The sequence below is a fragment of the Erigeron canadensis genome, chromosome 8 (genome assembly GCF_010389155.1).
Source record: "Erigeron canadensis isolate Cc75 chromosome 8, C_canadensis_v1, whole genome shotgun sequence".
Lineage (NCBI taxonomy): Eukaryota > Viridiplantae > Streptophyta > Magnoliopsida > Asterales > Asteraceae > Erigeron > Erigeron canadensis.
Window position 1 is genome coordinate 3,792,714 of NC_057768.1, and position 144,179 is coordinate 3,936,892.

At 33.5% G+C, this 144,179-nt stretch overlaps 11 protein-coding genes and 1 pseudogene across 14 annotated transcripts; 6 read left to right on the plus strand and 6 right to left on the minus strand.

Annotated features, from left to right (window-relative positions):
* Nucleotides 1–40,218: 40,218 nt before the first annotated feature.
* On the plus strand, nt 40,219–42,319 carry LOC122610114 (zingipain-2-like). Its single transcript, XM_043783109.1, has 4 exons — nt 40,219–40,708; nt 41,150–41,388; nt 41,480–41,620; nt 41,922–42,319. Exons 1-4 carry the CDS (start codon nt 40,219–40,221, stop codon nt 42,192–42,194), a joined length of 1,143 nt encoding a protein of 380 aa, XP_043639044.1. The 3' UTR covers nt 42,195–42,319.
* Nucleotides 42,320–44,483: 2,164 nt separating this feature from the next.
* LOC122578351 (phosphatidylinositol 3,4,5-trisphosphate 3-phosphatase and protein-tyrosine-phosphatase PTEN2A-like) lies at nt 44,484–51,985 on the plus strand. The gene is made up of 13 exons (XM_043750296.1): nt 44,484–44,673; nt 45,523–45,940; nt 46,769–46,870; nt 46,961–47,017; nt 47,424–47,489; nt 47,762–47,938; nt 48,020–48,106; nt 48,194–48,258; nt 48,721–48,797; nt 48,945–48,991; nt 49,086–49,216; nt 49,535–49,604; nt 51,278–51,985. Exons 2-13 carry the CDS (start codon nt 45,524–45,526, stop codon nt 51,776–51,778), a joined length of 1,797 nt encoding a protein of 598 aa, XP_043606231.1. The 5' UTR covers nt 44,484–44,673; nt 45,523; the 3' UTR covers nt 51,779–51,985.
* A 452-nt stretch (nt 51,986–52,437) lies between these two features.
* On the minus strand, nt 52,438–57,822 carry LOC122578621 (small RNA degrading nuclease 1). The gene is made up of 12 exons (XM_043750617.1): nt 57,714–57,822; nt 57,109–57,288; nt 56,938–57,015; nt 56,253–56,321; nt 55,890–56,030; nt 55,683–55,799; nt 55,522–55,591; nt 54,984–55,084; nt 54,689–54,823; nt 54,499–54,606; nt 54,156–54,260; nt 52,438–53,170 (listed from the first exon to the last, which is right to left on the minus strand). Exons 1-12 carry the CDS (start codon nt 57,741–57,743, stop codon nt 52,787–52,789), a joined length of 1,518 nt encoding a protein of 505 aa, XP_043606552.1. The 5' UTR covers nt 57,744–57,822; the 3' UTR covers nt 52,438–52,786.
* Nucleotides 57,823–70,619: 12,797 nt separating this feature from the next.
* On the plus strand, nt 70,620–71,552 carry LOC122610115. The gene has a single exon (XM_043783110.1). The coding sequence runs from the start codon at nt 70,620–70,622 to the stop codon at nt 71,550–71,552; it is 933 nt and encodes a 310-aa protein (XP_043639045.1).
* A 177-nt stretch (nt 71,553–71,729) lies between these two features.
* On the plus strand, nt 71,730–75,288 carry LOC122579123 (cyclin-D3-2-like). The gene is made up of 4 exons (XM_043751230.1): nt 71,730–72,415; nt 72,733–72,937; nt 73,545–73,675; nt 74,662–75,288. Exons 1-4 carry the CDS (start codon nt 71,942–71,944, stop codon nt 74,947–74,949), a joined length of 1,098 nt encoding a protein of 365 aa, XP_043607165.1. The 5' UTR covers nt 71,730–71,941; the 3' UTR covers nt 74,950–75,288.
* Nucleotides 75,289–76,911: 1,623 nt separating this feature from the next.
* LOC122579124 (ADP-ribosylation factor 1-like) lies at nt 76,912–79,052 on the minus strand. The gene is made up of 6 exons (XM_043751231.1): nt 78,757–79,052; nt 78,602–78,672; nt 78,347–78,466; nt 78,156–78,274; nt 77,863–77,944; nt 76,912–77,107 (listed from the first exon to the last, which is right to left on the minus strand). Exons 1-6 carry the CDS (start codon nt 78,902–78,904, stop codon nt 77,102–77,104), a joined length of 546 nt encoding a protein of 181 aa, XP_043607166.1. The 5' UTR covers nt 78,905–79,052; the 3' UTR covers nt 76,912–77,101.
* A 972-nt stretch (nt 79,053–80,024) lies between these two features.
* LOC122579126 lies at nt 80,025–80,636 on the minus strand. The gene is made up of 2 exons (XM_043751232.1): nt 80,476–80,636; nt 80,025–80,397 (listed from the first exon to the last, which is right to left on the minus strand). The coding sequence occupies exons 1-2, from the start codon at nt 80,497–80,499 to the stop codon at nt 80,176–80,178; spliced, it is 246 nt and encodes an 81-aa protein (XP_043607167.1). The 5' UTR covers nt 80,500–80,636; the 3' UTR covers nt 80,025–80,175.
* Nucleotides 80,637–81,767: 1,131 nt separating this feature from the next.
* On the plus strand, nt 81,768–84,228 carry LOC122579125 (annotated as a pseudogene).
* Nucleotides 84,229–85,699: 1,471 nt separating this feature from the next.
* LOC122580468 (microtubule-associated protein RP/EB family member 1C-like) lies at nt 85,700–89,506 on the minus strand. The gene is made up of 6 exons (XM_043752739.1): nt 89,399–89,506; nt 88,354–88,509; nt 87,827–87,933; nt 86,254–86,473; nt 86,057–86,170; nt 85,700–85,978 (listed from the first exon to the last, which is right to left on the minus strand). Exons 1-6 carry the CDS (start codon nt 89,504–89,506, stop codon nt 85,700–85,702), a joined length of 984 nt encoding a protein of 327 aa, XP_043608674.1.
* A 2,392-nt stretch (nt 89,507–91,898) lies between these two features.
* Nucleotides 91,899–100,693, plus strand: LOC122579262. Of its 4 annotated transcripts, none has more exons than XM_043751390.1 (12): nt 91,899–92,141; nt 92,277–92,402; nt 94,885–95,016; nt 95,229–96,092; nt 96,524–96,617; nt 96,783–96,856; nt 97,461–99,214; nt 99,381–99,632; nt 99,725–99,787; nt 99,861–100,083; nt 100,211–100,289; nt 100,399–100,693. In XM_043751390.1, exons 1-7 carry the CDS (start codon nt 92,100–92,102, stop codon nt 99,171–99,173), a joined length of 3,045 nt encoding a protein of 1,014 aa, XP_043607325.1. In that variant the 5' UTR covers nt 91,899–92,099; the 3' UTR covers nt 99,174–99,214; nt 99,381–99,632; nt 99,725–99,787; nt 99,861–100,083; nt 100,211–100,289; nt 100,399–100,693. The 4 variants fall into 4 exon arrangements, with proteins under 4 accessions (XP_043607325.1, XP_043607324.1, XP_043607327.1 ...); XM_043751389.1 differs by having other exon boundaries at nt 99,388–99,632; XM_043751392.1 differs by having other exon boundaries at nt 99,388–99,632; nt 99,886–100,083.
* An 8,629-nt stretch (nt 100,694–109,322) lies between these two features.
* On the minus strand, nt 109,323–113,467 carry LOC122579635 (probable LRR receptor-like serine/threonine-protein kinase At4g37250). The gene is made up of 2 exons (XM_043751841.1): nt 111,733–113,467; nt 109,323–110,217 (listed from the first exon to the last, which is right to left on the minus strand). The coding sequence occupies exons 1-2, from the start codon at nt 113,369–113,371 to the stop codon at nt 109,535–109,537; spliced, it is 2,322 nt and encodes a 773-aa protein (XP_043607776.1). The 5' UTR covers nt 113,372–113,467; the 3' UTR covers nt 109,323–109,534.
* A 10,182-nt stretch (nt 113,468–123,649) lies between these two features.
* LOC122578904 (putative oxidoreductase C1F5.03c) lies at nt 123,650–125,898 on the minus strand. The gene is made up of 2 exons (XM_043750953.1): nt 125,026–125,898; nt 123,650–124,139 (listed from the first exon to the last, which is right to left on the minus strand). The coding sequence occupies exons 1-2, from the start codon at nt 125,864–125,866 to the stop codon at nt 123,757–123,759; spliced, it is 1,224 nt and encodes a 407-aa protein (XP_043606888.1). The 5' UTR covers nt 125,867–125,898; the 3' UTR covers nt 123,650–123,756.
* Between the last annotated feature and the right edge of the window lie 18,281 nt (nt 125,899–144,179).

Sequence of the window (144,179 nt, forward strand, 5' to 3'; positions counted from 1 at the left end):
ATGGGAGGTTGCAAAGGCTTTTTGTAGTTTTCCAGGTATAGCACGGCTCTTGTTTGGAGCACGGCTCTTGTGCCATGAAGCACGGCCTCTGTTTGGAGCCGTCCGAGTCAAACGGTAATAAAGCACTTTTTGACTATAAATTGAAGACTTGGGCATATTTGGTCTTCACCTCTTGCATCTACATCTCCTGGAAAATACATATTCATATCTCATATCAAACATCAATCTAGCAAGAGTGATACAATTGTAGTGAGGAAATATATGTGTTATATTGATTAGCCTACAAATTGTGTTGTATTCGCACTAGTGAGTGTGATAGAGGGTTGAAGTTCTAGTGGTTAGGATTTCATCTTCATTGATATCTCTAGTGGTTAGAGATTGTGTGTTCATCTCTTGAATTGTCAAGAGTTTGGTGTATTCTAGTGGTTAGAATACTTGGTGTAATGTCGGATTCTCCACCGGGTTTGGAGAGATTAGTGCTACAAACTCTCGATTAGTGAATCGGGGAGTGGATTACGGCGAATTCGTTAACATTCGCCCGAACCACTATATATCGTGGTGTCTCTTGATTTGGTGATATCTTCTTACTCTATCTTTTCATATCAATCTTATTTGTTATATAATTATTGTTGTGATTGTTTCTTGCACAAACTAAGATTTGAATATTTGTTTTATAACTTGATTTTCAAAAAGAAGTTAAATAATTGGTATAATCTATTCACCCCCCCTCTAGATTACACTTACAATTGGTATCATAGCACGTTGCTCTAATTTTTGCAAAAATCACAATTTTTCAAAAATTTCGAGTTTGAATCCATGGACAACAAAAGTGATAATTATAATGAGGGTTGCTCAATGCAAAGACCTCCACTCCTAGAGGCGGAAGGTTTTTGTTATTGGAAACAAAGATTTGAAACTTATGTTTGTGCTAAAGATATTGATCTATGGGATATAATTGTTTCCGGGGATTATGAACCGAAGGAATGGTCTACGACCGATAAGGTTTGGGTTAAGGTTGAAAAAAAAGATTGGAAACCCGAACATAAAAAAGGAATTGCAAAAAATTATGAGGCCAAATTAATGTTATACAATGCTTTGCCACGTAAAGAATACGAAAGAGTTTTTATGTGTAAAAGTGCTAAAGAAGCTTGGAAAACCCTTGTTGTAACCCATCAAGGAAATGCACAAGTCATTGAAAACAAAATTGAATTACTTGTTGCTCAATATGAACAATTTACCATTGGGGAGGATGAAAAAATAGATGTAGGATATTCAAGATTTAACACTATTTGCACAAGTTTGAAAGCTCTAGGTACTTCTTATACAAGCAAGCAATATGTCCGAAAATTCCTAAGGGCACTACCGTCCAAATGGAGACCTAAGGTGACCGCCATTGATGAAGCCAAAGACTTTGAAAAATTGACCTTGGATGAACTTGTGGGAAATCTCAAGGTTCATGAAGTGATATTAGAAAAAGATGAAGAAATTAGTAGATTGAAGAAAGAAAAGTTCAAGTCCATTGCTCTCAAAGCAAAACATATTGACTCATCAAGTGACAACGGAAATGATGACGAAGAAATGGATGAAGATGAAGAATTAGCTTGTATGGTGAGAAACTTCAAAAGAATCTTTCGAAGAAATGGGAAGTTTGTAAGACCACCTCAAAATGATTCAAGAAAACCCACACTAGACTTGAAGAAAAGAAATCCTAGAAAGTGTTTCAATTGTGGTGACCCAAATCACTTAGTGAACGAATGCACCAAAAAGAGGAATGAAAGGGCATATGTAGGAGGTGCATGGGAAGATGAAGAAGGAGATGAAGAAGAAGAATCACAAGAAAAGTGTCTAATGGCTCTTGGAAGCTCGAAAAGTTGTAGTGATGATCTCCCGGAAACTACTAATGGAGCATGGATTGATAGTGAAAATGAAGACTCAACCATGTGCTTCGTTGGACAAGACGAAGATGAGGAATGCAATAAAGGAGTGATCGAAAAAGATGATTGGATCACCGATAGTGGATGCTCAAAACACATGACTGGTGACCGGGAAGTTTTCACTACATATGCCAAATGCAACGGGGGTGATGTTGTGTTTGGAAGTGATGTCAAAGGAAAAATCATTGGTAAAGGTAACATCGCACACGAAAAATTTGTATTTGAAAAAGTTGCTCATGTGAAAAATCTTGCATTTAACTTGCTAAGTGTTGGTAAATTATGTGATAAAGGCCTAAAAGTTCTATTTGATGAATCACATGCGGAAATCATTAGAAATGGTGAAGTAATTATTAGATGTGAACGTAAACAAGGTGTATATACATGCAAACTAAATGACTATAAGAAACTTAATTTGTGTTTGGCTACCATACATGATATGTCTACTTTGTGGCATAGGAGATTAGGACATGCTAACATGCGACAACTTCAAAAATTGTCTTCTATAGATTGTGTGAGGGATCTCCCTAAATTAAAATTTGATTGTCATTTTTGTGATGCATGTAAAATAGGTAAACAAGTTAAGACAAGTCACAAACCTAAAAATGCTATATCTACTAAAAGATGTCTAGAACTCTTACACATGGACTTGTTTGGTCCGTCATCAATTCAAAGTTATGGAGGAAATTCTTACACTTTAGTAATTGTCGATGATTACTCTAGATTTACTTGGACTTTCTTTCTAAGACATAAGAATGAAGCATTTGAACAATTTAAAATATTTGGAAGAAAAATTCAAAATAAACTAGGTTGTACAATTGTGTCTATAAGAACCGATCATGGTAGGGAATTTGATAATGAAGCCCAATTTGGGGCATTTTGTGATAAACATGGTGTAACTCACAACTTTTCGGCTCCTCGCACACCTCAATCTAATGGGGTTGTTGAGAGAAAAAATCGAACACTTCAAGAAATGAGTAGAACAATGTTAAATGAACAATCTATTCCCCAAAAGTTTTGGTGTGATGCCGTTGCCACCGCTTGTTATATTCTCAATAGAGTGCTTTTTAGACCACTAATGAATAAAACCCCTTATGAAGTACTAAAAGGAAAGAAACCTTCTTTAAAACATGTTAGAGTGTTTGGGTGCAAATGTTTCGTTTTAAATAAGAAAGATCACTTGACTAAATTTGATCCTAAGGCCTATGAATGTGTATTTCTAGGGTACTCTCCCATAAGTAAAGCATATAGGGTCCTAAATAAAGAAACTAACATTGTAGAAGAGTCACTAGATGTCACATTTGATGAATCGGAACCTAAACCTAAAACCTTACCTCTAAAAGACGATGATGTAATTGAGGAAGAAGTTAGAGCAAATCCACCTCAAATAGAAACAACAAATGAGAATGTAACACCTCTAGTGCAAACCTTAGTTAATATAAGAGAAGTTAGAGACCATCCCATAGAGCAAGTCATTGGTGACTTAAATCAAAGAGTAACTAGGTCACATGCTATGTATGTAAACTCACATTATGCTTTTGTATCCAAAGTAGAACCTAAAGATATAAAAGAAGCTATTGTTGATGAAAATTGGGTAATGGCCATGCAAGATGAACTTAATAAATTTAAAAGAAATGATGTTTGGGAATTAGTTCCCGTGCCTAGTGGATATACAATTTTTGGGTTAAAATGGATTTATCGTAACAAACTAGATGAAGATGGGAAAGTCACTCGAAACAAAGCTAGGTTAGTGGCTCTAGGATATTGCCAACAAGAAGGAATCGATTATGATGAAACATTTGCTCCGGTAGCTAGGCTAGAATCCATCCGAATCTTGCTTGCTTATGCATGTGCTTGTAATTTTAAATTATATCAAATGGACGTAAAAAGTGCGTTCTTAAATGGTGACATCAAAGAAGATGTATATGTATCTCAACCGCCGGGATTTAAAAACTTTGATAAACCTAATCATGTTTACAAACTAAAAAAGGCTTTATATGGATTAAAACAAGCTCCTAGGGCTTGGTATGATAGATTGAAGATATTTTTGATTGAACATAATTATGTGATGGGAAAAGTGGATAGTACATTATTTGTTAAAAAGAAAGAACATCATTTGTTAATTGTGCAAATATATGTGGATGATATTGTATTTGGATCCACGGATCAATCTTTGTGTGATGAATTTTCTAATATTATGCATGATGAATTTGAAATGAGTATGATGGGTGAACTTAATTTTTTTCTTGGTTTGCAAATTAAACAACTAGAAGATGGCATATTCATTAATCAATCTAAATATATTAAAGAAATGCTTAAAAAATTTGAAATGGAATCATCTAAACCCTTAGATACACCTATGGCTACTACGACTCGACTTAGCATTGATGAAGAAGGTGAACCCATGGATAGTACCAAATATCGTGGTATGATTGGTAGTTTATTGTATCTTACCGCTAGTAGACCGGATATAATGTATAGTGTGTGTTTATGTGCTAGATTTCAAGAAAATCCTAAACTATCACATTATGAAGCGGTTAAAAGAATATTTAGATACTTAAAAGGTACAATGAATTTGGGTTTATGGTATCCTAAATTTTCCGGTGTTGATATTATGTGTTATGCGGATTCCGACTTAGGTGGTTCACTTGTTGATAGAAAAAGTACTAGTGGTGTATGTGCTTTTGTGGGCTTATGTCTAACTTCATGGTTTTCTAAGAAACAAAATTCCGTTGCGCTTTCTACCACCGAAGCCGAATATGTAGCCGCCGGTCGTGCTTGTGCTCAAGCACTTTGGATGAAACAAATGTTTTTAGACTACAATGAACACCAAAATGAAATTCCAATTATGTGTGATAATAAAAGTGCTATAGACTTAAGTAAAAATCCCGTCCTACATTCTAGAACTAAACATATTGAGATTAGACATCATTTTCTTAGAGATAATGTGCAAAAAGGAAATATCGTAATCGAGAAAATTGATACAACCGAAAATGTGGCGGATATATTTACTAAGGCACTGAAAAAGGATACATTTAATACACTTAGATTGGGCTTAGGCATGATGGAACTCATCATTTAGGTAAAATACAATTTTTATGCTTTTCTGAAGAGTACGGCCTTTGTATGAAGCCGTCCCTCCCAACTGCAGCCGTGCGTTGCTCCTGGACGGCCTTTTCTGGAACTGAAGCCGTGCTCTGTCATAGGACGGCTGCTTATTGAGGCCGTGTGTTTCTATCCTTCTTAACTTAATAAAATCTGATTTTTTTTTTTTCACCTTATCTCCACTGTAACTTCATTTATCTCCTTGAACCCCTCTTTCACCACCACCCATCCATTCTCTCAAGTCTCTCAAAAATTTACCAATAATTCTTCTAAATCAAAAATCTAGGGTTTCTAATTGTGTCCTTGAATCTTTCTTTCCATCCTTCCATTCTAAAGGTAACAAATCTTTTCCTCAATTCAATTTTATTATTCATGTCATAAACTAGGGTTTTTATTTGGGAATTTCTTTAAATTCGAATTTAGTGATTATTTTGTAAAAATTGATGATCACTCTTGTATGATTAGTGTATGGAACACCTAAATCTGAAGTTGCTTAGAAAATATTGTCATTAACATTCAAGTATTGTAAATTTGTTATTTAAATCCTAAAATTAAATTTTTTTTAATATTCCCAAATAGGTAGGATGTCATCACTTAGGACTGCACTAATTGTTTTCATTCTTGTCATCATACGTATTGCATATCATTCATGTAAAATTGGAAATAATTAGGTGTGCCAAACATTAGAAACTTGCATTGAGTGCATTTTAGGTGCATTACTAGTTCATAATTTTTAAACACACTCACGCACACACAAGAGATGTGAATGATTGAGATACTACAAATTCATTGTGCGTATTTGTAATTCATAACTCAATATTGAAAGTTGAAAGTTGTCTCATATAAGTGGCACATAATTAAGTAGTTAGGTCGAGACAATGACTACACGACATTTTAGTTCATATAGGCACACACTCTCAACACTTTATATATATGCATAATGTAATCGTTATGTAATGAATTTTTTTTCTAGATCATGGCAAGAATTGATAACTATCCAATAATTTCAGCCGCTCAAAAGAAAACACTAAAAGAATGTAAAACATTGTTGGCTAGAAGGGATATTAGTGATGGGCGTAGGGTTGAGTTAGACTCGGTTGGGGAAGATGTTATTGTTGCTTTTAGGAATATGGGTTGGTTACCTCTTTTAACCTTGGAAGGCTCCGTGTGCTCTCAACATGTAAGGGAATTTTATTCCATGTTCACCTACAATGCGACAAATGGGAGAGTTGTGTTTGTTCTAAAAAATCGTTCCATTGAATGGTCGTTAGAACAATTTGGAAATGTGTTAGGTCTTCCTCATACGGGTGAAGAGGTATCCCTTGAAGGTTCTGCTTCCGATCTTAACAAAGTTCCCGCCTTTGTAGACATTAGGGATGCTAAACGCCGTTTATGCAAAAAACCGCATCTTGTCAAAAAAGTATGTCATGTTAGTGACCTCAATCATCCCCATGATGTGAGAGCCAAGATTCTTGGTTGGAATATTCTTTGTAAGAAAGGGAATCATAACATTGTTCCAGCGTCTATCTTTGCTCTTGTGTATTGTCTTGATATGGGTATTCAAGCTAATATAACCTCACTTGTTGCTCAACGAATGGATGGTCTTCTTACCAATGGGAAACGGTTTCTCCCATATGGCATGTTGTTGAATCGTGTGTTTATTCATCTTGATCTTCCTCTAACTAAGGTGAGGGTTGCGGGTCATAGACCTATTGGTCGTGAAACCTATGCTCGTATGGGAAAGGATATTCCTGAACCTAGTTCCAAGAGGTCTAGAGATGAAGGACCTAGTGAGATTCATGAGGTTCCGGAGGCTGGAAATGATGATGTTGAAGCGGATGAGAGTGAAGGAAACCAAAATGAAAGTAGCGTTGAACCCGATCCAAGCGTTACTAGTGCCGAATTTGACGAAAAGAACCAAGATGATAGAATCAAGCATGTATATCGAGAGGTACGAGGTGTGAAAAAGGAACTAAAAGGACTTAGGAAAATGATGAAGGAAGTGGCTGACTTCATCAAATGCAAAGGGCCAAATACTCGTGATTGAACCTAATGTGCATTTAAGTGACTATTAGTAATCGTTGGTGATGTGTCTTACTTGTTTAACTAATCTTATGACTTATGTGTTACCTTATGTGTCTTGGTTGTTTGGAACTTAATTGCTTGATCAAACTATGTGTGTCTTTGAATTATATGCTTCCTTAGTTTTTTTTGCTTCCTTAAATAGGTCATATATATGTTTGTATGCTTGCTTTGGCTTGTCTTTGTCATTGAGATATAAGGTACAATGAGGGGAGCTTAGTTCAAGGGGGAGCTTTTGTTGTCTACCCACATGTCACACGGATCGAACCTCGGCTCTAATACCTCATACCTTCTTTTTGATACGACAAAGGGGGAGAAGTAATAGGTATGCATGTTGCTTTAATCATTATTTTTCATCAAAAATAGGTATGTTATGTTGTTAACGACTTTAGCTTTTATTGCATTTTCATACCTATTAGATGTATTGTTGTCATTATCAAAAAGGGGGAGATTGTTGGTGCATTTTAGGCATTACGGTTAATTCAAACGTCTCCGTTGTTTTGATAATGAGTGACAATACATTTAATGTTTGCAAAATGATATAAAAGCTAACTTAGGCATACATACGCTATTTCCGAACCTAAAACAATGAAAACGTCAAGTTTGAGTTTGGTGTAGCACTTCGTCGAAAATCCTGGAGCACGGCTCCACTTTGGTAGCACGGCTCTTAGGCACGGCCTTTGTGCCCTGCAACGGCCGTCCTTCTCTGTCAAATTTACACTTTGTTTCTTCGGCTTTCGTTACTCACTTCCGTGACTCAAAACTTGTACCATAACCTTATTTTGATATTCTAAGATGTTTGTATTTGACAAATCTTAAAAATAACAACTTTCGTTTTTCATCAAATTTGAGGTCGAAATATTTTCTAAGTTTCATGGGGCACGGCTCCTCTTCAGAGCACGGCTCCAGAGGACGGCTCTTGCAGGATTAGAGGCCGTCCTCTCTCTGTCTAAATCAAAGAATCTTACCAAGCGCTCGTTACTTATGTTATTGACCCGAAACTTGTTCCGTAAGGCTTATAGTATCATTCTAAGGTGTCTGAAAATGTCAAATTACAAATCTAATCAACTTGATTTTTCACCAAAATTTGGAGGCTAAATTTATTCTAAGTGTTGAAAGTCAACAAAAGTCAAAATTGGTTAAGTGGTCAAAATTGGTCAACAAATGAATAAATTCAGATTTATATTTGAAAAGATAGTGGGATTTTGATTCATTTCCATAACTCATCTTGTGACTATTTCATTCCCCAAATCTCCCTCTCTTGGTAAGCATCTTCTCAACTTTCTTTCTTTATCCTTTGATGTCAATATTGGTTTAGGAATGTTGTTGTTGTGAGTGGGATTTCATGGGAGGTTGCAAAGGCTTTTTGTAGTTTTCCAGGTATAGCACGGCTCTTGTTTGGAGCACGGCTCTTGTGCCATGAAGCACGGCCTCTGTTTGGAGCCGTCCGAGTCAAACGGTAATAAAGCACTTTTTGACTATAAATTGAAGACTTGGGCATATTTGGTCTTCACCTCTTGCATCTACATCTCCTGGAAAATACATATTCATATCTCATATCAAACATCAATCTAGCAAGAGTGATACAATTGTAGTGAGGAAATATATGTGTTATATTGATTAGCCTACAAATTGTGTTGTATTCGCACTAGTGAGTGTGATAGAGGGTTGAAGTTCTAGTGGTTAGGATTTCATCTTCATTGATATCTCTAGTGGTTAGAGATTGTGTGTTCATCTCTTGAATTGTCAAGAGTTTGGTGTATTCTAGTGGTTAGAATACTTGGTGTAATGTCGGATTCTCCACCGGGTTTGGAGAGATTAGTGCTACAAACTCTCGATTAGTGAATCGGGGAGTGGATTACGGCGAATTCGTTAACATTCGCCCGAACCACTATATATCGTGGTGTCTCTTGATTTGGTGATATCTTCTTACTCTATCTTTTCATATCAATCTTATTTGTTATATAATTATTGTTGTGATTGTTTCTTGCACAAACTAAGATTTGAATATTTGTTTTATAACTTGATTTTCAAAAAGAAGTTAAATAATTGGTATAATCTATTCACCCCCCCTCTAGATTACACTTACAGTATGTATATATTTACTTATGCATATGTATAATAGTTCTTGTATATTCAGTCCACATTGCCATAATTTCATATAGGTGTTGTATTTTAAGTAGTTTTTGGGGTGATAAGTTCTCATAACGTCTTTGTTGTTTGGATATATGCATTTGTTGGTATATTTTTGAATTTAGTAAAAAAATTTATTTCTATCATTTGGTTTAGGCTGCATTATATTTGTTTGACTTTTTAAAGTCAGTGGCATTAGTTTGTTATTGGTGTGTATGCAACCATGTATCATTAATGAATTTTTTGACAATCCATTCAAGTAGTCAACATGTTCAGAATACGATTTCAAAAAATTAATGAGTTGTCTCTTATTCGTGTTACTACTATAAGTGAAATTCATGTTTGTTTTGCCCGTACGTTTAGTTATTTAGTTAATATTCTAAGAAGCTACTTGTATGGAACTAAATAACTTGATCGTCGGTTTAATTTTAGAAGTATGCTCTAAAATCTGTTTTATTTGCTTTTATTTTTTGCGATTAAATGTCAATCCCATGGGGATTATTTTCTTTTATATAACTTTTAGCTAGGTGTGACAATGTAGTTGCATTAGTTAACTGTGTTCAAAATGTTTTTGTCTGAAAAATGTTTATTTGTTCATGTAATCTAGAACAACCCGTTAAGAAGGACCCAAATGCTGGTAAGAAGATTATTGATGACCATCCAGAAATGTTAAGTATCCATCTGAGGACAACCCCGCAAAATTTCTCAAGGGTTGTTGTTTCGTTAAGTACAGCTCAAAAAGAGGTTGTCAGATCGTATGGTTTTGGGTCACTTATTGATTTCCAGATATTTGATCTTCCTAGCAAACTTGCTCATTTCGTTGTTTCAAGCTACAATCCAAAGACAAATCAAATAGAACTAAAGGAAGGTATTCCAAAGAGAGCTCAAATAGAAGTTGATGCAAAAAGTGTTGAGCATGTTTTTGGCATTCCAAGTATATTTCATTTACTACCTTACAATCGGATCCTGAATTTGTCAAGTTTTCTGAATTATGGAAGAAACAGTTTCCACAAACCAAAAAAAAGAAAGGAAATATGCAGATTGTAAGTGCCAAAATGATTGCAGATGTGTTGGTCGAATCAAGAGAGGTTGACCAGTTTTTCAAAATGAACTTTTTAATGTTGGAAACAAGACAGATTTAACAACATTAAATTGGAGTGAAAAATTTTTGTCATATTTGAAAAAGAGCAAGGCAACATGGAAACCAGAAAAGTATGAGTTAGGTCCTGCTACCTTTCTAATGGTGAGTTCATCTGGGTCATTAATATTTGATTTTCATTTTTTTATTTTTAATCTTTAATCTTTAATACTCAATGACTAGCTTATCCATATTTTGTAGTTGTTATATTTGGATAGAACCAAGTTTGATCAGATCCTTCTTCCAAGAGAACGCCCAGTTTTCAAAAACTGGAGCCTTTATTTGAAACGTCGTGAGGCTATTGAAATTGAGTCTGGACGATTCGGTGTCATGGAGACCAGGGGTCCAATGAGTAAAGAATCCTTGGCAATTGAGGTAATTAAACTTTCAAATGTACTGATTGTAACCATGACTTAGAGATTAGATTAACATCATATCATATATCTAAATTACGTCATTCTGACTTTAGTATATTACTCACTATTATCCTTACTTTAACATATTGATTTGCTATTTTATACTTGCATACTATAAGTGTTTCATTTTCTTTTCTTTTTAGGATTATGAAACTGCTTTAATCCAGTTGGCTAAGGTTTCAAAAAAGAAAAAGATACTGTTTGATTTTTTGAATGATAAATCGGTTAAAGAGCCAGAGAACAAGAAATTGGAGTCTTTCCAGTCCAAGATTTCTCAAGTGTTCAGTATGAGTTCTGACTTCTATGAAGAAGAGCAAAATCTTTCTAAAAATATGAACGAAGCAGAACATACTGCAACAAATGATGAACAAAGCATTGTTGTTTATAACACTAATCTTCTGCAAATTGAATATGATGTCGAAAAGCAGAGAGAAGATAATTTGAAAGATGCTACTGTCACTAGCAACAAACCACTTTCTTTAGAGAATCAGGACAAAGTCATTTCTGATTCTAATGTTGGCTCTGGTGAAAAAAAAAAGATGAAGTTAAAGATTAAGGAAAAAAAGCTCCATCAATTGTTGACAAAGCTATTTCTGATGTTGTGAAGGAAGGTGTTCAGTGTTTTAATGTTGACAAGTGTTCAGAATTTGTTGGTGTTGACAAGGAAGCTAATGTTGCAGACCCTAAAAATGATAATGCTGTTAACCCTAATCAAGAAGAAAGTGAAGATCATGTCGAAAAGAAGAAAGATGAGAATGTGGAAAACCCTACTCTGTCTAGCAATCAACCAGATTCTTCAAAGAAACAGGACAAATCTTCTACGAGTAATGTTGAAATGGATTTTTCAAAACTTCCAAAAAAGGTTTACAGTAAGCGAGCAAGAGATGATCCTGAGGGGAGAATCAGCATTGAACATGACAAAGGTTTTCAAGAAAAAGGTCAACAAGGTGAGAAAGGGATGACGGGTGGTTTTTCCGAAATGCCTGAGAATATTGTTGTAAGGATTTCTCCAACCAAAGATAAGATTCACAGATTTAACACGTCATTTGATAAAAAACATGTTCAAAAAACTGTTCAGGAAAACGTGCAAGCAAAGAAGAAACGGAGAGTTGGTTCTGCCAAAATGCCTGAGGATGCTGAGGAAACGGTTCAGGAAGAGGTGGAGCCAAAGAAGAAACGTGGACGTCCTCGCAAACCTACTCCTGAAGTGGTTGAAGAGGAAACAAATTCTGATGATGCTCCTATTGCATCTCTGATTCTTCCAAAAAATGTTGCAATTCCAGTTCAAAAAGTTGCATCAAAAAAGACTAGTACTTCATTGACTGGGAGGTAAGTCACATTTTTTTGGTTAATGTTTTTCTATTTGTGAAATTCAGATTATGTCACTTTTGTAACTGTTTTTGTCTACTTTTTCTTTTTTTCAGTTCATCTGGTCAAAAAGAGAAAAGGAAAAAATCTAAGAGGTTGATAAAGAATAATCTTGCAAAAAAGGAAGTAACCATGGATGGAAAAGGGTTGGAGAAGGAAAATCTAGTGGAGTTGAAGTAATTATTCATGTCGTATCACTGTGACACTTTATTATGTACTCTAAATATATTAGTGTTACTCGTCTAGACAATATTAGAATATGCAGAAAGATATGGTAGGTGATTATGTTTTACCTGGTTGTTTGTTGGTTTATGTTTCCTGGAATGCAGTGATTACAAACTACGTTATCTAAATAACTAGTTGACTATTGGTTTATTTGCCTTTATTCTTCAAATATATTTTAACAAATTCTGGATATACAATTCACTTGCATTTACATAATCCACATGATTAACATACAAAATCAAAAACTTAATAGGAAAATAAACGTTTACATAAAGGATTAGTTAAGTAAATTACCTGTAACCTGTTCGATTTCGTCAATTTCTTCATCGGAAATTTCAACTTCTACATCCATTGATTTGACGATCGATACAACACTTTAAGAGTATTTGATTACTCTTCAACTTAATTAACGGAGAGCCGCTGGTATAGATTGTTTCAATTTCCGACTAAATTGATTTTCCGATTAGGTTTTCAATTTTTAGGGTTTGAATTTTCGTTGCCTATTTGTTGTTTTGTGTAATGTTACTGTCAATATGTTCATGCGGTCGTTGATTGCGGTCGATTTGGAGTACAAAAACTGTTTGCCGATGGTTGCGCGACGGTAATCCTTTTTTCGGTGAGAATTCCGGCGTTGTGTGTGTGTTTCGGTGTGTGTTTGTGTGTGTTTTACTATGTGTTTCGTAAGAATAGGAGATTGTGCAGTATATATATGTGTGTGTTAAATTACGTAAATACCCTTCCAGTGTTATTTTTCTTTTGATCTTGGCCCTTGATCCTTGCTAATCGGACGATTGAGATCTCTTCCCTCATGTGCACATAACTTCCCTTTTGCACCTGAATACAACTCATATATATATATATATGAGTTAAATTAGGGATTCCTTATTTTAGGGACTGTTAGGGACTCCTTCTACCTCCTTCTCCGGTCACCACCACCATCATCTCTGACCACCACCACCACCACCATGATCCTCCGACAACGGCGACCATCTCCGGCGAGACTTACACATGTGTAAGTAACTTACACATCTTTTAAGTACAAATTTTTTTAGGTAGATCACCCATCATATATATATATATATAGATAGATTGTACGTTTTTTCATTATATACTTTTTTTTAGAGTACCTAAAAGTGTGAAGCTAAGTCAGTTTGGGTTTTTCATGTTAGTTTTGTCTTTTTTTTTTAAGTCTAAATATTCTACATTTGTGTAGATTATATGTGAAGCTGAGTTAGATTTTTTCCTGTTAGTGTGAAGCTGAGTCAGTTTGGTTTTCCATTAGGTTGATACACTTAGCTTGGCTTTTTTTGGTCACACTACATGCGTGTAAATTATATGTCAAGCTGAGTCAGATTTTATAAATATGAACTGTGTTTTTATGTAAATTATGTGTTTTTTAGGTGTTAATAAGCTAGTATTTCAGAGTTTTACTAGTAGATTTTTTGTTGATAGTGTGAAGTTGAGTCAGTTCTGGTTTTTTATGTTAGTTTTGTCTTTTTTTTATTAAAGTCTAAATATTCTACATTTGTGTAGATTATATGTCAAGCCGAGTCAGTTTGGGTTTTTCATATTAGTTTTGTCCTTTTTTTTATTCAAGTCTAATATTCTATATATGTGTAGTTTATATGTCAAGCTGAGTCAGTTTTATAAAAATGTATTTATGTTATATATGAACTTTGTTTATTAGGTGTTAATAAGTAATTATTTCAGATTTTTACTAGTATATTTTTTGCCTGATACTGTGAAACTGAGTCAGTTTGTGTTTTTCATGTTAGTTTTGTCTTTTTTATTAAAGTCTAAATATTCTACATTTGTGTATATTATATGTCAAGCTGAGTCAGTTTGGGTTTTTCATGTTAGTTTTGTCTTTTTATTAAAGTCTAAATATTCTACATTTGTGTAGATTATATGTCAACGTGAGTCAGTTTTAAAATTTTGGACTATGTTTTATTTTTTAATTATGTGTTTTTTTAGATGATAATAAGTAACTATTTGTAGAGTTTTACTACTAGATTTTTGGCTGTTACGGTGCAGCTGAGTCAGTTTTGGTTTTCCATTAGGTTGTTACACTTAGTATGTCCTTTTTTGGTCACACTATATATGTGTAGTTTTTTTTTTAGATACTATGAATCTGAGTTGGTTTGGTTTTTTATTAAGTGTTACAGTTAGTTTTGATCTTTTTTTGTTCACACTACAATTTTTTTAAAGTGTAGATTATTTGTGAAGCTGAGTCAGTTTTTATAAATTTTTTACTGTGTGTTTATATAAATTATGTGTTTTTTAAAGTATAAATAAACTACATTTGTGTAGATTTATTTGTGAAGCTAAGTCAGTTTTATAAATAATCTACATGTAAACGACATGTAATTCTTGAAGATCCACCATATGCGCGGGCGAAATATATGTAGAAAATAAAAATTTTTGATTTTTGAAAAAGACAGATCTGATAAATTCTTTGTAGATCTAAAATTTTATGTATCGATATAAATTTAAGTTGCTTTTAACGAAGATAACGAAAGTTAACGAAATGTTAATTAGTAACGGAGCTCATTATTTATTAAATTGCCACCACGTCGCATATAACAAAAGTTCGCTTTATTTACAAAAATGTCACCGCGAGTTTTATTTTAATTTGACACATGTCGGGTTCTTATTGGACAATAACACCTTCTTTCTCTTCTCTCCTTAAGACACCTTCTTCCAGGATCCTCACCATATATATATATATATATATATAGGGGGAGGGTACGGCTGATCTATATAAGACCAGTAAGAGGACTCGAAGCTCTTTTGAGTTAGAAGATCTCGAAGGATCTTAACCCAGACGGAACTTCTACACTAAGGCTCACGTGGAGCACTAAGGAGCTCGGAAGGAGCTCACTAGCTCGGATGGAGCTATGAAACACTAAGACTCGGAAGGAGTTCTTAGTAGCTCGGAAGGAGCTATGCAAGGCTAAGGCTCAAAGGAGCTCTTAGGAACCAAGAGAGAATTATAGAACTAGAGAGAAAAGTATAGAAAGAAGTTTTTATTTCTTTTCTTGGATGTTTTACAAATGATGGGGAGGCTTTCTTTTATAGGCAAAGGAAAGGATTCCATGACAACATAATAATAATATAAAAATATATATATATTTATCTAGATGGAATATTCCTAGGATATGCTTTAATCACTTTAAGAGTGATTAAGACCTTATTTAATTATTAAACACACTTAATACGCACTTAACACTTAAGACACACTTAAGACATTATTTAGACAATATTAACGAAACGACACACAATACTAAATTTCTTTCTGCGGATTAATTATCTTGACGTCCTCGTTGATCAAGGTGATCCTTTTGCCTCACGCATTTCTTCATCATGCCTTTTCCATTTTGTCTGATGATTGTTGATGTATTCTTTATGGGCTTTTTTCCATGCTTTAGAATATGGGTTATCATTATTCCAGACACCTTGGTTTTTTAGCACATTTCTGGGAATTTCCTTGGGATCAACTTTATTTGCAATGGCCATCATTTCTCGTGCATGCGCCCATTCGTTCATGCGTGGGACTCTATACGTGGGTTTGATATTTGACCAGCTATGTATGAAACAATATGGTGAATGGTAGATTCCGCTTTGATCACTTGAAAAAGCTGATGGGGGAATATAGGAAGCTGGTCTTCTGAACACCACCAAACAATACTTCTTTGCTGGGGAAATCATATGAGACGTCCACTGATGGGCTGGAAGGAACCATTGTAGTAGAGTAACAGCATGCTTGTTCTCTTTTTCTAGATCTCCAAAGTGACATTCAAACAGGTACTAGACCACTTTGTCAGCGTTGAAGCTCATGGAAATGGAGAATGCTTCAAAAAGGTACCAGAAAAAACACAAGGCTTCTTTTGGGAAGTTATAGAGATCACTGATGTGGAAAACGTCCAGATAAGGATAATCTGGATGAAATGAAAGGCCTTGCAATTACTTCTATAGTTTAGCAAAATGGTAAGGAAAGTTTTATAGTTTAGCAAGGATCTTTCTTTGCAATTACTTCTATTATCTCATCTGGGATGTGTTTGTGTTGGAACCACTGTTGTATCGGTAGTGTTTTTTGTGAAGTGGTTGGACGTGTAGCACTCATGGTGAAGATGGCAGGTAAAACTTTGGGATGCAACTTAGCTTCAGTTTGCTTGGCATTATAGGCCTTTGGTCTAGACATGAAATCAGCAAGAACATTGTTTGTTCCTTTCACGTGTTTCACATCAAACGTCCATTGTGTAAACCAATTTGCCCATCGCAATAATTGTGACTCTAGAAGCATCTTTCTTTTGAACCGTAGCATTTTTGGGAAATGCGCCATGTCCATTTCCATCAAAAACCAGTAGCCGATTAGATGAAATTGGAATTTTTCAATTCCTCTTTTGACCGCCAAGATTTCTTTGTAGGTGGAGTGATAATGCTTTTCAGAGTCTCTGAACGTGCCACTTTTGTATCCACATATTGTTCTAACTCCTTTGTCGTCTTCTGCTAATAGAACAGCTGCCCAGTACTCATCACTAGCATCTGTCTGTAAGATTCTTTTATCACATGGTGCGGGAATCTTTAAAGGAGGCATCACATCAGCCAGCTACTTGATTGCTTTTACTGCTACAGTATGTTTTTCAGCCCACGTTGGTGGATTCTTTTTCAACATTGGGAAAAGATGCATAATGTGTTGAGAAAGCTTTGGCAAAAAGTCTACCATGTAATTAACAACACCTAGAAACTGTTGCACCTCCTTTTGTGACGTCAGCATATCCGGAAACTGGTGGAGTTCTTGGCTTATATGCGATTGTGGCTGGTATTTACCATCTGCAATTTTCATCCCAAGAAAATCAATAATACTTACTCCAATTACCATTTTCTTTTCCGAAAGCATAATTCCATATTTCAATACTATTGAATGGAATTTTTGTAGTAGTTCTATATGAGATTTTTCATCATTCGAGAACAACAGAATATCATCTATGTAGACTAAGGCGTTATCCAATATTGGTTCAAAAATATGGACCATAGTTTTTTGAAAAACTGATGGTGCATTTTTTAATCTAAATGGCATTACCTTCCATTGGTAATGGTGATTAGGGATGCAGAATGCTGTCTTTGGTCTGTCACTAGGCATAATGCCTAACTGCTAGATACCAGCTTTAACCAGAGATTGAAACAACGACTTCTTTTGTGGGAGTGGAAACTTGTCATCTGCCAGAAAATGATTCAATGGCTGGTAATTAATTACCAACCTTAGCTTCCCACGAATTTGTTTACTTCTCTTATTAACGTAAAATGCTTCACATGCCCACTGGGATGTTGTTGGCTCTATAAGGTTTTGGCTTATTAGCTCTTGGCATTCTTGAATTGCGAGTTGGGTGTGGTCTGGGTTCATTCCCGGGTGGCTTGCTTTTGTCGGGTTAATATCTTCATTTTGCTTAAATGGCAAGGAGACAAAGAAACTTGGGTTCAACCATAGTGGGGAACTATGTTTTTCCAGAAACTTAGTGTGACTCTGGGCACATGATGTCTCTATGATCTTCTTTTTTAAAATATCCATGGAGAGCTGAGAGGCCATGAATAGTTTTGGTACATTGCTCCAAGGATTTACAAACTTTTTGTATCTAAGACCTCCCGTGCCATACCTTAGATCTCTCAAACGATACAGAATATCAAAACCAATCAGCAAATCTTTCCCATGAGAGTTGGATCCTAAGAATTGATGCTTGATCGTGCATTTTGGGAATATTCTTAGGCGTAATGGGATGGTTATCTTGTCGATAGTGAATTTTTCTACATTTGCTGCCAGAAAATGTTTCCGGTAAGGCCTCCAGTATTCTTCTGAAAGAATATATGGATTTAACATTGAAGATGTTGATCCAGTGTCAAAAAAGGCGATGACGGGTATGGGCTTAGCATATTTTACAGTTAGCAGATGGACTTTTGCGATCGGAGTAGGAGGATCTTATCGCTTCTTCTTTTTTGGAAGAGCCATTGCAATTGGGTTTGGAGTTGCCTCTTCATATGAAGATGAGGCTTTGGTGTTTTGGCCAGAAAAGTACTGAAGAAGTATGGGTGTATCAATAATTTCACCATTACCTTTTACTATGTAGTCTGATACATCATCTTCATCAGGATCATAATCTAACTCTTTCCAGGGAAGCGGGCCATGGTAACGTTTCCTTTTCTTAACGAACTCAGATCCTTTAAATAGAGCAAAAACCTAGTAGGGGTTACTACCATGTTTTTATCTGTTTCTTCAGCATATTGAAGTGTGTGCCTTATTTCAGCATCAGTGTTGGTTTGTTCGGGTAATTGGGTTTGTCGTTTGTCAATAATGGTGTTGATGGGGAGCCTTGGTTAGTTGATTGAGTTTGATCATTCAGCAGAAATGATGCTGAAGGAGACTCTTGTTCAGGCGGTTTGGTTTGGTGGTCTGACCAAAAAGATATTGACGAAGAACTTTGTTCGGATGGCCACCATGATATTGGCTGTGGGTTTAGAACTTTGTCTTCAAAAGAAGTAGGTGTTAATTCCCATGACTCATTTTCCATTTGTTGTATAAGTTGTTTCTCTAAATCTGCAAGTTGAGCTTTGAGAAACTTTATCTTGTGTTGCTCTTGGATAAGGCATTTTGATCTATGAATAACTGGGATGTTGTTGATCATATCAAAAATTCCATGATGGGTGTCAAGGATTTCTTCTCAAAGTTCAGAAATGGTTTTTTCTAAGCTATGTATCCTTGTTTCTTTTTGCATGGAATTAATAAAGTTGGGTTTTTTGTCAAGAGTTTTGTTTTTAGGATCTTTTGGGTGGTTTTCGGAATGTGGTGATGATTGTATATAGGTTGGGGTGATATTAAAACATATTGTTGGTTGTATAGATGAAAATTCAGGTCGTGGGGTTTGATATGTTAAAGGTTTTTTGGAATTTTCTAATGAGCTTTTATGATTCCATATTGATGTTATATTGGAAGAACTAGTATATGCTGATTTTTGATGGGCATATGTTGGGGTTGAGTTTTTGCAATTATTAGGATTATATGAGCGACTATATGGATAGTTTTCTTGTATGGGGTAAGAAGAGGAACATGGTGGATGATTTTCTGGGTTCATAACTGGGTTTAGATACTTGCTGCAACACTTACTGAGATTTCCAAGCTCGTACCAAATCGCGACTTACCACGGCCACCTGCCTCACTGCGCACACAACAAGCTTTCTACCGACTCAATAAGAATCCGTCGTATCGGACTAGTATGATATAACCCTTGTAAGATTGTTTTTCTGATGCGAGAGATCAGCAACTAAGGTTGCAGACGCAAAGCATACTATACCAATCTTAGAAAGGGATACCAGGAGCGACGTTAGGACTCTGCTGATACCAGATAGGGGGGAGGGTACGGCATATCCTAGGAATATATATAACGATATATGAGAATGATTCACTTTAACAAAGAAGATACTTACAACAACTAGCCTTTGTACAATGATTTATCTTCTATCCTGTTTTCAAGGAAGCTCAAAACATCCTGCAACCACAGGACACAATTTTCATGTCACATTACTAAACAATATCTTACTTTTCTCTTCTTCTATTTAATGTGTTAAGAAATATTAGGTAGTGTATGAAATAAGAGACTTGCCTGCCCCATCCGATCCCAATATCCTCGACATATTGCAATGAAAACATGAGTCTCAAAGATGGTATGGAGGTGATTAACAGTGTGTGTAAGCTGCTCGGTAAGTGGTTGCATTCTGCTTCTGATCTCTGATTCTGCTAAGCTTTCTTTTGAATCCTTTTCTGTTTCATATGAAAATACTTCCTCGATTTAAATAGATTCACAAAATATAACTTGAGAGCTTGTAAGAACGAAAGAATTTGGACGTAATAAAATAACAACGATATGGATTAGAAACTTACATTCTCAACAAGTTTCTTTACTACTGATTGAAGGTAATTTCTGAACTTTGATCTTACCATGACAGTTACTTCACTTATAGATGCTCTCCGGCTGCTGTATTTCCCTCATTTGGAACACAACATGAACCCCATGACTTCAGTTGAAGCTCAATCTTGGGACGCCAAACATCCAGCATTCGCTTCATTGAGTTTAGGAGAATTCCAAGCTGAATCAAGAAACAATCCAAAAAGTCGACAAGCTGAATCAGGAAAAAAACCCAAAGGTCACATGAGGATTTTTAGATACCTTCTGTTTCTTATGGTTTGATAAAAACAACAAACGCCGCTTGTCTTAAAAAAGAGAAATCAAGACTTTTGAAGTACCAAATACATGAATGGACCCTTGAAGTCTTAGAAGATAATTGATAAATCACAAGAAAATCTCTGAATTGCCTTTCATGGGAGGTTTTAAAACAAAATTGACTAATTGGCTTATTATAATCATTACGAATATAAGGTACATGAGAATTATCTTGAAACAACCGAACACCCACACAAAAATGAAACTCGACATACCTCCGGAGGCACGACATAAGGGTTTGGGGTTCTTTTTGTAAGCTTCTGGACATACTTGAAGCCAAACTTCTTCGGTGCCAGGTTCTCTTTCAAAGGTGCTACGACATCAGCAAATTGTTTGTCCAAAGCTTCAATTACCGCCCTTTCAACGTCCGTGATAGCCTAAAATCCAATTACCAGATTATATAGTTGGATTAGACACATCCTAACATAGATATTTATGAAAATAGAGTTGATGAAAAAAAAAACTTTTAATGGAATAAACATGAATAATATTTACAATATGATAGATGTTGTGGGAAGAATAAAGATCTTATTGTGGATCTTATCATTTGGATGGGAAGACAATGGGAAGAATTCAGTACTAGGTTTTTTGGTGCTATCATCAATAACTCATAAACATGCCAAACATATTTGCAAGAGTGAGCAATTTTAGAGTACAAGATTGCCAAGTAATACAAGCTTGATATTTTTATATTTTAGTCCATGACAGCTCATTTCTGCAAAACTGTTGTTTCTCTCATGAAAACAAAAGGTTAATATACTACAAAAAAAAAAATATTCAGTTATTAAAAAAAGCCTCACTTAGTCATTCTAATATAATTATGAACAGTTACACAACTGTTTATAACATGGTTAATTATCAAGTACTAGCACTACATGTGAAGCTGAGAAATAATGAGGCCTTACATTCTCCAAAGCGAAGATATACTCCGGCCATCGGCATGATATGACCTCATAATCATTCAAAGATTCCTTAAGTTGGTCATATATTTCATCCACAAATGGGGTTGTTGAATTTTGCGTCCTAACTCCAGACCATTTAACCTTCAGAAAGACATGTTGGAAAATTTTGCATAAGAAGGTGACATATGCCAAATGTAGTTTCATTTGGTTATCAGATAGAGATCATAACACTTTAAATTACAAGATATTGTCAGGAAAAAGAAGTGGATTACAAATGAGAAATCAACTCATTAAATAAAATACAAGTATTCTATAGGATACTTGGCACATACCTTGTCTAATCTACATGTCTCGAGTAATGAAAGGCGCTTATCTTGAATCCAGATAATGATATAAAGATGAAACAGTTCTTTCGCATCAACCCCACCTTTCACAGGACTGAAAGAACCTGAATTAAGTTGTGCAGAGAAAACCAACAATCGATAAAACAAAGAAAGAAAAAGGATTTATAACTTACGTGATATTCCAGCTTGCAAGATCCTTTTGGAAGTCCGCAGCTGCAATTAAAAGCTCTGTAACAGGACAGGAAGGACCTGCTGGAGGGAAGGCAACAAGGAAGGATCGTAATCTGTTGCAAAGTTCAGCACCGTAAATCGTTGATGAAAGATTTGGGAGGTCGATAACACTGCAAAACAGAAATTTTGTAAATAGAAGAATAGCTAGCATACTACATCGGTAGTAACTCATATAAATTTTATCAGTTGACTTCTAAAAGAGTAACAGTACTGTTTTCCAACTCTACAACTTTAACTTTAGCTGCATAAACCTTATAACCACATCAAAACGTGGCACAATAAACTTTAGAATAAGAAAGGATGTCCGCAAATTTGTTCCTGATTTTGACCTGTTAAGTTACTAGGCTTGATATCCAGAAATAGAAAATACTTATGTGATAACAGATGGTAAATATTTCAGGAAATGGGTGTAATTATCCAGAAGAAAATAAGCCATCATACTATCCCGATTATGAGCTTTGATCTATTCGATCCACTCATATATGAACGAGTCTATATGTGCTATGAATTATGTCTAACGGGTAACATAAAAAACGAAAGAAAAAGGAAACAGCTAAATGGGTCAAATAGGTTCATTGAAAGTGTAGTTTTAACGTATACAACCTTCTAAATTGTTTTAAGCAACTATTTAGACTATTGCTGCAAAATCTAACTTTTGTAATCATATTTGCGCACTGCCACACTTAATATATTTGAAGAGAAAGATATAAAAAAAAAAAAAAAATTGGAGGGAAAGGGAAGTGCTTTAAAACTCCGGTCAACTCAAACTAACCCAACTGTTAGAACCTGTTTTGACCCACTAATCAAACTGCCTGACCAATTCAGTTCTGTCACCTCTAAATTAGAAGATTTTGGTAATTAATTAAAGGTTGCCAAAGAAAGCTAATATAATAATGAAAGACAGAGAAAATTACCTTGGAAGAATTTTGCAATTATGAATCTGAATATCTGTAAAAATCTCATTCCTGATGTTTAGACAGAGGGATTTCATTTTTTGGTAAGCCGTGGAGACGGTAACAGAATCCATCATATTTCCCTCCCCAGTGCCACTAAGATATTCATCTGTTTCAGTCAAGTGCCTCCTTGATCTTTTCTTAGCAGCAGCCTAGTAATAAATGCAGAAGTTAGTTCAACCACAGACACATATATTTTAGAAATGCATAACCATAACGTCAGATAGAAAATGCCTATATTTATCAGATAGTTCTATATAGAGTCTAATTATTTGTACAATGAGTTACTTGGAGGTGGCATTTTCAAATTTCAACCCATTTACCAATGAATGAGTCAACTCAGAGTATATGATTTTCCAACAATTCAGCTGGGCAAACACTTCAGCTAAAAAGAATATAGGTAAAATGGATAGAAAACCGCACACAAGTGTATTAATAATGCATACATCCTAGTATATTGATATTTTACAATCTAAATTGATTATTCTTCTAATCATAGACAAAAGTTAAATAGATTGGAGCATAAGTGTTTCAGCTAGACCCACCCCGACTGTTATCAAACTCAAACCATCTATTGCCACAATGCCACCCCTATAGTTACTTAAACACTCGTAATTTTGTCAAGTATCAACTATCGTAGGTAGATTCATTAACCTGGAAGTAGCTGTATAGTTTATTCTGTGCCTCAGGAGATAATATATCATGAAGAAGTTTATACAGTTTCACAGCAGGTTCCAAAACAGGTGTTGCAATCCCAGTAGCTGGCTTAAAAACATCCATAATGCCAGATGAAATCAACTCGTCCAACGATTTGTAATTTTCAAATACAACAGCAAAGATCTGTTCAATCTTCTCTTCACTTTCACCCAATATTTTATTCTGCCAATACCAAAAAAGCACAGTGCCTTAGTGTAGGGTACAGCTTAAATTAGAGACCAAATGACTAAAATTCAAAGATTCAAAAGGCATGTGTGTGTGCATACCTCTTGGTGGCTAAGAGTGCTCTTTGTATGTCCCTTCATTATCAAGGGCAACAATAAGTCATACACTAATGAGAGACAGTCATTTGTTGGAGTGGCCACATCCATGATGTAGGAGAGGTATCTGAAAATAATAAATGATACATGTAAAAACATTTAAATCAAGATTACAGGTTCCACAGGTATAGCACAAGTTGGGTCAAAGAATGTTTTGGTACCTTAGCTTTGTGTAAACATCCGAAACCCCATAATATAAATTCAGTGAGTAACCACTTCCATGGGTCATGCAACAGTAAATTTCTTTGGTGAAAGTTCTGCTCTTTCATGGCAACTTCCATAGCAAAATCATATGCCATTGTTTCAGCAACGGAACCGCTGTCAAACAAGACGATTGAGGAATGTAAGTCAGCAAAGATATCTAAAGAAACTTGAGCAATGAAACAACTAACTCTCTGTCAAAATAAAAATCGATGATATTTCAAAGATCCCCCATTAGTGTGAAGATATATAGAGAATTTAATATAATATTAACAATGGGACAACTAACCTTGAGGTTATTCTCATCTAAGGTAGTCGTGTAATTTATATAAAGTTGAATTTTCATTTGTTCCAACAATTTCATGCTCTGGTTCTCGATATATAGACCACCATCTTCGTTTGTCATTCTGCAACAAAAAAGTATAAGCTTTCTATATAGAAAATAAGATATGAACAAAACTTTAATTTTTTTTTTTTTAATTTAACAGGTGAACTTTATTAATACTCAAAAAAAATATGTACAATAAAGACATACAACTTGGCCATAACCAAGCCTCATACTAAGAGAATCTACAACCATTTGAGCAATCAGCAAAACAGATGTAACAGACCCTACAAAATAACAAGACATTCGGAAAATAAAAAAAAACTCAAAGTATGCTAGAAAAGAACCAAGTAGCGTCATCTTTCACCGCTCACTATTTCAATTCACAAGCATACTCCAAGTGAAATAAGCACCTAACCAACAGCATATCTCAAACCATCCAAAAACATGTACAGTCCCACAGCAGGACACTTGTAGTATGCTTGCGAATTGAAATAGTGAGCGGTGAAAGATGACGCTACTTGGTTCTTTTCTAGCATACTTTAATGTTTTGTAAATATTTCACTATTTCACCGCTCACTTTAATGTTTTGTAAATATTTCACCTGATCTTCAGAAATAGTGGCCACTTGTACCAGGACACAACCGTAATCTTTCCCTTTGGAGTCTTGCACCTCTACAATCAAGTCGTCCGCGAGGCTATCTGGCAAACTCTGATTTCATGAGTCAGTAATGTTGACAAAAGCAAATTAGAGGTACCAATATTGACCATCTAAGTATAAATGGGTCAAATCAGGTAATGTTAATGTTAAACGGGTCAATAAATGAATAAAAAAAGCATAAGAAAGCGGGGTGAAAACGCCAGCGCTAAAGTCGCCCAAAGATCATATACGTAAAACCTTTGAATCATTTTATTTCAAATCATATAGTATTGTAATCATATTTTGACCCAGCCTGTTTTAGCCCGCACAACATTACTCATTTTGACCGGTTCCCCAACCCAATAGACTCACCAATTTTCCCTCTACACATATAAGATACAACAAGATTCAGGATCCAAAGGATACATACAATATATGGGTTTCACCAGAACCAGGTTGCATGCGAATGACATCGCCTTCAGTTGAACTTTTAAGTCTTAGGAGACATGAGTATGATTCTGTTTAATATGACAATCATTATCGTTAGCAACCAAATTTTGCTTTAAGGAATTCAAAATATCGATGTGTTAGATATTAGAATACCTTGCACCTTCATCTTCCCAATTATTTTTTTCGGTATTGGAGCAGCCCCTTCACAACCAACTTCAGATGAACGGGTAACAAACAATTCTTCTTCTGACTGTAGTAACACTTGTTGCAAACTGTTACGAAACAATCGATGTTAGAGTACACAGAACCACAAACATACAGAACAACATTGATAGTGTTTGCAGTGTTTAAGATGGATATTGAAAATCCAGCTCCATTTCATGGATATCGAGTCACAAAGCCATTATCTCTTAATGCTCATATTACCGGTATTTGTTATAGATGGAAAAACAGCCGCTTCGAGTAGGTTTGGTTATAGGTCAAAGCAGGTGTGTGTAGATCCACAAATATCTTCTTTTATAGACAATTAAAGGCTTAAAGCATTATATATGATGATAAAACCTATGGCATCACAAAGTTGTAGTTTATCTTTGTTCTTAAAATAAAACAACATTGGAGGCTGTAAGCATAGAGATACACTTTGTAAAGCATGAAGAATTTACTTTAAGAAACTTCAACCCAGTTCTCATAGCCACCTATTTGGAAATTTTCTGAAAAATTATTGAGTATTGTATGTTTACATATACTCGTGCATCTTCTGTTGTCCTAAAATAGCGCAAAGTTCGACACTGCAAGTCGTTATCAAGAGCCTCAAGACTTTTAATCAGATAGCTATTAGCCTAATATATGCCCCTACGAAAGCAAAAATCTAGAAAACACTTGGTCAAAATCAGTTTGACCAATATCTTGCAATGCTTATTTGAGCTTTATAATGCTAGGAAAAGTTTTATCTTTGTAACAACCCAGAATGTCAAGTCAAACACATATATCATATTCAAAAATTGAACTCACCCAAAGGTACTACGCAGCAAAGCGCATTCATTCTCAAGAAAAACAGGGGCTTCCATGCAACCTTTTGCCCAAGCATGTAGGCAAATCCGAACACAGGCCTCATATGCTATCACACCATGCCAAGGTCCAAGTGCACTAAACAACATATAGGATGAATTAGAACTTTATAAAGCAACTAATGTCGCATAAATTCAAGGTGTTTGTGTTGTGTACCTTGCATGAAATGTTGGAAGATGGGTAGGAAAAGAGCTTAAACGAGTTTTTACCCAGCGCTCCTATCTTTTTTCAGATCACCTGATCCTTGCATGTCAAGTAAACAAAACAAAGATATGCTAAAATTTCAGATTCTTGAATCCAAGAAACACATTTAACAAATACCCATATACATAATGAGAATAAATTCAAATTTTTGAATCCAAGAAACATATTTAACAAATACCCATATACATAATGAGAATAAATTAGCATATTTTATATTCTTTTTTGATAAATATACATCAGTTCCTATCACTTTGAACCAACCGATAAACTTTTGATTGGTGGGCTACCCTAATACCACTTCTAGTGATTAAAACAACAATTATTATTATTAACTTTATTTACTAATTATTTTTAATCTATATATAAGTTCAAAACACACTTCATCAAATCATCAATAATTAATGAAAGAAAAGTAATTTAAAAAAAATTCTTCTAGTAAAACCCTAGATTCCAATTCTTAGATACCCAATTCGTTAAATTATTGAATTGACCCTAACCCATATAGAATTTAAAGGAAAAATCAAGAAAAAAACTAACTTTAAAACAATTCAAATGATTAAAGTAAGGAACCAAGAAAACCTAAAAGGCTTAAGATTTGAAATGCATATATATATATATATATACATACATATGTATCAGAAAGAAACCTGTTGAACCCACTTCAGAACATTGGTATCCAGACCATCAGTAAACATCATATTATTATTATGTGGTTTTTCTTGGTGGGAAATACGAAAGATTGATAAGAATCTTGAAAGAAAGCCAAATAAGGTAAGAAGTTTAACGTGGAAAGTTAAACTATGAGTTTAATGTTACATATGTTCTATATAAAAAGGTAGGAACTCTAATGTTTGAAACTGAATTTTTGTGGGTATTTGAAGGTGTGGCAGAGGAATGTCGAGAGAGAAGATGAGAAACATAGCCGTTGAGAAACAAAAATTTCAAAGAGAGAACGAAAGTGTAATTAATATGTTTAGGCTATACATTACATTCACATATTTTTCAATAATTCTCTCCCATCATCTCAATTTTGATCTTGTTAGGATGACCACACTCATTTACCACTCACTTTCAATCAATTATATTATGTCATCTTAAATTTACCACTCACTTACCACTCACCCAATTTTGTTGGCATTGCAACCACTCACTACAATTTTATTTTTATTTTTAAAACTAAAATTTCATTAATAAAACCATTACATAATACTTAATAAAACATAAACATAATACTAAATAAAACATAATAAAACATTACACAAAACTAAAAAAAACATAATGAAACATAACATGATACTAAATAAAACATTACATAATAAAATACTTAAACCAAACACTCGGAATAGTCTGCGTCCACAGTATTGTCACCGTCGTTGCGGTGAATGTAGCGGTATGAGTCGGGAGACCCTACTCTGTCGCCGGGTTGAGGAGATTCGTACTCGTCCCCCCGGTCAGAGTAGTAAGGTACATCCTCACCATCACCGACACTGCCTTGCCAGAAACCTCGTGGTCTAGCGTGGATGTCAAAGTCGTAGAGGCGGTGGTAAGCTGAATGATAACTTGATTCAGCCGATCCATCTTCTCACGAAGATACACGACATAGTCATTTTCGTTGCGGTTAAGAACCCGATTGGGAGCCGTTAATCGGTCGATCTGGGCTTGGTAAGCTGCCTTGTTTTCAGACACGCTCTGAATGACGTTGTTGACTAGAGATCGGTGTCTGTCGTCATGATTTAGGTGGGTTTACATCGACATTTTTACATCCCGCAGAGTCATATTTTCATTGTTGTTTGCCATTTTAGAAGTGAAATGTGTGGATGAATGAATGGGTAAATGTGTGTAAATATGAATGTGTGAATATAAATGTGTGTGTATGAATGAATGGGTAAAAGAGTAGTGTTTAAATAGATAAAGGGATTAAAAAAAATTGAAAACGGTCAAAAAGTTGTCAACGGTCACATTCGACCCACCTTCCACACGAGTGGAGCTTCCACCCAAAACACACCACTCGTGGGTGGAAAATCGTTGGCGACAGTGTTTCACGAGTGGTCGGGGCTTCCACTCGTCTTCCACGCGGGTGATGCCAACACCCTTACATGGTTTGATCTCTTTTTTAAACATATATAAATTAAGCACATTAATCATTTTTCTTATTATTAGTTAGTCTGAGATATATATATATATTGAAAAATAGAAAAGAATGAAGAATTTTGAATTAAAGAAGAATTTAAATTAAATTATTTTATCTATTTATATTCCCTTATAAAAAAAGTAAATTGCACAAAAAGGTATTCAAATTTATTGATTTTTAAATTTAAAGTATTCAACTTTTTTTTATTAATAAAAGTTATTCAACTTTTCAAAACATAAAAAATAAAAATAAAAAAATTGGCATTTTCTAACTGTGGTTTCGTTTAATTTTCATACACGGAGGAATCACTAGGATGTTCAAAACTATACCTATCCGAACCTGTAATCCGATCCGGTTTTATCTGAAAACTTGAATATCGATCCGAAGTCTTAGATATCCGAACTTCAGATATTCCACTTTTTGGATTTAGATTCGGATATTGAAATCCATAATCTTAAAGTTTAGACATCCTACTTTAAAAATCCTCAATAACTACTGCTTTTTTTAACCACCGACAAAACATGAATAATAAATAAATCGTCACCGGAAAATAAAATAGGATATCTAAAACTTAAAATTAATAAAGTCGAATTTTTGAAATTGCCGATAATGGATTTTTCAATATCCGAATATTTTTTTCCAAAAGTCGAAAATTCGAGGTTTGTGTAAGTGCAACCTAGATGGAGAGGTGAATAGGTTGTACCCGATTTTTAATTTGGTTTACAAAGTTTTTCAATTAATATTCAATCTTAGCTTACTAGTTACAAAACTTCCATGATTTTAACAACAAAAGAGTTAGCACTTGTAGCTATAACAACTAATTGAATCCTTGATAAGCAAATATGACAACAAGATAACGAACAATAATAAAAAGATAAGATAAGAAGATTTATCACCACATGAACACCACGATATATAGTGGTTGGGGTCGGATGTTAAATAATCCGCCTTAATCCACTCCTCAATTAACAATCGAGATTTTGTAACACTATCTTTCTCCGAAACCAGTGGAGAGTCTGCAATACAATCTTGACACTTCAAGATGATCCAACAATTCCTAACCACTGGGAATTTACCAAGTCTTGACATTTCAAGACACACCAATGATTCCTAACCACTAGGAGATCTTCAATTCTTGACACTTCAAGAATTTTCCCAACTCTAACCGCTAGAGTTTAATTTACACCTAAATGATCTTGAAATGATCTTGACACTTCAAGATAGAAAGTTTCTTAACCACTGGAAAAACACAAGCTCTTGACACTTCAAAAGAATACACAACATAATCACACTCACTAGTATAATTGAATACACAATTTGTAGGCTCTCAATATTACACAAATGTTATCCTCACTTCAAATTTGACACTATTGCTAATAATCAATTATACAAGATTAGATAGATAAATATGTGTTTTTCCAAGAGTTGTAGATGCAAGAGGTGAGGTGCAAAAGTCACCAAGTCTTCAATTTATAGCTAAAAAGTGTTTTGTGATCGTTTGACCCGGACGACTCTTAACTGAGGTCGTCCTCCAGAGCACAAGAGCCGTGCCTTAAACAAGAGTTGTGCCTTACCTGGAACTTCACAAAAGCCATGTATTCTTCCAATGATGTCTCCATTACAACCAAGCATCTTCCCATTGCAAGATTAACATAAAAGAGAAAAGGAGAAAAGATGAAGATGCTTACCAAGAATGGGTGATTGGGAAATGGGTAAGTCACAAGATAACTTATGGAAATGAAACCATCACCCACTAACTTTCAAATATATATCCAAATATTCAGATTTTGACCACAACCCATATGCCCAATTTTGACTTAGACTAAATCTTGACCAATTTTGACTTTGATACTTCGTAAAATTTTGGCCTCCAATTTTGGTGAAAAATCAAAGTTTTTAGATTTAGAACTTGACAATTGCAAACATCTTAGAATGATAATATAAGACTTAGAAACAAGTTTCGGGTCATGAACTTATGTAACGAGCGCTCGGTAAATCACATCAAAATGGACAGAGGAGGGGGGGCGGGGGACGACCTTTGTTCCAACAAGATCCGTTCTATGAGGTTGTCCCCTGAACTGGAGTCATGCTCTTTTATACTTAGAAAATGTTCGACCCTCAAATTTGACGAAAAACAAAAGTTGTTATTTTTGAAATTTGTCGATTCTAAACATCTTAGAACATCAATATAAGGTTATGGAACAAGTTTGAGACCACGGAAATGTGTAACGAAGGCCGGTGAAAAACCACCATCCGGGACAGAAGCGGACAGCCGTTGCAGGACACAAGAGTCGTCTCCAGCGGTCGTCCTCCAAAACAAGAGTTGTGTCAGGGTTTTTCGACAACTTGCTATATTTAACTCAAACTCAATACTTTCATCGTTTTTAGTTCGGAAATAGCGTATGTATACCCAAAACATTATTAATACCATTTTACATATTCCATATATTGTAATGGCACGCCACACATTGATCAACGCTATAGATAGTGCTACTTTGCGTCTTTATTAAACGTTTTTTAAAAGGATAATCAAGCATGTAAGAATATACGTATGATCAATTATATTTAACACTTACCTTCATGTGGTATGTTCTTAATCATCATCAAAACTAAGGAGTGCATTATAAATGTTATAAATATATTAAACCATGTATGCACCAATAGTTTGGATATCCGAGATTTTGTATAACTAATTTTTGGATAAAATTGGGTCGGATTATATATGGATAGTTTTAAACACCCAATTGGTTTCTCCGTATACGAAATCTTAACAAAAACCGCGGTTAAAAATATCAACAAAAAAAAGGTTTTTTCGAATAATTCAAAAGTTGGAAACCTTTTATTGATCTAAATAAAGTTGGATACCTTAACTTTTTAAATCAACAAACTTGTATACCTTTTTTGTGCAATTTACCCTTATAAAAAATATTCACCCCTATAAATAGAAAGTGTTACTCAAATGTTACATATGAAAGGATTAAATTGTCTTTAATAAACACCCACTTTAGAAAAAGTTTTTATTAATTACTACCAAATTTGCCCTTAATGAATTAATTTACACCCTAAAACCTTATTTTAATAATTAACATTTTAAGCCTTATCTTTTTAAATATTTCACTATCACATTTACATCAACCTACACCACTTGACACCGTCACTATCACCAATAATACCGTCACCAACACCACTAAACGCCGTCCCCGTCATCACATTACGCGGGTGCCATGCTCGTTATAAGGAAAAAAGAATGATTGAGATTCCCTAAAGTTGTTACAACTTTAGGAGTAAAGTTGTTAATTTCAATCCAAAGGTCGAGATCCTTTCAATTTTATCCCTAAAGTATCCAAAAAAGAAAAGGCATGTGTTGACTCTTTGAAATAACAATATATATATATATATATAGGGGTGAGTTATTTTGAGAACTCTTAAAAAAAAAAGAACTCAGGAACCAATCTGGATCACACATTCTTTCCCTCTTTCTCTCTCTTCATTTAAATAATAAAATTCACCCAAATCATTCAAAATATTCTAACTCACAAACCGTAAATCGTTAGACGAAACAAAAAGCATGGGTAGTCTTAAAATTTCGTCCTCTTTCATTAGAGATCCAATTCGGTATACTTTTGACGACTTTTTAATTTTCGTTTTTTTTTTGTAGTTACACATAACTTACACATGGGTAGGTTGAACTTACACATGTGTAGGTTGAACAAAAATTATGATTCGGAACGGGCTTCGCCCTTAAGGATATTCATAAACCAAAGCTAGTAGGGGTGATAGGTCATAGAGGGTGATAGGTCATAGGGTGATAGGTCATAGAGGGTGACCAGTGAAGGGTGATCTACCTAACGGGCTCCGCCCTTAGCCGCTATGGCTCCGCCATGGACTGACGGGCTCCGTCCTTGGCCACCATGGCTCTGCCATAGATTGATGGGCTCCGCCCTTGACCTTCATTGTTGTGTACATATGTTCATTTACTAATTTACATGTGAAAACAATGATCCTACACATGTGTAGGATGAACCTACACATGTGTAGGATGAACGTGATGGGGAAAAAAATGAAAATTAAAAAGTCGTCAAAATTATATAGAATTGGATCTCTAATGAAAGAGGATGAAATTATAAGACTACCCATGTTTTTTGTTTCGTCTAACGATTTACGGTTTGTGAGATAAAGCATTTTAAATGATTTGGGTGAATTTTCTTATTTAATGGAGGAGAAAGAAAATATAAAAAAAATGAGTGGTTCAGATTGGTTCCTGAGTTCTTTTTTTTTAAGAGTTCTCAAAATAACTTTCCTCTATATACATATATATATATATATATAACTAAACAATTATACATTGAGCAATTCCAACTCACAGTCCCAAATTTGTAACATTAAATTTAATACACCAAGTAAAAGATATATGGTATTGTAAATACACAATACTTGCAAAGGAATAATTAACAGGCAAAGGAGTTATTTTATTATAATTTGATGCTTGGTATGTGTTTGATCTTGACTCACCGGATCAGTGACGACTAAGATTAAAGGCCACAACCACCACAACTCCTGAGAATTCAGTGTGAATCTAACAAGTTTTTTGGCGAACCTAAGGTGGCGGTGATTGTGAATCGATTGAATATGATTGATTGACTGAATTAAATGTGGATTGAATGTGTTCATAGACAAGCATTGAATTGAGCTTTTATAGAAAATATATTTTGAAGGGTGACAAACATTTTTGAGGATTCTAATATTGTCAATTTTCTTTCTGTCGTAAAGATTGTAGCTTGATACGTATTTTATCATCCATATAAATATTTATGTTTATATGTCATATACATACTTTTTGTACAAGCTAGTTGTATCACATTATAATATGATTGTCTCACATACATATCCTTATGTTTAGCTCATGCCTAGATGTATATTGGTGACATATTGTATACAAACATACTTATCCACATAAATAATGTTTATGGACTTGAATATGTATTCGAGCAGCACCTGATCAATACTTCGGCCATATAACTCGAGTAAGACATGTAATTTAAACTACATAACTCAGCCCACTAAAGGGAGCTGCTAGGTCCAGCCCATGTCATGTTACTCCATGTTACTAAAAGGCTAAAAAGTTTTAAAAAGAAAAAGAAAAAAAGAGCTAAAAACCAAATTGGTTCCAACCGGATAGTGGGATAGACTCATAGACAGACTAGATTATATACCATCCTTTACCCTCCGTATTAAGCATACTAATGACTACTGGAGCCTTCATTAAGGCGAAGATCGGAGCTTAAATTACATTAAGCTAAGCCAACAGGTTACGCCCTTTGGCTACAAAGGTTACGGCCAGCCCACAGACAAGCTAGTACAATTTGAAATGTACACAAGCTATAATGGCTACTTAAGGACGTTACCGTTATCGTTAACCCTCCAGCTTCTGGATCCTTCATAAGGGGTTTATAAATACCTCTCAAAGGGTTCAATTAAAACCCTAATGAAAAAGACACACAAACACCCAAGTATACAACACTTGGTGGCGTGAAGCTAATAAGTACTTCGCACCATTAGAGAACCGCCAACAAGTATAAATCATCTATTATTGTATTCCATGACAAGATTAACCCATATCAATTTAAGTGTAAAGATACCCTTAAACAAGTGGCGCCACCCGTGGGATTCAGACCCATTAGTAGATACCAGGCCCATTAGTAGATTCAGACCAAGCTTTGTGGGTCTCCTTGATCCAATTCTACTATGCCAAGAACTCGCACCACCACGGCACCACGCACCACATCACTTTTCTTTACAACATGATTTTTATAGTTCTCAATTATTATTTTACTTAATTCTAGCATGCTTTCCGTAAGAATGATGATAAATAGGCATAAAAAAATATGTCTTCAAAATATATGTAATTTTGTTGACACATAGATTACACTTGTCATATTTTAACCATTCGCATTAATCACATTTTTAGAGTTACAATATAGACGCTATAAACATTTTTCTTTCCATAATTTACGTAGTGGTGGTTGGGTAGTTATTATTTTACTTTTTGACAAGAAGACCATATCATTTGGGGCCAAGGGTATCTTCTAAATCTATTATATGGGCTCCGGGGAAGATTTTTTCCCAAGGCCTCGGGTTCGAGTCTTGGGTTTCTCATCTCAAGGTATTTTCCATGAGGAGGGGGTTGGAGGTCCAGCGATTTGTTGGTTAAAATTGCCTCCAACATGTCTGAATCGAAACTAACTTTACAAAAAAAAAAGTAAAGTTACAATTTCTTTTTCCTTTGGAATGAACCTTAATTTTCTTTTGGCTAAATAAGAAGGTGTTCTTTGGATTATTTGGCCCTTTTTTTTTCTATTTATTAAATGTTGAATGTATTAGGTGGCAGAATGTATAAATAATGTTCGTATGTATAAAGTAAAAAATAGGTAACTGATGTTTATTTTTATTTATTAATTCATAAAAAAAAACATAAAATTTGACTGAATGTATTAAGTTTTTAATTATCTAATCTATTAAATATAAAAAGAACGGTGCCTTAAATATGTTTTGGGTGATGCATTATGTATCCTATTATCTATATGGAATAGCCATAGTGTATGTTTGGTAAGGGGCTAAAATATTGAGCTTTTAAAATAAAACTTTTACAATAAATATTAACCTTGTTTGGAAGTGAGGGCTTGGAGTTTTTTTTTTCAAAAAAAAAAACCCAAAGGGCTTATAAAAAAAAAAAGTTTGTATGTTTAGCAGAACTAACCGGAAATATAGGCTGGGACTGAAACTTGAGTTAAAAGCTGTTTGGCAAACAAACTGGAAGATGTAGCTAGAAATGTATAATTAATTAATGGACATAGAATTTATTTTAATAGGAAAAACATTAAAAAAAAATTAAATAAAACTGGTTACATAGACAATTTTATAGGTAATATGAAAATAATGAAACAATACATTTATTATATTTTAAATAGCACAATGTGCTTTATATACAGATTTTGCAATATCGATGATTCAATGAATAACAATCAAACATTAAGAATGGAATTTAATCTATACTAATGGAACATAAAGTGATGAGGATACTGGGTACTATGAATATTCAATGGATTTTGTATTTTGGTTTATGAACATATATATGGAACGAAATAACGAACCATATTAAGTACCATACTTATGTATTATAGTTATGCCAAACATACCCATAAGATCGAACCGAATGGTAAAATTATGTATTATATGTAGGTGTTTCAAAATTTGATATCTTAAGCCTCTTTATATCACAACCACCCGCAGATTTATGGTGTTATGGACAAGTCTTGTCCAATAATATTTTCGATCTGTTGGAACTTGAACATCTTTTTTGGAGATGTCAAAACCATATTAAGTACCATACTTCTAAATGTTAAATTCCATCGATTATTCAAACATGTACGCACTACGCAACCAACTCAAAAACTTAAGTAAAGAGTACTAAATTATTTCACTAGTTAATCATTAATTAGGTTGATAATCATTATGAACGATATTCATTATCGATAAAACAAAAACAAGGAGTTGTATGAGTTATGGGTTTATGATTCGTGGAATTTTTTGTACGGATAGGACACTTTTGAAACAAGTTGGTGCTTTTGGTGTTTTGGTGAAAAAGATTTATAAAAGTAGGGAACTCCGGTGTTCCCAACACCGAACATAGCCCCATGTGTGAAGAGTGGTGTTCGAAAGACCGGACTTAGTACACGTGGGCACAAGGCCGGTATTTAAAACGCAAGGCTTCCTCCTTTTATAAATCTCTTTTACCAAAACACTAAAACCACCAACTCATCCCAAAAATTTCCTATCGGTACAAAAAATTTAGATTTGTGTTTCTGATAGGCTTTGTTTATTACGAATACTCACTTAGTTGTTATAGCAGTCTAATAAGATTATATATATAAAAAAATAACATTTAGAAAAAGAAAACAACTTATAAGACTATAGTTGCATTTAAAAGATAAAAGAAAAAAAAAATTGTAAGAAAACAAATCAACAATGACTAGTCGTTAGACCCAAACAAATATATGGAATGTATCTCGTATTTATATAATTCAAGTACTCATTTTGTTGACGTCTACATTTACTGATATTCGTAATTTCGTGATAAATTTGAGAGAGATTTTGTTTACTTATTATCCGAATACGTCAGCTCGTGTCGTGAGATGTTTGGTCAAGTCCTATAACTGAGCAAACCCTCGTTTTGTGTTGTTGAGACATGCGCCTAAGGAGAAAGTCTTTGCAGCCACCTATAATATAACGTAAACATGGCTAAAAAAAATGTTTGGAAAATTGTTATGAGATAGCCTGATTCAACTTCATATATCATATAGCCTTGAAGAAACAGAACACATACTGTAGCATTATCATTTATCCGATTTTTACCCCTTTTTATCCGAATATAAATAAAATAGTGTAAAAGAAAAAGTTAATCGCATTAAATATGATGGGCAGGCTTTCGTGACTCTATTATATTGATATTATTGAACGGATTGGTTGAGCATGGCGGCGAGATCTTTCACAGAAACCCATTACCTAAACTTAGCCTTGAAGATAAGGTGCAAAAAACAAGGTGTCCTCGTAAATGAACACATACATACACTATATATTTATATAATATATATATTTTTCAAATTAAAAAATTTCCATGAATCATGGCTCTTCTGCTCCTCCATAATAGGACCCCTTCAATTTCCAACCAATCTATATTTGACTGACACGCTGTCACCTTCACCTTCTGCCACCTTTCAACCATCCATTCGGGAATCAAAAGCTTCAGCCCACAGAAAACTTGTTTTCTATCCTCGTGAGCTGCTGCCTGTTTTACTATAGAATCTTTTTATGTACATGACATTTTGAATAGAATGTCAAAGTTTGACATAACTAAAAACCGAAAATAACTGAAGTAGATAATAATAATTTTGTTTCCTGAACCAATATCGCAACCAGGTTCATTCTGTTTAGTTTCACATACTTAAGGTACAAGTATCGTTTTCTTAAGTTAGCCAACTTGTTTGGTTTGGGGTTTTAAGGGGTATTTTATAGATTGGTTGACTTAATTGGTTACGAACAAGGACACAATCGGCTAAATTTATCGGTTCCTCACATCGGTTATAATTGACACTTTTTGGTTTGTTGGTTCCATTGTGCCTTTTTTTGGCAGATTATCTTGACAAGTACAAGTGGCACTATGCAGCTGATAAAAGTGAACGTTGGTAAGTGTGTGATTACCTAGTATTTGGCATTTTTGGCACTTTGACACATTTTGATAAGAATTGATACTACATCCTTAAATTTGACAAAATTTAGTATATTTTGGCAAAAAATCAAGAGGCCATATGGAAAATTTCTATTGGCTTAAAATTATGTCAAAACTTGTAAATTTGTCAAATATTGTTACTATTGTCATTACACCCTTGCATCTTAGATAATTTATTTTCGGATACTGTTTTCTAAATTTAACATATAAAATTAAACATGTATAACTGATTGTAAACATGGGTTAAGACGAAATGGTAAAATATAAAGCAACGAAACCTCGTATGCAAATGTCAAACAATTATAATCCACTAAACAAAATAACAAATACCAACAATCCTACCAACAATCCTACTAGAATACAGATTTTAACATCAAACAATACTAAAAATAGTACACAAATTATATATTAAATTCAAATATATTATATATGTGTGTGCGCATATAAATGTAAATAACTAAGTACACCAAAAGTTAGTATAAAATCATAATGGAGAAACCTGTTAAATGCGGGTGCAATCACGTGGATAGTCCAACTCAATGGAAATCCGAGGAGTCTTTGCAAATGGACCGATTCGAAAAAATCAGCTGTCGTTGAACCAATCACCAAACCGGTTCCAAGTTAACCCACTTCAATGGGTTTAATTATAAACTCCAAACCCAAAACCCAAATCCTAAATTCTTATCCAATTTACCAGGTTGGATTTTAGATATTTAACTCGAATCTAAACAATCAAGAATCTTTTATACCAACTTCATAATTGATTAGTTGTTAAGCAAGATCATTTAACTTATCTATCTCAAAAAAGTGTATTAAATTTTATAATTAACTACTAGTCTTAATGCCCGTATGATATACGGATTATATAATATTTGATGATATAACTATATTTCTATATATGATAAAGAATATGTGGCTGATGAATACTTAAATTTGGATACATATCCTTTTACATATTATATGAAACCCTATGAATTGTATAATTTATATGTTTAGTTAGATGTTTAAAACTTACCATATATACTATCTTTTATAATAGTTGTATTTGGTATTGATGTTAGCATTATTACATTTTTTTTATAAATCATATAGGAGTATATGGAAACTTAATATATAATTAGACAATATATATTAAATCTAAATATTAGTATTTGATTACAATTAGGTAATTATGAATTAAAATCTTTTTTCTAGTTACATGTCGTCTAAGGAATGCGCCAAGTGTGATTCAAAAATCTTTTTTATATTAAATCTAAAGAAAGATTAGTATTTGATTACAATTAGGTAATTATAAATTAGGAATCTTGTCATAATTATACCAAAAGTGACACATGTCGTGCATGGAATGCGTCAAGTGTCGATCTAAAAAATACACAATCCTGTTTTAGTATATTGGTAAATTATATAAGTGACATGATTGTTTTTTTTTTTTTTTAATAAATGTATGCTATTTTGTTTTTGCTAGTTTTATCCATAATAAATTAAATTTGATATAAAATAAAAGTCTGTTAAGAAAAAAATATATAAAAATTAAGTAAATAAATTGGGTATTCGTATCAATTAACGGAGATATATTTTTTTTACCCATACAGAAGTTGGAACCCAAAATCTCAAATCCTAATTCTAACCCAACACCAAAAAATAAATTAAAAAAATCACATATTAATTTTACCGTGTGGTGAATAACATGTTGTTACCACATTGGTTGTAAGTCTATATAAACCCCAAGGATCTCTCAACTTCTTCAAACCTCTTCTTTTCCCCATCTATACATACCAATGGCAACATCTACAACTACATCTGCCATCATCCTTTTCTTCTGTCTCATTATGATCTCTCAGCAGACATATGCAACATCAAATCATATCTCTGTTGAGCGGACAGAAGACGAGGTTAACAAGTTGTTCGAGTTGTGGTTGGTTACCCATAAAAAAACGTACAATAATAATAATAACAATAATAATGCATTGGGTGAAAAGGAGAAGAGGTTTCAAATCTTTAAAGATAATTTAAAGTTTATTGATGAACATAATTCCAATGGTAACAGGACTTATACGGTTGGGTTAAACCAGTTTGCTGATATCACCAATGAGGAATTTCGTTCCATGTTTTTAGGAAACAAAGCTGACGTTAATCGCCGCATTGCTAAGCAGCAACGCGGCGATTTTAGTCAGCGGTATGCGTCTAGGGAGAACGATATGTTGCCTTTGAATGTTGACTGGAGACAAAGAGGTGCTGTTACCCCTGTCAAAAATCAAGGAAGCTGTGGTATGTTACAATACGGTTTCATAAATATTTATAATATAATGTTTCAATTAAGTTTATTTTAGAATCAAATATTGACATAATAATATTCTAAAAAGTTCATAGTATTGATTGTATTATTGTTAGACACTCAAGAACTCTTAAAAAGTGTTTTTGGTATTTGTGATTGCATTTTTAACCGATTACGTTAATGAAAAAATGTGTTTCACAAAATATGTGATAATATGCGTTTCATAGTGACAAAACCTATATTCCTGGCTATAGGCTACGCACTTTAAGTTTTTCCATGTATTGATTTTACAACATAAAGTAGTCGTTTCATGATAGGTACCAAGGAAGAAAATATTCTTCGTAGAAAGATGCATTCAATTTTTTTGGCCTTTTGGCTTATTTGTTGGATTTTAATTAGCACTAATATGTTTTGCGATGATGATCCTATTATAGGAAGTTGTTGGGCTTTTTCGACCGTGGCCGCGGTGGAAGGAATCAACAAAATTGTAACGGGCGAATTGATCAGTCTTTCGGAACAAGAACTAGTTGATTGTGACAACAAATACAACAACGGTTGCAATGGTGGGGAGATGGATTACGCCTTCCAATACATCATGTCTACTGGTGGGATCGATACAGAATCCGACTACCCTTACAAGGGTGTCGGAGACGTCTGCGATCCCATTCGATCAGTAAGTACTAAAATGCATAAAAAAATTTATATAACAAAAAACTTCCATTAAAAACAACTAACAAATATGAAATAATATATGGTATGTGCAGACTAATGCAAAAGTTGTTAGCATAGATGGATATGAAGATGTGCCACAAATGAATGAGAAAGCACTAATGAAGGCAGTAGCACACCAGCCAGTCAGTGTTGGAATTGAAGCTTCTGGAAAGGCTTTTCAGTTATATGAATCCGTAAGTTTTGTCTATTTGCCTGTTTAATTAAACAGTTATACACACGACTTTTTATTTTGGATTTTGATATTCGTAACACTAACACACAATAAAATGTTGTATTTGAAGGCTATGAATAGCAAACTTTTACTTTATAATGAAATAAAATGTCCCTTAAATAAATTTTCTATGTACAATACTTTTTTCTCTATGAATAGCAAACTTTTACTATATTATATTTTAATAACATCAAAAGCCCAATTTTACGTTTTTATAACAATATTAATGAATAATATATTTTAACCAAGAATTTTGTGTTCAGGGTGTATACACTGCTCCATGTGGAACTGAATTAGACCATGGTGTGGTTGTGGTGGGATACGGTTCAGAAAACGGCAAGGACTATTGGATCGTTAGGAATTCATGGGGACCCCAATGGGGCGAGGAAGGGTATGTTAGGATGGAGCGTAATTTGGTTGATTCACAAGCCGGCAAGTGTGGAATCACAATGATGGCTTCTTACCCAGTCAAGTATGCCAACAAGGAACCGCGTATCTCAAACAATGTTAATATTGACCCGATAAGCAGTGTCTAATTCGTTACATTATTGATCCAACCGGAATACCACAAACGGAGCAAATGAGCTATGCAGAGGGTGATCTTATATTCTCTCTTGGTGGCCTATATTTACCCTTTATTGTATTTTGATGGTTTGATTGTTCTTTTATGTCTTTTAGAAGATGATTGTGTACTTTTTTCTTGGAAAAGTCATTTATAAATATCATATATGCTTTGATTGTTGATATATGGTTAACATTGCGGTACTAAACAAACTTATAAACGGAGCATATTGAGATATTATACAGCATGGTTTAGAAGTATGTTAAGTTTAGTATAAACAACACTACATACAATCTTTTAGAACTACCGGATAAGGAAATCTGGAAATGTTTTGTCCTGCGACATGTTGAACTAATTAGTTGTTAGCTTAAGGTTTACTAAACATTCCATTGAATAAGATAGTAAGTTTTTGCCCCTTCCATGAAAAATTTAACTTTCTTAATTACTATTGTTTCCTCATCCTATACCACTATATAAAATAAAAATACATTAAACAGATTGACAACTACATCATTTGAGGTAAGAATGAATTATCAACTGACTATAAAATTTTAATCAATGATTTTGCATGCAAAAAAAAAAAAAAAAACCATTAAACAGATTGGCAACTACATCATTTGAGGTAAGAATGAATTATCAACTGACTATAAAATTTTAATCAATGATTTTGCATGCAACAAAAAATAAAAAAGTAAACTTGATAGAAAATATCGCCGACTTTGTTAATTAAGTCCTGTTATAAGCTTTCAATTTATACTTCCAAAAATGACTTAGCTGCCTTTGCTGGGAACTTTCTAGCTAAAAAATCGATTTTTAAGACATTGATCGGAAAAAGAAGTTTATCTAATCACGACACATGTATTCAAATCGACTAACTGCTATAAGATGCCATGATTAATATTTGGCCTATATATAAAAGTAACTCTCAATATTATCTTTTACGATGTATAGAGTAGGTTGAAATGTAGATATTTTACTTCTATTAAAGGTAAAGAGACTGTTTCAATATCTATCAGGGGTAGAAAAAGATATACAACCTTCAAGGCATGAGGATCGAACTCTTGACTTCTGTCTCTGAAATCAAGGCCGGGCTCCAACGCTGATGCAATATAGTTGGTTTTAATACTTGCCTAGATCTATATTTATACTATATTATATACTTATATTATAAAGCAAATAATCTTGTATAACAATTTAAGTTTCCATATTTCATTAAAAACGAAATTACACCAATAATTTACACTACTCGCTATCGTCGCCATCGCTATCACCACCAATCACCGTAGCCACCATCGTCGCCACCACTCCTCGCTACCACCACCAACGTCGTTGCCATTACATCACCACCTAGTGACGAAGCCACATATGCACCAGGATGGGCCAAGGCCCACCCCAACTCTATTGATAATGCTGGGATTTACATGTACATTTCGATCAAATTTTGGCTCATAGTTTGCATGGCCCATCCAAGTCTAAAAGAATTCATCCCTTGCTCATTTTCATCTGAGAGTTTATAATGAGTTATGAATAATGCGTCATGTATTATCCTTTTTTTAACTCTTTGTCTTTTAACTAACATTCTAACATAAGAAAGATATATTATATCTTGATCATTGAATTTGTTCTATGATTTACCATCTCGGCATATCATTTTTATTTACATAAATATTGGTTAATAAATAAATATGAGAATTTAAGAAACAAAGAGACAATGGATAAGACATCTCAAGTGTGTTTGATTTATCATCTCTACGTCTCTTTTTATTTACATAAATATAGATCAACAACTAAATATTTTTGTTATTATTTACACTAGGTTATATATTTTAACCTGTTTAAGCAGTTTAGATAACTTTAATGACTTTAGAGAGTGTCGCACCAGCTAAACTTCCTAAATAATTGGATAAACAAAGTATATACTCTCTTTATACTATGTTATTATGTTTTTTTAAACAACTTTTAGCTTTTAGTAATCGTTCCCTCGTGGTTTAATTTTGGCCCATCCAAGATATAAATCTCGGCTTCGCCACTGTCACCACCATCATTGCCACCTTCCCATCGCCACAAAATCAGGTACAAATATATCGAAAATCATATTCACATCCTCTTTGCGAGGAAATTTTATCTTTTACACAAAAACAAAACATTAATCTAAATACAATTACGATTATAAAATGTGAAAAATATTATAACACCAAAGTGGTTAATACTTAAATAGTAACATCAAATTTCCCCCCACTTATGTTTTTCGCTTTTTCTTCTTTTTAATTGCATTTCGTTAACGAATAACGATATATCATTAAAAAAAAAAGCGGTAAAAGCGGAAAGATCTGAAACTGTCACCGGAAACCACCGTTCTCGCCAGTGTTCCGTCCAATCTCCACCCAATTTGATATGCAAATCGGGATAAAATAACCAAAAAGCGGTCCCGAAAGGGATTTATTGGATCCAATGTGAGTGATCAGATCCGTTTATCCCATTCATTCCAAGTTCCCTTAATACATTCTGTTGTGTTATTTTGGCTATACAAACATGAAACAGACATCATATAATATATATATATACACACACACACACACACACATATATATTACTGCCTGTAAATCTGTAATGTAATGCACTAGTGTGACTGATTGCTATGCTATTTCCTCCGAAATATAATTTATAGGAATTAGGGTAAACTGCACCGTGCTGTATCTAAATTTCCGCGTTTTGTTATCGTGTGTATCGAACTTCCAAGTAGGACATTTTGTGTATCAAATTTTCGATTAATTAGTACTGTATGTATTTCGTCGCCATGATTTTGATGACGTGGCAACTTATATGGCTCTGACATATTAGAAAACAAGTTATCGGCTACCTGATTAATAGGAAACTGGATACATGTAAGAGAAATTAATTGTGAGTTTGATACAGATAGTATAAAGTTTGAATTTTGAAAATTGAAATGCATATAATAACAGAAGTGCAGGACTTGGCAATTTTGATACATTTTCGTCTACTTAGTCTCGGTACATATCCTAGTTGCCTAGTTCATTGATTGTGGTTTTTGAGGAGGCTACTGTTTGTTATCTTATGATATATACATAACTTTTAAAACTCTTGGTATTCTGACCTTAAGTGTGTAATTCTTGACTAAATTCTGACAATGACATCAAAATGTATGAGAAATACATACAGAAAGAATGGGTGTTTGGATCATTAGAAAAAGTATAGCTATACATAACTGCGAAAGTAGCTATCAGTTTTTATTTGTTTTAATTGGAAATCATATATCATATGTCGACTTTTCGCGTGTGCAGAATGGCTTCAGAATCTGGCTCAATTTCACAGTCTCCTACTGAAGTCAACGATGCTAGAACTTCTGCATCCACCGTCTCTGAGCAGACTAATAGTTCTGCAGTTGAGCCCTCTTCTGTGGAATCTACACCTTTTGTATCATCGCCGGATGCAGTTCCTAATCTTCCCAAACCTACAGTGCCACCACCAAACAGTTCACAATCTGGAAATACTGGAAAATGGGGAATTGCACGAATTGCCAGCGGGTTTGGTTTAAATTTGACTAAAGAAAAAAACAATGCTGGTGGTGTATCAACAAATTCTCCATCAACCGTTTTTCAGTCTGTTGGAAAGGGCTTAGTAGACACATCTTTGGGTGCAATGAAGGCAGTGCAAGTTCGGGCACGCCATATGGTCTCCCAAAATAAACGAAGATACCAGGTTGCTTAAGTTTAATCACTTTGGAATATATTCGTTATTTGCATGGTTGTAAATCTCAGTTATCTCGGCCGATATATCCCCGATATATCGCTTATCGGTGGTCAACCGATATGATATATTCCCGATAAATCCGATATGTCTCCGATATATCCCGATATATCGCTTATCGGTGGTCGAACGAGACGATACCGAAAAGCGATATTTACAACCTTGGTTATTTGTAGAATCAGTTGTTGAGGTCGTAAACTTAAGTACTAACTTGTAACTATTAAGTAAAGCTTTAGCTTATGATGGTTGATGGACATCTTTTTGGAATGGCCTCCACTTTTGTAGTTCATGCTTACTTTTTTACATCTATAACGATAGATTCTTCATGTGACCCGTGTTTACACAGCTAGAAAGCAGTAACTGAACATTATGCTAAAAAGTGTGTAGGTACTGGTTATCCTGTAAGGAAAGCACAATAAATAAATGAACAGCAAAAGTTGATGATTAAATGGTCCTTCCTAGAAAGTTTTCAGGAACGACCCTCATAAAAGATTTAACTTTACACCATCTGATACGATATTTATATTTGTTATTTCTAGAGTTGCGTAGGTCAATGCTGTGGTACTTCTGTAGTTTTCAAATAATATAAACTAAATTGTTTATTTTTTGGTACTTTGATATCAAATTAGCTTGCAACTAAATATTAGTCAGGTAAATGTTTTTTAACTTAATAGTGATCCTTTTCTAATCTTCCTATCCTTTCTCTTTACTGGTCAAATGAGATACGATTTTATTAAGAAAGTCATGTCGAATTTTTTCTTATGTTATTCTTGATCTCAGGAGGGTGGGTTTGACTTGGATTTGACTTATATTACTGATAATATAATTGCAATGGGTTTTCCTGCTGGTGACATGAGTTCTGGGCTTTTCGGATATTTTGAGGTATACAATTGTAACTCAACAACAGATGTGTACAAGCGAGTCTCATTACCTCATCGTCTTTCTCATGTATGTCTTTAAGCAAATATGCAGGGATTCTACAGAAATCATATGGAAGAAGTAATCAAATTTTTTGAAACTCATCATAAGGTAACCTTTCATTTACGTCATGCCTCCATTACTACAAAACATGTGTGAACGTAACAAGGATAAACATAGATTAAAACAGATCACTCAAACATAGACTTTATAACTAATGTTACATAGATCTTTATGTAATCTTATGGAATGGGCTTAGAGTAGCCTTTCAGGATAGTGTGTTAGAAGCCTAGAATTTGGCATGTTTGCGTAATATAATACTGATTAAAAAGTAAAATGAGGAAGATTTTCATGTTCATGTTGTTTTTTCAAGAATATGACTGCCCATCACCTAGTCTTCTATCTTGCTATCACATGATCAATTCTTACTTTCGATTGATATTATTTTCTAAGTTATCTTTAGTAACTATGATATGCTTTAGTTGATGGGAAGTTGATATCTTTTTTGTTTCTGCAGGATAGATACAAAGTATATAATCTTTGTTCAGAAAGATTATATGATGCTTCACTTTTTGCAGGAAAGGTATGCTACTTCTGATTTTGTTCATCAAACAAAAACCAAAAACGATCTCTTAATTAAAATATTATGTTAGGAAGTAGCGGTTTGAATTATAGAAAATATAGGGGATAGCTTTTGTGCATGTAGATGAAGTTTCAAATTTCATTTACATACAGTAAATAGATAGTCCAGAAACTGTGAGCTCGGTAGTTCTTTTAAAACAAAATAAGACATGAAATCTTTAACTAAAGCAGAAAACTGATCTTGCAGGTTTTTCCATCTTTATCTGACTGCAGGTTGCGTGTTTCCCATTCAATGACCACAATTGTCCCCCAATTCACCTAATACCATCATTCTGTCAAAGTGCTTATTCATGGTTAAAGGAGGATATCCAAAATGTCGTGGTTGTTCATTGCAAAGCTGGTAAAGCAAGGACGGGTTTGATGATTTGTAGCTTTCTTTTGTTTTTAAAGGTAAGTTACATCACCAAATATCTTTTACTGGAGTAATTGTAGTTAGTCATTATTTAACTGATCTCTCATATCATTTGGCAGTTTTTCCCAACAGCACAGGAGTGTATCGATTACTATAATCAAAGAAGATGTGTAGATGGGAAGGGATTGATACTTCCGAGCCAGATTGTCAGTTACCTACTTACTACAAAACCTTTATTTTGCTTTAAAAAGTTCAGGAGAATGATGACTAACTATTGGTATCTCGTTTTCCAGCGGTATGTAAAATACTTTGAGCGCATCTTGGCAGATTTCAATGGTGAAAGTCCACCTGGCAGAAGGTAACTTCTATTCCTACTATTGCTGAGCATTCTTCAGTGCTAGGGGTGACAAGATTGGCAGGTTGGGTAGTGGGTGAAATGGAGTCTGGGCTGAAACAATCACTTCTTAGTACACGACGCACGAGCATGTTGGGCTGAACTGCAAACAATGTTTTGTCCATTTTTGACATCCATAATAGATACTCATTCCATTGGTTATGATTACATATCAATACAATTATATATGTCTTTGATAATAATAATGACTTTGAATAAAGTAATATGGGAGGTTGCATACAAATAAGTTAGACTTTATGTGAGTTTCAATTAGTTTGATCTGCTTGATCCATTTGACCCATTAATTTTACCTTAATTTTATGATTTGATCAATTTGATATAAACAGAGCCCAAATCAACCCATTCAAAACTAAACAGGTTGAATTTACCAACTCTATTCAGTCAGTACTGAAGTTATTATTTCAGGTGCATGCTAAGGGGATTCCGGCTACATGAATGCCCTTATTGGGTCAGACCTTCAATTACCGTCTCTGATCATAATGGTACCTTAACGTTTTTGATGTGTAATGCTGTTTTCACAATTATTTTGCCTTGGCTTTCACTTTAAATTAAGCTTAGGAAATGCTTCAGGTTTTCTTTTGTGATAGTGTGTCCACTATCTGGGCTTTGATATATAAAATTCATTACAGGAATCTTATTTACAACAAAGAAGCATCCAAAGACGAAGAATCTTATGGTAATGATTTGTGCTTTAGCTTTTTCTTCTCTATTATGTAAACATAAGTAAATTGCATATTTGAATTCTTAAGAATTGTACCCAACTATTTTAGCCTGAAGATTTTTGGATTCGAGCACCGAAAAAAGGGATTGTGATTTTTGCTCTTCCTGGGGAGCATGGTCTGACAGAGTTAACAGGGGATTTTAAGATCCAATTTCATGATCGCCAAGGAGATTTCTACTGGTAAATTCAACCTTTTTACTTTTCACCGGTGAATTCATTTTCATGATCACTACTAGTTCTTCTCCGTGGGCACTATATATACTATATATATGCGTGTTTTATCAAGGATCAAAATATCAGACCTGCTTCCATAATTGTTCTTATTCATGAGCGATTATTATCTGAATATCTGACATCTTACCTTTAAAGTATCTGAATTTTGCTTGATATGGTGACACGGCAAATAATTGGTTAATGTTTCATCATCTACAAAAGATACTTTTTTTACTTTTTTGTTGGCTCATTCATATTTACTACTTCATAATCTTGTATTTTCAGTTGGCTGAATACAAAAATGGTGGAAAACAGGGTTATGTTAACCGGTTCTGATTTCGATGATTTTGACAAGGTATGTAATGCACCTCTTGTATTAAAACTCTGTTTTCCCTATATAGTTATATTTTCATGAATTCACAGAATCATATCTGATACAAGAGACCTAGTTCATCTAGATACCCGCCTGCTCTCTCTGTGTCCTTTTACTTGCATTTTGCAAAAAGATTGTATACCTTTGGTATAAGGTGGTTGTAGAATAAAATATACTTATTATAAACGGTAAGTTCAGTTAACTGCCTTTTTCTGAATAATGAAGGTAACCGACTGTGTATGTAACAATTCGGAGCTGAAACCGAACCACATTTTGTATTTACCTCTTTTCCAGTTGTGTTCACTGGTTCTGTTTAACACCCTCTACCTTTGGGGGGAATTAAGGATTATATCCACTACACTTAGGACAAGTGTACATATTAATAAAAGCGATTTGTCATATCTGAGGATCATGCAACTTAAACCTCAATTAATCATGTTCCATCCTGTAACTCTTTCTTATACTGAGTTCTTTGAAGTTCTATCTAGTAAACTAGGTTTATAATTTATAATATATTTTTAGGAAACATTAGAGACAGATTGACATGGGTAACTTGGTTTTGATTGCGTAAAAAAAATTCTTTACTGTAAAAGAATATCATGTGTCTTTGAAGAAATCTAGTAGATAGATTTATCATAAACATGCGTCCTGATGCATCAGCGGCATATCTAGATGGGCGACTCGGTATGCATGTGCATAAACAAAATCTCTACTTCGATAGAGGATAGTAAGTTACAAATGGTCCCGATAGGACTTGTTATGACATTCATAAATGAAGTAGTTAATGGTTATACTTACCTTGTGCATGTATAAGCCAGAACCCATTCGGATTTTAGAAAAGAATCTCGCACAAGAGGATAGCATGTTACAAAAACCATTGGTCCACATGCTTCATTTATTCTTGTTCCAAAAAGTATTTAGATCTAAGGTGTGCTAAGTATAATGCACTGTGGCTGCAGATACGTTCTGCTCTAACAAATCTGCCTCACTTCTCCCCTGTATTTTCTCCCTCTTTCTCTTGTGCTGGTAGAACAGTTGCTAGTTTGCTCGTCTATCTGAATTGTGAACACTATAAGGCGATAATCACCGCTTTCGTCACTGCTTGAATGTAACTTTTTTCTGCAAATCATATATGTAATGTTAGTCCATAATCGAGTTAAATTTTCCAGGCTGGGCAATAAGATCATGCCGTGGGGGGCATCTTTTGTGTTGATGAAATCTTTCATCGTAAAAAACGATATTACGGGTCAAATATCTTATGGCTAAATGTGGCAAATTGGAAGGTTTGAGTAACAGGTAGAACAGTTTGGGTCAGAAAGAGTAGCCTTTTAAAACTTATAGACGAGCCAGGCCTGGTTGGTCCGACCCACAAACAATTTCTTGTTTTCTCTTTTCCAGATTTTGTAAGAAATGGATGCATCAAGTATCATCAACTACATGGTGATAATAAACTTGCAAATTTCTATGAGAAGCTTTACTGATTTAGGAGGTTTAATGCACTGTAGGCAGCTTTGACCCCGTTTTAATCATTTCCATGTTAATTTGCCCATTTGACCCTTTAGCGACCCATTTTTTGGAAATGGTTCATTATTGCAAACCTAAATCCATTTCATTTTGCTGTTCTTTTCAATATCTAACCAACCATTGTGTTGCAGAGAAAATTACCCGTTCCAGGATTCAAAGTTGAAATAGTGATGATTGATTATGATGGTACGATTCCCAAAAAGTACAAAGCTAATGAAAATCCTAGTATAAGTTCCAATGATTCTTCACCGTCATACAAGGATCCTGCCAACTCCAATCAAAACAAAACATCTGGAGACCAAGAAAATGACGATGTATTCTCCGACAGTGATGATGAACACAAAGCTGCTTCTAACAAGAGTTCACTTAACGTGACCTCTGGACCAGGGCCTGCACAGCCATTAGAGTCCGGAAAAATAGAGGCCGAAGTAACAACTTTAAGGAAAAACACCCAGCAACTTTCCTTAAACACCAGCCAACAGTCCACCTCAAATGTTCAAAGTTCAAAGAATATACAAAATGAACAAGTTGAGAGATCAATTCCTAATCTGAATTCTGGTGATATTAAGGCCATTGCTGCTGATGCTTCTGTTTTCTCATTTGGAGATGATGAAGACGAGGAAAGCGAGTAACCTTTAATGAGAAGTACGAGTGTAGCCTTAACATTTTCATTTGTTTGTTTGAACCTTTTCCTTGGAGTCGACCTCAGTTTTTCTTAAGGATTCAACGTTGGATTCTGTTCATATATATGTTAGAAGTTTTGGGAGTGATGTAGATTTATTTGATATACTACAATTGATTATAAGAATAGTGTTAAACGCATTACAAACCTTTTTATATGATTGTGTGCTCTCTTCCCTAGTTCCCTGCAAGGCTGCAAGGCATTCTTAAAAAAGAGAAAAATTATGTTTTAGTGCTACTAATGTTTGCTAAAAGCAAGTTTTGAAACTTTATCGCTCTACTTAAACCCAATAATAAGCATTAAGCAACCTAAACACAAGTAAAGGGTTGGATCGATCATTACACCTTGTCTATTCTTCTCCATTCAACTAAACAAACGCGGTGTTAGCATTTTAATTAGCTATATGAACGTCAGAGCCTCACACATTACATGTGACTTCTTATCTGATGTTAATATCAAACTCAGATACCCTTTAATCAATACGTACTAAAAACCTAAACTTCAAATTGTGGAATGTACCATACCATTGTTCCTTAGACTGGTCTATGTTTACAATAAAATAGCTAACATTGGTTTAATGCAAGAAAGAAAAATAACAAATATCAAAAATGACACAAAGATCATCTCTCAAAGAAACTGTTAAAGCTTGACAAAAATTAAGAACACGAAGCGATTGCACTTGCAAGCTCATAATACACATCCTCGTATCTAAAAAGTAAAAAGAATTAAGTATGAAAAACCTACAATAGCAAGCCTAGGCTGCAATTAACTAGTGTAAACATGTTACATAACAAAAATAGAAACATAGATTCCAAAATTTTTGATGGTAATTACACCTTTGTGGGTAACTTGATTTTTAGCAATACAGTAGCACTCCATGATCTTTTATGTCAAGCTTTTGGAGGCACTTGATCCAATTTTGAATCCCCTGTGATAGCTGATGCTAAGAAATCTTTAGTCAGAGATCGGACTGTTTCCTTACCTGAGAAACTATGATCTTGTGTAACATTGATATCTCTTGCTCTCGTTCACTTAATTTTTTCTTTAGGCTCTCAATTTCTCTCATATAACCATCACAGCTGTTACATTGGACACTTTCTTTTGATTCTGGTTTCTCATCTGTATTTAAACGGCTCGGTAACTCATTTTCCGTTAAATTTTTCAGTGTCTCTTCTGTCTTTAACTTCTTCGGCTGAGTAGGCATCTCATCTTCAGATGGCCTCTTATTTGATACTACTTGGACCTTATCGCCATCTTGGACCATCTTACGAACATAAATACTGCCAGCTACACCCGAATCCAGTTTAAAGTAAATTAACTTCTGTGGCCTCCCAGATGAATCCTGATAGGAAGGACAAAATTACAAAAGATAAGCAAATCATTAAATGGAAATAAATTCGAAAAAAAATTATGTGGTCTTATGACTCCAAGCTGATTTTCATGAAAAGTAAAGGCTGAAAACTGAGTAGGCCAAAGTAGCGGTTAATTTAAATGCGAATGAAATGAGTTGAGCTTTGTTATTTATGGAAGAAAGGTACATTTTCCACACATACAAAAAAAAATTATGTAGAGCAGCCATAAAAACATTTCCTTTTTCTAGATTAGTAAATAATGCTTTAAAATTGATGTAAAACAGATGTTATTACAGTATAAATGTATAATACTAGATTTTTGACCCGTGTACATATATGGATGCATACAAAATTAATATTTCGTTATGAACTTCATATTAAATATTTTAAACATATTTCTATACATAATGATTTATATACTCATTAACTAGTTTTCTCAAGTTGATGGCTACAAAGCGTAGTAATTATAAATCAAGTAATTAGTGTGATTTTTCCTTGTATGGGTTAATAAGTGTAAATTATTGGTGGAGAACAAAAAAGTGTAGTAAATTAGTGAGACTGTCTACAAGCACTAATATATTAATGACATAAGCAAGGTTTAATTTGGAGGAGTAAAGAGTTGTGATTGGTCAATAAGTGGTTAGATCAATTCTCTTTTAGTGTATATAAAGATACTGATATATAAAGAAGATAACTTTTTCTTGAAATAATAAAAATGTGGGAGGCATATGCATTTATTACACTTCGATTGAAAAATTCAAAACGTTTTTAACAGCTAAACTTTAAGATTGTACTGCTTTGACCCATTAGAGGCAAAATAAAGCCATGCTTGCCCATACTGCTACCTCAAAAGAAAAGGAATGGCTCCAGGATTTCACCCATATTTTGAAGAGGATAATTGCTTTTACTAAGTGGTTAAGTGGATAGTTTTGATTTAATTTATTCCAATAAGAAATTAAAATATGTATAACATACTTTAGCTAGGTCACCAACAAGCCCCTCAAAAGCGTCATCCGCCTCCTGTTTGCTCTTAAAAACTGCTAAAGCTGTATATCTGTCTCCTCCAGCTTTCTTATTTGGCTGTCACCAATATGTTTACAGATGAGAAACACAATATATAAAGTATGTTGTACAATTACAAATAATATCGATTTTCTTACAGAAACTTAAATCTTTATTGACAAGAACGGCTATTTCATAGTTGTCATCTCAACAAGGGTATGAGATTCACATAAAGTCTATGTCAGCTATGCAACATAACTTTTACACAAGTGTTTTAACCATACGGTGAAATCATAATGCAAAAAAGAAAACTAACCTTCAATTCAACTGTGAAATCTCCAGGAATAATTTCAAGTAACTTTTCTCCAGGAATGCCGATAGGTATGCGGTGACAAAGTAGCTTCATTGTATCTGCTTCAGGTACCTGAAATTCCATATATACAACCAATCAAGGGAATGGCTTTTGACAGTAATAAAGAAATATGTACCAAAAAATTCAAACTCACTTCATTCTGAGTCAACGGAATAGCGTTATCATCTACCCCTTGTATTTTAGCAAGAGCAAGTTTCATTGCTGCACGTGCATCCTCCAGACAATCATGAGGAGCACCTTCCTTCCGAAGTTCATACTTCAAAACAGACTGTAATTGTGGAACAATTAAAGATGGAGCTAAAATAACTTTTATTACTTTCAATTTTAGCAAATGCAATGGGATATCAGACATATAAGTTCTCGTTGAAACAATATAAAAGTGATATAGGCCGTATAGCGTTTACAAGATTCAGGCATTCGAAACTTGCCTTACACAGATCATTTAAAGAGGGTCTCCTAAAATTGGAGCCACTCCAAAATTTGAAGATGAGGGAGGTATCAATTATTCTTGTGTGTTCAATCTTGAGTGCTGCATAAAAGAAAGTAGTATTTACAGTATATAGAAGATAACTAACAGCAAACAATGGCTGAGATTAGACTTAGACAAATGGGTGAGTCACATACGTCAGATATATGTTCAGGTCAAACACTTGATCTTAGCATAAAACAGGCTGGGCCAATTTGTCCCTGACTGTCCAAAATTAATTTGCATTAATTATATGTAAAGTCAATATGTAGTGATTAAAATTTTCTATATTCAAAAAATTTGGGAGTTTAATAATGCACTTGGGGCAACTTTTAACCTGTTTTGCAGTTTAGCTTTTTTGTTTGTTTGTTTGGCCTTTAGATGAAAACTAACCACAATCAACGCATTACTTATTAGATAAATGGACATCGCCAATGTTCATCTCTTACAAAATACAAAGTTACAATCCATCTCGTGTTACCAAAGTAACTAGAAATTACCTTGTAAATCATTATTTAGACTGTGCCCAACCAATATGGTTCCTCTTGATAGCAACTTCATCATAGATATCTGTTAAAGACGTGCCAATTTTCAGAAACAAAAAAAAAACAGAAATCGTTAATGTGAATCACTTGATAGTCACAAAGTTTGAAAATTTCACCTGTACATCTTGTAATGAGCAAGTTACTTTTTCTAAGTCTTTAGCAGCAACGCCAGTTATATGAGTTCGATAATCAGTAACCACTTTCTCCGGTTTAACAAGTTCATCAAGTTTTACCTACAAGGCTCTCAAAACAAACTCATCCTGTAAATTTCAAAGGGGCATGCAGTCCAAAAGTAATAAAAACTTAAGAGTGTATGGAAATACCTGTAAATCACGGTCAACGACACAAACCCTAACCAAGGCCTCGGTGCCATCTTCACAGAGTACCATCTCACAATCAACAGCAATCATTGTATTAGATCTCGTTGCCTTATTCTTTTTTCTACTCTTTGTAACTAACCACCCCTGCGCTGACGGTCAGAAAGGTTTAGACTACTAACAAACAGGGTGGTTTAGTTTTTCTTTATTTTAACTTTGGTAAGTTAGAGAAGATGATAAACCATACAAATCATTGTTGAGTTAATCTCCAAATAGTTTGACACTCACAAAAGCATCCACTTTTATGCAATAAAACTCAAATAACTAACAGATACAAAATCAGAGTTCAAAGTATAGATGTCAACAAACCTCTTCATGTACCGGAAATGTATAAGTTAGTGTATATTGTGGATGACCAATAGTCTTGTACACCAGCTCCTGCACTCAGCAGATACAACCAGGATTGCCTTATTAGCATTTATCTAAATCAAAAGTTCGACAAGCAACTTTGTTAGACTATATGTACATAGACTAGTAATGTGACTAGTGTCCATTCAACAGTGTTTATCATCGAGTGAGTCCAGCACAATCTAAACATCGATGAAACCCTAAACAATCCAAAAGCCCGGTTTTCCTACTTACAGGTAAATCATAATTCATAAATCATAATCTACGAAAATTTTTCATAAGTAAAAGAAAGACTGCAGAATCCTCTCATTCTTCTACTCTGACGGAACAGATTAACCAACTAAAAGTAATTCAAAGCCCGGTTTTCCTACTTACAAGTATATCATAATCATAATCATAATCTAAGAAAGATTTCCTTAGGCAAGAGAAAAGCGGTAAACTCCCCTCATTATCCTACTCTGAAGAAACAGCGTAATCAACTAAAAACAATCCAAAAGGCCCGGTTTTCCTACTTACAAGTATATCATAATCATAATCGAAGAAAGATTTTCATAGGTTAAAGAAAAACTGCAGAATCCCCTCGTTCTCCTACTGTGACAGAAAAAATTAATCAACTGAAAAACAATGCCGATAATTCATAACAAACCTGTTCAGGAGACAGTTTATCTGATTTCTTCTTAATATGTTCCAAACTTTCATGATTTTCCAAAACTTTCTCAAAAAACTGAAACAGAAAGCCGTCGTTACCATAACATTCGCCACGAAACACACAGTTCGTACAGAATTAAAACATAACATAAAATTCAAGGTCCATCACCTTCAAATCATCAGCATTGGTAAATGTTTTCAAAAAACCAATCAACGCCTCTTCGGAGCGCCGTGCGGGATCACTTAAACTGACCCCGTTCTTATCATAAACAGCCAAGAAATCCTTCCAACCTCCATTACTACCTTTCATTCCTCTCTTTTGTGCCAACTTCACTATGTCAACCAAAACCTAAACATTTTTACACAAATTCAAAAGAACCCCATCAACATTTTTAACACAATCTTGAATACACCTTAGACCCAAAAGATATATAATTAAATACTAGTAATAAAGGAATAAAAACCCAACAAAAAAAAAAAAAAAAAAAAAAGAAGCCCAACCCTTTTAAGTATTGTAATTAAAGTTGAAAACTTTATCAAATACTTGGCAAGAATTACATAAAATCTTTATACGAGTATTAATAAAAGAAACTGTCTTCTTAAATTTAAGTATTATCACTAAAGTTCCGAACTTTAAACTAATTGTGTGTATACGTAACTAAAATATAGCATTAAATATAAAGGAAGTTATGAGCATAAAAAATTTATAAAAAAAAAAAAAAAAAAAAACCTCTTAAATTGCTGTAAATAACTTCAAATATATGTAAAGATTACCTCTTTGGTAGCTTTTTCTATCTTCTCCATTGAAAGGGTGTTGCTTAGGAGTATTTTTTTTTTTTTTCAGTGAGGTTGGAAAGTTTCAGAGGAAATTATTTTAGGGTTTATAAGTGTTGGGGTTGAATAAATGGCTCAAGGGTTTAAACTTTAAAGTGATGTTATTTTCTGTCAATTGTGCTGGTTACATATTTGGGCTTCTTTTTTGGGCTATTTATTGGGCCTGTTTGCCTATTAATAAAGAAGAATATGACTTATCTGATACAACCCGGAATGATTCACAAGGACAAAAGGATTTGTATAATTCAACATGCAAAAAATGTTCAACAAACTTTTTTTTCATGGATTTTGTTAGTGACAGCCCTTAAGGTTGTCAGTAAAATTAATTGGGTGCATTAAAATTTGTACCTTGCTGTTAGAAAAATCAGGGGGCAGTTTTTAATATATAATGTACAAGTTTTTAAGCATGTAATATGTTGTTAGTGACAACCCTTAAAGCTGTCATTATCATTTTCCTTTTTCCATAAAGAAATCGAGTGTTGATGTATGTGTATATTTATTTAAAAAGAAACATTTTCGTCATCCATCACTATAGGAGCCCGTATCTTTATGTTGTGATAACTTGTGTAAAAGAAAGGCATCATCGAGTTTAAGAAGATTGCAAGACATCGTCAAAAAGAAAACATGTGAACGTAATTTCATCATTTGCTTAATAGTCAACAACGAAAATTTGTCGAAGAAAGTCCTGTTGGCGTCAAACTTGTCTTCAGAGATCGTTGATCATGCTAATTGAGGGACGACAGGTTTATTAACCGAACTAGTGTACATTTTTGTTCTTAGTTTATGAGAGACTATTATTATATAGAATATACATATATTAGCATCATTTTATTAATTGTGTTAGGATAAGATAAGATTCGAATGACAATGATATCATCTCAACTTGTTGAGTCTAAAGGTGCAATCACTTCCATCAACTTCATCACAAAACAGCACCTCTGGCATCGAAAGTGGTTCAAGACTTGTAGCTCCATATAGTTTTGATTTACTTGTTTTAGTTTAGACTATATTATATTTGAAAGTCGTTAAAAATAAGCTAGGATTAAAATATTAAAATGTAATATCATTTGCCTTAATTAGATCTGTAAGAAACAGAAATTTCATTAATATTCATTATCTTAAAAAATCAAACACATGAAATTAAATTGAAAACTAATTTTTATGTACAGTCAAAGTCTACCAAACACTACAAGTGACACCCTCTAAAGTCTAAACTAATGAATAAAATACTACACTGAGGAGTAAAGAAATGGCAGCAAAACATTAGGAGAGTATAGGGAGGGGAGGGTGGGTGGTCTGTTGGAGATATTAATAACATAGCAAAAGAAGGAAAAAAAAAAAACAGGCAGAGCATAATTCAGGGGCCGGGGTTCTCACGTTCTTCCATTTTCGAGGAACAAATAAATGTCTCACTCCAAACAAATACATATATTTATTACATACTTGAACATTGATATACACAATGTACATATAACTTTATTTATTAACTATGTCGTGTCGAAAACATATTCCTCAATATATTTATTTATTACATGAAAATGAGTAACTTCATATTCTCTTTTATAATAATGAATATTAGTTACAAGTTTACCATCAAAGGCATCAAGCTGTAGTCAATGAGTCATGTTTCTTTACAAGATATATATCATATCTTCGAATTTTTTTAGATAAATATACTACATGTCTACATGTATTTAAGTTTCTTAAGTATGTTATCCTTGTATTCTCGCAATGCAACACGTTTTTGACAATGTGGTATATGGGAGGAGATTCCCTCAAGTTATTTTTCAACTTGAGTCAAATTTGGAGAAATCTTGACCCTTAAATAAAAATCAATGGTCAAGATTTAAAGATTTAAAGATGATTAGTCATGTAAGGGCCAAGATTTAAAGATGGCCCTTGATTTTCATCTAAGGGTCAAGATTACCTTAGTCATGTTAGGGTAACTTGAGAGGCCTCTCATGATGTGTGTGTATATATATATATATATATATATATGAATGTTGGCATTGGCAAAGATGAACTGATGAAGTACATCAAATCATTTGAGACATTAAATTTTGAAAAAAGCTTTTGTGCAAAAAAATCCTAAATTTGGGTAACGTTACCTTATCCTGTTAGCAGTCGAACAAAAGAAGGTTTTCAAACTCATGGTGGCTTGCTGGTGTATCTGGAAGACGAGGAACGAAAGAAGGTTTTCAAACTCTAACTTCCATATTCATAAGATTGTACAAGATATTAAGGCGCTCTCTCGTTCCTTTGGTATAGAAATAGGAAGAAGAATATGAATGCATCAGTTGGTCGGATTTGTGCAGTTTTAATATAATGTAATTGTTGTATATACGATGTAATAGTTATATCACCGGTTTTTGTGGATACTTGTGAATGAAATTTACCTTTCAAAAAAAAAAAAAATCAGTCGAACAAAACAAACCTCTTAAACTACCCCCAAAATAATCTCATATTAACCCATACCAAGGATTGAACATTTAACTTAATTATTCCAAAGTGACATGAGTCTCTATCAAATAGATTAATCCCATATTGACCAACTTGTTTTGTTAATGATCGTTTAAACTGAGTCAATGATAATTACGTACAACTGGAGTAGAAAGGACAATGTCCGCCACGAGTGTGCATTGGTGAATAGTGAGCACAAGATGCTCATGGACTAATAACTATTCTGTCTAGATTTACACATAACTTTAAAACCCTAGCTAACCAAAGGAATAACAATATTAGTCTTACGAACGTAACACACACACAACAAAAAACATGTACGGATAAAGCCGTCTAAAAAAGAGTCTCGTATAATACCGAGCTAAATTAATTAGCATCACATCTTCTTTGTGGGGCACGGTGGCTTCTATTTTGGTGTTTGGAATTCTAAATATCTACTAAAGGGTATCCGCATGGAATGGTTAATTAGTGTGAGTAGAATTGCGCGAGTTTCACTTGGAGTATGCATTCCGACGTCTAATATATGTCCTGAAGTCTTTTCGGACCTGAATGTCGTACGTGTAATAACTCATTGTTAATCCAGGAGCCTTTATCGACATGGGGCGTTTTGGTTTTCTTGTAGGCACCTTTTCCGAAACGTTCTAAAAATGGTGTTCTGTTTAATCATAACTGTAGTAGCCGTTATAGTGAAGTACTAGATTTAGACTCGTATCCAACCCCGGACACAGGTATAAATACTAATATAATAATATATTTGGATAATGATTATAATTTATAGTTAATCTAACTGATGACGACATAAGTGAAAGTCAAATTGATGAAATTGAACGATTTTATTGGTTAATAAGTCATTAGTTCAACTGTCTGTATATATTAAAATTAAGATAAAATTTCAAAATAACAGTTGTTACTTTCTTCCTTTGGTTAGCTAGCCTGATATGGAAAAAAAAGCTATTTTCGTGGCAACAGTGACTTACTAGCCCAAACTATCTTTTTTTTTTTAAAAAAAACTGAATTTCGTTTGAAATTTTGTGTCGTGATTTGTCAGCGAAAGGTCTAGCATACATTATCTTAACGAGGTCCATGCTAGATAGCTCTATCGAAATAGAAATGTCTATTTTAAATACCTAATTGGGGAAAAACCCCTACTAATCCGTTCGAAACCACAACGATTAATAGGGTAAACCCTATTCCATAAGGGTATACCCAAGTCAATCTCTCATAAAATGACTACCTATATTTCAAAGTTGACAGAATAAGTATTCAAACATGTGACCTATAAGTCACCATGGGATTCGAACCCAAACTATCTGATATAATCTTCTTCTGTCATATTTTTCGTCCTTTTGACGAAGTCTTAATACATATTTAAAAAAATATAAAAATTATTAAAGTGAACTTCAGTTACTTTTAAATTATTTGGCAAATAGATAAAATGAATATGAGACTATATTAGTGTTTAATAATGTCTTAATTAAAAAATTATGACTTAATTTTGATTGACTTAATTTACTAAGTTAATAAAAAAATTTCGTTATTGACTTAATAAGTAAAAAAATAACTATATTGATTTAATTCATATAGACATTATATTTCCATTCAGTCACTTTATATATTCAGTCATTTAACGACTAAAATAAATAGACAAGTCCTATGTATGCCTTAAACGACAATTCTTTATGTAATATCGTATCACATCAAACTTTTTTATTTTTGAAAAGCTTTTATGGTTAAAAAAATCTCTTTGATCCACTAATTCTGCATAAAGAATATCAACAATATCTTCTTGTACAAATGTTCAAGTAGATGTGAGTTTAACATTATAAAATGCACATGTGACGCTCATATGTATTCTAGTCAATGGCTTTTTGCATAAAGTTACATAATCTTTAAGATAGATGATATTAAGAAGTATTATTTAATTTGTACCGAACCATCCTGATGTGTGATTTCTTTACACATCACATTACAATTTTATTATAACTAGATCCTGATACTGTTTGCCTTAATTTATAAAAATACTCTACAGTATATTAGTACTAGATTGAATATTAAGTAACAATTTAATAAAGAGATAAGTATCCTGAAATGTAATAAACTTTGAACGAATGTCTATAGTAGGAAATAACTAAAGTTGTGTGTATTATATGTAAACAACTTTAAAAAATGTTTATTGTATGTAAAAAAACATATGTGACAACCATATAGAGGTGTCACTTGTCTGATTTTAATTGGTTGAATACATTTTCTTACATACAATAAACATTATTTTCAAGTTGTTTGCATACAATACACACAACTTTAGTTATTTTTTACTATAGACATTCATTTAAAGTTTGTTACATTACAAGATATTTATCCTTTTAATAAAAAAATTTCTTTCCTTTTTGATGTGTTTGGTAGTTTATAGGGATTATTAATTCAAAATGTAAACAACTTTACATGAATAGTTTTAGTATATATGAAACTTTAATTCTATGCATTGTATGTGACAAACTTTTAAATCTTGTGTTTTTTAGGATGAGTATGTTTTTGTTTGTGAATATGTGTTTTTAGGAAGTGTCAGTTTTTGTTTGTATTGAAGGGTAATTTTGAATTTTCAAGGATAAGGTAAAGATATATTGGGACAAAAATATGTTTAATGTCTTAATGTTATCCTCTTTATAAGAGGGTATAGACTAATCCCTAGTTTATATGCTAAAAGGTTTGTTAATCAAGACATTTACAAAATAAATTTAAATAGAAAAATTTATAAAAAGTTAAATAACTTATATCAAACATTTTTCTTTAATGAAAATATGTAAATAAAATATAATAATAATACTACCAGCAAGATGATGGAATCTAAAAGGATACAAATACAAATAAGAGAATATTGAACATATTATAGATGCTTCCCGAGACTTTAACTGCAAAGATTACAATACAAGTAAAAAACTAGTGTCATTTACAAAAACAAGACGACCTTATAGAAAAAACCTCATCTACATTGATCATTCTATCGGTCTTCACTATACGATGTTCTTGATTTAATTCCATACAAGCTTCAAGAAATGCTACCACACTGCAACATACAAAACAGATGACAAAATATCAACTCAATAACAACCTATGTCCCTTAATAACAACCCACGTCCTTTGACGAGCAGAACAAGAGGGGGTTCATAATTTAATCTTCCCATAAAAATTAATGATTTCGGTTTATGTTCAAGTGCCAATGAAAAGAATAAAGCAGAACCGAATCAAATAAAAGCATCCCTTTAGTCGTTGCGAAGACCTTTTTATTATGGTATCTCTAGAAATCCCACCATATACTCATACATATAGTATTAATGATTGTTTTAATAATCGTTTTAGCCTACAATAAGTTAAAAGAAGGAATGTAAATCGTTTGACTCCATTTCGAGCTGAAGGTTCATGTCCAACCATTTTAAGTATTAAACTAGTTATTCTATCCATGTATTGTCGCAAAATATACTTTTTGCACAACAATTTTGGACCCAAATTTATATGACTTATGTCAGCCTAAAATTTTGGAAAATACAGCCAAATTTATAATAATAACAATAAAAAAATGTGAGAAAATAATAATATGTATAAAAACATAAACAATAATAATATTAATGCTTTAAATTTAACATGCAAGTAAAAAGTAGTGATGATGAAAGTTATCTACTATATAAATAAAGCAAAATTTTGATTATATCATAATTTTTTTTATAAAAAATCTCATTTGGCATTTTAGGCTTTTTCTTATTAATAATCTTTATTATATAATTGTATTTATGAAATCATATTAAAGTTTTGATTTTAAGCAATCATTAAAAAATTTCTCAAAAATAGTCAAACTTAATGTAAAGTAACATATATTTGAAACTCTAATTCTATATCATCTTTTAAGAATAATATCTCATTATTTTTATTCTTATTCTCTTTTTAACTTGATCATTATCATTTCTTAATTCTTATCATTTAAATTTGATTTCGAAAAACATTTATTTCGTTATACATTATACTTATTTTAGTTTTTTCATAATTATGCTTAGTTTTTATTAGTGTGAGTTCAATAATGATTGTTAGACATGTGTATAGTAAAAGAAATAAGATGAAGAATTACTTTCTATTTGGTTAACACTTTTACATTTTCATGTTGGTAAAAACAATTTAGTATGAGTGTTGGTCACCTTTTTAGAACTTTCAGATTTATCATGTCCACGCTTTTATGATTTTTTATTTATATCGTCAATTTTATAAAAATATAGGTAGTGTTGTATTTTTGTATACATATTTTGTATGCTCATCACCTAAATATTCTTGATATGTCCGGTCTATTTGGTTAACACTTTTACATTTTCATGCCGGTAAAAACAATTTAGTACGAGTGTTGGTCACCTTTTTAGATCTTTCAGATTTATCATGTCCACGCTATTATGATTTTTTATTCATATCGTCAATTTTATAAAAATATAGGTAGTGTTGTATTTTTGTATATATATTTTATATGCTGATCGCCTAAATATTCTTGATATGCCCGGGTATTACCCTGGATGATAAACTTATTATATATACAAAGATAGATGAATATATTCAAAACCAAATGTTTAAAAATATAATCATAATGGTATGAAAGTTGTTTAAAAAAATTAAATATTTAAAGTATGATAATGTATTTATTCATTAGGGATGTTAATTAATGTGACATTAGTTATGATGCATTTAATAAACTTCATTTTTCTTAGATAATAATCAAAAATTATATTTTTACCATTTAAACTTAATATATATTATTTTATGCAAATCATAAGTGTCGTAAGTTGATGTATATGTAATTAATGTAAAGATGATAGTGAATATATTTTAAAAGGAAAATATTTAAGGTGTAATATTATTTTATTAAAACAATTAGGGAACTTCATATGAATAGTAAGAAAGAGAGTTAATTTATCATTTTTAAACTTTTTAACATAATGATATAATTTTTTAATAAACATTAAAGTTTATTAATTTTTTTTTCTTCGAACCTTCAAAAATTAATGTATTTAGCCACTAGTTGAAAAATCCTTTACAACTAAATAAATAAAGTTAAATACGAGTACTAAATTTTAGCAAATAAAACGTAAAACCAAATCTGGGTGTGTCCCACGCTTCTCTGAGGTCGTAATTGAAGACAAAAACAGTCAAAGTCTTTTTTATAGCATCTACTACCACTTCCAACCACTATGTGCGCGTGCAAAACACCTCCCGCTCATTGTCAGATATCACAGTACGTGATTTCCACCCACGTAACGCGCGTGTAATACACTGCCAATGAGACTTATGGGTCGTACGTAATGTCCCTTTTGTATTTACATACATGTCTCCTTTCCTGACCGTATATGAAAGAGTTGTATCGGTTCTAGTCCCTATAGTTTTCGCTATTTACATATTTAAGAAACTCCCACATTCTGTTTTGAAGAACATTTTGCCCCTCAATTTAGTTAAAGTTAGCAGTACCTTCAATAATATTTATGACGCATCAAAATTGTTTTCCCAGATGTTAAAAGAATTAATCTATAGTCTTGCTTAAGAAGAGCTGAAAAAAAAGTTTATATACTAGTGGTCTACAAATTATTAATATAACATCAAATAACATGATAATTTACTTCATTGTAATTGTATTTATACTGTAGACTTCTAATATTTTGCTAATTGGTCTTTGTTATATATATATATATATATATATAATCATACTTTTGCCGTTAAAAAAAAACATGATAAATTTACCAATTGTTTTTGATAACCTTTTTATATTATGACATCCTATATTTGTTCTTCACTTGATTTCAATAATTATTTATGTATTACATATAGTTTGACTTATAATAAAAGGTCTTGTTAAATAGTGCATACCATAAAATTTAATAATAATATAAACTTTTATACATGTTAACTGCATTTTTAGGGTAACGACAGGTACCACGTGTTATGGCGGTGGTGTGTGGTTGTGAAGGTGGCAACAATGGTGGCGATATAATGTTAGCGGTGATAGTGACGATGACTGGTGGTGGTGGCGGCGGCGGTGATTCGTGGTGAGTAATGTAGGTTATTGATGTAATGTGGTTTAAATGTATCGTATATTATGCATTAAAATATGTACATTGTTTGAACGTTGATAGTTGAAACTTAGAATCCTATTTGCTTTATAATATAAAGAGAGCAAGTACTCGAGCGTTGCGGCGGTAAGATGATGGGTGTTAGGTCATAGAGCGTGGTAGGTCATAGGAGGTGATAAGTCATAGAGTGTGATCCAAATGCCTTAGCCGTACAGGCTCCGCCCTTGGATTTAAAAGTTCGTTGAAAGTATATCGAATGACATCTCTAATGAAAGAGCATGAAATTTTAAGAACACCCATATAATTTTTATGATTTATCGGTGTACGGTTTTTGAGATAAAAGATTTTGAATGAATTGGAGGAATAAATAATTTAAGGAGGAGAGAGAAAAAAAATTATTGGTTAAAATTTGAGTAGAGAGAGGTGTTAGATAAATATAGAATTGATATATGGACATTTTGGGAAAGTAAATGTTGAAACTTAATATGTAGACAAAGGATATCTGCTTTATAAGATAGTACAAGAGTAACTACCCGCGCGTTGCGGCGGTGAGATGTTGGATGATAGGTCATAAAGTGTGATAGCCAAAGGCCTAACCGTACGGGTTCCGCCATCGGATTTAAAAATTCGTCGAAAGTATATCGAATGACATCTCTAATGAAAGAGCATGAAATTTTAAGAAAACTCATATAATTTTTATAATTTATCGATGTACGGTTTGTGAGATAAAAGATTTTGAATGAATTGGAAGAGTAAATGATTTATGGAGGAGAGAGAAAAAAGATGATTGGTTGAGATTTGAGGAAAGGGAAATGGTGTTTGGTAATATATAATTGATAGAAAGGAAATTTTGGGGAAGTAAATGTTAAAACTTCAAATTTTAGACAGAGAGAATATGCTTTATAATATAGTATAGATATATATAAATATAGATATTTAACATTTTCTATAAAGGTCAAACTACAAAACTTACACAAAAAATATTGAATACATTTATCTATATTCTGTGTTTTGTACATGAACAAACCACCTCTAGCTTTTATATATTCTCGAGTACTTAACTTTTTATAAATTAACAAGGTTTTTTACCTGCACGATATACGGCTATTTAAAATGATCAATTAATAAAGTTTTGTCCAATATTCTTTATTTTAGATGTAAAAGTAAATGTTAAACAATGTCATATGAAATAATATTTAATCACATTATACTTTTTATAATAAAGTATCGCCATAGTAACAATAATATAAAATTTAGTATTTAATTGTAAAACTTTTTGGACGTGATTTTACCCATAGACATATATATAGTTTGATTATGAAGTGTAATAGTGTATATAGTAAAGAAAGAAAAGAGAAAAAAAACGTAATAAAATATCATGGATTATGAGTAATGAATTATTAAGTGTTTATAGTTAACAATAATATAAAATAAATATCTATCATACAATGTTAGCCGTGATTTCTCACTATATATAAATATAAATTTTATATTCATTTTTTTCTATATAAATATTTGCCATATTTATAATGTATGTAAAAAAATTTATTTAATAAAATTGTGTGAAAAAAAATATGAAGATGCCACTTAGGATTTATTCTATGTGACAATGTTTAAATATAACTTCAAGTTTAAGTGGATAGCTTTAGAAAGACAGGATAACTATTGTTTTATTATGTATATAGATATAGATTGATTAATAATGATCATGTTGATGTTATTGGTTCAAAAAACGAGAAAATGACCTTACTTGTTAAAAAAAAAAGAAAAAAAGTAATAAGAAAACTCTATTTTTTTTCAAGTTTAAACAACTAATAAATTAATGTAACAATCAAGAATTATATATCTAACAAAAATGTAATTTATGTTAGCTTTACAATAATGTAAAACCAACAACTTTGATTGGAAACTCACTTTAAACAACATCTATGCTTTTATAATACTATATATTAGATTACACACCTGCCTTTTGAAAATCACATTTTTGGAATATGTGTTTTTAGTTTTTTACTTAATTATTTTTAATGAATTAATTTATATAACACTTTTAAACGCCCACTATATCACAACCAAGGTTTTTTTAGTATCTCGACCACACCTACTATTTGCAGCGTGTGGGCCTCCCTGTCTGTAATGACAAATCTGGCAAAAAGTATCGGGCCCCCTGTTAGTAATCGCTGCAAATAGTTGGATATGGACAAAAACACCACTATTTGCAGCGATAATCGCTGCAAATAGTCTGGTTTAATTACCAAAAGTCTGGTCGGGATACCAGCCGCCCTCTTAAATCATTGAAAGTATCTCCACTACTCACTTTACATCAATCATTTTTATATCAATTACATACATCACTCGACGCTGCTACCGCCATCACTGGTCGCCACCACCATCACCATCAGTTGTCGATATCTCAACCAGTCCCGCCACCACAACATCATCGTCGTTGTCGCCTAGTCATTACCCAAATACGAGTAACTTGGTAGTAGATAACCGTTGGAGAAAAAAAGAATGTTAAAGTTTTGTTAAAGTTGAAATTACCTTATTGAGTAAATTATTAACCGAAGCTATACAAAATAATATAAAAGTTCATATCACCTCAAATTTAATACAATTGAGATTGAACTGGAGCTCGAAAATCTCATAACTTTAATGCACTTTTCAATATTTATATACTTCCCAAACTTTGATAACTTCAAAAGCCTTATCATTTGCATTACTATATGTCTTTTGTCGATTGTGATGGTAAAATCAACTTGGAAAATTAAAACCTATAAATAGTTATTGGCTAATAATAATAGTAAAGTGTTGAAGGGACCATTTTGTAAGAATATAAAAAGTTGAAAGGGTAAAGTGTGAAAAAGCAAAGTGGAATTGTGCATAAAACAAGAAAGAAAAAGCTGCACCCATTTTCCCCGTATATACGGTCAGAATGTTATGTTGCCGTTTTACATTCCATTTTCCATATGAGTAAAATTGTCCATAATTATACGAGTATTTATCTTTGGTATTAGATCGACAGATTTTCTTAGGTATAAAAATAGAAAGAAACATTGTTCTATAAAGTGGAACAATTGGTGTAATTTTGTATTGACGTGATTTTGATTGTGTTTGCGACATCACTAATTGATGATGTCAATTATGTGAATAAAAGTTAACTTTCAGAAAAAAACAACAACAACGAGTATTTATGTATTTAGTTGTGCCAATTCACAAAAGTATATTTTTGTGACCATTGACATCAACCTTATCTTTATATTTTTGTGTATGATACGAGTATTTATATAAAAATCACTTTCATTTCTCCATAATGAAAACACTTAAGATACAATCAACCCTTATTTATTAAAATCATAAAGATCTAATCTACCTTTTCAAAACATTTGTTTTTAATAATTATTTTTTTTTATTCATTATCATATAGGTATTATATTTAAAGGTAATGATGAATAAAGAGGTTTTTTGGTAAATAGTAGATTGGTGATAAGTTTCTTCAAATATATAAACTATCTTATAAAATATTTACCCTTTTCAAATTTTTCAAAAAAGAATTTGATAAACTCAAACTACCCCCTTCATTTGGGAGGATAATGTTGGGGTAATCTTGACCCTTAAATAAAAATCAAGGGCCAATATTCAAACATGATCTTTGAATATTGGCAATTTTAGGTCGCCCTAATTTTAGAAATAATTACAAGAAAAAAACATTGAAAATAACTCAATTGTCCTTAACGAGTACTTTTTAATGAAAAAAATTATTGGAAATTACTCAATCTGACTTTAATAAATTAATTTACACCTTAAACCTTTATCTTACTAATTTATATTTTATAACATTATTTTCTAAAGTAATTCAACATACACCACTCAACATTGCTATCATCACCAATAGTCGCTACCATCAAACCTGTCGCTCTCACCACCAAATCACTTCTGTCTTTTTAATTTACAACTTAAATCATCTTCTAAAATATTTCAACCTACACCACTCAACATTGTCATCACCATCAATAGTCGCCGTGATCAACACCCGTCGCTCTCATCATCAAAGTATCGTCACCAACATGACAGTTACATTGTGCAAATACCGTGCCAATGATAATATAACATGATAAGCAGTATTAAATAAATTGATAAAGGTGGCATCGGGCTTAGTAAACTGGCAGATTCTAATGTCGCTCTGTTGTCTAAATGGTTTTGGAGATATAAACATGAACCTAACAGTCTTTGGAGAAGGGTCATTAAGGCGATACATGAGACAAAAAGGGTATGGAATCTTCTTCCTATGAACAAGGCGATGACAGGTGTATGGGTGTCTATTGTGAAATGTATTTTGAAAGTCAAAGTTGCGGGAACTAATTTGGTTTCTTTGTTTAAAAGGGAGGTGGGAAATGGAATGGACATTCGATTATGGTTAGACCCATGGGCATGTAATGATACGTTGAAGGAGAGGTTTCCTATTTTGTTTCAAAAAGATAAAGATAAAAAGGTTTGTGTTGCTGATGGATTTTGCTGGGAGTCCAATAAATTATTGGGTGGCGACATCAACTTTGCTCCTTGGCTAAGGGATGACACAAATGGAGAAGGTACTTCACTGCTTCAATTATTAGACGGGAAGCAACTAAGTGGGACTAACGATAGATGGATTTGGAGCAGAAGCAAGGATTCGACTTTCTCGGTCAAGTTGGTTAAGGAATGGCTGAATTGCGACAAAGACTATAGTAATAGACAAGTTTTTAAATGGTGTAAGTGGGTCCCAAGGAAGTGTAATATCTTTATGTGGCGTGTTGGGTTGGACAGGATTCCGACACTCGCTGCTCTCAATACTAGAAACTGTCGGTTCGGTTCACTGTTATGTGGAATGTGCGACCAACATGAAGAATCAGTTGGTCATTTACTGCTTGAATGCGAAGTGGCTATGGAATTTTGGCAAAAGATTGGAGATTGGTGTAAGGTGTCGCCTCTGTTCTTCTTCTCGACTACTAATTTGTTCAAAGCTCACAACGTTGAGGGACTTGGGATTAAGGAGAAAAGTGTGTTGAAGGGGATCGTTTTTATCACTTGTTGGTGCATTTGGAAAGCTCGCAACGACTTACGGTTTGCCAATATCACTATAAATGTTGACAGGATTTTTAATGACATTAGATCAATTGGTTTTTTATGGTATAGGAATAGAGGTAAACACCGATCAATTATGTGGAACGATTGGTGTGGTTTTAATTTGAGGTAATTGTTAGTTGTATATGTTTTGGCCTTACCAGTAATTGGTGGTAATGGTTATGTGAATAATAGTAAACTTTAAAAAAAAAAAAAAAAAAAAATTATTAAAAAAATATATATCGAAATGAAAGAAAGACAGGCGTGAAAGGGGTTTGCAGATAAAACTCTTAAAAACCATAAAAGCCCTTTCTTTTTTGCTTGTTTATTTTGGGTCTTTCTTTTTTCTTCTCTCTCAACTGGAATTGCAGATAGTACTAGTCTAGAGAGAGAGAGAAAACATCACAAAAGATGTTGCATTTCCAAAATCTTTGTTTTCTTGATGATAATGAATAGATAGATATAGATATATAGACTATAATAATAATCTTATATCTATTTTGTCACAAAAAAAAAAAAAAGATGATGATGAACAACAATACTACATTTGCTTTTCTTGAAGATGGTCTTTTTTGTGATGAACAAGAACAAGATTTAGATTTGGATTTTGATGATGAAAAGATTGATACAAACCATCAAATCTTGGCAAATAGTACTACTTTCCTTGAAAATGATTTAGTATGGGAAGAAGATGAGCTAATTACCCTTTTGTCAAAACAAGAAAATGTTGGTCTTTTTTTAGGAAAATGGGGTTTGATTAGTGATTTAAGTGTTTCAAGAAAAGAAAGTGTTGATTGGATGATTAGGGTTAGTAATCATTTTGGTTTTGTTCCAATGACAACTATCTTAAGTGTTAATTACTTTGATAGGTTTTTATTAACCCCACATTTCCAAAATGAAAATAAGCCATGGATGAATCAGCTTGTTGCTGTTGCTTGTCTTTCTTTAGCTTCTAAAGTTGAAGAAATCCAACCTCCTCTTCTTATGGACTTACAAGTATGTGTTTGTTCTGTTTTTTGGTGTGTTTGGACTTTGGTTTACCTTATTTATTAGTCGTATCAGCATGTCGATGTTTCAAAAATGTCGATAAAGCGTGTTTGTGTCGAGATATAAGCTTGTTGTCTTGAACTTATGGGCTTAAAGCTAATAAGCTATAAGCCGGAAAAGTGACCTTATTGGCCTTTTGAAATTTGAATAAGCAGATTAGCCCTTGAATAAACTAGTAATCCTAAGACAATGTAGTACTAGTGTTTGTGTGACAATGTGTTTTTAGTATGTTTTGATTAATGTAGTGGTATTATGTTTTCGTTTAGGTGGAAGGATCGAAATTTGTGTTTGAATCAAAGACTATAATGAAAATGGAACTATTGGTGCTCTCTTCTCTTGAATGGAAGATGAATCCGGTAACAATGGTTTCATTTTTCGATTACATATCGAGGAGGCTTGGTTTAATCACTCATTATCAACATTCGGAGATTGTTAGGAGGTGTGAAAGGATCTTTCTTGTTGTTATTAATGGTAAGCTTGTGAATACGCTCATAGTTTGTTATACACAAATAAATTTGGGTGTATTTTATTGTCATTGTAATGTGCTAGGAGTTTAGGATCAGTAATCACATAACAAAGACACTTGAAAAAGTTGATGATCGTTTTATACGTCTCATCAGTTTTCCTGCATACATAGTTGTTGCTAAGTAATTGGTGTATAGTTATTGGAATTTTGCCTGCATGTGAAAGAAGGGAAATTATTAGGCACAGCGACACTTGGAAAACCAAGCACCAATCTGTTTTTATGTTTCATCAGTTTGCCTGCTTATATAGTTGTTGCTAGTTATTGTTGTATAACTTGTGATGTTGCTGGTATGTGAATGAAGGGCAACTTGCAATGGACAGAGTAACATGTACACTTTTTGTACAATCTGGTAACCGGATCACTTTGTTGGTAAAATGATCAACCTTTCAAAAATTGTTAATCTGATATAAAGATTGTTCAACTTTTAAAACGATTATTATAGTCATTGATACCCGCAAGTCCTAGAAATAGTTGTATGTGAAAGTATAATTAGAATCGAAATGTCATTTCTTGGTTCAAATCAAGTATCTGATCTTTGTATACTGAATGCAGATTCAAGGTTTTTGGCTTATCTTCCGTCTGTGATGGCTGTTGCTACAATGCTCCTTGTGATCAAGGAGGTTGATCCCGAGAATGCATACGATTACCAAAATCAACTCAAGGGTTTTCTTCAAATAAATGAGGTATATATGTTCTTCAACATGGTAGTGTCGTCTCTCTGTCTCCGCTTTACATCTTACTAAGCTTTGAACAACTAGTTCAGACAAACACATTGCTTTAATTTGAAAATGACAAGTTTGATGATGAGAACGAGAACTTAAATGAGAAAACCAAAAATCGATGACAGAAAAAGCTGATTGAGTACTTTTAGAGCTAGGAAGCATTTCATTGTTTCTGTTTGATCTACACAGTAACATGAACACACCAATGAATAAATTGCACAGGTTAGTAGCTTATGGTACTAGGATATAGAGGTGTGACATTGACCATAACTTTCCATTGTTGGCCACTTAAATGTGAGACACACATTCGGGGTGCACAGGACCATTACTAGTCTTTTGAAAAGATGCCAGGGATGAAGATTTAAACTTGGGCTTCTATTCTCTATACATAATTAAGTACCCATAAAAGATAAAACCGTGATAAATCAGGTTAAATACTTGTTTATTTAATGTGTGAAGGATGAGATGAGCTATATCTTATGTTGGTATAGTTTTAGACATGCATATAATATATAATATATATATATATATATATATAGATACATGTTTGTATGCGATGATGGTGGCAAGAGTGTAGCTAGTGCAATTTTACTATTAAAACACATTTGCTACCGTTTATATCGATACAAACATTTTATCTGTGTTTGTGTCTGTTTGTAGATAAGCACCTTATACTCTCATGTTATTTGCTATAGTACCAAGTTAATTCTGAAAAACTTGATTGGCTTTGATAGTAAACAGTGTTGTCATTTCAAAAATGCAGAAGATATCAGTAGCCGTAGCATGTATGAGCAGCTGCTAAAAGAAAATTGTTTGTTGATAACACTTTCTCATTTTCAAACTGTCCAAAATGATTCATTCTCAAAGATTAGTATCTTGGCTTTTTTTTTTTGGTTTCCCAGCCTCATTGAAAGCTAAATTCTAATGCGTGATATAAACTATTACAGGAAAAAGTAGACGACTGCACAAAGTTCATCCTGGAAGTATCTGACAATCATGGAACTAGCTACTTCATTGCTCAGAAGCGAAAGTACGATCGTGCTCCTGGAAGCCCAAACGGCGTAATTGATTCTTATTTCAGCAGTGATAACTCTAGTGATTCATGGGCAGTTGCATCATCGGTTTCATCTTCACCAGAACGACCAGTGTTGAAGAAGATCCGGGCTCAGGAGCAGCAGATGAGACTAGGTCCAATGAGTCATGTGTCAGTCATCACCCTTAACAACTCATCCTGAACTTGCGTCAGTGGGTAATAGTTTTGCTTATTTATTTGCCGACAACATATGGTTAAGGTGCGCAACTAATCAATAAGTATTTCTGGCTAGAACCATGTATTTTGTTTAATGATAGGAGCTTATTTTTGCTATGGTGACATTAATTTTGCTAGATATGACTTCTGTTGAAGTAAGAACTCTTAGTTCATAGGTCGTATTTTAAGCATTAGAATTTTCAAGATTCTTGGACGGATGTTTCCTAATCTTTTTAACTATCATGCAAGGCAAAGTCAGGTTCTGTAACTTGGTATGTACTGGTTACAACAGAAAAAGAAAAGAAGCTATATGTTATCATTGCAAGTTTCAATTTTTTAAACCTTTATATCTTTATGCTGCCTAAAGATAAATATGGATGCGTCCTTGTATTACATCAATATCTATATCCTAGAATCTGAGAATCTATTTGGTAAAACCCGAGTCATAAATTTCTTCATTTTTGTAGCTTTGGGTAATGTTGATATTAAAACACATCAATCACCTTAGCTATTGAAACACAAAGAAGTGATTGAGTTTTGGCTCATTAGATTGGTGTACAGGTTCAATTGAAACCAGTTAAACTGAAGCATTTTACCCAACTTGGCTGGTTTAGAAGTTTCATAATCTGACTAGTTTGTGGAAACTGTAAACCAATTAGCCCGGTCTTGTTATTACATGTCATATTAGCCAATCTGGCCATTCTCTGAAACTTTTTAAAACATGCAATGCGGTTTTCTCAATTACATGTTGTAACAAATCCACAGTTGTAGCTGAAGTCAAATGGTACATTTTCATTGCTGGTTAAAGCTCAAGCAATTTAGCCAACTTGGCTTGTTGCGCTGTTCCGGCCAAGTTTATGAAAGTTGTAATACAATGTACTCGTAATATGTTTTGCTGATGATTTGCAGTGATAGAATGATTCACCACTTGACCTCCAATTATTTGACCAATTAGGTTTGCATACTTGTTGAACCATGCTGTCTAAGATACACAGATTGACATTGCTAGAAAATCAATCTACCTGAATTCTGTAGCCTAGATAAGATGAGCCAAACAATATATTTACATAATATGATGCAAGTTTTATCTAAGACGGTCATTTTGTTGAAATGAGCACTACATATCGATTATGTGCTAAGTTAATATGACAAAATCTGGTATTGGATTGTAGGAGCCATTTTTATCTGAAAGATGCCTAGATTTTTAGTGTAATACTTAATTTAATCTCATCAGTTCTCCACTTATAGGTCTAAGGGGCAAGGGTGTAGTGCCAAGACTTTGGCAAATTGGCAAGTTTTTAGCCAATTATAAAGTGACATGTGGCAATGCAAAAAACTAACCAAAAGTTACCAAAACTTACCAAAATTAAGGGTATAGGAGCCATGAATGTGTAGATCGGCTTTTTTTCTAACAATTTGCTAAATGTCCCACTATTTTGGCCAATGTCCCCACGTTTTATATTTAATAAATAATATATCACACTTAAAGATTATACCCAACGTTCATATGCATCGGCCAAATATAGCTACTCTTGCCAATTGTTTTTGTCGATACTTGTCAATAAATGTGGTGTAGCTTGCCAAAGAGCCAAAAGTAGCCAATCCATTTTGCCGATAAAACTTGCCGGCTACACCCTTGCCCCTAAGTATATTAGATTATAACCAATGATTTCGATACTTTGTACTTATTACAATCTACACTCTTGATATGTAATCTTGTTTGTCTGAACATAAAACCATGTGTTAGGGGTTCAAATCCTCGTCTCATGTACGATTTACCTTGGTCGTAATCTACAATAACATGTAAACTTTGTCTTTTCATGTGGAGGCATGAGTTTGATTCCCATAAGGGATAGGTACTCATTGCCGGCCACTTTCAATAAACATATATTTTAAACTAATCACTTGGTTAGTAAAAATATCGTCCAAATGTATGTTTTCTACCAAATTTTGTGAACTTATCTATATTTCGTAACCCATAAAGTACACCATCCGATGCGTAAAATACAACATTACAAGGATAATGCAAGTATATTAATCACATTACATTTTATGAAGAAAAGAAGTAGGTATGTGACTTAATGGAACAGGTCTGAGGAGTTCATCTTCTGAGCTTTCTTGCCTTTGCCTTGGCATACTTACCCCTACAAGCACAATCAATTTATCAGTTTTTCAAATTTACCAATATACCTTTATGAATTTATTAATAAGGAATTTAACAACTCATTATCAATCACTGGGATATAAAATTTGATGTTCATGAAACTACATTAAATTTTTGTGATCATTGTTTTTTTTTTTTTTTTCCACTCTGATGTTTACATAAAAAATCTCAAATATGATGTCTGTTAAATTAAGTAAGTAAGTAATTGCTCAGTGCCGCTTTTTGCGGGTTTTGAGCCCCAATATCTCGACGGTGTATGGGGGAGGTTAAGATGTAGGTAGACCTTACCTCTACCTAAGTAGAGAGGCTGCTTACAGTTTCTACCTAAATGGTAGAAAAGACCCTCCAACCTTTGCATGGGATGAGGATCGAACCCATGACCTCTGTCTCCAGAGGCAAGGATATTTACCACTGATCCAACCATGCTGCTTTGTCTTTTAAATTAGTAATTAAATTAGTAAGCATCTTAAGAGTTAAGCCCGTATTATTTTAGACCTCTTAACAAGTTTAGGATTATTATTATTATTATTATTATTATTATTATTATTATTATTATTATTATTATTATTATTATTATTATTATTATTATTAATCATATATAAAATGTCCTAGTATTTTGATTATTCAAATTATCAGTAATATTTTGCAACTTTAGTTTTATCAATACCTCAGATGGTTTTACTCATTAAACACAACAATGAACAATAGTTAATGATTTGACTAGATAGAACTTGCCTTGGCAGATATATTGCTAGAGAGCCAATCAAGGCCTTCATATAGTCCTTCACCAGATGTTGCACATGTACTCTGTATATACCTGTTATGTCATTCCTTTCATTAATACGAGTAGTAAGCTTTTATTGATTCAAAACTACATAGAAATTGCTTATTTGTCATACTTCAAGTAGTCATGTCACATGAATGTAATATGTAATTGAATTTTTTTGAGACAAATAAACCTTAAAAGTGTGTTAGAACTATTTATATTAATCTATTGATTGAATTTCCAAAAGGGGAACTTGGCTTACCAACGGCGATGGCGTAAAGAATGGAGGCCAAGTTTTTCGGTAAGTTCAGAAACCTTCATAGCGTTTGGAAGATCTTGTTTATTGGCAAACACGAGTATTGTGGCTTCACGAAGCGCATCCTATCAAAAGGTATATGTTTTGTTAATAAACTAGAATGGTACTCGCATGATGTAAAGATTAATGTAGCGTACCTCATTCAGTATGCGGTGAAGCTCATCTCTAGCTTCTGTGATTCTATCTCGATCATTGCTATCAACCACGAATATAAGCCCTTGTGTGTTTTGAAAATAGTGTCTCCACAACGGCCGGATCTTCACATAACATAAAATTGTTAACACAAAAGATAACAACTGATCAACTTGTTAATAAACTAACATGACACTCGCATGATGCTTTTATAAAAAATGTATAATTGAACTATTTTATGGTCATGAATTTTTGCATACCTTGTCTTGTCCTCCAACATCCCATACAGTAAAGCTAACATCCTTGTACTCCACGGTCTCGACGTTAAAACCTGGTTTCATTAAATTCATAAAATATTATTTAGTCAAAAGATCGATTTAAAGCATTTGGTATGCAACGGGGTTGAGCTAGCTACCGATTGTTGGAATGGTAGTAACGATCTCTCCAAGTTTAAGCTTGTAAAGAATGGTGGTTTTGCCTGCAGCATCAAGTCCTACCATCAAAATCCTCATTTCCTTCTTTGCAAATAACATCCTTACCAATCGTGATATTGTCATCCCCATTGTCTCTCCGAAAAGACCAAGAAACCCGAAAGAATTAGTTTTTGTTGCGTTTACTTTAACATATTTTGAGCAAGAGCAAGATACATAGAAATTTGGTTTCTTAGAAGCAAATATTTGAGATGTCTTAATAATGGTTAATAATGGATCGATTGATGTGAAAGCTATATGGTAAAAAGGGTGTTTAATCTGGGAATAAAGGAGTAAAGAATAGGATTCTAATGGGAATTAGATGTTATCAAAGAATGGCCAAAAGCAAATGTTATCAAGTGATCCCAATTCAATGGCATTGGTTCTTTATGATTTCATTATAATCATGTTTTCAATTCAACTTGCTAAGTTTCATCTAATCATGGTAAAAGAATTCAATTAAGTTTATATAATCATTACAATCATGGTAAAATTTATAAAATTCAACTTATGCCTAAGAATTCGTGAAAAAGGTTCTAATTAGTAAATTTCTACTATATATTATCAAGTAATATTGATTATTAAGTCGAGCCGAGCTCAACAATGTTAACTAGTTATTCTAGTTCCAGTTTGAAAATAAACACTTAGCCAAGGTGTGGTCGAGTTTTGAGCTAATCGAGACAACGTATCGACTCCAATCAAACTCGATGTAAGCTTCAAACATCAGAAAGCCTTCACAACGTGTTACATTGACCCCAAATATGTTACATGCCATACGAAGCCCTCTTTTTGTTACATGCCCTACAATGACCCAATTTCTCCCATATCCTATTAGGCTATAACCAACATATGACTATATTCTAGACGCATCATTATTATTTATATATTTGCTTTGTATAGAACATGTTAGAAATATTCAATGATTAAATCATATTGATAAAGCCTTATAAATTGTAAGATTATTTTTTTTTCCTTTTCTCATTCGGTTTTTATGTCTTGGTATGAATCAATACTCTCTTCATGTTTGAAACTATGGGATTTCTTTTGTGATCAACTGATCATTAGTCGACAAACGTTGATGAATTCCATACACAAAGGACGATTGTTCCATTGCTTTTTTATATTACTATTTTGGATCGATTTATATCAAGTATAAAGAATATCTAAAATCCAAACGGATATGCATGAAGCTAAAAAGAAAATCTAGAATCCAAACGGTAAAAATTATGTATCTTAAACTAATACGGCATAAAACTGTACATTTTTAAAGAATATTGAAGAAGAAATAAAGATAGATAAACATATAAAACGAATTAAACAAAAGATCAAATGAACTAATAAAAAATAGAAGTCCATGGATGTGACTAATTTTTTGAAATAACCTCCCTCGCAGACTGAAGGGCAGATGAAACAGAAGCGGCGGCATTCTCTAAAATAGCACCGCTAGTGGCAACTCCTTTGGTGTTGGCAATAGGGGCAGTGTTGGTCGGTGGTTGAGGTTGTTGCGAAGCCTCAACCACCCTTTGTTCTTGTTGCGTTTGTCCTGTGGTTGAGGCCGTTTGATTCATTTTCTCATTTTCTTGTTTCTAATATCCAAAACCCAAAATTAATCTACCAAAAACATAAAATTAATTTGTAAGATTAAAGAGAGGGAAATATATTACCACATCTGGTTTTGATGCCTTCATATTTTCTGGACTTCCTAAATGGAATGCAAGACCATAAACTTCATTTCATAAATAATGCAAGTAAATTGGAAATAGAAACTTAGGTTTGTAAAATGTTTTGAATGAATTGGCTTATGTGGTGTTAGATTGCTCCTAGAAATGTAGGGGGACAATTATTTTACTATGAATATTATTGGATATATATATCTTCCATGTCAAAGATTGGGTCGACCATTTTCATAATTGGTTGAACACTTTGATTCATTAACGAATTTTTTTAAAAAAACAATAACTTCTACTTATGCATATAATCACTCGATTGATCTTAGTGGTACTTCCCATTATAGCTTAATGGTTGAGCAACAAACTCTGTAGATAATCATCCGCTGCGAGTAATCCTCATCTTTTAAAAAAAAATTGATCTTAATGTTATCTTTTACTTAAAAGACCTCATATAACACACATGTTAATGAAGTTTAAGGAAATTGATATAAATTATTATGACTCGATAATTAACCAGTTAAACTTTTTTATCCAATTGTTAAACAAATTAAATAAAAAGTACAAGTTAACACATGTCAAATTAAGCTAAAAAATTCTCACTCGTTCTCTGGATACAAAAAAAATTGGAGAAATGATAAGTTTTTATTCACATATGAGGTTCAAAACTTGATTGAATATTCTGGGTTTGTGTGTAATATTACAATTCCAATTCTACCCCAATTTAATATATAATAAACTCGTAAAACAATAAAAAAGGTTTTTTCTTTTTTGGTTACTTGGTGATGGTGGGTTAGTTTTTAATTCAGTTAACCGAGTTTTGTGTTCAACGACCGGTTATACTTGTTTCTGTTGCCACCTAACCGAATATAAAATGCAAAAGGTGTTTAAATATCCCAAATTTGAATCCGCATCTCGAATATATCAAAAATACAATTAAAAAAAATTAAAGTTTTGTTAATGATAATCTTACATTGTATCTTTATCATTAAATAAATTCTATTCCTAGAAATTAAGCTAAAAGTTTTATTAGAAATTAACCTAAAAATTTTTTCAAATAAAATGATGACAAACTCAATATGCAATTTTTTATGTGGTCACATAAAATATCCAAAAATTCAATATCAAATTTCACATTCCGATATCGAGAGCTGCTTTTCCAAAAGAAAAAAAAAAGATATTCATATACCGAAATATCCAAAAACTTACTCGTATTTTTTACTTCTGCTAAACAAAAATCCAAAATCCCTAATTTCTGGACTAACCTCTCTTTAATCATCGAGGAAAGATCTACCATCTCTTTAAACGACTATATATATTATTAGGAGTTTTTACGGAAGATAGAAAGAAAGATGCCGAAAGTGAAGACAAACCGAGTTACATACCCAGATGGATGGGAACTCGTTGAGCCCACTCTTCGCGAGTTACAGGCCAAGATGCGAGAAGGTTAAATCTCTTTTTTTCTTTTCACGTAAATTGCAATACACAACAACAACAGGACCCAATCCCTGTGCGGGGTATGGGGAGGTGAGATGTAGACAGTCAATGCCTCTATCACAGGTAGAGAGACTGCTTACATAAGGACCAGTCAGAAAGTGTAAAGTGTTTAGATACATACCTGTCGGCCGAGAACATCATAAAAAAGAAATACCCATCTGTTAGCCTGGCTACCTTGAGAGTAGGTGAGAGTAGCAAACACGCGACCTAACAATACCTGCATTACGAAAAGAATTATACCATGTTGCTATTTATGTCTTAGGTTTGCAATACAAAAAGAATTAGCGGCGCCGTTTGTCTTCTATTTCCTTGTAAAACGTGATATGTTTGTTCTACTAAATGTTATTGGATAAGTAACTGCTCAGTACCGTCTCTGCGGGTTTTGAGCCCCAATACCTCGACAGTGTATTGGGGAGGTTAAAATATAGGCAGACCTTACCTCTACCAAAGTAGAGAGACTGCTTCCAGTTTCTACCTTAATGTTAGAAAAGGCCCTCCAACCTTTGCATGGGATGAGGAGGTTGGAGGGCCTTTTCTACTATTTATGTAAAAACTGGAAGCAATTGGATAAAAAGATTAATTGATTAGAAAAATATATGAATTTAGTATTAACAACAACAACCTAGTTTTTGATTAGGTTAATGTCCTATGAAAACCGTAATATGGTCATCAGGTCTTGAATTTGTGTATTAGTTTAGAGCAATTTTAGGTTTGAGGCTTTTTCAATGGATGCTGGTATGCGGTTTCAATACTGAATTTCCATGACATCGCATAGTCTTGACGTAGTAAATTTGTGCGTAAATTGTACTAACATTATACACACTTGCTACTTATGGGTCTAATTTGTTGTAAGTTGAAGTCTTTATTGTCCTAAAGTATTGTATCGAGTCACTGGTTTAATCGAGTAAAGATATAAGGATAAATATCGAGTCTGTGTTTAGTCGTGATACATAGATAGAGGAAAGTTATCAATGGAACTGGTTCCAAGTCATTGTTTAGTATGTCATATTGTTATAAGGTAAAGGTTGCATGAAGTGCTGTAGTTTTTTGAAAGTGGGGTGGTTTATTTTGATTATTACAAGTATGAGTAAAGTAAATCATTATGTTGTAGAGTATAGACTATTTTGTGTCGGATTATATTCTGCCTTTTCTTTTCTATTTTTTAAATACGTGATCGTAAGATTTTTGTTGTGCTGGTGTATATTCTGAGTAATGTGTGAACTGGAATAAAACGATGTAACTTATATATATATATATTTGAACAAGTGATGTAGTTTCTTTTTTAATTATGGACAGCTGAGAATGACCCACATGATGGAAAGCGAAAATGTGAGACCTTGTGGCCAATCTTCAAGATTGCTCACCAACAGAGTCGCTATGTCTTTGACCTATACTATCGTAGGAAAGAAATATCCCAAAGAACTATATGAATTTTTCTTGGACCAGGGATACGCTGATCGCAATCTCATTGCCAAGTGGAAGAAGGTAAGATATTGTGTTTTATATGTAGTTGCCATGGAAGTTATATTATATTATGTGATACCCTGCTTTCATAAAATCTTTATAGGGTCCTAATCCCTCAAAATGCTATTTGTGTCACTACAATAGCCCACACGGTATTGATGAACAAATCGAGCATTTTGAGGTGCAATTTTGACATATTTACTTGTGAATGGGATTGATTCAGTTTATGTATATATATCTTGAACCAGTCTGATGGATAAAAAATATTTAGAAAAAGGTAATCAATTCAATTGGGTTAAAAGGGGTTGAATGTTGCCCGGAAGTGTACTTTTAAGACATAAAACATTCTAAATCTTTCTATTCATAAATTTTGGTCATCATGAAGTTAAACCATTTTAGTGATCATACTTGGCATAACTTTTTTTTGGAAAAAGTGTCCGGGTCGTATTTGGGTATGCTTGACTCATGCAGTAATCATCTATTTTTTTTTTTACCCGTTCCCGATCTGTCCATTTTGCCACATTACTTAGCATGAACTCTTTTTCTGAGCTAACATACATTTTACAATGCATTCTCATGGTTCTGTCTTGAACTTCAGCCTGGATATGAACGACTTTGCTGCTTAAGATGCATCCAACCACGTGATCACAACTTTCAGACAACATGTGTTTGTCGAGTGCCCAAATACCTCAGGGAGGAAAGCGTAATAGAGTGTGTGCATTGCGGTTGCAAGGGCTGTGCCAGTGGAGACTGAACATTTGTACCAGACCGAAGTACTCCTATCGTAATGGTCTTGGTTTTATAGTTGCAAACTTGTATTATGTAGATAATTATTTGGTCTAAAATTACCTATTATGTACAACCAGATATGTTCCTTGAATTTTTTCTTTTAAAGTTGGAACAATAGACGTCATTGTACTTTTATTGTTTCATTTTCCAATTGGTTGCTTATATTATATGTCTCAAAAGTATCAAAGCATGAAAAGTTCTTCGTATAGAGTATTGAATCCAGTTGGGAATTGTGTCAAAGGCCATTGATGTTTTGTTTTGTAAAACATATGATTGTTGTTTATGGCCGGTACCAAAGTTACGTAGCTATCTTCCTCTGTTTTTCAAATGCTAAACGCCTAAACTTAATGAACTTTGCTAAGATTTTGCAATGAAATATATATTGTATACAGTCACTAATGACACTTCAGCATCTTGCTCAGATTTGAACAAACAAAATTCAGGTTTGTAGATATTTTTGCATAATTTAGTTTAAAACACTTCCACAGAATTTCAGGAACTTTAAAACCATCTCACTTCAAAAATTAAATTTATTGTATGTGATAGATATACTTCAATGATAAATCCGATTCAAACACACATCTCAATAGTTTACCCGTCATACAGAAGCCGAGTACTAACTACTGAAATTATGATTCCTAATATCTGACTCATTAGAACTCATCCAATTTTCATATGATGCATTAAGATATACCTTAAATTTAGTTACTGATTTTGAATTGCATACCCCCAAAACACATCATTTTCATAAACTTATTGGTTAGACTCTTACAACAGGCCAAATCATTGTCTGGGGTATTTTCTCTACTTTCAAGCCTTATTCTTAAATTCCTTCTGCATGCATGTTATTAATTTAGGTGATATAGTTCTAAGGATTGGAGATTATACCTCCATGTACGTTTGGATTGGAAATTCCTCAGGTATAAGTGTATAACTTTCCTTAACTTCTCACCTCCTTCTTTTGTTTCCAATACTTTCCGTATTGAACGATAAAAGTCCCTCATATAGTCCTGTAAACTTCCTTTAGAATTGAATCTTCATTTAGTCTCTACTAGGGTAGAGTTACCATCTACAGTGATTGGAATACCACATGTTACTTCTAACCCTGACTTCTATTAAAACAATTTCATTCTTGCAAACAAGCATTCAGTTATCGGTCACTTCATATTATTGCAGCAGAAATGACAAGCCTCAACCAAGACTCAATATTGCTTTTCAGAAGATATGACTTAAGCCAACACCATGTCTTAAGATCTTTATACTAATATTTTCCCAGGTTTCCATCAAAAACAAAAGGACTAGTAAACATAGATGTACGACAATAGTATAAAACTTCAAAACACCAGTGCATTTGATTTAAAGTAATCTCATTTACCATTTCAAATTCAACAACTCCAGGAGATAACACCATCTCCAATAGATTGTCACCCAAAAATATGAATCACTTTCGAGTTCAGATGTGCGATCAGAATCAATAGGTCGTGAGAGGTGACCCACTGGAATGGACGTCAGAAGCATCTAAAACCTGTATCCTAGGAGACAATGCAACATTTGCAGCTGCATCAACTTCTGTGTTGATGATAGCCTTCCTCTTCTGTGAATCGGAATTTGACTGGTCTTCTACAGATTCAATCACTGGACTCAAACACACTTCGTTGTTGTCATGGTTAAGAACCATGGCTTGAGCTTCTTCAACAGTTGATGCATCATCTTCAGCAGCATACAGGATCCTCTTTACAACATCAATAATCTGTGAACAGATATGTTAACACTCTATGTTTTTTATGTGTTTAATTTTCCAAGTAAAGTGAATTGAAAGAATTATTACAGGCAAATTTGAGATATTGAAAGATTGGCACATGATTTCAATGTCTCTCAGCTTTGCAAAGTAGAAATCTCTTTCTTTCTCGAGGCTATCCAATGCTAGTTTTAGTTCAGTGATCTGCATAACAAAGACGACGTAAGGTATTTGATAGTTATGTAGCATGGATTGAGTTTCATAATAAATGTTAGTACTTCTAGTACCTGTTGATCATATTCAGATGTGTCTAAAGTTGGAGAGGGTTTTGTGTTCTTGACAGAAGAGACCATAGGGGTTGATTTAGCAGAGGATGGCGCATCAGCTCTTCGAGAATTATGGGGTTTAGGTGCAGCAGTAGAACCCCGAATAGGTTGTAATGGTGCGGCTTTTCTGCTCACAACTTTCCCACCTTTGCAAGCTTCTCTTCGCTCTTCAGGATTGTAACTGCAATGTAGAATTTAAAGGGTTAGTATCATAAGCGCAATATATAGCTCAGTATCCAAATAGAAAACTTTGGCCACAAAAGAAGCTCATTAGAAAGCAGCAGCTGAAAGAATGTAGTCCCTATAAAACAAAATATTATCTATGATTTTTCCTTTTAGTCCTATCTGCCTATTCAAGCTTGTCTAGTGGCATAAAAGGTATGGTGTTTGGCACATTCGTGATAAAAAGTTTATGACTTTCTGAAAACTAAAATACCTATTTGTAAAATGACTACAACTCTGATACTGAGTTGTTTGATATCCCAAACTCAAGGTTCTATTACACACAGAACTCTGAGATGCAAAGATCTCCCTAAAGTAAAATGCATGAGGAAGTGCCACTTTTGTCTCATTGAAGTGAACATGTACTAAGTTTTGTAAGATTTACTTAACTATAATATATTCAAGACATAAGATGCATAAGAAGAAACACAGAGTACTCATCGTGACTTCAATCAAAGAATGGTTATAAGTTCTTAACCTTCTCTCTGATTTCTTATTCTCAATGCACTCGATTATAAATCATGCTCCCTATTTACATCTCATCTGATTATTTCTGCTAGAACCAATCTTATTCTCCGAACAATCGGAATTTCGTACTTCTGTTGGATCCTTCCTATATGTTTCACCTACAAACAGGTCAAACTATGCTTTTTATTTAGTCTCTCTCAACAACTATAAACTTATTGTAATTATTTGAGGGAGATGGAACTGTAATAACCTGTCAACATATACGTGATAACCATTAAAGGCTGTTGAAGTGACTAGTTCCTGGACATTGGGAAGTGTTGAGAACAAAGAAATTGTATTACCTCAGTACAATTCTAAGTGTTTCTGGACAGATTGCATCAGTTTCTTAATTAAGTTGTTTTGTTCTATTACTAAATACATCTGTAGTAGACTGATATCTTATGAGATTTTTCAAAAATATCAAACCCTCGTATGTTTCCCAATTCCCACGTTTCCTAGTTACAGATAATATCCAAACCATAAATTATTTATCTTACATGTAATTATCATGTCATCATGCCCGTAAAAAGAAATAGATATATTAATTATACAGATGTTGAATACCATATAATATAACTAAAAGCCCAATTAGTACAATATACGTATTAATAATCAGATGACCACAACTGATTAAAGATCATAGAAGGTGCATTCATAAACTGAACACAGTGTCATTTTATTGTAATGTAAAAGAGATCATATCCACATATGACTTGCTAAATCAATGGAAATAAAACAGAAAGAAAGCAAAACATGGAGCAAACGAAAACAATGTTGTTGGTAAAGTGAAAGGGAAAAACGTTACTTTTGATTACTGCCTCCACTGACGGAATCACAATAGCGTTTCATCCATTGCATGAATTCAAGATTATCCAGTGGCCTTCCTTTCACCAGCTTGTTCACCTCAACGTGCTGTAACCATAGATACCAAAACCAAATTATTGAGTTGCTAACTAAATACAGTACATGAGTTTTATAGTCATGATATTTGTAGTTGTAAACTAAATCGTAGATTCATAGTTGCTAATGTTCACAAGAGCAAATCAGCATACTTTTAGTTTCTTTGCAAAATAAGTTTTAAAAAACTGCCTTACATTTCTCTGTCTAAATAATACTCTGATAGTTCATTAATGGCACGTATGCAACGGGATTACATAACCAACCCTAAGAAACTAATACAGTCATTCATTCTAAATACTTCATTTTAGTTTAACTTCTTAAAATAACAACGTCACGGTTTACATAATACATATATCATACTGTTTACTGAAACATACTTTCAAGTATCTACTTAAGCAAAAAAATTAATATAAACAGGAGATGTTAGGAAGCCTTAGTGATTTTGAGTTTGTTGAAAACATCCTGAAGAACCTTGTAATTCTGAATCATATCATATTCAGTCTTCGCATCGAAGTTGACCTTATGCATAGGCACCATACCAGGATGAGCAATATCCATCATCTGACAGGGAACAACACCAGAACATGCCTACATCCAAATCATATCCATTATAATAGTTCAAATTATTTCTGAAACACAACATTTCATTAAATACTGCTAAAAACAAACAACTTAAACACACCATTATTAAATCACAATACTCGTGCAAAATCCAGAATCAACGATACTTTATTCACAACGTTAATCTTTATACATCAAATCTTGCAGAAATACAAAAAACAAAAAAGAGATATAACTTCATTTTGAAACCATTATGCATCAAAGTTTACACAAATCATCCAATTAAGTCAATACTTATGCCAAAAATTGAGAAAACATTCAATTGAATGCATATATTATTAAAAACAAAACTCCCGTCTCCACACAAAATCAGAAATCAGCATCTTTAGTTAGAGAAGAAACAACTTTTTATCGAAATCAGTCTGCATCAAATTTTATCGAAGTCGCTCAATCAAGTCAAAAAAATTTAGATCAACACTTCACTGAAATTATTACAATAAACTCAAAGCATCATCAAACTTCACTATCATTAACAATCGGTAGCAATTTATCGAAATCGTTCCATATATAGAAATCGCCTAATACACTAACAACAATTAGAAATCGACAAAGCATCAGACATCGCAAGACAGAAATTTATTCAAAGTAATTCCGCATCAAATTTTATAATAAATCAATGAGTTACATCGGTCGAATTTTTCACATATTTAAATCTATACACGAAAATGACTAAACTAAAGCCGAATTCACAAGCATCAATTAACGAAAGCTATAAAGTAAGTGTGAAATAGATCAATTAGGTTTTATATTAAACATCATAGGCATATAATTAAGAGAGATTTAACAATATATATATATACATATATTATACATATAGAGATAGATAGATGAAATTAGGGTTTGAAAAAGGTAATACCTCTTCAACTTTGGAGAGATTGAGATGGAGAGTTTGATTGATCCAGGATAAGATCTCAGATCGGCCGACGAAGTAAGCCGAATCCATCATTCCGATGTTTGTCGCCATTTAGAGCGAGATTTATGCGATGTGAAGTGAACTGGTGTGATTTTGAAATGAAAGAGAAGCGGGTCTTTTGTGTTTATGCATCAACGGCTTTCTTTTTTGCACATTTATATAGTACTCCGTATTTCATGGTATGCTATTGTCGGTAGACGGTAGTTTTTAATACGATAAAAATGAGTATAGGGTTGTTATCACACGGTGAAAAACCCTTTACATACCAATATTTTAATATTTTGAATAAATGTTTGGCCCCCATGATTTTATGGTTTAAAAAAATGTATGTGAGGAGTTTTTCACCCAACTTAAGTGCTTAACAGCTTCATATTCCTTTCCCCCTTTTAATAAATGTAAATTACCAAAATCTCTCCCCAATTCTTTAATCACGAATTAACGCTCCTCCGTTTTTTTTAACATTCAAAGTATTTTATCATGAAAGGACTAGCGAGAGGCTAGTTTTACAAAACGAGAAAAACGAAGATTATAACATTAAAATTAAAATAACACAAATTTGTCTAATTAATACTAGGGTTTGATGATCTATTTAAGCTTACTGTCTTGATTTCTTTAATTGCAAAACGGATTGATGGCTTCTTATTGGAGAATATGCAATTGTTACGACATTTCCATATAGTCAAGCAACATGCGTATGACAAGGTTGTTTTTTGTATGGGAAAGATGAACCTTTTTATGTACTTCGAAAAGATCTTTGACACAGGAGGGGGTGATTAGAGGAAGTTTACACCAAGATAGGATGTGGTTCAATAGTGTGCTAGCAAAATTGCGAAAAAGGAACAGATGCTAGCGAGGGTGATATTTCTTTTCAGCAAAAGGTCGATGGTTGGAAGTCTGTCTGGTTGCAAAGAGGACAGGAGGTGCTAGCGACGGTGATATTTCTTTTCAGCAAAAGGTCGATGGTTGGAAGTCTGTTTTGTTCAAGTTTCCAACCAGAAAGATTGACTTTAAAAGGTGCTAGGTGATTCCACGGAAAGATCCAAAAGCTTGGCCCAAATTCAGCTCGTTGAAGATGATTTCTCATTGATCTCGATGTGAATAAGCTACAGGGGTCTAGAGTCATATCCATAAGTCGTTGGTAGACTTCAAAGAAGTCTTCTGGATTCGGCTAAGCATGTCTTCTAGTTGTTGGAGTTCAGTACACGTTGTTGGCGTTCTGGACCAGCTCCATTCCCAGGGTGAGAATCTGCCACGACCCACGACCGGTTTATCTTTCACAGATCAACACGTCTTTTTTCCATTCCACTCTGTACAGGTCTGGATACACTTCTCTGAATGGGACAACTCCATTCCAAATGTCGATCCAATAACGGATGGCGGTTCCGTTCTCGACCTGACCTGTGAACAATCTTTCCAAAGCAACATCAAATGGGCTAAGATGGGAGTTGAGGTTGGCAATTGCCTTCCAAACTCCCACCATATCGGTCTTGAATGGAATGGGAGAGCAATTTAACATATTGTTCCTAAAATATTATATATCATTTAATTTTTTCAACTAATTTCATTTAACATAACAATACACTACATAACCGATTAATTTGTATCAAATTAAATGAATAGAGCTCATATCTTATACTCACTTGACACAACATGTTTGTTTATTAACGTGTTAGTCTAAATATGTTAGCAATTAGCAAGTTCATATCATCATATATATAGAATAAAATATAGTTTACTACAATCAAATAATTTGAATGGATTTTGTTTTTTTTTAGATTTGAGAGATCTACGTTGTAAATAATTTTATTCAAGATATTATAGGTAAATTAAGAGGAAATATTAAAATCAATAAATAATTGAAATGAGTAATTTAGGTATTTTAAAATGAAAGTTAAAAAAAAAGAGTAATGTATTTTTTGAGGGACACCCTCATATAACACCATCAACGCCACAACCGACGCTACTCACCGTCGTAATAGTGTTATTAATACATTGTTTTGAATAATAAATGAAGGGTACACTGGTCGAGTAAATTGCTATTGACTATTTTTATGAACAATTGGTTTATAGTTACAACGTCTATGTTGCAATATCTCAAAGTAAATCGAAAAGTATCTTAATAAAGTGTTATTGAGCAACAAAGATGTCAGATCATAATACATAAACAAACATTATTTATAAAAAATAATTCAGAAGACAATAGATTTTATCTATATTTTTTCATTTAAATTTACACATCTAATAGTTCATTTATTTTTAAAATGTTATAAATGATGTGTATTTGACACGAGTATAATTGAGTTATTAAAATTAGTGAGTTATAAAAATTTGACCCGTGTATATTAGGAAGAAATATTAAAATTAAGGGAGTAAATAAAATAGGTAATTTAGGTATGTTAAAAGTGAGAAAGAAAAGAGTAATTTATTTAGGGAAGAACTGAAGGACACCCTTATATTACACCACCAACGGCCACAATCGGCGCTACTCGCCGCCGCCGCAATAGTCATAGTGAATAATAGTGATCTTTGGAATGAGGTAATTTAGTATTGTTTTGTTGTAAAAAAATCTCTCCACTCCACTCTACAGTCCAAATCACCAATCAGCAAGAGAAAAGGAAAAGAAAGGAAAGGCAAGGCTGGTAGAATGAGGAACTTACTAGGGTTTCATCTTCCTCGTTTCTCTGAGGTATCATTTGTTTGTATATATTTAATTTAATTATAATTAATTAAATAAAAAAACAAATCATTACTACTACTTTCTAGTATCATCTTCATCAATTAAAAATAAAATTTATGATATATTCGTATATTATTTATACAGGAGGATGATTGGCTTCCTGGTTGGCTGCAGCCGCCTTCCTCCTCCCCCTTGATATCAAGGGAATTGGATGAGGATAGTAATCAATGTCGTCGTTCCTCTTTCGGCGGTCAAGAAGGATTTCAGGAGGTTCGATTTTTTTTATTTTATTTTTTCATATGTATTTCAAATATTACTCCGTACTGTATAGTTATGAAGTTAATGATATTAATCACAATCTCGTTTCCGATTATCAATTATGATTAAAGGCGTCCGTCACAATAGTTTACTATTCTCACAATAGCTCCTACCCTATGGTTTCAAGCGAATAACCTTTGTACAAGCTACCAGGAAATCCACTTGAATCATATAAGCTATTGTTGTTTAGCTTCATTAGTCTGTAGATAATAGCCGAATGCTATTAAACATCTAAGTTTTTTTGAATGGGCGGGTGCCGATGCACCATGTCTGTTGGCAACTTGGTTTTAAAAGGCGATAGGCGCACAAAAGCGTTAGGGTCCATTTCGGAAGCGCAAAGCGCTAAGTGAAAAAGCGGCGAGCTTTTCGTACGCAAGGCCCACACTTATGAGAAAAAATTATAAATTATTTATATAGTATTTATAACACATAGAATACCAAAACACCATCAATAAGATACTCATTTACGTCCCGCTTTGATCAAATTTGGTGTTTGAAAAGAAACTCTCAAAAGATTGTTGGTCTTGTTGAGGAAAAAGAAAGAAGAGATTAATCTTAAGAGGTAAGAAGGAAAGTTTACTTATTTATAAAAGAAATCCTCTTGTGTACAAAAAGCTCACGCTTTTTAGCGCCTAAGCTTACAAAAAGCCCAAAAAGCGAGCGCTTTTTGTACACCCTGCGCCTTGAGTACCAAAAAGCTCCAAGGCTTGCGCCTAGGTCAGGCGCGCTTTTTAAAACCAAGGTTGGCAATATACTAGCATAAGTTGGTAAAGGTATATTAATTATAACATAGGTGAGCTTGATGTGAACTTAATTAGCATAAGTTCAGCTACATTCCGATTGGTGGCGATTCTTCTAAAATGTAGAATGCTAATTTTGAACTGGAGATATAATTGAGCTATAGGAAACAAGAGCTCGCCCATACACTCTAACATAAGGTTTGGTGTCTAATCTCTGGGATCTCTTGGGTGAAAGGAGGCTAGTGGCACTCTTTTATTGTAGGAAAAACCGATGCTATTTTGCATAGGGACATAGATCCAGATATTTTTATAATTTTATTTAGTTATTCTATCAATCTTCTTGGCTTCACTCCAAGTATATGCAAATTGTATCTGATCCTCTAGTTTCAGATTATGTAGACCCATAGTGGCATCATTTGACTGCTGGAGGACATATGGTGTATATGTCTTTTCGTTCTATAATGTTGTCCTTTTGTTAGTCTATCACTTGTACCTGCATAGATCAGTTTCATTACAAGCCTGGCACTCAGCCTGGTCTGAGACGAATCTTTAAAAGTTCAGTTCCTGTCCTATATAGCTTGATAGGCCATTCTTCTGTCCATTATTCTTTGAGATGTGGGGTTTGCCTGGCATGGTTTTGGTCCCGCTCTATGACTATCTGCTATACTACTTAATCAATTATTTGTAAATCGCTTTTAGACTTTTAGTAAGTTGGTTTGGCCAGATTGAGTAAATACTCGGCAAATGTGTAAACGGTCTTACTATCATATTACCTCTTTGCATGAGTCTAACTTTTTGAGGGAAAAAGAACGATGTTGAGTTGATACAACCTTAGCAGTCACTGCTTCTTTCACTAGTGCAAGCTTAAAACACTATTTGACTGATATTTTATCATATAATGTAGTGTTGTAGGAATGTTTGGGCTATTTCTAGAAACGGACCAGGATCGGGACTAGACTTGTTTTCCGATTCTTATGTATATCATATTATAAGCAAGTACGGTGTATATGATAGACATACTTGGAGGACTAGAATCAGGATTGAGGAACATAGGGGTAGGAAACACTTTACTTTAGGGTTAGACATCTTTGCTCTTTTAGGTGACTTAGACCCCCCTCTTTCTGTCACATTTACATGTGTAGACTATTATTCTCTTATATGACCTGTTACCTATATTCATACACTCATAAACTCTGGCATGCCATTTATAGCTCTCTCTCTTGTTATTGTCATGCACATGCTTATATATATTATTGTATGCTTTATATGCTTATAGGTCTAAATATTGTTTACATGCGAATATGTAGGTATGTTACCCCTCTTTTGTGACATGCACTATGCTATAATGATATGACCCAAATACAAGCATCTGGTACATATTACACTATTTGCTTATACACACATACTGACATACAGACATGCTATATACACACACACATGCCAACACTGCATGCCCACTTTTCTTATTACACATATTTTTTACGGAGGTCTTCATGGAAGCAGTCCTCTATCTTTGGGTAGAGATACCTCCTTCATACCCTGCCTTTGACGGGAGGGTATTGTTGTTGTTGCATGTACAAGTACTATGTATGGTGGGGTATTGACCTTTTTGGATGCTTCTTAGTTATTGATCTTTATGATTACTAATATAGTTCGACATATATCTGACTGTATTCTCTTATTGCAATGGCTAGGAACTTGGATCCCTTCAACAAAGCACCAGAGAAAATGGGAATATGTCTTCTGATGACAGGTACAAGAGTTTCCATTTGTTCTTATCTGGGGAAGACGATTCAGGGTTGAATTTTCCTTCATCTTCTAGCAATGTAAGTTTTTAAGTAGACTATCTGGACATTAATATCCTAAAAACATATAAATTGGTGACTGCTATCATCACTACTTCTTTTACCTTGTATTTTTAGCATGATTTTCCACCAACATGTTTCACATTTAACAATTTTAAGATTTTATCGATTGCATCTCATGTTCGATTCCATGCATAACTTTACTGAGAAGTCTTAAATAATTTACTTGTCAGCATGAAGTTCGATATCATCTTCGTCTATCAACCGAAGATTCTCAGTGTACATTAAATCCAGTTTTCAGTAGATCTCAATCAGAGAGATTAGAATTCAATCAAACTCTCCTGTTGCATCAGCCAGAGGCTAAAGTCCTCCCTGAGGAGGACACACATAAAGTGAACTGTAATGATGATGAAACTCATATAGTTCCAAGTCAACCGAAGGACAATTTAGGAATATCACATCATGAATCTCCAAGCTTTAAGGAGCAAAAAGAAAAAAACTCATCCCATAGAGTTGATTTTGTCAATGCAATTGAACTAACTATTGCAGCGTCAGAGGCGCTAGAAATACACGAGATAGTAAAACATGTACCTATTACAGAATCTTCTATTGGTTTAGCTGTACTTGAAGCTGCATTAAGGGTGAAGCAAGCACGTTTGGAGGATTGTATAGAGACTTCCAGTAGCTCTTTTGAGGAAAGCAATGAGATTGACTGTGATGTTCTCTCTGATTTGGATGAGTTGGCCATGGCAGATGCATATGAAGATGTGGGTTTGACAGTTAATGGCCACAGTGATCAGAGTGCTTATGGATCCTTATCTCATGTTAAAGATAGTTATGCCTCAGAAAACTACATATTTGAGGCCAAACAGTTGGAAGTTGATTCTGGCTTTAATTCTTCAAAAGAACAACATAAACAAGTTGATAATGCCAATAAATTGTTGAAAAGGGTCCATATGAACCAAACCTTTGAAGGGAATACACACGAGGGACATGTGAGTTATGAAGAACTAGGCACAGAAGACGCTGATCTAGCATGTGACATTGATCCCGTTCTCAGTTGTTCAGTTAAGAAAGCTGATTTTTGCATGACAGAGGTAAATCAAAGACCTTTAAGCAAATTTTGTACACACTATGTAGAAGTGGCAGAACACGCAGGTTCCGTAACGAGTCAAAATGGGTAATTATCTATTATAAGGGTTACAAGTTGCTTGGTTGATCCAGAACACTATTCTTTAGAAATAATTTCCATGTCAATAATGATTACAAAATTTTAATTTTTTCACTATCTAAGTTTCGTACAGTATGACTCAGAAGGTTTAATGCATGAAAAATATACTTTGGATGATTTTTGAGCTGTCTGACTTTTTCACTATCCATCTGTAGGCGATAGCTTGTGACCCAAATCAACCCATATTTAAGTAAATGGATCAAATTATTCACATCTAACTTTATGTATTGAGTAACCTGTTTACATAATTTAGTTTTATTTATTTATTTATTTTTTATTTTTTTAATATTATTGTAGGTTAGCTTGGAGAGGGACCATATACCCGGGGATACGACATCATTGCATACCATCTTGAGGTCTTCTGTACAATATGGAATCTCTAGATGCAATGGTGATTTTGGCTTTCTGGTTTCCTTATTTTTTTAAAACTTTTTTCAGCAAGTTTAATATCTCTATGAATGGTTTTTACTCTTTCCATCTCTGTTTCCCTCTTTCAGTATAGAGATTGTCATTGTATTGTAACCTCGTTTTGGGTTTTCTGTGTTTTTTTTCATAGAAAGAGAAGATAAGATGACAAACTTGGTTCCAGATAGATTTCAAAGTCGTTGGTTTGGTGGTTGGACATGGAAGGTTAGTACAAAATGCCTTTTATATAACCAATTTTTCAAAACAGCGTTGAAGATTATGTATTGGTTATTCTTGAAAATGTAGAAGTTTACATTTCAATTGACAAGTGTTACTCTGCAGTTTTAGGGTCAATCACACTACTTAACACAGTGTTGCTATAAGTTTTGTTGCAAATGTTGTATAGTACAGTAGAATATTTTTGTCTATAGAAAGCCCTTTAGCTTTTATATTTATTTCTTGAAAACTCATTGGAAGGCGAACATATCTGGTTAAAAATGCCTATGAACTTTTGAATAAAACAAGTGGATGTCTTATCAGTCATGAATAATGTGAAAGATACATGGTGTGTATGTGTTTACCATACAACATTTCTAATACCATCTCATTTAAGAAACAGCCAGTCATTTATCGTATTTGCTTTCTACTAGTTTAACTGAGTTGAGTTAGAATGATGCCAAAGACGGATAATAAACATTGAATATACATTCTAATTTTGTTTTATCTTCATGCATTTTTATTTTTCACCTTTCTTTTTGTGCATTGTGATTTCCTTATGCTGATAGTCATCAAGTATGACATTTTCATCTTTTTCTGCTTACATTTTCAGAATGATCCATGCATTCCTGCTGTTAAGGACGATAAATGCAAAAGACACATTCCTGAACTATTTGCTAACGAAACAAGCTCTATCTCTGAATCTGCCGATGTTGCTCCAGACATGAATTCCTGCATGCAGAAACATGACAATGAGTGCAATTCAGTTTCTCAAACAAGTGTAAATCCTGAATGTGCATATGAGAAAGCTAGTAATGGTGGGAAATATTGTCCTGATGATTTGCCAGCTTCCCGTATCGTAGCTCTTGAACACTCGTATGATAAAGCCAGGACTAGTGGGAATTTGCTTTCTGATGGTGCTATGTCCCCAATCGACCCTTTATGTTCTGTTGTTCCTTGCAGTTTTACTTCAAATAGTGCTGGCCACTCTCGTATATCTCAGAATTGTGAACAGCAGGTGAAATTTGGGAAGTATTTGAGCCCCACAGCTGCACCCAACTTCGACACTGCTAAAAGGGTATCGCCCCTAAGTGAAGGGAGATCTAATTCTAAAGTTATTGGTGAGGGCTCTCCAACTGTACGCAGGCAGCAGGTCTCACTTAAAACTTACAGCATGCTGGATCCTACATCATCTGTCAGAGAACAAACTCGTGTTAAATCTTTACCATCTGAAAATGTTCCAATGTATTTTCCTGCTGATATGCAAACTCCCACCCTTGACTTCAGAGGTGATAATGATGGGATTATTGAGACCGCAAAAGGAGATACAGAGTTGACGAGTCAAATGGTGAAGAAGATGAACTTACCCATGACTAAAAAGAATGGTAATAAAGTGGTTTTAAATAGCAATGTGGAGTTATTGCCAACCAGAGTTTCCAGAAAGGTCAAGTCTACATGTAAAGGTTTTTTAGTTCCAAGGAGAAAGCGTGTCCGTTTCTCAGAACCCGAAATTAGTTATCCGCAGGTAAACATATTCAAACAATGGCCAGAAGTTAGACTTGAAGATCCTTTGGTTGCAAGTAAAGCGTGCAGAGGATTAAGAAGTTCTAATCTGCAACCTAAGTCTGGGTCTTGTGATAAAAAGATGCTATTTCTTGGGCTCGAATTCTTGCTTACAGGATTTTCTGTCAAGAAGCATAACGAAATCAAGAATCTAATCCTAGAAAATGGTGGAATCGTTTTTGACGATATTCCTTTAACGCTTAGAGGAAAACAAAGCCTAAAACTTCCTCTTGTTCTGTGTCCCAAAAAGCTGCTGACAACCAAATTCTTGTACGGATGTGCAGTAAATGCATGTATTCTTAAAGTTAAATGGCTGTTTGATTCAGTTGGTGAAGGTTTGATCCTACCACCTAATAAATATACAATCCTAAAAGAACATCCTAGTAAGAACTGCAACATAATAGGAAAGCCGGTCTGTAGGGATTATTTTATCTTTAATAATGTTGCCATCATGCTTCATGGACAACACAATTTCTGCAACAAAATGGCAAAAATCATCAAATATGGAGGTGGGCTGGTGTTTAAAACGCTACATTGGTTGGTTAAGTGTCTTGATTCGAAAAAGGTATCCATGGGGGCTATTATTGTGGAGGATGAAAACCACATTTCACGTCAGTTGAAACAATGTGCCTTGGAGCAAAACATTCCTACAATGCCATTTAGTTGGATTGTAAATAGTTTATATGCAGGAAGGCTTTTTTCCTCACCAGAACTCAAGCTTTCAGATGATCCGCTTCTTGCTGAATTGAGTGAAGAGATATGAATTTTTACCTCACTGTTGGATTTTATTTTTAACATCTTCAGGTACATTTTTTACTGTCTTTATCTCATTGTTTGACTCTTGTATATGCAATTAGTATATTTTGATGGCAAACTCTAATTTTGTAGTTGCTATTAAAGTATCAGAATCAGATAAAGTCTAATTGTAAGATTTAAATCGACTATAAATAATACTTTGACATGAAAAAAGTTCACAGGTTTATAATAATCAAATGTGAGTGGGATGTCATCCAACTAAACTAGTAACAGTGCATATGATATCAAGAAAGAACAGGTGGATGATGATGATTTAGTGTGGATGAGCTTAGTGACTTCACCGGTCAAAGGTTCCTTTGGAGAGTTTCTATTACCCAGTCCAATCTTGAAAAACGAATACCATTGGCAAGTTCACCGACGACGGTCATACTATCAAAATTGGTGTAATCTACATGGCGTTGAACAGGTTAGGGACACTTTTTCTATAGCTTAAAGCCATGATTTCATTTTTTTTCCATCACTCGTTACTAAGAATGTCGATGACTTTATTCTTTCCAGGAGAACACTTCCCCACATAACAGTATGGCTACTCATCGTCCCGATTCCCACATGTCTACTAAGGTATCAACACATAATAAGAAGTTGAACAAGTCTATTCCACCAAATTTACTTTTCTAATTTCTTAATTCAACAGTTCAAGATGCTATTTCCGTTACCAGAAACAATGCTGTAACTTCGAATTTGACCACCACTTCCAACAGCCCACAATGATTAGACTTTGGAACTTCCAAGCGTCATCATGATCTGAATTTGGAACTTCCAAGTATCAAGTCCACCTCAATGATTAGACTTTTTCCGAAACAAGATAGTATTGAGAACCCTTGATCCTCAATGGTCTTCAATGTATGAGCTTCATGGTAACATATTTGTTCCTAATCTTATGATATGGCTTTGTTGTGGCATTGAGCTTAATTTTAATTTATTTACGGCCATGGGATTCCAGCTATTCACCTTTTTTGCTTAATATATGTATACATCTTGCAGGAGCTTACTATCATATTATAAAAAACCTCTTGGAGTTGATTCCCAGAGGATGCCAATGTTTGCAGAGGTGTTGACGAAGGTATGGATGGAGTATAACAATCCAAGGTTCCTTTTTTTCATTTAGTTCATGCCAATTTCTGCAATTTCATAGTTGTGCTGTTAAAAAAGACATTATTTTTATGTTACAGTGCTGTTTTGATGGTTGTGGTTCAACCTAGAGAACACAACATGTATGACCAATATTGGCCGAGTATAAGTGTATAACCCTCAAGGAAAAATATCCTTTTCACATGCTGTTTACAGGTAAAATGGAGGAAGACATTAAATTTGATTGGTTAGTTTTTAGAATATCTAAAGTTCATGAGGGGGTGTTTGGATGCGTGTTGAAACTAAAGTGACAATAATCAGTTTGTGTTTCAGTAAAACTGATCATGGTTAATAATTTTTATGATTATAGTGGGTCAAAATCTTGGATTTGAAAAAGCAGATACTAAGTTATAAGACAATTGATCACAGGCATGATTTCACTATCCATAGCGTTAATCACTTGATTCTTTGAAACTGATTCTTCTTTATCTTTATTTTTACTTCATCACTTCTAAAACCACTACCGCCGCTGCCCATCGCCGCCGCCACCCGTCGTTGCCGTCTCCACGGCATCATGCGGGCATACGTCTAGTGCTATATAAGGCAAACATCCTTTTTTTTTCATTAAGCCACTCAGACTTTGATAAGACTATATTACCCCTATCTAATCTACATCCCTCACAACCCATATACATGATGTGTCCAATATACCCCTAAATTTGTACACGCCTGATAAAAACCCTTCTCACTCTACTTCCCCATTCCCCCCTCCCCGGCCGCGATTCACACCGCAATCACTCCTTCCCACGGCCGTCATCACCACCACAAATTACGACCACCACAAATCAACCTCATCTGGAGATTTTTCTATACATACCCTTCCAAATAAAATCCTTATCAAATTGTGTTTGGACTTCGATAGAGCAACTACCATCATCGATAGTTGTCACTATTCCAGTACGTTATTTTTATTGATTTTATATCATATCTGAATTTTAATTTGTGTGATTGTATCATATATATAAGATAGAAAATGTTGCGAAAAAGTGGAAGATATGATGCCGATTGCAACTGTTCATGAACATAAGGGGCTTTATTTTTTTAAAAGTTATGTGTATATATGCATATGTATATTTGTTGATTTTCAGTTTTTCATATCTAATTTTTTGAGAAAAAATTATTGTTAATTGTTTTTGTGTTATTAGGGAAGATATATTCTGGAAATTAATCATATGGAAGGTCTATTTGGTACAGGTAAATTACTTAGCCAGAACAGAGCTCGACCTCCGCCAGGTACAATCAATCCAGAGCCCAAGGTAGCAATTACCCAGCTATGAAGAAATATACAAGATCGGATATGGACCCTTTCCATGATTATCCGATTAAACATATATTAAGCTCCGAATATATCGAACACGACTCGATAACAAGATTAACATAAATCTCCTTATGAAGGAAACAAGATATTCATAAAGGAGGAAGAGATTTACCCTAATTCTCTTACCATCCTCTCCAAGTTTTCTACCCTCTATATAAATAGAGGAAGAAGCCTTACGGCAAAAGATCATATATACGTCACGTATCTCACATATACGACATTAATACAATACACTAATCCTTCGATCAACATCGTTTATTCGACCTTCGAATAAACCCTAAACAAACCTCTAAAACCCCAAGTCGCAGATAACGACCTGGGATTAACCAACAACAGGCGTAAAGCGGTCTACGAACCTCTGACCGGAAGGGAATTGCCAACAAAACATTATCAAACCCACTCACACATCCGGTTGAGCCATAGTTCGATTATTTGATCAAACAAATTGGCGTCATCCGTGGGACCTTTGTTCTCATATTCGAACCTAGCCACGATTAAAAGAATAGCATTATGCCAAACCTCGACTCCTTCCCAAAACTATACGGGTTAAATCCCGCCCAATGCCAAGACGGGAATGATAATGAAACTCCCGCGGTCGTAGGCGTAGACTGCCCATCAGACATTCGAGACACGGAAGAACCAGACGCCAATTGGCGACATCAGGACAGCTCGCACACGCCGGGTTCAGATCTGTCAACGGCCACCCACGATAATGTAAGAGTGGAAGTGGGAAAAACACTGAATTTGCAGGGACGGTCCTAGAAGCATGACACGCTCGTTCGTGTTAAAGAATCGAGGCTCGGATGGATAAATAACCCTTACTTAATACCACACTCCCCAGAAACCTGATTCAGCACATGTTGGCCGAAGGTCCTCGCAAGACCCCTGGGATGCTTCCTTAAAAGACAGAATATATGGAAGAGTCTCTACGTATGCGAATCACCCGGGGAAGATGTAAGAAATATCAACAGCTTAAGTCCTAAGTAGATCCATACTGGGACCACTAGGTAAAGACTAAAGCAAGTCCCTGCTAGGACTGCGAAGTCAAAACCAGGATGGATCCATACCAGGATCGCCAGGTAAAGACCAAAGCGAGTCCGTGCTAGGACCGCGAAGTCAAAACCAGGATGGATCCATACCAAGATCGCCAGGTAAACACTAAAGCGAGTCCGTGCTAGGACCGCAAGGCCAAGACCGGGGTAGATCTACGTCAGCCGAAGCCCTGAATAGCCCCGCACCGGGACCGCCGGACAAGGACCGGAGCAAGTCCGAATCAGGACTACGGGATAGGGGCCAGAGGAGTTTCCTACCATGGTCGCCCCACCAAAACAGAATCATGCTGGAATTGTGGGATCCCCGTAAGAACCAGTTTGCGCCAGCACTACCAAAACGAAAGGGATCCGAACGGAACACTCTAGGTGCAGATCAGGGTGAACCTACTGAAGGGGCGCCAGTCCAGATCCCTGGCAATACCGTTGCAGAACCAGTAAAGCCGAACAACATAAGGGCGATCTCACAGGACTCGGGCAATCCGACGTCCATAAACTCCCAAAAGATAGCCAAGATGCACCTTTTACACTGCGGAAGAATTACACATGGCCATTCCCCCAGCGAACAAGTCTCCAATAAAAACAATGGGCATACCCGGGGGAGGGATATCTGCATTGGTCGACAAGGGAATCACTGACGCTGACGTACAGGCAAACTATGATGTGCTATGTGCGATAATAAGGCGCTTAAGAGAAACTGATCGGGTGTACGAACCGGAGCCTGTAGCCATGTACCTATAACGAAGACGAGGCATAAGACAAAACAACACAGAGTGCCTCCCTAAGGCAAGGCTCCTAGGCTATACAAGAGAACCATCGGGATACCAACACACAAGAACCTAGCCTGACAAAAATCTACAGACAGGTAAGGCACCTGAGCGACTGACCCAAATACTACAAGGACAAAACCTAAGAAGGGCCCAAACCAAAAATAGACACAAGATCGATGGGTAACCAAAGAAAACCCCTCTTTTACCCACAGATATAACACACCCTGCAAATACGAACAACTCATCTGGCAACGATATGCGGGGCTGCATGGTAAAAACAGAAAAGAAACAACATGAAAACATATACTACAACGGTGAGGGGGACCCAAACGATTTTCTAAACAAGTTCATCAAGATCGCAACAATTCAAAGATGGGATTCGCGAACCACCTGCCGTATTTTCTCCTATTCCTTAACCGAAAAAGCAAAGGAATGGATCGACAACTTGAGCACAAAATTAGAAGATGACTTCGAAACCGTGAAAGCAAAATTTATGTCACAATTCATTACACAGAGGAAACGTAAGAAGACACATGTGGCGGCACATGACATAAAACGTCAAAAAGAAGAAACGCTCAAGGGATTCATAGCAAGATATACATTTTAAACCCAGGAGATATGCGGGTTACCCAAAATTCAGAAAATATTGGGGCTCATCCATGGACTACGGGTACTTGAGCTAGTTGAATATCTAACGATGAACTTACCCGAGACATACGATGAGCTCATAACCAAGGCTCATGCCTGGATTGATGAAAAAGGAGTAAAAGGAACGAAAGACCACCCGAGGAAACTGTAACACCCTACCGTTGGCGGAAACATGAGGTGTCATGAAAACTACAACACGACATGGAATTACATAGATACTGCTAAATGAAATAGAATATAATATATATATATATATATATATATATATATATATATACCTAAAAACATGAGTTCAAAGTCATAACAGTGTTAAAATAGCTTATTACAACCAAGTCCATAAAGAAATAATCCAAGGCATGTAGCCTTAAAGTCTGACAATAAATAAAGGAGTACTAAACTCCGAAGTCCAGGCCTAGCATAGCAGTATTTATCCCTGATTAGCCTGAATACCTGAAAAGTATACTAAAACGTGTCAACACAAAGGTTGGTGAGTTCGTAGATTTATGTCAAAAGTCTAGTCAAGGAAATAAGTCTTTTGTCGACTCTTTTAAGTCTAAACAAGTAGTAGTTCAATATATCAAGAGCAGAGTTACGCCATAATAAGTCTCAAAGTCTCAAGTCTCAAAGTCTGACCTTACGGTACCTGCCTTAGTCCATAGTCTCAAGTCACCAATACATAAAAGCACGTCAAATAAGCACGTCATAAAGCACAACAAACACATAGTCGCACACATACAATAAGGCAGAAGCACGTCAAATGACATAAGTAACTCTATACGCAGAGGCTCAATATTGAATAAAAACAGAAATCGACAAAACTGTTTAAAAAGAACAAGTATACTTTTCACCCCAAAAACTTATAAAAAGAGGGACTACGAAACTCACCTGAAATAAGCTCACTATCTGTCCAAAAGTCCTACATTGTCCACAAGTCATCTAGCAAGTACTTACTTAATTGCACAAGTCCATGTCCTATACTAGTGTCATAGGAAATGCCATTATGTTTTATTAATTGTCATAATATATATATAGTCCTTTTGTCCTTATAAATTGTCCATGTGATATGTTTCTTTTAATAATGTCACATTCTTAATGTTTATATCTCGTCATATATTTATATGGAATGTCATTATAAAATCTGGTCAAATAAGTCATTGACTATTATTATACAAATGTATAATTTATATAGTCCGTACAAAGTCTTTTTAATATATATATTTAGTCATATGTCCATATTAATTTAATTCTTGTGTATATATATATATATTATATATATATGTCTATTTAAATTAGTCCTTTTATATATCTATACTACATTATAAAACAGATCTCCCCTGTTTATATTTTAAGTTTTAACATTTATTTTCCCAAAGTACCCATATATCAATTCTATATTACCTAGCACTCTTTCTCTCTCCTCAAATCTTAACCAATCATTTTTTTTCTCTCTCATCCATAAATTATTTACTCCTCTAATTCATTCAAAATCTTTTATCTCAAAAACCGACATCGATAAATTATAAAAATTATATGAGTGTTCTTAAAATTTCATGCTTTCATTAGAGATGTCATTCGATATACTTTTAGACGAATTTTTAAATCCGAGGACGGAACCCGTACAGCTAAGGCATTTGGCTATCACACTATATGACCTATAACCCCCATCGTATCACCGCCACAACGCGCAGGTACTTACTCTCGTATATATATAAATATATGTATATTCATATTAATTTCATTATTATAAAAATTGGGATTTAATTTTAAATATAGATCAATTAATTAAAATATAATTTAATTATATTTAAAAACTTTAATTTTTGACTAAAATACCAAAATAATACCCAAACCCTAATCCTTATGATTAAGCCGTCGTTGACCAAGTTTGACCGACGATTGACCGATAGTTGACCGAACTGAAAAATCAAGATTCCGGTCACTATGATGAACCATAACCAATTCCAAGACCAAAAATTACTAAAACAACTCGAATTTAACTAGATCTAACTAAGAACAACCCGAAAATCATATATATAGTCACGGTTTTAATTAATTTCGTATATGTTCATGTACAAAAGGACCGAAAATACAAAGATTACATCAAGTCTAGACAAGAACATGGATTTCGGATGAAAACTTTTCAGATTCAAAGGATTTCGGACTCAAAGATTTCGGATTTGAAAGATTTTGTGTATAACTTCCCGGATTTACAAAGATTTCGCACATATATACCCATATTCATACATCAAAACCGAATAATATATATAAATGTAACACTTTTCGGATTCCATCCATGTTTTCATAAACAAAACCGGTTTATATATATGTATTTTGTAAAATTTTCAGATCTATATATACATATACATACTCAAATCCGAATGATATTATATATAATGTACAAATTTTGAATCTATATATATGTGTAAGAAAAAAAAATCGGATATATATATATATATAAGGAAAAATTATGATTTTTGATGAAGAACAACCGATTTAAACATGGATCTATGCAATTCTTACCAAAATCTAAATGAAAATCGAAGAAGATGATGAAGAACGATGGTGCTTTACGGTGGTTTGTGGTGGTCGGCTGAACTAGAGGAAGAAAAGAGAAAGGGGGTGGCTAGAGAGGAAAGGGAGGAGAGAAATGTGTGTGTGAGAAAGTGAAATGGAAAAAATGGGAGGCTAGGGTTGGGAATTTTAGGGTTTTGTTTGTTCATACTCCCCCCTTGACCGAGTTTGACTATCTTTGACCTCCTAAAATCTCATTTGACTCGACAATTTAAGAAGACTCGTGGCTCATAAATTTATTTTGTCGACATAGTTGAATGTAACTTTTCAATAGTTTTCCAACAAATATAAACATGACTATATTTGTTTATTAAATTTTTAATTGATTAAATTTTAAGTATTTATCTTAATTTGGCATTTTCACAAGACAACTAGTATTCTTTTTATTCTCGAGTCCACATGCAATTTTTCTAAAGTCTAAATGCTCATAAAGCCTGAAATAAACACAAATCCATTTATTTCATGATAAAGTTCTAAAGTCTAACGACGTACATAACGAAACAACTAAAAGTGACCGGAAAAGTAATTCAGGAAAAACGCTCAGATGACGGTTGTCACATAAACGGAAGAGAGAACTAATGAATCAAGGGAATGAAGATTTCATAGAAAACTCAAATACATAAAAAGAAAATATAAGAATAGTATTGTTAAGATTAACAAAAACGCCAAAGTGTATCCTTGCAACGGAAAAGGTGGCACAAACATTTCTAACTCCACCTAGGTTGGTAACTCGAAAAAAGGATCGGGGGAAATATTGCGCATTCCACAAAGACTATTGACACAGCACGAACTCGTGTCGAAATCTCCAAAAGGCCATAGAAGACGCAATAACCGCCGGAAAGTTGAAACACCTGGAAAGGAAAACAGCAAGCAAGGATAGGGACCTACGGCAGAACACCACACAAGCACAAATCCCCGAAAGGATTGACAGCAATAACAGCGTGTCGAGAGGGGACAAAAGGAGAATAAAACTTTGGAAGTTCCCAGGTTGACCATTCTGCAGAACGGAGCAGTACCAAAAAAAAAAAAAAAAAACGGGGCAAGAAACCTCCAAGCCCCGACATCAGACCAAAAGAGTACGGAGCAGTACCAACAATTAAAGCGGCTGAGTACGACAGTACTCATGGACTAGGCCCTCCGTAAGCACGTTAAGGAAAATTCCGAACCATCGGAAGATGATGAATGAAAGCCGAGCAGTACGGGAGCTTACCATGTACAAGCCTTCTGCCAACTATCTTTTGCAAAAATAAAAACGCTTTCAGAAGATTGTTCGAAATATAAAAGCACGCAAAATATACATGTACAAAAAGACTTTATGCAAAGCTCAGGGGACGCCCGATAACACTTCCAAAAAGCAATAACGTCATAAGACCACTACCATAAGACAATCACGTCATAAGGCGACTGTCATAAGACAATATATGAACTTTAATCAAACTGTGGACAGAGCCTCTGTGACAAAAAGATCAAAAAGATCAAAAAGGCCGGTTTGGTAAAAGGAAAAAAAATTTAGCCCAACGGAATAAGTCTTGAAAAGGTATACGCCAGTAGAAGCCTGACCAGCATCTTAAAAAGGCACATGCCATTAGATAATCCAAATAAAGGCTAAACTAACAGAAAGACTGCTATCATAAAAGTACGACTCAAAATTCAGATTCACAAAGTAAACAACTAAAATTAAATAGGAATAAATCAAAAAATTCAGAATCACGAATTCATTAAGATAAAAAAAAAATTACAAGAGGTTAAAGTGAACCTAGTTAGTGGAGCCTGGTGGTGTCGTTCTGCTGCTGGCCCACTGCGTTGGTGGAGTGATGGTTGACCGTGGTGGCGCCGCCGTTGGTTCACTGTTCACATAAATAATTTAATGACAAATATTGATGAATATTAAAGTCTCTCCTTTTAATTGCTAATTCAGGCTCATAATCTACACCAAAACAAAATTTATAGCATAAAAAGTAAGAACATTAGAGAATGATTTTTGAAGAATAGAAAAATTAGTGAATAGGAGAATAAACCTACCCATATTTATAGTTGAATTTGGAGGCCCTTCGATTTCTCCATAATCATCAAACAAGAACGGTAACATCATAATTGGGAGAGAAATTCATTTCAATTTTCAAGGATTTAGGGTTAGAATTGAGGGATTTGAGAGCGTGACTGTGAGGCCGTGAGTCTGTTATGTTTTTTTTTTTTTAATTAACTGATATAATATAGAATGAAGTATAAATTGGGGGCCTATGATATATGGGGGCCTCAAGATATATGGGGGCCTCAAGCACCTGCTTGACCCAGATATTAGTTTGGGCCGGTCCTGGTAAGCATCAGTATATTGCAGTTATATACAGGCGATTTTATAGGCTTGATAATTGATGGTTAGTGGACTGTTGTATTGGTTATACATTTTGTATCTGGTTTTTTTTTTTAAAATTTTTTTTCATTTATGAGAACCTACATCTTAGTTTCTTTGTAACGTGTAAGTTGGAGATCACCACTTTTCGGAATTTACTATAGTAGTTTAATTGCTTTGAATTATAAGAAACACATTATATTATACTTATATTATATTATACATATAACTAATGGTCATGTCTATGAATCGTGGCAAGTTGTTGAATGAAGTTCTATTACAATTGGTTAATGTTATTGGTAACCACACTTAACAAACTTTATATACACAACTATTAATCTCAAATGTCATCTCTACTCTCTCCATATCTAGTTACAAACGTTAGACAATAATTTGTTTTTATAGTTTAAAACAACCAATTACTCAATATTTTTCAATCATAAATACACATCTCTACAATTTCCTCCCCTTTCAATAATATGAGAAACCAGTAGAAGGGAATTTGTCAAGAACATGTAACACCTCTTTCATATGTGGTCTTTTATTCGGAATTGATGATATACAATTATAAGCTACTCTCAACAGTGCCAATAACGCCTCTTCCTTATCTTCCATATTAGCACGAATTGCCACGTCAACCATTCGCAACACCTTTTTCTTTTCTTCGTTTGTCAACGTGGCACTCCACGTCATACTAGCGGGCCCAAACTCATCCGAGATAATAACCTTTCCCGTTAAAAGTTCTAGCAACACAACACCATATGAATACACATCCCACTTTGAGTTTGGTTTTAGGCTTCTAAGTGACTCCGGTGCGTAATATGGAGAAATGCATCCCATAGAACTTGGACTAGGGCTCGGATTCGCCCCAATCGTAATATCACCAAAACCATCTCGAGAAGCATTCGACCTCTTACTACCAAAGGTTCGGGTTGATCCACCCACTTTGCAACTTTGATCGCCTAACACTAGCCTCTCAAGCCCAAAGTCTCCTATCTTTGGCTCCATGTCGGATCCTAATAAGATGTTACTAGGTTTTAGATTTCCGTGCACTTGCTTTTTGTCATGAATGTACAATAGGCCACGGGCCGTGCCTTTCGCTATCTTGAGTCTCACCTCCCACGGTAGCGGACATGGCGACGATCCACCTTTTTCTGCCAAAAGTACAATTTAATGAGTCTTAATAACAAGTCACGATACACAACTTCTATAGTTCTATGACTTCTATCTATAATAAATATACACTATTATTAATTTGAAATTATTTTGTCTTCTAACATGATACTACATTTTTATTTCATCTGTTGGGCAAATTAATTAACTCGGTATTCATATAAAATCAACACATATTTATAAAAATCAACACATATTTATAAAAATCTACTATTAAACTAATAAAAAACTGTTAATTATTTATTTAATAAGTCATCACACGTATGCCGCATTAGAGATCTAGGTTCAATCCATGGAAATATATCTTAGTGTTTATAGCGGCTCATTTTGACCCTATGCTCAAAAAACGAATTATTCTTAAGATTAGTCTTTTTAACATTAATCTCAAGCAAAACGATTAAGAAACCATGAATAAAAATAAAGTAAAATCATGACACATGGACTCAAAGCCTTTAATGCTACTATGTACGCCATGGACCAAAAAGTATAAGTAATGAGAAAAGTCGCTACGTGACAGTTGACTTGCGGTGCATGAGGCAATACATTAAATAAAAACAAAAGGTTTAGTTACAACTACTCCACCCTTGATCGTTCAGTCGGTCCCCGTCAACAGCTCATGTTAGCAATGGGTAGTGTTGGAAAGCTATACTGCGCATGTGCATCTTGAATATTATTGTGTGTGGAAGAATTTAGTTGATTCATAAAGTTATTGATATAGTATTATTAACTTCAAAGTTTATTACAGTACAATAAATATATTGATTTATATTCGCTAAATCTTAATCTTCATAAAATAATCATCAAGAAAATTCCAAACTTTACAAATAATGCTAAAAGTGGATATTAACGTGATAATTAAACAAGTTGGGTTATTCTTTATGCACATTGTAAAACTAAAAAGAATACTAACATGGAAATAATTAATTGACCAAACATGGTGGATTAATGAATGGGGTGTTCACAACTTCACATGTTACACCGTATAACATTCATGTAATTAACAATCTAATAAAAATCTACCCCTTGATATATAATATTTGGGGTTAACTAATATGCTGTTAATAGCATTTAGTTGGTTGTTGTTGCCCTCACATTCAGGGGGATGATTATTTATTTATTATGTGGGAAATTCAGGGGGGAGGTGTTTGTGAGAGTAGCAGGAATGATGTTAACATCATTTTATACTTTAACATAATATTTATCGATAACTAAATTTTTAAATAACGAAAAAAAAAATACCGAAAATAAAAGAAAAAGACCTTTTCTAATTTTCTTGTGATCACTCAAATATAAAATATATCCTACAGTCTACTGTTTGCTTACTTATTATTTTGCTTTTTCTTAAAGAAATTTTCTTTTAAAAAGAAAATGTTTAAATTGTAACCAAATGTTAGTCTTCATTATAGAAGTCACGGTAGCAAATGCTAATGTGGACACTCGAAATGCTAAATTGCAAAAAAAAGAAAAAAAAAAAAGGAAAGAAAGAGATGACTCACTATAACGTGCATTGGCCAAGCTGCCATAGGGAACGTAGTCGTAGATAACAAGTTTCTCTTCCGCACCCCAATAAAATCCACGAACTCGAACCAGGTTCGGGTGTACTAGCTTAGCAATCACCCGAACCTGGTTCTCAAAATCCCTAAACCGCTCTAGCCCATTTTCACCGATCCGTCTTACTGCCAAAGCGGTACCATCCTCCAAAACCGCCTTGTAAATAATACTTGACCCGGTTGCCCCAAGTATATACGCTGATGCCTTTAATAGCGTCTCGAGCTCTAACTCTTTTTCGCCCCCATCAACCGTCACCAACCCTTTTTTCTCTCCTTCATTCTTCGTCAAACTCTCGGGTTTGCCCTTTTCGGACAAGGCCATTTCCGTCTCCGAGCATTCGGAGCTAGAACTTTCGCTCAATTCTGCGTCTTCGGTGCTTTTTCTCTTCATCAAACACCCCCATGTTCGTAACCCTTTATTTTCATCATCAGAAGCTGACCCCCAATCAAACTCCTTTCGAAGTTCATTTTCTTTATTTTGATGACATTCTGATTTATTCTGGCGACGTTTTTTTATAATGTAAATAAAAACAAAAGCCAAAACCGCGACGACCGCAATATCTCCCACTACGATGCCAACAATCGTGCTCGTTTTCAACCTACTTTTCGATGATGATCCACTAGAAGTCTCATTGCTTGACTGTGACGCGGGTATCGTTTCTGGGATACCCGCGATCGCGGGCGGGTACGAATCCGAAGAAATATTCGGTGGAGTTGAAACCGAAGAAGGGATCACACACAACTTTATAGGTTTCCCACATAGTCCCGGATTTCCAGCAAACGATATCTCATCTTGATTGAAAAAAATACTAGATTCCGGAATAGCTCCCGTGAGATTATTAAATGAAAAATCAATTGTCACATTTTTTGCAACATTATTCACGAATCCTTGCGGGATCTCGCCCGAAATATTGTTATGTGACACGTTAAAATACTCAAGTGCACCATTACCAAAATTATCACTAGGCAATGACCCATTAATAAAGTTGTACGAAACATCGAAAACTTTAACGGAACCGAACCCATTTGACAATTCACCATGAAAATAGTTGCCCTTTAACGAAACAATCGTTAAATTGGGCAACAATGCCAGAGTTTCGGGTAACTTGCCAGTTAACAAGTTACCTGAAACATTAAGGATTTTAAGGCTTTGCCAGCCTCCAGCAAACACGACAATGTCCCCAGATATGAAGTTGTTGGAAAGATCAAGTAATTGAAGCTTAGGTGCACTATACAAAGACAATGGGATAGTCCCGTTGATCGAATTATTCGATAAGTCGATTTCTTTAAGGTTTTGGATCAAACCAAGATTTTCGGGCATGGAACCATGGAGTTTGGAGTTAGGAAGTGATAATCCGGTGACATAGATATCGGTTAAGGTACTTTCACATAGGATGCCATACCATGAACAAGGAGTTTCATCTAAGACATTCCAATTGTCTAGAACATGTAAAGGGTCATTTAGTATAGAGTATTTGAATGAGAGTAACAAAATGCCATCAATTGTGAGACCAAAAGATTGATGAATGTTGAATAAAAGAAGATAAAATATGGTTTGGAAATGGTTCTTTTTGATGGTAGTCATGATGTTTATGAGGAGGAATCACACATTTTATGATTTTTGAGGGAATGAAAGGGGAGTTGGAGTGTGTGAGATTTATGACAAACTATGAGTATATGAGTACAAGGAGAATGCCATGTGAAAGAGAGAGGGAATTTAATTACAAATAAAGTAACAAATATACTTTAGGTTTCAGACCTTTTTGGTAAGTGAATGAACATGTTATACATTAAAATAAATTGAGACGGTATATATTGATTAAAGTAAACTTTTTCAATTGTACTTGTTCTTTTCAAAATTGATTCCTTTACCTCAAAATAGATAGTGTGTTTTCTGCTTGAAATAGAGTGTAAATTATAACTATGATTTATACAGTATTATTTTCAATCGTATTATTATCAAACATGTTTAATATGTTATGTTTTATATAGAGTAAATTACACTTTTCGTCCCTGAAGTTGACACGTTTTTTACTTTTGATCTCTAAAGTGAAAAAATTACAATTTTGACCTTAAACTTGACCAATTTTTTCAATCGTGGTCCTTTGGCTTGACAGAGTTAAATTTTGGTCGTTAACGTTACACCCAAAGGACTAAAAGTGAAAAATGTGTCAACTTTAGGGACGGAAAATGTAACTCATTCTTCCATTCATCTTCTCCAACAAGATTTCTGCCTCCGGTCATCTTCTCCGATGGACTTGCAAACTTATTATTTACACCCAATGACCAACTCCATTTCTAGCTAAAAACTGAGGGACGAAAAGGGTGGTTGCCCGCTTTCTGTTTATCACTCTTTCTTGCCACTTCCATGATACGTTGTCATTTTCATGTTTGAGCCAATGATTTCTAAACTCCTCATTCGTATCAATCAACAACCCTTCAAAATTATATATTATGTGTTCTGGTGTTCAATTATATTCATATCTATATTTATATCTCTATCTGGCTGGTTTGATGTTGAATGTACATTACTGGCGATGGTGATACTTATCTGCAATATCTTATAAGTTTTTTCCCGAGTATAAATCAGATAACGGATGAATTCGGGCTGTAACTTGGTTGACCGACTGTAAAGTTTTGGTTGTAAACAAAACTCCATTCGTACGTTTGAAATTTAATATCGTATCATTTGAGTAAATGATTTTGTTTGTAGTTTAGATTTGGATTGAAAGTCAAGTTTTTATTAGATATCATCGGAAAATAAATGTCTAGTCGGAAAATTCCATCGGAAAAGATGATTGGAGAAGATGACCGGATAAAAAAAAGAATGAAAGAACAAATTTATTTGTATGATTTTCATTTTTCGTCCCTCAATGGCTAGCTAGAATTGGAGTTGGTCATTGGGTGTAACTAATACGTTTGTGAGTCCATCGGAGAAGATTCCGGAGGCCGGAATCTTGTTGGAGAAGATGAATGGAAGAATGGAAGAATGAATTACATTTTCCGTCCCTAAAGTTGACACGTTTTTCACTTTTAGTCCCCCGAGTGTAACGTTAACGGCCAAAATTTAACTCCGTCTGACCAAAGGACCACGATTGAAAAAATTGGCCAAGTTTAAGGTCAAAATTGTAATTTTTCATTTTAGGGATCAAAAATGAAAAACGTGTCAACTTTAGGAACGAAAAGTGTAATTTACTCTTTATGATAATATAAAATAGTTTTAATAGTTTATAGTTAAAAAAATATATATATGAATCACCTCTCTTAGGTTATATATGAAAAAGTATTGATCAATTTACTTTTATCATACATTAAAATATATATACATTACAAAATTATATTATACGTATATATAATCATTACATAGTTATATTATATGTATTGGAAGAAGTAAAAAAAAAATCATGGGCATAAGAAAATCAATGTAGTGTTCATCTATGTAAAGTTAAGGTACAAACAACCTAAAGGCTAATCTATATATTCTCAATTTCATGCTTATGTAAAAGGTAGGGCTAGTATATTTGGTTGGTGAAAACATGTGTTGTGTTAGATATGTACAAAACCTTCTCATCATAAGATTGACTTTTCTTCTTTTTTTTTTTTTCATTTATGTTTGTACTACTTCCAACTTACATAAAAATAGTGTTTTTATTTATATGTGAAATTGTATCTTAAACATGTGATGTGAACTACACTAGACGTGTTATTATTGCATGAGAAAAGTCAATATAAGGTTCTTATTGAATTAAAAGTTGGACGAATCTTTGATTGAAAATTTACAAAGGTAACCCATTCTATTATAGTTTGTTGAATTGTCTAAATTCGAAAACTAAAATAGGTTGTAAGCTTTGGAAAACTGTGTTTCGAATCACAACTACAGTCATTAATTAATGCCACTTAATATAGATTTAGTTTATCTTAAACGCACTCTCGCTAGAACAAAATAACATTTCCAAAAAATCCCAAATATACATTGAGTATAGTATGTAAAAATCGCAAGACCTTATGGGATCATCGTCTGACTCTATACGTACTTCGTTGTACTCACGACTTAGTCAACAAAAGTAAAGACCCGGTATTACTGAAAACGATAGATAATAAATTACTCGTAGAATAATATGCCACGCACTCATGTACGTGCTAACTGTCTTATACAATGAGTACTTCTGGCAATTGTGAAAAAAAAGGTGGTTCCAAGCCAATAGAAAGTTGGTATGGCTGTCCCAGTAAAGTCAAACTTTTGCAAACTGATTCTTGTTTGACCAGATACTAAATTAACTCTTCTACCAAATTAATTCTTCTACCAAAATCGGATAAAAAAGAACTGGACTCCATATATTGCTATTTCAAGTAATTATATACGTACATGTGAATCACTAAAGACTTAAAAGAGTTATTTTTTTTAATTTTTTTTATGCTTGATTAAATGAAATCAGAAGTTACAAAGATATGTATTGATATTTTAAAGAAAAAAAAAAGAGTCAGTTTATAACAATGACATAAGATTAACATTTTTACATGTTTGGCATTGATCCGTTTAAATTGCATTGGTATATTGTTAAATTTGCTCCTAAATCTGGTTCTTAATAATATTGAAAAATGATATATGAAAAAATTGACGTATGGAGTATTATCTGATTTCACATGTATTAAAGATCGGTCATTTAAAAGGAGTCACTTTAATCAATTTAGACAATTCAAAATATCGACTTTAGAGAAGGATGTCAACTACCATATTTTTGTTATATCTTGTTTGGTCTCTTATATAAATTACGAGTAGTACCTACTTATTTTTATGGAAATAGTTAAGAGAACATTTTAATTCTGAGTAACATCGATTTTGAAAAAGACTATCAACTTTATTTTGAAAGGCAAAAGACTATCAACTGCCGTTAACTTTTTAATTGTAATTGTACAATTTATCTACATTGAGGTCGATTTAATACATATTGTGTTGTATTTTGAAACTTTTGGCGATATGGATAACATCAACAAAATAATTCCAAAATGTGTTTGTAAAGGCGGAAAATTATGTTTGAATTTTCAAATTCTGGATTAAAAAAACCATTATGTTTTTCTAACTACTTTATTAATGAAACTTATAAATGGCATACGAAAAAGTATCATTAGGAACTTATTACATGCATAAAAACTACGAGTAATATCTATACTATATTATAAAGCAGATTTTTCCTAAATTTTCAACATTGAACTTGAAATTTTCAATATTAATTTTAAGTACTTTCCCAAAATGTCACTCCTATCTATTCTATATTTATCTAAAATAACTATAATACCCTTTCTCTCTCTTCAAATTCCAACCAATCATCTTTTTTCTCTCTCCTCCATAAATCATTTATTTCTCTAATTCATTCAAAATCTTTTATCTTAAAAACCGTACATCGATAAATTATAAAAATTGTATGGGTGTTCTTAAAATTTCATGCTCTTTTATTAGAGATGTTATTCGATATACTTTCGACAAATTTTTAAATCCGAGGGCGGAGCCTGTACGGCTAAGGCATTTGACTATCATACTCTATAACATATCAACTCCTATAACCTATCATACTCTATGACCTAGGTATCACCCCACCATCTCACCGCCGCAACGCACAGGTACTTGTTCTCATTTATATACAAAAACCACGCTTCAAATTTCAAATAACAAAATATAAATTTTAATACATTCAAATAATTTATTCAAACACCCTTAAAAGTTGTTAACAAAACCCTTTATCAATATCTCTTAAAAAGGTTGAAAAGAATTGAACTAAAAATAATATAAAAACCATTATAACGAGTTGGCGGATTTGAATCCATACTAACCAAGACACATTAAACTTTTTACTGGCCGAAACACGTTGAACATTTTACATCTAGACTAATACCAATAGAAAGAAAAATTAACTGTCGAATCAAAACGACATATGGTGTTAATTAATAATGGTCTAATCTTTTGGGTTTCAACATTTTCACGTTTTAATCTTATAACCAAGCATAACTTTAGCCTACGCCAATAATTCATTTCAGCCTTTGAATAAATGCAATTTCAGCATCTATTGTGTAGTCGATTTTGGTAAGCAAAGCAAAACAATCATTGTGGTACTCAAAAGCCAAACTGCTTTAAATTTTCCATCATTAAGCTACTCCATACGTTTCTTTTCAACTAGAGATATGCTTTGAGATATTGCTAGTGCGTCGACTATATTTCTTTAGCAATGTTTGATTAATTGATTTCATTCTATATATATATATATATATATATATATATATATATATATATATATATCATTCATTATTCAGTACTTTTGCTTGTGATTATGATGCACATTGTCTTGTTTTTATTTGAAGTTTTAGTGATCATAGACAAAGGAAAAATATATTCAATTCTGTGTTACAAAAAAAGACCAGCAAATAGATATGGCACAGTTAGATAACATTTTCTACATCCCGACTTCGCGACACCACATCACAAAGGACAATTGGTTGGGGTCTTTTGGTTAAGAAATTTTTGTTCTTGAAAATTATAAACTCACAAATGTTATTTTCAGATAAGCTAATTACATGATTTTCATTTTATTACTCCGAGTTACAAATCTACAATCAATGACAAAGTGTAATGTTTGCACCTCAACAATTAACATGGTCAAAGCTTTTTTTAACTTTGAAGTTTGGAGCGTAAACTATCTAATTTTTGTTTTTAATTTTTGCGTAGCGTACTGACAACGACAAAATATTAAACATATATTTTTAACTGCCAATATGTTTTTATGTGCATGTTTCTAGTATTAAAGATAAAAAGTGTTAAGATTTTTTGTTTGTTAAATTAAAAAAAATCTATTAGGTAAGACTTTTAGTTTCTTATATTACATTTAGAAGTTTTATAAAAAGGAAAAGTCGGCACATATAAATTTAAAACTTACTTTCTTTCTTTTTATTAATAAGTTTTTATGAAAACAGATAACTTTTTTAAAAAAATAATATATATATATATATATGTCATACATTTTGGTGAATATTCTAACAGTGAAGATAGATAGATTAGTTAAAAAACCATTTGAATTTGAAAATAGAGGTTAAGGTTCGATCCTTACTCCATGTAAAATGATCGGAGGTTTTTTGAATGGGAATTAAACTTTATACATTTTAGCTTCCTCATATTATTTGGAAGACGAAGATCAACAGTTATCCTTGCTGGGGTTATATAGGTACCAAAAAAATACATAGGTCTAAATGGTTCTCATCAATTCACTTTTTTTTTACCATTTAAAATGAGATTGAGTAACTATTGATCTTCGTAAATCATATCAGATGTTAGAGTAGTTGGTAGGGTGCAAAGACGAGGCCATGAACACGCTTTCCCGTTGTGAGTGTGAGACGGACGCTCATAGGCAAGGATAATGGTGTAAGGATGTCCAAGCAAGTATCATCATTGAGGTAAAGTGTGACCAAGCATATGAAGTAAAAGACCTTTAACTAGGATCTAATACTAACGACATACATGAAGAGCATGTGAGAAACTTGTTTACCATCATGTCAGAACTTTATCTCGAATGATGAAATGATGAAAGATATCCAACTCAATCGTACGAAACTCAAGTCTAATTGTACCAATTTATGAGAAAAGCCTTACAGAAACTAAACCGATAACCAAATCTCCATTTCGTGAGTAAAGCTTGGGTGCATTACGATTTACGAGTTATCACACAAATCATGAACCATTGGCATTAATCAAAATTATTTAATCTTGTTGTCATCTATATCTTATGACGAAAAGAAATTATCACGTGGGGTCACAGCTGGGATAAGGCTTTTTGACTAAATTAAGATATTTGTTTTTGGAATTTAATCATTTAAACAACTCACTTTGAAATGGTGACTTTTGAGTAGTGGAAGTGAGTGAAGGCTTCCACTATACCCCATGCCATACGGTTACAACCTTTGCTTCAGAATGCACAACCATTCTTGCTCCTCTTTTTTGTCCGTCAAAACTCAAAAGTAAGCCCAAACATAAAAACATAGTTAACGACAATACTATTGATTATTGTTTATATATTTATGAATGAATCTAACACACCATGTTGTAAGGTAAAAAGCCCACTGATTGTTAAGAATTAAGAATGATACACATCATACTGTCTATCTATTGTCAATTTTTTCATATACATTTAAAAAAAAAAAAACGACTTGTCCTTCTAATTGTCTTGAGTTGCTCCAATTAATTAACGAGTGTATTTGGTAGAAAAACGTAACATTAGAAACCCTTTTATATTGTAGATTTTCATTTCCCAATTTTTATACATATAATAATCTATATGCGGCGGGGTAGTGTCGGCGGTGGTAATGGCGACGCGGGTGGTGGTGACGGCGGTGGCACGCAGCGGTCAACGGGAGTGGCGGTGATGGGTAATTATTGGTGGTGGCGGTGAGTAATTTAGACTTTAGACTATTGATGTAATATGGTTTAAATGAATTGTTAAAACTTAATTGTTGAAACCTAAAATTTTTATTAAAAAAACCTTATTTGTTTATAATACGAGCATGGTACCCGTGCAATGCGTGGTGGTGGGGAAGACGGTCTAGTGTTGTTGGTGATGGTACTATTGGTGGTGGTGGTGGCGGTGTCAAGTGATGTAGATCGATGTAATTGTGATAGTGGAAATTTTTAAAAAATAAGGGCTTTTAGTGTTAATTATTAAAATAAAGGTGTAGAGTGTAAATTATAATTAATTAAGGGCAAAACATAAAAAGTCAAGGGTAATTCTGGTAATTCAAAGGTAGAATTACCTAAAATAAAGGTCATTTTCTTTAGGGTTTTTTACTGAAATGGTACCTGACATTAGCTATATATTACTGATTTCATACCTAACGTTTTATTTCCACTCGGACCATACCCAACATTTTAAAAACCCCACTCGGACCATACCCGGAGTTAACGGCCGTCAAAGGTCCGTTAAAAACACACACGTGAGGTATGAAACCTGTAAATTCAAATAAACAACGGGTACCATTTCAGTAATTAACTCTTATTATTATTATTAATCAAGAAAATATTATTGTTAATGATTATTATTTAGCAATAAATTATAATTTTATAAAAAATTATCACTATTTATATATTTACTTTTATTTTATAAAATAATATTTTATTTAATAACATTTTATTTTCAGTTTATAAAATTTATTATTAAAGAACCACTTTTTAATTTGTGAAAAAAAAACACTACTATTATTATTTAAAATAAAATTTTATAGAAGTACTTTCTATTTTGCAAAAAAAAATAAAATAATAACGATCGAATTGTTGTTTATAAAATAAAAAGTACTTTTTTAAAATAAAAAGTACTTATTTAAAATAATGGTTGAATTGTTGTTTATAAAATAAAAAGTACTTCTTTAAAATAAAAAGTACTTCTTTAAAAAAAATAAAAAGTACTTCTTTAAAATAAAAAAATAACGGACGAATTGTTGTTTTTTTTTGCAAAAAAGTACTTCTTTAAAGTTTTATTTAAAATAATAATAGTAGTGTTTTTTTTTCACAAAATAAAAAGTGGTTCTTTAAATAACATTAGTTTTTTTTATAAAATAATAATAAATTTTATAAACTAAAAATAAAATGCTATTAAATAAAATATTATTTTATAAAAAAAAGTAAATATATAAATAGTGATAACTTTTTATAAAATTATAATTTATTGCTAAATAATAATCATTAACAATAATATTTTCTTGATTAATAATAATAATGAGTTAATTATTGAAATGGTACCCGATGTTTGTTCGAATTTACAGGTTTCATACCTCATGTGTGTGTTTTTAACGGACCTTTGACGGTCGTTAACTTCAGGTATGGTCCGAGTGGGGTTTTTAAAATGTTGGGTATGGTCCTAGTGGAAATAAAACGTTAGGTATGAAACCAGTAATATATAGCAAACGTCAGGTACCATTTCAGTAAAAAACCCTTTTCTTTATAAGGGAGTAATGATTATTAATCTATAATCTACTAGACGAATACTCACGCAATGCGGCAGTGTAGGCGGCGGTGTGTTGGTTGTGACAGTGGCGACTTGTAGTGACAACGACGACAAGTAAAATAGATAATTGATATAAAATAATTCATATGATTTAAGGAGTTAATGAAGGTAATTTAGTAGATAAAAGATGTATGCTATAAATGCTGTAAAAGATTAAGAGATTACAAAAATAGAATACCTAATTTATTTTTATAAGTAGTTATAGATTATAGAAGATATTGTTATAACTTTAGTTGCAGATAAAATCTTTTTACAAACAATTTTTACATTTTAAAAAGTCTCTTATATAAATAAAACAAAAATTGTTTCTAGAACTTTTTTTCCTATGTGGGATGTTAACATTTTCTCTTAAGCTATTTTCTACAAATTTATGATGTCATAATTACTTTTTCTTTATTTTCAAAAAACTATTTTTCATATTAGGCCCTATGTTATCTCTTTTGTTACATATTAATTTTGTAACCTTATTAATATGAAAAATGAGCGATCGTATTCTAGCTCTTTATTTTTAATTCTATATCTTATTTTTAAAAAGATTTATAATTATAATAAGACTATCAAATGATATATAAAGATAAATAAGAGAAAAGAATAATATAAAATAAATTATTAATTACAGAACTTGATTACCAAAACGATTAGTCAAGTTGTATGCACTTAATCCATTTCCTTTATAAAGAAGAAATACTACTACATTGTGAGGTAGCAAGCAGTTTTCATCTATTGATCAGCTACTCCGTCCTTTTAAATACTTTGTTCATGCATTTTCTCTACCACTCTGAACAAACCTATTTCGCTCATTTGCTTTTTGAGCAAGTACAAATTAGTATGATAAAAAGGATAATATGTGATATGTCACCTTTTAGAGTTCTAAGTTTATGTGTGAATGTAATTCAGCAACCAAATTGAAATTTTGATGAAATGGAATTCATGGCTGGAAAGGTTTGTAAAAAGGCTGCTCAACGGCTAGAAATGGTTGCTCCAACCAACTTCGTTCGCCTTTCTGTTCAGTTTGAGAACAAAATCTTGATATCGAAACACGAAATGGACAACATTTTATCTATATTAGTTGCATAGTCTAATGCTTGAAAACAGCAATGAATTAGCACAACCCTTTATTAGGTGTAAGCGTGTAACTATCCAGAAGCGATCAAAGCATTTTACATGGGACTATCGGAGTCGACCTCTGGATCTTCTGATGCCATCATTGGGCTTTCATGGTTACAAAAAGCTTGGTAGCATTCGTAAAAAGGGTGGATCGGTAGTAGGAAAAAATGACACGCTATGGACGGGAGCTGACCCATAACCTGAACTGTCCCGAAGCACTTTTCGTCCAAAATGTCTGCATTTTATTTACTTAAATAGCGAGTCAAAATTTGATCACAAAAGGATACTATGTTGTAATCTATCATCTATGGTTTTGAATCAACTAAGTTCATAGATTTATACACCAAAACCCATCTTGAAGAACATGTTTTCAAAAACGTTTCCTTTTAGGACAAGCGTTTTGTTTTCATTCCTGTGTGCTCCTCACACAATATTTTGGGTCGATTCAGCATCCGGGGGTCTCCTAATTAAACTGAAATGATGCAAACATTGACCAACATTTTAAAGGAAGCACAGAATGATAAAAATGAATTATTGTGCCTGCAGGATTCTTGATATGGAACTCTCTTTGGAGACATAACTACATAAGAATTACCTTAAACTGGTGATCTGGAACTGCGTAGCTTAATGGGTTCGGTTTAGAACCTGAAGTATGACCATTTTCGCAGGTTCATATATCATGTGGGGTTGCATGGTCATGTCCGCACTAGAGTAGCCCGTAAGTTTAAAGTTCTATGTTATTAGTGGAGTGAAATTAGGCTATTATTGTACCAATGAGGATGGAAAACAACAATACAATTTACATAAATTGATCGATATCAACCATTTATGCATTTCTTCTTCCTCTCCCTCGAACAAATCGAGCAGGACTAAACTTACTAAGATCTACAATGGTGGAGCAACCATCCATGACCAGCTCAGCCATGGCAGCTCCGGTGGCTGGCCCGTTCAGAATTCCCCAGCAGCTGTGTCCTGTCGCCACATAACACCCCTTCATGCCTGGAATCTCACCTATCACGGGAATGCTGTCATCTGTACAAGGCAAGAAACATGCTTGCTCTGCTTTCACTCTAGCTTCTTCCCCTAAATGACTAGACACTGTACCTGCCACCCGTTTTAGAACTTTGATAGAATCTGGGTCGGGTTCAATCTGTTCTGGATCATCAGGAACCTCTTCCTGGGAAGACATTCCGCATACGTACACCTCCCCTGCATCACAATGGAGTGAATAATTATGAAGATCGCACTAACATATTAAATGCAACATATCTTATAAAGTGATCATTTAGACTGGAAAATCACATTAGTTTCACATAATTTTTTTCGGCATTCAACAAAAGAAGGTTAATGAATAACGGCGATGATTTATATAAAGAAAATGCTAACGGGTTGGTAATTTAGCATTAGATCCAAATAGATGTGTGTCATAAAGAGATTGACTAACAAGTAACATAGCCAAGCCAGTTTAATAAACGGGCCATGTTCAGATTGGGGTGTAGATAAACAGGTCGATCCATCAACTAATTCGAAATATCTGCAAAAGTTATAGAATTATAAAATATACGTAATTAGCAGCATACTTGCTTAGACCCCGTTTAATCTGCCAATGATCAAATAGCTACACGGGACATGGTCATGCTCGAGTTACATGGCTCAAGTGAGTTCGGGTTTTGGGTTTAGCTCTTTTACACAATCAACTGATCAACTACATGAGTCATTCATGCTCGGGTTGGTGATACCAAACCCGTGAACCTGACACCAATTGCCAGTTTGCCACCCCTGGTTGCTACTTGCTAGGCAACTATATATACTACAATGCCATATTGACAAAGCGTATGCCCTATTGCCCTTACTACTCTACAACCATTTTCGGAACTTTTTTAGTCCTTAAGAACAACATATATCATAATCAAATTATAAAGCTATATATAAAATGATCATATTACCCATTACCCAATAACTTGAAACCACTAACTTTAACAAAATAAAATGCATATCAAAATCAGCTCTATTCATTTTATAAACATCATCCTATTGTTTGACCCTTCCTCAAACATTGTCCAACACATAAATCAAAATAGATAATTTTAGTTACCTGTGGGACGAGGATAAATTTCAGGATCCATAGGAGGTCCACCTTGAGCCGGATAATAACTAAGAAACAATGCATGGGCCGAAATAGCATCCATTTCTTTGGGCTCCAAAACTATACTATGGGCCTTAAGCCCATGAACATGAATAATCTCCGCTAACATAGTAAACTTACTAGTCCACGGCCCAAGTGCCAACACCACCGCATCACCGTCAATCACACCACCACCGTCCACCACCGCCGTCACTCTTCCATCACTAGTCTCAACACTCTTCACTTTCCCAATAACAACCTCCACCCCATATTCCGCCACAGCTTTTTCTATCAACCTTTTAGTAAACAACTGCGGGTGAACTTGGGCCGTAGTTTCTTTCGTCCCTATAGTTTTTGGGCTTTTAGCTGGGCCATCTATCCAAGACAGAAGCGTTGACTTCCGTCCACGTGTCGGGGTGTCAGACTCCGACACGGATAGACTAAGTGTATCTACTGGGCGGTATCCATACCCTTCTCCACCGTTCAGTTCTTCAGCAAGTGAATGGTGGAGATCAAAGCTGGCACGTGCGAGGGCGGATACAGGTCCACCGTCGCACCAATCAAGTGCTAAAAACCCGCCAGCTTTTCCTGACGCTGCACAGGCAATTGATGATTGCTCAATTAGAGTAACTGCAGCGCCTTTCTTGGATAGAAAGTAAGCGGTGCAAACTCCGATCACTCCGCCCCCGCAAACGAGCACTTTTTTCTTATTTGGGTCGGTTTTTTGGGGGTCGTTGAATTCCATAGAAGCTCGAATAGTTAGAACAGAAATGGGCTTCGAAGGTACGAGAAATTGTGACAGAATCAACATTTATGAAATCCCAATTTGCAGAGGTTTTTAACTGATGATAAGACACGTGTTTCTGTGGAAGTAATCTTTTGTGATTTTTTGTTAATTTTGATAGCCTGTTTTTTCTTGGGCCTTTACTGAGTGGCCCAATGAAAATGTTAAGAGTTTCCTTCTTATTTTTATTAGTTGTTCAATGAGTATTTGCTAATGATTCAATATAAAGTAATAAACTAGTGAGAGGCTTTGTTTACCTCGATGTCACGATTCAAATTCAATCATTAACGTTTAATTAATTACTTAGAAAAACTAATTACTAACTGATAATAAATAACATTTGCTTTTATTTTAAAAGATTGTTTAATTAATTTATACGGAATGAGTTGATGGGTATCCAATTATGGTATCCAGGCTAGACTTTCCCCATTACTCCTTTTTTTTTACGACGGTTTAATTAATGGAAAGGACATAGAGTTATTAATGAAGTTTTTTGTACTAAACTACTAATGTATAAGACAACTTTATGAGGCATGAATTTAACAAGACTCCCAGCAGCTAATATGGTTTATTGAAGTTGATATGTGATTAAGTAAACATTTAAGCATGTTTTACACATTCTAATCTTCACAAAATATCTACACATGAAAAGATTTCACGATTCACAGTATGAGTATCAGCAGATAACTTCGTAAGGCTACTGAAGTGCTTATTTTGTTTGTTTCTTGTTCTAACCTCATAATTTGATGATTTCATAGAACACATTCTTTCTTCATGCTTTAGTTTCTAGTACTAAAACTAAAGCTTTATGATACTTCCACTATATTAACAATAGAGCCATTTTATTTATTAGAATCATTTTCTTGGTTTCAATCGAAGAAACAATGTTACTCGATTCTAGCAAACGGGTTGTGGTGGGTTAGGATGTCAACGTGCCTTTGTAACTTCACGACCTGAAAACACTCCTGCCCGATTGCGATCAAAAAACAAATTCATCACACAAGTTGGAACTTTTAAGGTGATTGCTTTTTGTCTATCCTATATTTCTATAGATAACATATATGTACTTTGTGATGGATACATATATAAGGATATAAGACTACTCCTACCAAAACTCCAAAAGCTTAATTATAATGCTAGTAGTTGGGCCACAATTAGACAACCGTCCTCAAGAAACAGAAGACCAATAATTTAAATAAATGGGCCCACGGGACGGCTATAGATGGAGGCCGACTTTTACCAGGACCTACTCTCAAACAAATGAACCACAGTGTTGTGCCTGACTGCCTGTAATGAAGTAATCACCATATAACAATCATAAATCAAGATGACAATGTAGTCTTCACTAACAAATATCGCCATCTATATCAATATATGCTAATTATTACTGATGATGCTAACTTATTTGGTATTCCAATAAATTAAAGGAAAATGATAATGACAGCCTTAAAGGTTGTCATTAGTAGCTTATTATACGTATAAAAATTAGTACTTTATATATTAAAAACCACCCCTTTAATTTTCGCATGACAAAGTACAAATTTTAATACACCCAAATAATATATATTGTCCACCCAAAAGGCTGTCATTAATGAAACCCATAATTAATCATACTAAAGTAACAGATATATTATTTTAAGCTCATGATATATTTTATTTCTAGCTATAATAACATAGAATATTTCAAAATAGAAAACAAATGTGAAATGTGTTTTTTTTTCATAATGATGTACATTTTAATTTATTAACTATATGAATATCCGCGTAATACGGCAGGCGGCGGCGTGTCAGTGCTGGTGGTGGCGACTTGTGTCAATGGCGATGAGTAAGATAGATATATGATGTAAAATAATTCATGTGATTTAAAGAGTTAATGAAAGTAATTTAGTAAATAAAAAATGTATGCTTTAAATGTTTTAAGAGATTTAAAAAATAAATACCTAGTTTGCTTTACAAGTAGTTATAGATATAGATTATAGATAATATAATGATAAACTGACACGACTAAAGCAGAATTTCAGCGTGCTAAGGGGGGAGGGAGTCGAACGAGGGAGATGGAGAGGGTTGGGCGAGATGGAGAAGGATTCAGGTGTCATGGTCGCAAGCTCGGGGGGAAATGGGTGGCACGAGCTTATAGCTCGCTGGGAGATGAGGAGGAAGGGTGAAGCCAGGGACCGGAAGTGGCAAGTTTGGAATTTGCCAACTTGACCGTTAAAGGACCTGAAGTAGAAGAAAGAATGCGCGAGGGACCGAAGATGTAAATAAGCTGAAAGTTTTTTTTTTTTTTCCTTATATATGTATACCCATTTAAACTTCCAAAAACACAACACACACTCCATATTAATTCTTAAATTGTCATTTTATTTGTTAAAAAAGTACATTATAACATAATTAAAACTACTTAAACCATCATAAATTAATTAAAGTACTTAATGATGTGACTAATTTATACCCATTACCCACATCATTATTGGCCATTTATTTATATGTTTTAAGTCTACTTTGTGTGCATTTGGCGCGTTTATGGTGTTTGTTAGTAGTTTCAGGCGCTTAGCAGGTTACGTAGTGATTTGGCTCACATTTGGAAAACTATTGGCTAATACAATAATTCATGAAGTCGAAAGTTGATTTATGCAAAAGAAATGATGAAAGTGGCGAGTTGAAAGTTGAAAACGAGGTGGTCGAAGTTTTTGTGTCCACTGCGACGCAGTGGAAATGCACATTTGCCCACTGCGCCGCAGTGGTTATTCATGCACGAGTGACTTTTGTCCAGTGAGATTTGGCTGCGCAGCAGTGGTCGTAATCGAGGATCACTGCGCCGCAGTGATCAAGCAAGTCAACAGAGACAAGTCGTAGGGCACGACTGCGCCGCAGTGGTGGGTGTGTACAAGCCCACTGCGCCGCAGTCACCCCTTTTGCACGCGAAGATTTGGCAGAGATATTTGGCTGCGCCGCAGTGGATGGCATGCACGATCCCACTGCGCCGCAGTCATCCATGTTGCATACGAAGGGAATTCCAGTGATATTTGGCTGCGACGCAGTGGAGGCCTTTACATGACCACTGCGCCGCAGTGGGAGGCTGGTCAACAAAAGTCAACGGCCGACTTAAAGCCTTATTTTTCAAGAGGTAGAAATATAAACCCTAGGCACGAATTTCGAGGTATTCAAACTCTTTCTAGGAGCTGCTCTATCAGGATTCTTCCTTCTCCAATCAAGTATTTCACTTAGGCGGACTCATTGAAGATATTACGGGCACCCATCTAGATCGTATCTACATTATTGTCTTGCAAATTATTTTCTTCAAACAATTGGTGCTTCATGTTTCTTTTCCATTTCTTTGATTATTGTGAATTGATCATGAGTGGTTAACTGTTTAATCGTCCACCTTGATGAAACTAGACGGATAATGTGATTGCTATATTTTTAATTTTAAAGGGTTTATTTAATTATCGTTGTTCCGTGATCTTGATGGTTTTAATTCTTTTCATTTAATTAAAATCGATATTGGTTGCATATGATTCTTCGTTGGTGGTACCAGTCGAATGTGTATGTGATTTAAAACGGTTACTTGTCTATAAGTAATTATCACTAGTTCATGGTATGATAGTGAATATCATTTTAAGTAAAGATTAATTTGTCAACGTGATTGATATTGGTTGGTGGTACCACGTTATTGTCACATAGGTTCAATTGATAATTTGATAAGTAGATAAAAACTATCGTTAGAAGAATTGTCTTGGTCTTGGTGGTACCGGCTTGGGTAATTAGACTAGTCAGGTGGATCGATAAATTATTCATGGATGGTGGTACCACGTGAATAGTTTAATCTTGTCACGACTACTTTTCAAACTCTTAAGAATTTGTTCCTCATCAAATGCAATCACATTTGAAGTCAAGGGAAGTCAAGGTGGATGACTTTTAATTACTTTGTCTGAATCTTTCTTTAATTTTATGCAATCAATTGGCAAATCAATTTGTTTAATTGTCAAAGGGAATTTCGAGCAACACCTGTTTTCCAAACCATTTAACAAGCAATTAATCATTTCACAGTCCCTGAGAACGAACTCAGACTTACCTCTTTGCTATATTACAAACGATCGGGTCCACTACCCGTGAGTGCGTAATAGTTAGTTCTTTGGTAGTTTTAGTTTACAAATATTAAAGCTCGATTTGGCACATCACTTAACATTACAGAATTTGTATATATAGTTTTAAGTTATGTAACTAAGTTATGTTTTTTTTTGAAGTTATGCATTGTGTGTTTTTATTATGTACGTGTGTGTTTTACTTTTAAAATGTAATGTGTTTTAAGTGTTAGGGGGAGGGAGTCGTGAGCGAGCTGGCGTGCGAGATGGAGCGAGCTCTGGGAGTTAATCATAGCAATATTCGTGCAAATGTGATCTAGAATCCAAATCTCCACATAATTGTATAACGAATGATAATCCATGTCTCCACACAATTATAAACTTCAAAATTACACATAAGTTATTCAGAAAACAATCAAAAAACAATTTTCATGTAAAGAATAATTATCGGTTGGACTTGATTTAAAAAATTTTCAAAAGTTCTCGCAAAAAAAAGTTCTCAAAATAACTTTTCAATATATATATATATATATATATATGGATTGTATCTATATATCACAAGTATCATCAATTCATCATTTACCATCAACACAACCCAAAACCACCATCGATGAAGAAAAATTAAAGAAACAAATCACATGTAAAACTATAAAAAATAATTTATAAAACTATGCATCATCATTGGGTATACAACTATGAGTCAAGTAATTTATAAAAAATAATTTATAAAACTACACGATTCGGATTGTAAAACTAGAAAAATTCGAGACATATAACTATGCATACGTTTATATGTTTTCAACCATTTATAAAACTATAAAAAATAATACCAACGTGACACTCGACATAAACCGACGAAGATATCATAAGTAAAATTTTTAAACTATATGCTGGTAGTAGAACAAAAGATCATGACATCAAACCTAACCGAAGACCAGAAAGGAAGTTTGTGTTGTGAAAAGGGCTCCACCACTTTTGACAAACCCCGAATTGTCCGTTTTACCTTGCTTAGCCATGGACTAGGCTATGGACGTTTTAAGCCACAATTAATTCAATCGAGTTTAACATATTTATAAGGCTATGGACGTTTTAAGCGACAATTAATTCAATCGAGTTTAACAAATTTATAACTAAATGGCTATAAAAAAATAGTATCACATTTAATTTCCTTGAACCATCAACACTATAAATATGTTATATGTCTCACATTCATGTCCTACTAATAATTCATATGAATGTAAAAGAATTTTTTTTTTTTTTTTCCAAAAAAAGTTAAATAATATAAACAAATTACGTTATCTTCTAAACTAATAATTAAACTACTTGCTAGAGCTACCATAGAAGATCGCCAACCTTCATCAACAAATAATATTTACTATCATCTTATATCATATTGTGCATGCTTTAAGCATATAATAAACTCTGTATCTATATCTATACTATCTATATAAACAAACTAACCCTTAAAATTTAACATTCTACTTTTAAACTTTTTAATTTACCCTTTTAATCTATACCACCATTAAAACTTTATTTCTGAAATTTCAAAAATACCCTTAAAAAAACCTTACGCATGTCAATTCCCTTCTCTGAAGTTGCTCACATAGTATACCAAAAAAACAAACATGCATTACTGAATTTAATAATCGATCAACATAATTACGCTCACTCTAAAACAACAACGGCGGTTTGCACTTTCTACCAGACTAAGAAACACTTGAGTTGAATCATACATTCATGTAATAACACGGTACCAGTACTTAACCAGTGTTTTATTCTTATGCCCCGTCGCATCGCGCGAGTACAAGACTAGTTGCTACATACATGTATGATACATTGTTTAGCTTGATTCCATCAAATGAATGACAAATTGACAATTGGTCAATTGCTTAGTTTACTCAAAATGGTATTGAAAATCTTTAATTAGATTTGTTTGACAGTGATGCCATTACGTTTAAGATTTCATACTGTGTTATTAATCATGTATCCCATGGTGCATTTTGTTACTTATAAGTTATAATAATATGGTCCAAAACTCAAAGTCTCAAATGACTTTTGGCTTCTTTATGTAATATAATCATTCATGACCACTAATTACTACGTGTCATATATAGTCCAACATGATATATTGTATTGAAATTTATAATAGATTTGATCTGACTAATAAATTATATATTGTAGGCGAGGGATAAGATTTGTGTAATGTTTTACCTTGGATTAGTTAATTAAACCAACAATAGCAAATTAGCAATAATTAACGTTGATTGATATCAAACAGCTGTATACAGCTATACCATATAGAAATAATATATGAACAAAAATGTAATTAACACCTTGATATATTGACTATGGGTGTAGGGTTTAATAGAAATAGTTGTGAAACAATCTTAACCTTGTTAGTTTGCCACCGAGTCAGCTTCTACTGCAAAGCGCTAACATAGGAAGAAAGTGGTCGACGAACCACGAGCACAGTCGTCCAACAAACGTGACCACTAGGGGAGGAAATGAATCTATGCACCGCTTGACTAGAGGTGACCAAATTAAGGCCCGAAACGGTATAATCTTCTTTTTTTTAAAAAAACTGAATATTTGATTTTTTTTTAAAAACTGTTTTTTTTTTTTTTTTGAAAGAAAGGTGTTATTTTTTAATAAAAAAATGTTCTTTTTTTTAATATCAGTTTTTTTTTTAAATTTTTTTTTCCTTTTTTGTCTTTTTTTAAAGAACAGTTTGTTTTATTTTAGGTATAAAAACTGTTTTTTTTTTTTAGGTATAATGAAACGTTTGAAGGAATACAGGTTAAGTTGGACAAGTTGTTTAATATGAGCTCGCAAAAAGTCGAGTTAAAGGAAAGGAAACTGAATGCCATTGAAGAATAAAACGAGTTGAAAGTGTTAAGTATCGATTATTCCCACCTCGATGAGCGGGAGAGATCAATCATGGAACACAAAAACAACTTCGTGAGATATATGGGAGTATGTAGTGGGTTATGTTAGCTTTAGTTATGTTTTAATGAGTTACTTTTATTAATGTCTAATGGTATTTTTATTTGTGTTTGAACTATGTAATGGATTTATGTTTTGAACATATGTTTATATTTTATTTATATAAATATAATACTTCTTAAATAACAAGGCGAAAAAAAAAAAAAATCAATTCTTGGAAGTGTTACATAGCGCAAGTCGCTTCCCCCTAAAAACCCACCAATGTCTACCATTTTGAGAGCAACTCTTCCTATCCCACATGTCAAATGGCGCAAGTCGCTCCTCTCTCCTCCAACTCCCACTCCTTTTAGTCTAAGTAAAACATACGAATTAGGTAGAAATAGTAATCATAAATACGTTGGAATCAGTCCTTAATTATTAGCTTAGTGTTTGAACTGACATCTTCCCATTCAAAAGGTCTTGTATTCAAGGCTTAAAGTGGACATAGGAAATGTCTTTATAAGAGTTTGACTTTGGTATATCCAGGTTCAAATATTTGAAATAAACATTTCTACTTCGATGAGACTCTCTATTGCAAATTCAATGTATGCTAGACTTCTCGCTATCAAATTAAGACACGTGAAAATCCACCGTTTAAAAAAAAAAGTACGTTGGAATTTGTTTACAACGATTTTAATGTATCGATATAGGTAATTAAGAGGCATAGTATTGACTCCATTTTTGTCTCGTTAATCATATTGTAAATGTAGATTAAATTAATTAAATAACTTTTGATGTCCTTATCGACAAAGGTCTCTCCTTGCTTGCCCAACAAGCAGCTTTTTGTTTGATGTTGACTTGTTAACCCACATAACCAACTACTACTACTTTGAATACATTATATATGTTCCGTATTATATCTTTTACTTTTATTTTGATATTCGAAAAAGAACTATTCTATATTGTAATTAGTAATTGTAGTATATGTTCACAAAATGTAAAATTCGATCTTCAGGCATTATCTTTCTTTACCTATATATATGATATGATGTTATTTACTTATTTTTCATCCCAAGAAAATAGGAAGTTTGGTTTTGAACTTATACCAATGAACTTGCCTGCTTTAATTTTTAATTCGATCCATTACTTTCATAAATTTCATAAGTATTGTTCACAAGGTTGTTAACATCTGGATTTTTTTTTTTTATTTTTTAATTTTAACAAAACGTTATTTGTTAATAGTTAGTAGTTAAACGTCAATGCGAATCCAAAATATCCAATGGGTACATATAGAGATAAACTTTCCTATCTTCTTTTTGAACTATCAGACCATGAGCTCATTGGTGGCGTTAACTTTTAACGATCATTTTGAATTTGACCTTATGACCCATGAAATGCTGTATAGGGTAGAAATGGTCATAACTAGGTTGGAAATTTATTTATTTTTTCAAACATTTAATACAAGAGAAATCTCACCGTATAATAGTGAAGCCTTTGATATTTATAATTGACAGTATGTAGACAGAGGCGGTACCAGGAAAAAATTTCAAAGGAGGCAAACTTAGAAAACTTATGAACAATAAATCTAAAAGGGAGCAAAATGTTAAAAACCTATAAAAAAATTTTAAAAATTTATGAAAAATTTAAAAATACATGACAAATTTTAAATTTGGAGGGGGCATTGGACCCCCTTGCCCCCTTTAGTACCGCCCCTGTATGTAGATAAACTTAATTTATCTTATGGATCTATATACACGATTAAGTTAAAGTAATAGTATGAAAGCATTTAAAAATTATATTTCTTTGCTGATTGATATTTTAGACACATATAGTTTAGTTATAGTTATGGTTATTGCATAGCAAAAGATGTATTTAGGAACTAAGAAGAAAAGAAATGAAAATACGTGAGTACGTTAACAACATTAAGATATTGTAGCACTGTAAAACTAAAAAGTTATTACAAAAGTCAGCTTTTCTATATGAAATACGGACGTTCATCATATGCCACAGTTTTTAATTTGTTACGCCGCCTAAAAACTAAACGCAATATATAATTTAAAAAGAAAAGAAAGGTTAAAAAAAAGCTTTGTACAACACATTAGGGCAACGTACAAGCAAACACAGCATAGTTAGTGGATAAGTACAAACTAAGTTTTTGTTGTAAGGAACGTGATAGGCACGTGGGAGGGACAAGTGGTACGTACGATGAATGCATACGGCCTTCTTCTAAAGATAGAGATTAGCGGGAATCGTGGGTGGAGTAGTTGAATGGCCTTTATTCCTCCTTCCAACTCCACTTTATTTCCGCCCTATTATTGTTCTTTGTTACTCAAAAGACAGATTAAGTTTTATTTTCTTTTTCTATTTTAAAAATTTTCATTTTTAACATATCTATTTTGAATTTGTTTTATTGAAATTTCTATCATGAATTTAAAGTTTTAAACTTCAAAATGCAATTTAATGTGTACATGACAAGAGGACCTTTCTTGTCTATTATTATTATTATTATTATTATTATTATTATTATTATTATTATTATTATTATTATTATTATTATTTTTAACTGCAAATTTCATTAGAAAAGTCTCGCTAGTTAGAAGTTAGCCGATCCAAGTACTATACATATACAATATACACTTTAGAAGACGAGCATTATATTCTTGATGCAAATAAATTTTACTAATAATATATTGTCGTGATTATGAATGGGTAGATTATTGATTTTTCTTATCCGGAGTAATTTGGGAAATTTAAAGGCTCCATGCGATTGGACAGGTTTAACGGTAACATCTCGTCAATAAGTCACTCTATAGGGCATACCTGGCGGTCTATTTGGTGTTCATTCAAAAAAAAAAAAGTAAATTAATGTCAACCAATTTTTAGAAATCCGTTTGAACATGTTGGTTTAATTTTAACTAATTGGACCATTTCTTTAGCTTACTTATGAGCAATTTTTTAACAAAACTGATCTAAAGTTAAAGTGACCGATGTCTTTGATTTTTGATCTGGAATTAGTTTTTTCGGTCGAAAACTTTTTCGAGTAAAAACTAAATGTTGAGTTTTTAATTTTGTTAATTTTATTTTTTGTATTGTTCAAAATAAATTGTTACCATGTATTTACCATCTTCATCCAGTCAAACATAACCACATCAAAATAGTTGTGGATGTAAACTTTTTTGTAGTTGGTCTTTACAATTTTAAAAGTATTAGATTTTGTTAAACGAAGCCGGGTTTTGTTAACCTGCATTAATTAGTTGTATACTTACCATAAAATTTAAGAGCTGAGCTTTTAAATATGGAAATGTACAATTTTTTAATGCAAGTTGAGTAAAACCCTAAAAGTTTCGTTTAATATTTTTTTAAATTTTAAATAAAATAAAAAGTTTACATTTCACAATTACCCGTAACCATTTACTATACCTGCAACTAAGCTATATGATTGATACGCCATAAGACAACTACTCATCCACAAGCCACCTATTTACACTATGAGTAGGTTAGATGAGTAACACTTACCAAGCTAATTATACACTTGTGATCATCCACGAAAATTTGAATTTCCTTTTAATGTATGAGTCGACATCTAAAGTTATATATGTTTTGTAACAAGTGAGAGGTAAATCCACGGATAAAAAGAACATATATGATGCGTTTACATAAAACAACATTTTTGTAAATTACTTAACAAATTAATTTGCGACTCTATTTTTATGCGAATATATCATTGCTTGCTCACAAGAATTGTCGAGTAATATTTAGTTCGAGAAGTTTAAAAGAAGTTAATCAGTTTATCATCGATCCATATCCTCCAACGTCATCATCACAAAATATATGATAAAAAAATCTTTAAAAAGGACAAAAGGTTAAATGCGTTATAGCTGGCTAAGGGTCCCACTAGACGGTGACGTGTGGCTCCAAATGATCGTCTGAAAGCAGACATCAACAGATTTCAGATAACTACAAAACATACAACAATGGAGGGCCATTATTCGGTGCCACGTCATCCATTTAGCAAAACGACAAAATATCAAGACTTTGTTTTCAACTTAACAGCTTACATGGCGCTAATTTTCGGGAACCATTATTTTAGTTGCCCACGTGGCTTATTTATGACTCTTTATTTTATAATTTTATTTAATATATTTGATGATATTTTTTTTTATTTTTGTGTTATGCTTGTTTTCCTCGTGAGATTGTGTAATTTTCCCCGTCTTTTTCGTTTTTATTTTCTTTTTTACATGAACCAGCCACTTGGCAATCCATATGTTTTCAAACGTGACATGTTTTCGGTCCTCAATTATTGTGTTTAGTTATTTAGTCACGTTCGTTATTAACTTACAAACCTATTTATTATCATCAAGTCCATATGATCTTTTAAAAAAGAGCAATGCTATATCCACAAATAAAATTTTACAACAAAAACAACAAACACAAACAAAATTTTACAAACAAAAACTACAATCACATAATATCCGTGATAAACATTTAAACATACTTTGGTTTAATATAATTTTAAATACATAAAAAGGTTACCAATTTTTATAATTAGTTCATACTAATTAAAAGTATGAATAATATCATTTTAATTATATTGTTATGTACAATTTAATTTACACTAAAAAAATTTTAAGTTAACAATCGGATGCCATGAACGATCCACAAAAACTTGTCTATAACTCGTCACTTATTTGACGAGCAAAAACCGATTTCTTCAACCGACAAGGGCATGTCTATCTCGCCAGTTTGCTTAGGGAAAGTGACACATCTCGCTTTGCAAAGTGATGTTGCTTAGAAAATTGCAAAGTCATATTAATTTTCTCATTACCTTTCGTATGGCATGCCCATAAATTAAAAATATATTACACTAAGACTTTTTTAAGTTAACAATCGGATGCCAAGAACGACCCACAAAAATTGTCTATAACTCGTCACTTATTCGACGAGCAAAACCGATTTCTTCAACCGACAAGGGCATGTCTATCGCGTCGGTTTGCTTAGGAAAAGTGACACACCTCGCTTTGCAAAGTGATGGTGCCTTGAGGAACCCCCTTAAGGGAGAGGGAGTAGTCAACCCTTCCCCAAACTTTACCGCCAATGAAAACCTTCCACCTCAGTTTTTCCCAAACTTCTCCAATCTTCCCTAAATCACTTGCGCTACTTTCTGCAAACTTTCCACAATCTTTATCTCATCATTTCTTTTTAATTATTTTCAATACTATATAATTATATAAAATTATACTCGTAACATCTTTCATTATAAATAAAAATGTACTACTTTTAAAAAAATATACCAAATAAATAAAACAACAAAATATACCAAATAAATAGAACTCTTATAATAGTTTAGTGGTTAAAAGTAAAATATTTAAAAATGTATAAATTATTTTGGAAATAGATGAAAGTTTAAGGTTAAAACTATAAATTATATCATGATGTGTATATCTGGGAAGGATGTTACATCACATAATCCAGGTACTAGGCATAGAATTCTTAATCTTGTTCTTGAACTAAATGGTACAGGTAAGGTCACGGTTACTGCAATTAAAAAGAAGATTGGCAATGGGAGAGACATCGAATTCTGGAATGATATCAGGCTGAAGAATGTCCCTTTATCACAGAAATATCAACGCCTCTACATGCTTGAAAATCAAAAGAATTGCAAGATAGCGGATCGTTGATATGGTTACAACCTATGGAATTGGAGTCGCAATATAAGAAGAGGCCTTGAAGATTCTTCTTTGAAACAATTGGCTGAGCAAGTTAATTTTGTTACTATAACTATTTTGAATGATCGTTGGAGCTGGTATTTTGAAGGAGTAAATGAGTTTACTATGAGTAGCATAAGAAAGCATATAGATAATATCACTCTTCCCTCCGCATTACATGCCGACTAGATGGAATACCATTGCTCCTCGGAAAGTTAATATTCATGTTTGGGGGGTGTTACAGGACCGTATTCCCACTAGATGTAATCTTTGGTTCCGAGGTGCTCATAATAATTCTCTCATATGCCCTATGTGGAAATGGTTTAAAGACGACTTTTCACATCATGTCTGATTGCAATGTTGCTAGAAAAGTGTGGACTTTGATATGTAAATGGCTCGATCAAGATCTACCGTTTGATATGGAGCATATTGATTTGCTAAACCACGTGGAAGACAATTACAAAAGTGACACCAAAATCATTATTCTTACAGTAATATATGCTGTGTAGTGGGAGCTTTGAAAATTCATGAATGATACTATTTTTAATTCACATAAGAGTCGTGAAAATGGTCTTTGAGGACTCCGTCATCAGCTACTCGTATCAATGGTTTCGCTACATGAGGAAGAAGATGGGGATTGGTTGGGACGAGTGGATCAAGAATTCAATTCTATCACTCGTTTTGCAGTATTAGTAGTTAAAATCTCGAGTATAATCTATTATTTGTAATTAGTTGTAATCTCGAGTAGTGTCTTGCTAGATGGTCATTTGATTTAGCTAATACAATTCTGCCGTTCTAAAAAAATAAATTATATCAAATATATGTTCTTATTTCGTTCTCATCAATTTCTTCTTCATCCCACCATATCCAAATCTCAAAAAAAAAAAATAACAAAAGGGAAAATGTCAAAATTACTACCGTTAATGGGTCTTCTACTTTCTCAAACCAACCAATCAATCACCTCCTCCACTTTTTCTCTCCTCTCTCCTCTTTCCCTTCGATCAGTGAAGCTCCCCCATTTTCCTTTTCTCTCTCCATCGGCAATAAACCATTTCCCCGATTCCACTCCCTGCCCAGCCCTTAGAAACTTGCAAAGTCATACATAAGCTTTCGTATGTCATGCCCATAAATTGTATTTTGCAACTTTATGTCATTACATTTGATATATTTTACCGGAATAAAAACTATAGATTACAAAAACGTATTTGTGTAGTCAAAGACGGTTAAAAGTGTCAAAGAATTAATCATAATCAAAACTTTTTAAAAATGACCACAAATTGTAACAGTTTAAATCATATTTCCACCACATTAGATAAAGAATCTCTGATCGTATCTATAGGTATACATTTCGAACCTTACCTAAAACGTTTTAGGTCTTAAAAATTCTTGGCGAATGACTGTTTGTAATTTGTAGTTGAAATTAAAACAAGAAGATTTAACAATTTGTGTTCGGAAACCACCAAACATCCGGCAAGAACCAACCTGCCAGCCTAATCGTTCCATGTGTTTTATAAAACAACACTTTCAGCCCTTATAATTTGAAGAATGACAATCGAACAAGAATCTTTAAACTTTGGAGTGTACCTTTATTAAGTCATTTCTATATTTGAAGTAACGGCTAATTTAAATTAGGGCATATTTTATACAAATTAATCTGAAAATTATAACAATGCCATGTCTGATCACTACAGAAGTCGACCTGTCCTTTTAACAACATTCGTGGACAAGCACTATTAAAAAAGAAGTAATAATATTAACAAGAATAATAGCTTTAGCTACGTTTACAATTAACAAAATACGTTTCATGATATAAGTCATTTAGTGTGTTCTTTCAATGGATTCTACACATGATAGCCTAGGTATTAATTATATATGGTTCACAAATTTCTTGACTATTGTAGAATTCACCTTTAAAATCAGGATCATCTCCTTTATAGTTACTTGTATAGTTGAAAAGATAATAAAATGTAGTCTTTGTCATACTTGTTCATAAAGTTACCAGGAATCAAAAACATATAAAATAATTGGATTTTAAAAAAGAAAATTATGAAATTGATAAATTAAACCAACTATGAGAACTTAAACATCCAACTTTAGGTGCATTTGATCCAACAAAAACAGTAAAAGTTTTATCTAATAAAAAATAAACAACTTAATTGCTTCATCAAAGATATACGTCTCAATTCCAATCATGTTAACCCGATAATTGTCAAATTTATTAATTAAACGTGCGCTATTTTATATAATCAAATTGTAATAGAAAAACGAGTGTATAATTCTCACATAAACACGGTCTAACGACTATGCATACTTCGAACATTTTCTTTAATCATCCTCAAGTTATCTATTCATTAAGATTGTAACGTTTTGTGCGTACGATATCAATAATCAATATGTATGACTACTAGGGTAACTGCTTGTTTGTGATCTAATTAGTCGCACTCAATGTTAAACCAAATCATATAATTAGTTACCGACAACAATTGTTAATCTATGTGTATACCACTCATAGAAATTGTCATTTATGCATTTAGACACCAAAATAATACCACATTTTTTCATCATATATATTATCATTAAGAAAGGAGTCACATTAAGTTATTAACCAACTTTTCGGTACTTCCTAGTTAGCTCAAGTGGTTGATCACTTGCCTTACAAGTAAGAGGTCTTGGATTCAAGACTTGCGAAGTACATAGGAAGTCTTTCTATGAAGGCTTGGCTTGGGTATACCCAGGTTCAAGTCTGAGGAGGCAGGGTTTACCCTATTGATCGTCGTGCCTTAGGGCGGGATAGTAGGGAGTTTTCCCTCATCGGATATTTGAAATAGGCATTTCTACTTCGAGGGAGCTCTCTAAAGCGGACCCGGTTAAGACAACGTATGCAGTGGCGGCTTAAGGTTTTTAGAGGCCTCAAACGAGATTAATTTTGGGGGCCTAGTTCATTACCATATAAACTAAAGTAAAAAAAAAAGTAGCTCGTCTTTTATTATTGAACTACAAGTAATAAAAAAAAAAATATGCAGATGTTGATGCAAAAATCAAAAAGACGTTACTGTAATGCAAATTATATAATGATACTTAATCCAAAATTCAAACACTAAGTCTAATATACAAGATTTGGAGGCCTTAGAAATTTGGGGGCCTAAAGCGATCGCCTAGTCCCATAGTACTGTTGAGCCACCTCTGAACGTATGTTAGACCTCACGCTATCGAATCGCGACATGAAGTTCTTAAACGAAATTCACCTTAAAAAAAAAACCAACTTTTAGAATATATATATATATATATAAGTTATATAGAAATAAAATAGATAAAGTGGCTAAAATTAGGAAAAAAACAAAGTGTAAGGTTTGCTTCCCGAAAAAAATATTCTCTGACCAACTTGTGTAGGTCACGTTGCTTTCCACAATGCTGGATATGTTTTGTTTAGTTTAAGATCTTTAATTAATTAATGGTACTAATATTATTATGGAAAATAATTAATCAACCTAATTGGTGTGCCTAAAGATATGCCTAAAACCTTACGAATTTGACATGTGGAATGCACTAATTTTCTTTCCTAATATTGCCCTCTGATTTTTCCACATGTCATCATCTTACAATTAGACACAACTTTAAGCATACCAATTAGGTTGATTTATCATTATCCTATTATTATTATTCCAACTATATAAAAAGATTTAAAATTTTATTAAAGAAATAAAATAAGATAAAAGGAAGGTGTTAGGAAAGCCCATGACATGCTTTTGTTTTGATTTATTTATGTGGATCGGCGGAAGGAAAGCGTGTGGGTTACCATCCGTACGGTTAAACAACTAACAAGAAAAAACGTCAAAGGTTGTTAGTTTGACTGTAAACAACCCACGAATATCGACGGTATAAGAACGTTTTTATTTAAAGTCGAACAATTGGCCGTAGGTCACACCAATAAATAAATACATCATTTTTTTAATATTTAATGTATGATTGTTAAGAATGCATGAACAAATGTAAACCTGAAATTAGTTATTTTAATACATCTAAAGATTTTTGCCTCACACTTAATCGAAACACATAAAAAGCAGCATGGTTGGATCAGTGGTAAACACCCTTGTTTCTGGAAACAGAGGTCATGGGTTCGATCCTCATCTCATGCAAAGGTTAGAGGGTCTTTTCTACCATTTAGGTAGAAACTGGAAACAGCCTCTCTACTTAGATAGAGGTAAGGTATGGCTACATCTTAACCTTCCTCATACACCATCGAGGTTTTGGGGCTCAAAACCCACAGAAAATAGCACTGAACAGTTACTTACTTTTACTTAATCAAAACACATCAAGTTAATAAGTTCGAAAGGGTGGAAAGCCGCTGATGAAGACAGTTTTCTTTTTGTACTTTTATCACTTATAAAGCTTTTAAATTATTCAACAAAAAGAGAGAGAAACTACATTATTGAAGAAATAGTAAATCATGTAATTAGTAAAAAGCAATGCAACATTCTTAATTCTTTCACAGCGAAGAACTTCTTTTACATTTTTCCTTACAGATTCCTTGCTAGGAGATGTGGGGATAAATATCTTGTGTGACATTGAAATGTTGGATAAAAAACTTTCCGATTATTAATTTTCGATGCTGTTAATGATAAATTCATAACATTTTTTTTCATATAAAACAAATAATGATTTAAACAGTTATACATTATGCATAAATATACATAATGGATAAAATACATTGTAAATTTATCACAACCGAATAGGTGAAGGATCTGAACAAGTATAATAAGATTAATCACACAAGGTTTCAAGTTTTTAAAATTTTATAGGGAGAATTTTATATATGTCTCATATTGGGACCCTAATTACATATATACTCATTTTAAATTAATAATTTCATATATTTTTTAATTTTGTCTACATAATATCATATTTATCTGTAAAATTATTTATAATTAGATTTACATTAAAAACTTCGGTACTTCATAAAAATAAACCACCGAACTAATCTCCAACGAACAGCCCATGCATGTTAACATAATTGGTAAATATAATGTTTGATCAATATATTCAACGTGATAATCAAAATCACTCATACGCCCAAAACTTAATCAACACTATATCTACTTACACCAAATATAGGTGCAATAAAAAACAACAAAATCATTAGAATTTTATGGGTGTCTAAGAATAGTGCAATGTAAATAATCAAGAATGACATTATTAGTAAAAAAAAAAAAAGACAAATATTTATGAGGCCCTCTGAAGATCGTATTGAATTTTTATTGGTAAACTCTAAACCTAAACTATTACTTTCTAAATCTTCATAAACTATATTCAAAAGACATTGTAACAATCAAAGTCTCAAAAAATGTATATCTATGAATGGGTATATAATTTATGATTTGGATAAATATAATATAATCTAAGCAAATATTTGGGTATATATAAAGTTATTAATTTAAGGTGGATATATATGTAATTAAGGTACGAATATGAAATATATATGAAATTATTAATTTAAGTTGGATATATTGTCTTGCACGTAGCTTAGACAACGAGATGTTGACCATAAACCGTTATAAGTATTCAGAGGGTTAAAATCACTAAGGATTGAACTCAAGACATTTGATAAAACCGAAACTCAAAGTTTATGAA

Coding starts and splice junctions, on each gene's coding strand:
- LOC122610114 (XM_043783109.1), top strand. CDS start 40,219: ATGGCAACATCTACAACTACATCTGCCATCATCCTTTTCTTCTGTCTC. Junction 40,709..41,149: donor CAAAAATCAAGGAAGCTGTG/GTATGTTACAAT, acceptor ATCCTATTATAG/GAAGTTGTTGGGCTTTTTCG. Junction 41,621..41,921: donor CTTTTCAGTTATATGAATCC/GTAAGTTTTGTC, acceptor TTTTGTGTTCAG/GGTGTATACACTGCTCCATG.
- LOC122578351 (XM_043750296.1), top strand. CDS start 45,524: ATGGCTTCAGAATCTGGCTCAATTTCACAGTCTCCTACTGAAGTCAAC. Junction 46,871..46,960: donor GGCTTTTCGGATATTTTGAG/GTATACAATTGT, acceptor GCAAATATGCAG/GGATTCTACAGAAATCATAT. Junction 48,992..49,085: donor CAAAGACGAAGAATCTTATG/GTAATGATTTGT, acceptor CAACTATTTTAG/CCTGAAGATTTTTGGATTCG.
- LOC122578621 (XM_043750617.1), bottom strand. CDS start 57,743: ATGGAGAAGATAGAAAAAGCTACCAAAGAG. Junction 56,031..56,252: donor CATTTCCGGTACATGAAGAG/GTTTGTTGACAT, acceptor CCGTCAGCGCAG/GGGTGGTTAGTTACAAAGAG. Junction 54,607..54,688: donor TTCCGTTGACTCAGAATGAA/GTGAGTTTGAAT, acceptor ATGGAATTTCAG/GTACCTGAAGCAGATACAAT.
- LOC122610115 (XM_043783110.1), top strand. CDS start 70,620: ATGACAGGTGTATGGGTGTCTATTGTGAAATGTATTTTGAAAGTCAAA.
- LOC122579123 (XM_043751230.1), top strand. CDS start 71,942: ATGATGATGAACAACAATACTACATTTGCTTTTCTTGAAGATGGTCTT. Junction 72,938..73,544: donor CTTTCTTGTTGTTATTAATG/GTAAGCTTGTGA, acceptor TACTGAATGCAG/ATTCAAGGTTTTTGGCTTAT. Junction 73,676..74,661: donor GTTTTCTTCAAATAAATGAG/GTATATATGTTC, acceptor AAACTATTACAG/GAAAAAGTAGACGACTGCAC.
- LOC122579124 (XM_043751231.1), bottom strand. CDS start 78,904: ATGGGGATGACAATATCACGATTGGTAAGGATGTTATTTGCAAAGAAG. Junction 78,275..78,346: donor TTCACCGCATACTGAATGAG/GTACGCTACATT, acceptor ACCTTTTGATAG/GATGCGCTTCGTGAAGCCAC. Junction 77,945..78,155: donor TCTTTACGCCATCGCCGTTG/GTAAGCCAAGTT, acceptor ATGACATAACAG/GTATATACAGAGTACATGTG.
- LOC122579126 (XM_043751232.1), bottom strand. CDS start 80,499: ATGAAGGCATCAAAACCAGATGTG. Junction 80,398..80,475: donor AGGCATCAAAACCAGATGTG/GTAATATATTTC, acceptor TTTGGATATTAG/AAACAAGAAAATGAGAAAAT.
- LOC122580468 (XM_043752739.1), bottom strand. CDS start 89,506: ATGGCGACAAACATCGGAATGATGGATTCGGCTTACTTCGTCGGCCGA. Junction 87,934..88,353: donor ACAAACTCAAAATCACTAAG/GCTTCCTAACAT, acceptor CTATGGTTACAG/CACGTTGAGGTGAACAAGCT. Junction 85,979..86,056: donor TCAATATCTCAAATTTGCCT/GTAATAATTCTT, acceptor ATCTGTTCACAG/ATTATTGATGTTGTAAAGAG.
- LOC122579262 (XM_043751390.1), top strand. CDS start 92,100: ATGAGGAACTTACTAGGGTTTCATCTTCCTCGTTTCTCTGAG. Junction 92,142..92,276: donor ATCTTCCTCGTTTCTCTGAG/GTATCATTTGTT, acceptor TTATTTATACAG/GAGGATGATTGGCTTCCTGG. Junction 96,093..96,523: donor CTGATTTTTGCATGACAGAG/GTAAATCAAAGA, acceptor ATATTATTGTAG/GTTAGCTTGGAGAGGGACCA.
- LOC122579635 (XM_043751841.1), bottom strand. CDS start 113,371: ATGACTACCATCAAAAAGAACCATTTCCAAACCATATTTTATCTTCTT. Junction 110,218..111,732: donor CTTGGCCAATGCACGTTATA/GTGAGTCATCTC, acceptor TACTTTTGGCAG/AAAAAGGTGGATCGTCGCCA.
- LOC122578904 (XM_043750953.1), bottom strand. CDS start 125,866: ATGTTGATTCTGTCACAATTTCTCGTACCTTCGAAGCCCATTTCTGTT. Junction 124,140..125,025: donor AATTTATCCTCGTCCCACAG/GTAACTAAAATT, acceptor ATTGTGATGCAG/GGGAGGTGTACGTATGCGGA.